The sequence below is a fragment of the Seriola lalandi genome, unplaced genomic scaffold, assembly GCF_002814215.2.
Source record: "Seriola lalandi dorsalis isolate HSWRI2012SDOR001 ecotype SW California unplaced genomic scaffold, Sedor1 jcf7180002054234, whole genome shotgun sequence".
NCBI classification, from domain to species: domain Eukaryota; kingdom Metazoa; phylum Chordata; class Actinopteri; order Carangiformes; family Carangidae; genus Seriola; species Seriola lalandi.
Window position 1 is genome coordinate 541,459 of NW_019524787.1, and position 140,965 is coordinate 682,423.

General features: G+C 40.6%; 4 protein-coding genes across 6 annotated transcripts; all 4 read left to right on the top strand.

The window, feature by feature from the left end:
* Nucleotides 1–19,640: 19,640 nt before the first annotated feature.
* On the top strand, nucleotides 19,641–54,763 carry hhip (hedgehog interacting protein). Its single transcript, XM_023404230.2, has 13 exons — nucleotides 19,641–20,435; nucleotides 24,510–24,702; nucleotides 29,472–29,616; nucleotides 31,799–32,000; nucleotides 38,408–38,559; nucleotides 40,088–40,261; nucleotides 40,384–40,527; nucleotides 40,838–40,956; nucleotides 42,287–42,410; nucleotides 43,123–43,268; nucleotides 44,521–44,602; nucleotides 51,715–51,863; nucleotides 52,143–54,763. The coding sequence occupies exons 1-13, from the start codon at nucleotides 20,166–20,168 to the stop codon at nucleotides 52,337–52,339; spliced, it is 2,097 nt and encodes a 698-aa protein (XP_023259998.1). The 5' UTR covers nucleotides 19,641–20,165; the 3' UTR covers nucleotides 52,340–54,763.
* A 17,450-nt stretch (nucleotides 54,764–72,213) lies between these two features.
* On the top strand, nucleotides 72,214–78,572 carry LOC111653611 (nephronectin). Its single transcript, XM_023404233.2, has 7 exons — nucleotides 72,214–72,370; nucleotides 73,430–73,554; nucleotides 74,315–74,407; nucleotides 74,539–74,661; nucleotides 75,146–75,265; nucleotides 76,819–76,953; nucleotides 77,606–78,572. The coding sequence occupies exons 1-7, from the start codon at nucleotides 72,300–72,302 to the stop codon at nucleotides 77,812–77,814; spliced, it is 876 nt and encodes a 291-aa protein (XP_023260001.1). The 5' UTR covers nucleotides 72,214–72,299; the 3' UTR covers nucleotides 77,815–78,572.
* Nucleotides 78,573–97,420: 18,848 nt separating this feature from the next.
* On the top strand, nucleotides 97,421–113,595 carry smad1 (SMAD family member 1). Its single transcript, XM_023404214.2, has 7 exons — nucleotides 97,421–97,546; nucleotides 105,560–106,143; nucleotides 108,321–108,584; nucleotides 108,694–108,810; nucleotides 110,494–110,715; nucleotides 110,965–111,221; nucleotides 111,987–113,595. Exons 2-7 carry the CDS (start codon nucleotides 105,744–105,746, stop codon nucleotides 112,128–112,130), a joined length of 1,404 nt encoding a protein of 467 aa, XP_023259982.1. The 5' UTR covers nucleotides 97,421–97,546; nucleotides 105,560–105,743; the 3' UTR covers nucleotides 112,131–113,595.
* A 2,768-nt stretch (nucleotides 113,596–116,363) lies between these two features.
* On the top strand, nucleotides 116,364–125,681 carry mmaa (metabolism of cobalamin associated A). Of its 3 annotated transcripts, none has more exons than XM_023404192.2 (7): nucleotides 116,364–116,467; nucleotides 116,817–117,219; nucleotides 118,391–118,513; nucleotides 118,757–118,927; nucleotides 119,943–120,028; nucleotides 120,991–121,140; nucleotides 124,548–125,681. In XM_023404192.2, the coding sequence occupies exons 2-7, from the start codon at nucleotides 116,817–116,819 to the stop codon at nucleotides 124,836–124,838; spliced, it is 1,224 nt and encodes a 407-aa protein (XP_023259960.1). In that variant the 5' UTR covers nucleotides 116,364–116,467; the 3' UTR covers nucleotides 124,839–125,681. The 3 variants fall into 3 exon arrangements, with proteins under 3 accessions (XP_023259960.1, XP_023259962.1, XP_023259964.1); XM_023404194.2 differs by having other exon boundaries at nucleotides 116,461–116,504; XM_023404196.2 differs by lacking the exon at nucleotides 116,364–116,467 and adding an exon at nucleotides 116,565–116,707.
* The last annotated feature ends 15,284 nt before the right edge of the window (nucleotides 125,682–140,965 follow it).

The window sequence follows — 140,965 nt, forward strand, 5'->3', positions numbered from 1 at the left end:
CCCCACCCCCCAATCCCTCCCCACCATTCAGCCAGTGGGGGGGCTCTGAGCTCCATGCAGGCCCAGCCATAGCAGACATTTTTGTGGTGAAATCATTAAACCCACGTGCAGCTCTCTCTCTGTGGTCACTGGGGGTCGTGCTCCTCTGCCTTTAGCTGAATAAATCATAAAGTTTGCCGGGGGACCACACAAGAAGCCAGCCCAGTGCAGCCAGCCCATCCAGCCTATGCAGCCAGCGCAAAACACATGCACACGCACAGCCCCAGACCTTGTTATTTTTCAGAAAAACACCAGCAGTGAGACAGAAACAGAGGGAATGAGACAGAGAGAGGCGAGGAGGCAAAACTGCAAAGGCACAAAAAATCAAAGGGAGAGAACATTGCATAGGAAATAATGTTAAAGTGATTGTAACATATATAAAGTTAACAGGGAAAAGCCTCCCTCTCAAACAGAAAAGAAATAAGTACATGGACAGCATGGTGGAAATAAACAGACAGAAAGGGAAAGATTGAAACAGAGTACAGTGAAGGAAAAACTGAAGCACAAAAAACACATTCAGAATCTGAAAAAGATGTCAACAACATTTGCTAGTAACATCAGATCGGATGGGACTGAAAAAACAACATTTTTCAGACCGGGCTCAGGAGCATCATAAAGGAGAGAGATCCTCTCTCCCGCTCTGTCTGGATGACCTCGCCAGACTGATCCTTCAGACAAGTCCTGACGACTAGAAGAGGAAGCACTGTCCTGTCTGAGGATCACATACTGTCTGGGGAACACTTAAACAGGGCCGGCTGAGAATGTGTGCATGTGTTTGTGTGAGTATGTATGTGTGTCAGTGTCCATATTTGTGCACCAATTAATACCATAAATTACTGGAACAGATCACTACTAAAACTGTCACTGTGAGCTTAGAGAGGTTAAAGCTTCTGTTCGTGGACACTTCAGAGTCGCGTTTTCATGTTATTTTGTACTCCAGAAAACAGCACCGGATATTGTGGTGGAGGAAATATTCAAATATTTTACTTAAATCAACTGCTGCTCAAATCAACGTTTTTATATCAAAAGTGGATCAAATGACTGCTTTTAATGTGAAAGGGGTAGCTCAGAGTGATGAACCCACAGATTGTTTTTTGATTTTAGTTCAAGGCCCACAGCTTTTTACTGTTTGGTGTACTCTCAGCACAAAGTTAGCAACATAGTGGAGCATATACCAGCTAAATAGAGATATTTTTCCTCAGGAGTTGGTGGAGACCAAAACAGAGCTAAAAGGAGAGAGAACATTTGACTTAGCTTACAGTACCCTCATCAGCTGGACAGAAACTCGACTTTAAATGAATGATAATGCTGCTCTGTGTCTGCTGCGTGTGTAAACAGGCAACTGTAACATGTTAACAACTCTTTAAGGTGTATAGCTTGTTGTGCTGCCCTCAAGTGGCAAAAATCAATTATTGCAGGATAAAGTAAAAGTAGTAAACAATTAATTGAAAATTTAAGTACATAAAGTACATATAGTACATAATTTGTATGACGCATTAACATGTAAGAAGCATTTCAATATTGTAGCTGGTCACGAGAGAGAGAAAGTTTACTACTTTATAGATATTTATTACTCTCGGCTATTTAAACAGTGGCAATGGATATTTTATATGATGGCCATACATATCTGTATTAGATATCTAATTTCTTAATATGCAAAGTAATAGGTAACTATCAGTTAAGTCTAGTGAGTAACTGATAGGCCTATATTATTTTCTCCAAAATATTGTTATGTAAAAGTATAAAATAGCATAAAGTAAGACCCCGCAGAGGTCCTTGAGGGTGGTTCCAGCGGGTCCCCAGCAAAAAGGGAAATGATTTATTTTCACTATAATTCCATCCATAAGAAACACAATGACAGAATGTATGACTATTTTGGTCATGGGTTTCAAACATTTTTTGTAATAACAAAATCTTGTTAAATGGGTGTCCGTGGTCTAATTTGTGTCAGTTTAAGGGTTCTTGATGTGAAAAAGAGAACCACTAGCATACCTCATAATTGTTCCTAAGTACATATATGAGTCATCGCACCACTGGTTTTCTCCAAAGGGTAAGACGTGTCATTACATATGTGCACAATGCATTTACATCATTGCACCATCAATTTCTCCAAATCAAATTCAACTCATCAACAAATCTAAACCGCCAAACTGCTGCTATCTGATTCTGTTTTTTAACGCAGTGCTACCCTGCTCTGTTGTCTCCTCTTTCTTCGCCTCCATCAAGCCTCATGTCACCTGACTAAAAGGTGGGGGTCGTCACGCGTGTCACGGTGAGAAATGTAAGTGGCAGAGCAGCCTGGAGAAAGAGGAGAGGGTGAGGTTGGAGGTTGAAACTCTACCCTCACCGTTAACGGAGGCCATAACACCTCTCGACCTCAGGCCACACATTTCTGAGTGAACTTTGGCCCTATGACCACACCAGTGGTGCTGGGTACCTCCTTGATTCAGACATGCACACACACACACACACACACACACACACACACACACAAACAGTATATCCTCAGACACCCTCTGGCTTGCAGGCCGGCAGCCATTACCTGGAGATTGTATCAGTGTCAGTTTGTGGGGGATTCTTGCTCCCTGGGGTAAAGCACAGAGGGCAGGCGCCTGATCTCTCTGTGAAATGTTAATGTGGAACAAAACAGGCTGAACTCTGAGTGTAGCAATATGTGGAGCCCTGCTCATTGGTTAAGAAACTCTATCCCCTCTAGCATCAATTGGCATGTGACCAAGCCTGAAACAAATCAGACAGCTTTGAGTGCTTTGCAAAGCTTTTTAAGCACACATTGATGGTTCCACAGTTGGATCAGTGAAGCATGCTTTACAGTATATCTACAGTTCTCTGCCATCATTAAACTGAGACAAAAATCTCCTATTCAAGCTACAGTAAGAGTCTTCATTAGCACTGGTATTTCAATTCTGAAGACAGTAAATTGGCCAAGGAATGCAGCTCGCTCCTTATCAAAGTCTAGAAGCCAGGGATCTGGAAATGCCTTGCTTTGTTGAGCGTTTAGTTTATCTGTCCCGTAATTGCACATTGTAAAACTGTCTCTCTGGGCTTCTTGCTATCCCCAGTGGCCAATGTAACCATCTGGCCCTCGCAAAGATCTGAGCAGGAAGTTATGTGAGACGTCAGAGGATAGGAACTCTGATAATGGATATTTCGCCTCACATGAAGTTGGCTGATTCCTTGACATTCCCATCATTGTCTGAAGTACCTGTCACTGCGTGTTTGGCCATGTTGCCAAAGTCGTCAATCTTAACAGTGCTTTTCTGCAGTAAGGTGCTGAGAAAAATTGGTGTACAGGTGGAACGCATGCAGACCACTATGTTACTCGACCTTTTATAAATGGTTCATTGAATCAGAAATTCTGGCATCTCTTTACATAAGTGCAGGTGGATGGAGCACACAGCCAAGTCTTTGTGCACACTAGCATTGCAGTTTCACTATGGGGAGCACCTGCTGTATTCCTGCACAAATATGTCTCTATTATGAGTTTATATATCAAGCGCATGACATGGTGAAGATCTTCTTTTTTTCTTCATTTTTTACCTTTATATCGCTGATCATTTCAGGGCTTGTAAGTTTATCAAGACACATGTTCTGTGTATATGTTAATCACCGGGGTCCCAACCATCAACAATAAATCACTCTGTTAACACGTATGAGCAGGTGGCTGGCAGCCTCTTACCAACCAAGTCACACAGTCCAACTGTATAGGATGAGAGTGTGCGTGTGATTACATCCTGCATCTCTACCTACCCAGAGGGTTGAAGTATTTCAGAAAGCTGGAGACAGACCCACTGATATTAAGACAAGGAGGTCTGAGCAGAGTCACCCCTTGCAGGGAACCCCCTCTGCACAGATCCCTCTTTATGCTCCTGTTTATTATGGTCCCAAGTAATCCATGCCTTGTGCACTACACCAGAGCTGCCATATGTCAACATCTTGCTGGTGGTTTGCAGGGTTCCAAACAACAGATAGGGTGCACTGAACCTACCATGTAAACTTTATAAAACACATTCGGCAGAACTATAATTATTTACAAAACCAGAGCATGGGAATATTTTTAGTCGGGGAGGGGTGATTTTTTTTTTTTTTTTTTATATAACAGGAGTTTGTTGCCCATGGTATTTGTGGTAGAAACTTTATTGGGAATTATATTTTACGAGCAGCTTGTTATGATGGCACTTTCAAAGCCATCAAACAGGTTGAACTCAAAGAAGTTCTCATTGGCTGAAATGGCAGAGAAAGCTGCATTGTACATGTGTTTAATTTGCTCAGCTTTTCCCAGCATGGGTAACACACAGGTTTGTGTATGTCAACATTTCACCTTCAGTGTTTAGTGTCTTAACGGTCTAATGGAGTGTTCTGCAAAATTTAGTCTACCTTTCTGTGGAGCAGGCGTGGCAAAAAAAAAAGAAAAAAAAAGAAGAAAAAAAAAACGGGTGGGGAGAGGGGTTGTTGGTGAGGAGGAGAGGGGGGTTATTTTTGTGAGCACCCCTACAATGCTCCACCTGTGCCTCAGCCATACCCCAGAGGACCACCCACTTAGGGAGAGAGAGGGCAGTCGAGAATCCCTGTAACCTCTTTGGGTGGGCAATAAGGCCTTGTGCTGAAGTAGAGTGTGTCAGACAACTGAAACACTCAGGAGGAACGACTCTCAGCGAATACTATCACACCACCAGCGAAGAATAGCAAGTGCTAGTGTGAATTGTGAATGTGTGTGTGTGTGTGTGTGTGTGTGTGTGTGTGTGTGTGTGGTAGTAGTAGTGCATGCATATCAATATATGTGTGTGAAGTTAATCTAGAACTTGTGACTGGTCTCTGCCGTTATATAATGAAGTAAGAAAAAATGTTAACGTTAATTTCATCATGAAGCTCAATTCAGTCAGATAGCACCGTGCTACACATGATGCTATAAATAACAAACGTCTGCAAAAATTCTTCAGCGCTTCCTCACACTCGTCTCATCCCTCTCATCAACACTGTCAGAGTGAATTTCATGCGGATAACCATAAACATTAACAACTGTCAGTTATGATACCAGCATGAAACAGCTAACACCAGATGAGTAGCAGGCCTCCACAGAAGACACACTGAGGTCTCAAAGGTCAAAGACACACTTCACCATTACTGACATATGTAATGCTGAGCAGGTTTGGCGCAAAGGGAATCCTTGTGGTAACACAAAACAACAGGGACAAAGAGGCAAATAAGCCCAGGTCATTATTGTTTTATCCCTGGACTCTGCTACATTGTGTTTTATTACCAAAATGATAAATTCTCGCTTTCACGTGTATTGTCTGCTCTGATTAGCCTGTGATGAGCAGACGATACAGATACAGATACAGATCTCTTTCCTCGTGTCTTGGTGAACTAATCATGCTTTGGAAACCGTTTTTCTTGGCAATATGCACTTGTTAATTTTTGCTATTTTCCTGAGTAGGCTAGATCTGGCTCTGAACATTAAAGGTGTGGCCCGATGTAAGAGAAATAACCCTCCTTATCTGCAAGCTTAACCGGAGGTCAGTCATTATTAAGGCCTTGATTTGACCCTGGGGCTCTAAGTATGCTTAAGCAGAAGAGCTTGTTGAATGGTTGAGCAGTTTAATTCTTCACACAATTACTTGTGTCACTTTTTGTATGTACCATTGAGTGCAATGCTATGAATGCCTTAGAGAAAAATGTGTGAAAGTTTACACCAGTATTCCAACTGGAACGATTACAGCATCTCGCCCCTCTCTATGATGGCAGGCTTTTCATCCCGCCTTTTCGCGGAGCTGTTGTGAGCAACTATGAACATGTTTGCCTTCAAACTTGTTTGGATGATGCTCATATGAAATTGTTCATTGTGAGCTTACCCTTTTAGGCTTTTAGGGCTCATGAACAACAACAAAAAGACTGTCTACTTTCAGCAAAGCAGAGAGAACATGTAAAGAAAATACACATTGGTCATTAGGAATAGCACATGCTGCATCAATCAGTTCCTGGGAACTACAGAACTGGCATGAATAATATACAGCATAGTGTAAATTACAAATTTTTTTCAATGTAGGCAATACTGGTAGAAAGTAAATGTAAATTATACATAATGGCGAGGTGAAAGGATGAGCGTCTGGTTGTGTTTGCTTGTATCTATCTTTGCTTATGTGTATATAAATGATTGATGGCTGAGGAAAGAGGTGAAGGCCTCCTCCCCGGTGGTCTGACTGGGCTCTTAGCCACTGTGCAATGACCGCTGCTGCTGCTATCCCTGACCCACATCACCACATCATTGACACTAAACCGACCGCCAATCTTCCGCTGGCCCATTGCCTTTGGCACCGTCTGCACTGGAACTGTTTGGATTATCACCCTGCTTCATAATGAAGCCCGAACAATAATGAAGAGGAACGCTGTATCCACAAACTACAAGATAAAGTTTGTTTGTCTATCATTATTATCAGACTGAATAATATTTTCCTCTTTTTTTTTTTTTTCAACGTGGTGCACAGAGCTGCACAGGCCAACACTGCGGTGCACGTGTTAAGTGGCAAACACAAGGAGGATAAAACAGCTCAGGAACACTATCCCATGTTCAAATAAACAGAGGTGTGTGGGGTCTGAAGAACAAACACACATTCATTAGGTGTCTCGGTGCCTCCAGACCCGTAGTGTTTGAGCAGTGATGCACACACACACACACACACACACACACACACACACACACACACACACACACACACACACACACACACATCCCTGCTTTACTATATTTGTGGGGACCAATCATTGACATAATGCATTCGCTAGCCCCTTACACTAACCTTAACGATCACAGCTGAATACCTAACCCCAAACCTAAATCCAAGTCCAAGTCTCAACCCTGAAACAACCATTTAAACATGTGGGATTCAACAGTTTGGTACCGCAAAGATGTCAGACCCCAAAACTCCAGATTTTTGGACCCCATGAAAATAGTAAAACTAGCCCCCCTGCACGCAGCAGTGATGCACACACACACACACACACACACACACACACACACACACACACACACACACACACACACACACACACAAACACATGCAGTTTCCCTTACTCTCTATATTTTTATCTCTCATTCTCTGTTTTTCTCAGACACACACACTCACACAGAGTCCAACCCCCAATTAGACAATCAAACAGCTCCATTGACCCTTAGCTTCTCTGGGATTTGGAGTTTACACCCTGACATGGGCCGCCCATTCCTGTTTACCCGAGAAACCTGACTGATGGATTGTATTGTTTGGCCTTTCGCTGCTATAATTGGCTCTGTTGTATAGGTTAAAGCTTGGGATATATTCCGCAGACCCCAAACATGCCACGTATGGCCTCTGGGTCAATAACACTCATATCAGTCCATGGCCCCCTAAATGGTAAAAGGGTCAGGAGCGAGCGTCATTGGCTTGCTAACGACATCAGTCGGTGGTGATGACTTCACCATCTCAACCTCCCCCCTCCATCTCTTTGCTCCTGAACCAGAGACACAAGCTCGGCCAAGTATGCCTCCTAACCCCCACAGCCCCCCACCCCAATGCCTGTAAATATTTAGCCAGGACTCCACAATATGACACACAGCCAGTCCAAACAACCTGCTAAACAATGATCATTGGTATATTCTGTATACTGCACTGCCTCCTTTATGTTATGTATGATATTTTGTTAACTTGAAATGTCAAATTGTACTGACAGTGCACTGACTATCAGTCTGACACCACAAAAGAAGGAAATCTACATATTCAAGCTGTAAAGTCAATGCTATAAATAATCTACAGCGGCTGGGTGTAGTGTGTTTCTGATCTCACCAGCAACATACCACAAACACAAAGTTGTATGTGCTTAAGACGGTCAATCTCAAAAATCAAAAACCAGGCCAGAAATAAGAAGGTGACTGCAAATACAGTCAGCCCAGAATATCAGAGTAGTGGTGCAGCATTTAGTGGCTGCTCTGGGCTAAGTAGTGAAACTGGCAGAGAAGCATCAGTGATGCATCAGTATTTTGAAGTTTTGCAATTCTTTAGCAGAAGGCAATTCTTCAGACATAGGTATGTTATGATGGAAAATAACTTAGTCGTGTGGATCTACAAGAGTCATAAATGGGTAACCTGCTGGTTGCTAAGCATTCAACAAAGACAGGTACAAACACATGACACCTCTCTGTTTGGCCACTGGAGAAGTTGTCACACTTGTGTATGCAAACATTTGCTAAAATATGGCTTCCTCTCCTCTGCTGCTTGCTAATGAGGCTGCAGGCACAGTGATTTAAGTTTGTTCAGCGTTTCGCAGTTGATCTTGGAGACCACGCCAATTCCAATAAATGAAATGATTTTCTTCAGTTTTTTATGCATTCACGTTTGTGTTACACTCTCAAGTTACATTTCCGTCTACGCCGGAGGTCTACAGCAGTTATGAATCAACATGGAGGTTACTGTAACTGAGCTGTATTCCAACAATTATAGAAGTTTGTATGCTGTGACTGTGGGTAACCATACTGCCAAATACTATTTTGGTCACCAGATAATGCTGTACTGTTCATGGTAGCCAAAGTTAGCTAGATAGACAAAACTTTATGAGCTAGATGGTTTGAAATGAGACAAAGGAAAAGACTGGAGGAAAAAATGTTCTCACAACTCTGCTGCGAAAGAAAGGGAAACATTGTTGTTTGGTACATGTGCAAGATGGAAAGTAGCTTCTCCACATTAAAAGTACTCCTGCATTTTTTTAATCACAACATTCACTGAAGAGCAAAGTTTCATTGAGTGCAAATTGTTTGTATCCTGTGTTTTACCAAAACGCTCATGTACATGTATACATGTGCCATAAATACAGGGTATGTGCACATTGCTGACAGCTCAAGTAGCAGAAGAAGAAGAAGGAGAAAACAGGAAGTTGACGTAACTGATGCAGATTTTGAAAAACATTATGTGTTGCCAAATGCTGAAGTTGTGTGGTTAGTAACATCCAATAGTACTCATGTGGGTTAAGTGTGGCCCGTCATGAACTGACACTTCTCACTATCTGTTTTCTGCACCACTCCAACATCCTCCTTAAGTGTCAGATTTTTGATGCTGTTGATTTAATAGTCATAAATATGTTTTTTTTAATGGGTGATCAGCTCTCACAGCAGAATCCTCTTGCCTTTTCTAACAGTAAAATCATTTGCTATGAATGATCAATTCCTTGACCTAGGGGTATCTGACTGCAATGTATGTCAGGCCTTGTGGATGCACACAACATGTTTAATGGACTGCACTTATATAGTGCTTTTCTGGTCTTAACAACCACTCAAAGCACTTTACACCATGAGTCACGTTCACCCATCACACACACATTCATACAACGATGGCACTTTGGGGGAAATTTGGGGTTCAGTATCTTTCCCGAGGACACTTTGAGTGAGGGATTGATCGACCAACCTTGTGATTAGAGGGCAACCCCCTCCTGAGCCACAGCTGCCCTGTTTGGCCTGTGTTTTGTTGTGAAATATAAAATGTAAACAAAATTCTGTTTGAGATTCTCTGTGTACTCTAAAGACAGGACTGCCAGTGACCTTTACTGACCTAGACGCATCTTTAAAAGTTCTGTCTGGCCTTTGAATATACAGTATGTGTGACCTGTAGGTAAAAATGTCAAATGACAAATGAGATGACAAATAGAGCAGAGATCTAAAAAAAGTCAGTTAGTTAGTGTTGCAAATTAAAGAATTATATATGAGTGGGCTGGATGGATAAATTAAACACACTGCAGATAACAGACTCAAAAGTGATTTCTAAAAGCTTAAAATGTCACCATCTTCCAAAGTAATCACTCACTCACTGGGATTGATCAACAAACTGATCAGAACTTCCACAGACATACAGTATTATTCTTTTCTTTATGAAGCAATTGAACTCAAATTTATTGCTCATTCAAATGCTGCAATGTTTACCAAATGTTCATGCTGCACACGTAGAACAGGACAACACGACGACAGAAAGATATCTTCTCCCTTGAATGGCTGCCACATTTTATTCATTGAATAATAAAATAAATGCACAACACTTGAACAGCACAGTGTAAAACATGAAACGAGTTCAAGAGTGTTGAACATTACTGATGGGATCCAACCGCAACAGCACTGTCCAGTTGACCACACAAATATTTGGAGTACGCAGTGATACTTGGCAGTCTCCTTCTCCTTGAAACAGCATGCAAGCCACATGTTGTGAAAGACTGGTAGGAAAAAAATTCACTTTCCCAAGGAAAGACAAGTGTTGAAATGCATCAGAATGTTGCACTGTGGTGCACAAATGATTTATGATCAATCCATCCTCTAATTTGCTTGCTGGTTTATCTCACCAGTACTGTCGAGTTCAGTCAACTCTCCCTTGGATATCAGAATTCACAAAGCTCTTTTGGTGGGCCCAGTGCACCACAAGAACATAAAGGCTCAGTTAATTTAGCATCTTAATAAAAAACATGCCATATGGCTTCTATGTCTTGGCCTGTAAAATCATAACAACCTTACTAATCAAAGACATTGTGTCTAAGGAATACGGATTTAAGTTGTGGCCTGATGTTGGTGAGACACCGCATGTCTTTCTTTATATTTCTCTGCCAAAGGCTGAATCTAAAAAGTCAGCATTTTGCACCATACAACCGCAAACTGTACATCTACAAGTATGGACGTCAAACACCTGTTCATACAGACCCCCATTCAACTGCTGTTTACAATTATGATGTATAGTGTTTGCACCAAATAGACTTATTCACTTTTTTTTCTGACTTAAGCCTGGTGGTATCCATGCAGATAGTTGGGTTTGGTTTTATTTGTCCAGGTTTTGAGACCACCATCACCTCAGTACAAAGGAGGTGTAGCTTATTGAGGCTTTACCTGGGCACAGTGTTGCTTTGAGTGTCCAAACATCCTCACAGGTATGATGTTTCCCGTGTTCACCATCTTAGTTTACCATGTTAGCAGGTTTTGCCAATTAGCACTAAACACAAAGTGCATGTGAGGTTTGGTCATTAAACAAAGTATTGCAGAAATTCAAATTTTGTCCTGATGATGGCACTCTATAAATAGTCAGGGAATCATCAAAGATATTACAATTCATCCTCAAGGGAACATGAATGTGTGTAACAAATTTCATGACAATCTGTTTTTTATAGTCACAAAGCCATTTCACGCAAAACAACAAATGTCAATCAACAGTGGCTTTGGAAGAAAAATCAGGGGATGACAAAACTGCAGTTCATCTTCTGAGGTCCATGAGTATCTATTTTAAATTGTATGTATATATATCTTTTAATTAACAACTTTTCTATCCCTAGAGACATGCCACTAGCATGAATGAAAAAATTAAATGAAAAAAAATTACATTTAAAATATTCAGCAATAACATGTCTTTCCAGAGACAAGGTACACCACCGATCACTATCCACACTGTGGACAGTTTTCACTGGAACTACTTTCTACAGAAGAACCTGTAGACAGTGTGCTCTGTCAATTATTCCAGGTAACAAGGCACTGATGCTGTAACCTTTGTTTTTTAAAATTTGGATACAGCGTACATCTCTTTGAGGCAGATCTCAAACTTCTGCTTATAGGCTTGATAAATAAAAGATGCCGCTTTACAGACAAAAACATCTCTCTGACAAGGAGACGATGGATAAGCAGCAGAGGGAAACATTTTATCAGTGTCTTTGTACATCTTAAGTCATGTAAGTATACTTAAAGTCCTTGGTGGTCCAATACTCCTATCAGCATCTGGAATGCAGCACAGTGGGGACTGCACCCAAAAAAAGTTCCATTCTGTATCTTTGCAATTAGCTGAAGATAAACTCGGGTTTTACACTGTCCTGATTTATCCTTTGCTTCTTAAATTATTTACAAAATGATCTTTCCCACAAGAAAGTACAAACATGTAGTCTGTGTTTATGGTCACTGACTTTCGTTAATTTGTTGTCTGCTTTAAATGACTGTGAGGGAGTATGAAGATAATGAAGCTGTGTTTATGTTTTTGAGTGCTTGGTGGTAATAGGCCTGCAACTGTTTTTGTGTTTTATGTTCTTGTGCAGATTTGTCGAAGCGTATGTATGGAGGACATCTGCAGGTTTCAGACCGCATGAGAGACAGCCTGTCTGTCCATGTGTCAATGTGACGGAGGGTTTGAGGAATGGGATGGGGACATACAGTGGCAGACAGGGCAGTGACCCCATTTGTCTGCGATGAACCCTGCTGAGAGAGGTCTGAGACCAGGGAAGCAACTGCTCAATCAGACTCTGTGACTTTGCATACACTTTTGTAACCAGGTTATTGTTAGATTTTTGCATGAATTTGAAGTCATGTAAGAGATTGAGAGAGTGCTGAAGGAATACAATTTCTTGGCCATTCATCCTCTGAGGTCCATGAATATGAAATTGTCCATGAAGAATATACAATTTCTTGGCCATGTACATATTGTGTTTTTAATGTTTTTTTTTTTTTTTTTACATGTGCCATGTGTCAAAAAGAACTAAATCTAAAGTTATGACTTTAAAACAGATGAGTCTGAACTTGGTTTTCACAGTTTTATTTATATATTATATTTGTAAAACCGAGCAACATTAACATACCAAGTAAAAACTTAGTGCTCTTCCCCTCACAACCTGTTCTCTTAATGTGCTATAAATCCAATCGACCCTAAAATAAATCAAAAAACAAGAAAAAAAACCTCATTATATAACTGACTGATAACACTGAAAATATGACTGTCTTTGTTCAAAAATATGTTGGAGGGCAGCGTAGAAAGACATCCGCATGTAGCAAATACATGCATATACATACAAATACATTTCACATTAACCAGATTGGATATAAACCCAATCTATGATTTCGTAATTGCACTTGATTTTTCCGAGTAACCTGTTTTGTTGTTGTGTGTATGAAAATGTCATGACTGACTCAAACCTGCCATCACAGGGGCCGACATGGAGACCACCTTCCAACACAATGCTCACTCTGCTGCTAATGAAAACCTTAAGGCCATGAGGAGGCAGAACACATCTGACTAACACGCAGTTGTGCGTGACCAATTCGGAGACTTTGTAGCTATTAAAGTGTTAGGTGATACATAAAGAATAATAGCAGGGCAAGGTGGAAATGCACCTGGACATAAATAATGAAACATTTTGGTGTCACACTGAGTTTAGAGCGAGTGAGGCTAACAAAAGCAGTAGCAAATCTGGCACATTACAGTTTTCGAGCTGATGCATCAAAGCTACCACCAAATACCTTCCATGGCTAGTATGAACCAAAAACACAAAGGAGACCACAGTTTGAGTTACATTTGGGGAGGCAATATGAAAATGTATACTGTAATAACTGGGCAGTGTTTTCTAGCAGACGTACCTTGGACTAACTGAAAGGGATTAGAACAAAAAACTTCCTGACAGGAGAGGCTGGCACATTATGAAAATGACTCATGCTTGGTAATCAGATCCCAGACAAAGGGGACGTTTTCACTTCAGCTTTTTGATATAAAAGAACTACGTCCAGACAAGAAATATTACTCTGAAATGAGACCTCAAAACAATTCCCTGGGACAATAAAACACAGTGGGCTCCCAAACAGTGACCTTTGTATGGGGGGGATGAAAGGAAAAAAAATTCAAACTGATTCCACACCACACCTCACCGCCTTCTCTGGATTGCCTGTTCCATTCGCCTTTTTTCCTTTTGAGCGCAAAGAGACTGTGTAAACCGGGATTTCACAACTGACCACAAGCCCTGGGAAAACCATATAATGTCCACTTTTGAAAGAGGTTGTACAGTGCACTACCAAACCAGTCATCCCTCCAAACCCATGCTGAGGACCACCTTGATAGCTACTTTTCCAAATAATGGAAGTAAAAATACTTTCCATTTGCTTAATTTCAATAATGATGAAATTAATTAATCAGGCCAGTGTGTCTGCTATAGCCTTTTTGTTTGAGAGATAAAAGTTCAATACACAGTATGTGGCAGTAAAGCTACACTGCAGGCAAGTTTCTGTAAGTGTAGAGTGAGAATTGATGCCTTCCATATCCTCTAAGCAAGCAATGATTTGGGACGTATTCTTGCTGGTTTGATTCTTATTAAAGAATGACACTGTTTAGATTAACTGGTAAAACCTGCAACAGAAAAAAAAAGTCATTAGAATGAAACGCTATTTGATATCACCTGTTCTTCTTACCTGTCTGTATTTGAACGAATAATAAGAGTACAACACAAACTTGTTGAACTTCTTCACGCTGAATATTTTCACTTGAGCTGATCTGCAGGTTGATAGCCAGCTAATGACGTTGGTGGGATCGTTTTAGACAGTACATTTAAAAAAACAAAAAAACAAAACCAAAAAAATCATAGTCAGGCAGGTGCAGATGTGCACACACACACACACACACACACACATACACACACGCACACACATATAAACACTCTCCTCTGCCTGGCTTATTCGGATGCCATGAGATGAGAGGAGCGTTCAATAGCTCGGGCCTACCTGATGGAGAGCCTGAGAGGCCAAGCAGGAACAGATGGGCTGAGGACGGCGGGGTACTGAGAATGAGGGAGTAAAGGGAGGGAATGAAGGGAGAGAGCATCGACAGTGAGAGACCACCATCATTGCTGCCCACACCAGACTACACTTACCACCACCCTCCCGCCCTCATCCCATCCCACCAAATTCATTTGCAGCACAGTAATTCTCAGCTGTAATGAATCTGCAATTTGCACACATATGTATGGTGCCTAACATGGTACTACTTTGGGTTCTGTTTAACCCCCGATGGAAACATTTACAAACAAGTGACCACAAAGAGTCATCAATCAGCACATTAACCTCTTACTTGCCTTTGGGGGATTGTGCTATTCTCTATTATAGGGTTCAGAAAGGACCAAAGAAACTGCAACAGGGAGGAAGTGGAAATAGTCCCTTTCAAAGCAGACTACAGAGGCAATTAGCCAAGTACTAACAGGACGGAGCTATGGTCACTTCAATCGTTGTCTTCTTTCTACTTTAAGATTAGAAAAAAAGACATGATCAAAGTGAATGTGAGAGATTTGAGGGTTGAGAGGTAGAACGACCACTTCTTAGCTCCCTGAGTTGGGATTTAAAAAGTCACTGCGCTGAAACATCTGGAAAGGCATCTCTCTAAAGTGAACAACTGATCAGTTTCCTACATTTCCTGTGAGGAGAAGTGAAAGCCAGTGTTTCTGTATTTATCTCCCCGGAGCTGTGTCATTGTATTGTGTGTATTTGTATGCATCAGGCATTGAGTATCGCGTAAACAGTTACAGGACACTTTGTCTTCTCAACTTGTGCAACCCGGTATGTGTCTCGTGCCATCACGCCAGGGAGCCCTGGGTGGCTTCAGTTACTCATGCCATGTGTATACTTTAGCCAAACAAGGCCTAAGGACACTCCAGGGTGGTACAGAGGAAGGAGGGGCGAGGAAGCCAAAGGCGAGGTAGTGTGGTCCGATGGTTGAAGCCAGTGATTTAGGGGCTGTTGATACCGGGCAGACAGCCCAGGCTCAGTCACTGACTCACTGTAGATGACGCTGCATAAGTCACTACACTTAAAATGTCCTCATGTGTTTATATCTGTTCAAGTGGAAATCAGGCGCACTCACACAGCTGTAAATCGCTACTGGATCTGATTTTCTGGTTTCCCTCTCGCTTTTCCCTGAAGCTTTCATAAACAGATGGCAGAGGCTCATTAAGCTGTTGTCAGGACTATTAATGACATTGTGAACACTTTCCGAGCTATGTATGCCTTAGGGCGTACGATTGCCAAATCTGGGCCATTAAAGAAGGTGTGAGAGTAACACAATGCTGCTGTGTGCTGCAAGGTGAGGGATGGATGCCATGAAAGAAAAGTACACACATGGTTGAACGGCTGTTAGCAGTGGGCTGACATTAATGATTTCATGTTGGTCGTGGAGCTGAGAAAAATGGTATAATGTGATGTCATTTCGGCACCGTAGAACTGGAGTGCAAATGCATTGTTCTATATGTGCTCCAGTTCTGTGGTAGAGGGAATTTACTACAGTCATATTGTCAGATTAGTAGTTGCTACTAGTATTACTTTCAGATAATAGGTTTACAAAGTCAAACTGACGAAACTATAGGCCCATTTATGCTTTTGCACTAAGCCTTCAGCAGCTATGTACTTTAGTTTACTCTGATAATATATATCTATGTGTGTAGGTAACCATCACTCTGTATCACAAAGTAAATGAAAGAATGTAAACACATCCTGCAGGCACGCAGCTGGTCACCAATGTCATCGATAGGAATGTAGGTTGCAACGTCGGTTACCAAATTCAATGTCAAGACAACGTCTAATGCCAACATTGATTTGACATATAATACTGACAAAAGCTGATGTTGAAGTCTTTGTTGGTTTTAAGTTGTGTTGTTAAGTAGCCGAAATCTCATTCAAATCCCATCTTTACATATAAAATACTGATATTCTAGTTGTGAGAAAAACCCATCATCTGTTAAATGTCACAGTCTCAATTAGCCAACGTTGGGTCAACGAAATTTTAATTTCCAACCACAGTTTAACATCTGTCCAGAGTTAGCATCGTTACAGTCCAACATCTTACTGGTGCTACACTAATGTCTTGTGCCTACTAGGCAGGTACTGTGGATAATGTAAAAGTTTGTACGGTGAAATCCGACTATAAACTATAAATCAAAACCTACCTATTCGTTTTTGGTATTTAGTCAAAAACCAAAGTATTGATCAAATATAAATTCTGACCTGATGATGTGATTACAATTCAAAACCTGAGGACCTTTTAGAAAGACAAAACAACATCATCCAAAAAGTCATGACGCTAGCATGGCGAAAAAGCGAATCATTTGAAAACAGAAGTGTCATAGGTAGAGGTCGAATTTCTGATTAAAACATTTAAAAATCAGAAAAATGACAAGAGTTGACCAGTTCCAAGTTTTACAGCTATTTGGAAAAGACATTCTTTTCCGTTCTCTTCCGTTCGTGTTCACAGATTATTATTGAGTGAGATAATGGCCTTTTTTTGCAGTTACGCAGATGAGTGTTGGCCACCTCTAAACAACACCCAGAGACAACTTTAGGTGCACTTATGAACTGTGAGGTGTGAGGCAGTGGTTTCGCAGGCTTCGAATGGAAAAATTGAAAAAGCAGGAGTGGAGTTCTGTCATCAGTCCTGCTGTGTATGCTTGTGATTACAATGCTGAGTTATGAAACAAACAATGCAGAAACAGAATGGATAGAGAGAACAGAGTAAACTTTGAACATCCCCTCAGTCTGGGAAACAGTGGAGGCGGCAATGAGGGCCCGCAGACCTCCAGACTCATGTTGTTGATCCTTATGTGGTCGCACACAAACCTAACCATCCTCGGGGATATCCTCTCAGAGGGTCAGAAGCTTAGTGCATAGGAATTTCCCCACTGACCCAGCAGGTGGTTTCTTTTCTGGGAATTATAATGCTAATATCTTAGTAAGATCAATATTGAGTTGCAAGCATGGTGGCTTCAGAATTCACACCTGAATTTAATTGCAATCAATATAATAAAACCAAAAATACAGAGACTAAATTATGTTTTAATAATGTGGAGAGCATGTATTGCAAGAGAAGACTTTTAATATGGGTGTTTGCTTATTTCTTCATGTGTATGTGTGTGTGTCTGCTCTGAGCCTGTGCCTCAGTAGGACTATGTCAGCTTAGGTCTGTCGAACTGTGATTCTCTCTAATGGTCTATCTCTCCCTGCAGATGTACTCTTCTCTGCTCCACAGCTGCATCCCACATGTTTTCACGCTGTTCGACAATGCAGTTATATTCTTTTTCTCTGCTTGGAGCTCTAGTGTTGGTGGTGGCAGATTCCTTCTCTGCATATGGTCCTGCTTCTTCCTTCCTTTACATTCAGAATACAGCAGTAGCACTTTGGCTATACTTGGTCCTGAAATGTCTCCAGTTGGGTAACGTAAAGAATGTAGAGGGTGGGGGGTCAGATCTGGCAGGGTCTGCCATGGCTTCATAGCACACACAGTCATTTCCATAATTGCCCACAATCAAACCAACCCCTCCTGGATTCCACCCGCTCCAGATTCCTGTAGATAAGCTGAGCTGGGGCTCTGGTGAGTGCCGGAGACCCCCAAGTAAGAACAGGTGCCGCTAATGTAACTGATTTCAGATTCTCTGAGTATCCAACAAAAAAAAAAAAAAGGGTGGGGGATTTGGGGGGGTGCTGTTGTTTCTCCAGTAATTGCCATGGTTGGACATTCCCTTTCGGATCGCTATCGTGTGACTTTTCTGAAGAGGGGAATGAAAGAGGAATTGTCCTACATTCGGTTTTTGTTACTAGGAGCCAAATTAAGATGCCTGACAGTGTGTCCAACTGTAAGGCAACAAATTGCTGGGCATCAAGTCACAGTGACTGATTCACATTATAGCCAATTTTACACAGCCTGCAACACATGTAATTTTTCATTCTGTGGCCACCAGAATAAACCTTTTAGACCATATTTAGAAACAAAGTCAAACACCCATGACACAGTTTGTGATGTAACATAATATTCCCCATTTTCATAATGTTAGTGTCTTGCAGAAATATCCATTGCCTCTCCCAAAATGTCAGTTATTCAAGAACAGAGACAAATGCATGGATCACCTTTCAGCTAACATGTATTTTAAAAACTTGGCTCTAGCACATGACCATGAAGTAACTCCAATATAGTGGATAGTGGTGCAAGGATGACTCAGATTTTTAAATTAGGTAAAAGTACCAAAAATACTCATGTATAAAAAATATGATGAGACCAATGTGCTTACTTCAAAAGTAAAAGTACTCAACATGCACCAGAATGCCCCGTCAGAGGTATTATATAATGATATTATTGTCACAGATGCATCAGCTTGTAAGAAGTATTTAAATGTTGTGTATGGTTAAAGGGGAATCTTATTTCAATTCAATGTATTGTAAATCTATAACAAGGTGACCATATGTTAATGTATTGTACAGCTCAAGTATATTCCAATACACCAGACTTGTAACTGTACTTAGTTCAATTCCACAACTGAATATGGAGGACATTTTCAGCTGCCACAAAGAAATAAAAACAGAAGAATGGGGTTTACATGACTAATAACAATGGAGCAACGAAGAGAAAAAAAAAGGCTATGTTAATATACTGGATTGGGCAGAGAACTGAGGAGAAAGTTAGGAGCCTAATGTATGTTACTTTTTTCCCTGGGCTATTGTTGTCATTTGCCAGTTACCAATCAAAGTAAGTCATTATATTTTGTTTACATCATAAATATAAGACATATTATTTATATGTTTATTGATATGTATTATATCATATATTTTTTTACCACTGTGAGTGACAGTCATTGTCTTTGGTTTTTCGGTCGATTGAGCTCAACAGTGAAACTCCTACCGCCTCTACTCTCCGTCCTCCGCTCTGCCAGGTAACAGTTTACCTCGACGTGGACGCGACTGCGGCCACATGCGCGCTCCCGCCAAGTCATACGTCACCGTGCTCGCTCCTCTTCTCGCGCGCTGGTTAAAAAGAAGGAGGAAAGAGCACGGGAAAACATGTGAGCGCTCTGAGGACTTTAGTGAGAGACAACTTTTATTTTCTTATATGTTTTTTGACCCCGTGCATGCACAAACCGCCTTGCTGTGCTCAAAAGGAATTACATCTGAAAGGAACGTCACGGCTCTTTTGCAGTACACGGTGTTTTGAGGGTTTGACTTTTTTTGTTCATCAGGATAAATTGTGTTATTGTTTTGCTTTTATTTTTTTATATTTCTGGGTTGTACTATATAAGCAGAAGCAACAATAATTTATTTTTAAACATCGTTCTTTATAGCAGTGACTCCAATTTAGGACACCTGCTCTGACAAACAGCATATTTGTAATTACCTTAGTAATTGGCTTCTGCTACTTGGAGAAATAGTCCAAATAAAATATATAGGCTGTTGCATTGCAGGTTAACCTCACTCTCTTGAAAAAGGGGACTTATTTCGTGTTTTTTGTTGTATTTTCCATTTTTTTTTTCTTTTTTCTTTTTTGGTTAATTTTATGCTTATTTAAAGTATGAAACATTTGCAATTTGTCCTCGTCCTGGCCATCGCGGTCAACGTATGGGAATGTGGAGACGCAAAATTCGGCGAGAGGGGAGAAATTAGCCCCAGGAGGAGACGATGTTACGACGGAAGCTTGCCCAAGCGGCTGAAGAAAAGGGAGCGAAAAGTGTTGCTTGACGGCAGCACCAGCGGAGAAGTTTGCCACAGGTTGTATCCCCGTGTGTCCTGCTGTCCCACCAGGAGAGCTGCCTATCAGATCCTGCACCGCAGGGATGCCAGGGTAGGTTAATGTCTATCCACCACGTTTTTTTTTTGTTTTTTTTTTTTTTATACAACTAAAACGCCTCAGGAGATGCATTTACAGCCCTTGTGTATTGTCATTCTGCCTCTTATTGACGACAGCTGAATTTGGGGATGGTCAGGGGAAATTGCCCTGGGCTATACTGCTTCTCATTGTCCCGGTGAAAAGTCTTATTTTAACATTCTGCAGGGACATATGCGTGTATGGTATCCTGTGGTAGGTGATCTTACCCTATCTTTGTGTTTTTGTAATTATTGCCAATTGGTCTGCCTTATGAAATCCCCATTTGAGATATATAGGCTATTGTAGGCTATGTCTGATCTGTTAATTTATCGTGGTTTAAGTTTTTAATGTCTTATGATATCGCCCACCACCCTTACAATCTTCTGATAGCAACTTGTTTTGCTCGTACAGTTTAAATCTTATATCTTTCTGCGAGGGCTTGGCTTTTTCTTGTTTTGATAATCTGTTGTAAAATTAAGTAAATTTCTGGGTTCTTTTTCATTTTGTTTTATCAAGTGTCTCGCTTTCCTCAATCTGGTGCAACTCTAATTCAGCGTGTCCAATGCGCTTCGCCGTTACCATGGTAATCACTCGCCGATTTACGTTGCTTCTCGCTACTCTCCGCTACAACTGTCAGGAGTAATGGGTACTAGCTAAACTGTTGAACCGTTTACTCGAAAAGGTAGGACCTCGGTTGTACTTTTTAAAAAAAATCAAACATCAACAGGAGCTGGGAGCTGATAGCGAGCTGTTTTCATGTTGTTGGTTTAACAACCATTCGTTCTCTTTTCGGAGTTAACCTACAGGATTTTGTTTGCTTTACGTAGCAAGGGGGAAGCTCCACCAAATGTACCGTACCCTAGCTTTTACCTAACCTTCTTGACAGTTACAGGATCGACCGAAGTGATACGTTGGGTGTTAAAATGTCGTGTAAACTAAGGTTTAAACCCTCTGCCCGGTTTTCGTGGGGGTAAAGGGAGGAAAAAAGCGACTGTATGTGCTAAACTTGTAGCGGATTCCGTTGGATCCTCACCGGGCCATTCTCATGTAAACCACTCCTCGAATCATTCAGTGGCTGGGTGGTATCTCACTTTGTGTTGCGACAAAAAGCCATATTGCATCATTTAATTTGCTCAAGTCATGCAAATAAAAGGGGGGAAACTGAATAGGACGAACTCGACTTCTCCTCCTCCCCACTACACTGCCCACACACGGAGCCCTTTCTGATTATGGCAAAAGAATAACAACAACACCATTGTGTTTGTTGGTTTCGCTAATGGGAGAAGCTGGAGAACATCACTCTCCCCCAGTCATCAGCCCTGTCCAAGTGTTAATGTCTTTGAGAGGGTGTGTGTCCTTCACTACATCCCCCTGCCAACCAACTTACACCTATTCCCTGAGGACAAGTGCTTTGTTAAAGCTTAGTGTTGCCTACATCAGTGCTTTCCCCCTCTCTCCCAGTCTCTCAACCGTATGAGGTTTGCAGAGCATCACAGATTTCTTGCAATTTAAAGAGAAATGATTTTTTCAAGTGTGGCATTGTGTTTTAATGTTTGTACTGGCAGTTTCACTGGTATTTCAAAGCCATTATGCGGACGCTGTCTTAGAAGGAAGTAATCATGTAACAGCTGTTCTTCCACGTGGAGCTATGCATTGCAGCGTAGTGGGAAGCCAAATAAGTTAATAGCAGTTTTATTTTCTAATGCCATTATAGCTCCATGTTTCTGATTATGGCTCAGTTCTTGCCTTGTTTTAGCGTGTCCTCAGCAAAAATGCAACAGCTGAGCCTCATTGCCATTTTCTCCCTGCTTTTGAGGAACATACTCACCGAGATTCAGCAAAAGACAACAAACAAAGGTCTACTTGTTCTGGTTTGGATGATGGCAACATTGGAGCCCATCCCAGCAACATATGGACACAGGGCATGGCTGAGAGAACACAAATGCTACTCTCCATGGACCTTGTGCCAGCCCATGGCACACAGAATCAATGGGCAATTTAGAGCAGGAGGGCAGGCATGCCCACAACACTACATGGCATGAGTGGAGAGGGCATGGAGGCAGAGGAACACACCGCACATACAGGGTCATAGCCAGCCTGGAGCTCCCTTTTTGAGTAAAATGTCAACAGTTTGATTAAAAAAAAATAGGATTCAGTTTGGAGTATATATATTGAAACTCAGATAAACTAGAATTTCTTGTCACTCTTCAATTACTTATTTATACTGCATTTTGTGATGAGACATTTACTGTGTGTATGTCAGTATATTTTCAGGATGACCCTCAGGGTATTGCCAGAGGTTCCACCACCTGTTGGGTAAACACAGCTCTGTACAACTTCTAAACAGAAAATCTTTTCCTCAGTTGCAGTTTGTTCTGCAATCAGAGTAAAGTGTAAGGCGTCCATATGTTGGCCTTGGAACCGCTGGTGTAATTGACTTCGACAGACTGCTAATTTGTTGATACCAGAATGGGAATGATGTGTCTGTCTATCTCTAAATTGGTGTTTACACATGGACCTCACACAGAGCAAAGCACTACCAGCCTGCCTGCCTGACTGCCCAAGCAGCACAGCTCCTGACCTAAAACAGATTACATTGTGTTTTAATACAGCTAATTTGTTATGTAAATAATCCTGCTAATTTCTTTTGGATTAACTCTTTGTGTACTTTTGCGTAATGACCTCAAGTCAGGCTTTGAGGCTCTTATTTGGCTTCATTCATTTCATGCCCTGAGATCTGTCAGACATGGGAATTATAATTTGACTTTAACTGTTTGTGAACTTGGGTAAGTAGGCAGTGAATGAGTGAATGAGATTTCTCTGTTTATTTCTCCAAACAGACAGGGTGTTCCAACCGCACTGTATAACAAATCAATATCAAAGGATATAGAAATGGATATTACAGACATGCTCTTATGATGTGATATTATGTTCTGAATATAGTATAGAAAAAGTGAAACATCAGTGTACTTCAACTTTAAATTTCCCAGTTGCAGTGGCTTTGATATAATTCACTTTGTATACATGAGGTTGTAAAAACGCAAAAGACAGTTTTCAGTGGCAAAATTAGGTAAGAGGCTATACCACCATTACCGGTGAAAATTTGTAGTGCTATGCAGTGTGAACTGTGGTGCATTCATGCAGATAGTGCAGAGATGCTGCAGAGTTTCACATTGTGCAAGTGACTGTCTCCCTCCTCATTCCTCATTCTACAGATGAAAAAATATAAAGTTGCTGTGTGAAAGAACTGTTCAGCACAATACCAACCCTTACAGCTGCTTGTCAAATCTGTAGATAATGTAGAATATAAACAGAGATAGCATTGTCGTTTAACCTACAATGTGGCATGTGGGGTAATGTTTTGGACAGTAGGAAGCAGTAACAACTAGGTTTATGACATTTAGTGTTGCTTCACACCTTGTTGTCAGCCAGAGACTATCTCACTTTGCATGTGACATATGGGAGCTAGGTGTTGTTAACATACAGTTGCTATCTGAATGCGCTGTTGTATTATGAGAGTAACTTTGTTGGGCAGAGATCCTTGCCTTTCTGTGTGGTACCTGCTGTGGGATTGGCTAATTTAGAGCTGTTAAATAGAAAAGTCTGGGCTGGAAAGTGCTAAGGCATCTGTTTTTTATTGTAGGAAAAATCTAAACATTTAATTAAACACATTAATTAAGCATTAATTAACATTGCGTGGTCTGATATATACACATCTAACATTGAAAAAGTTAGGTACATACTTTTAAGGGCTAATATTTTCCTATAAAAGGTAATTTGAACTCACTCAGATCATTTGTTATAGTCCTTGAAAATCTCAAACAGTGTCTTAAGTTGTCAGAAATTGAAGATAATGAAGATTTGAAAATGCACCCTACAATCTAAACTTTCCGTGCTTCATAGTGTAATGTTTATGATGTTAATATCTCCAAATGTCCAGCTAATCCTAAACTACATGTTGGCTTGCCTGTGCGATGTGAAGAAAGAGGTAAAAAGTTAACAGCCCACCATTTTAATCAGGCATTGGTCCTTGTTGCGTGTGGTCTCCAGATTTTCTCTACCAACAACACCGAATGTGGACGTCTCCTGGAGGAGATCAAGTGTGCTCGCTGCTCCCCCAATGCCCAGGTGTTGTTCCACTCCTTGGACATGGATAAGATGCCACACAGGGAGCCAGACTTGCCGCGTCTCTGCCAGGACTTCTGCCGCGAGTTCTACTACACCTGCAGGGGGCACATACCAGGTAATTACACAGATAATAATGACCATGAATGTTACTTGAATTACAGCTCCTGTGCGGTTACCTGGTGATTCGCAAGCAAACATACAGTATACACATGAAGAGAGGAAGTGGAAGTACGGAGATGCTATACTTGCTCAGTTCAGTCTCTCATACATTTGAAATTAAACTGACACTTGTGATTGTGATAAATGCAAATTCACATCAGGCCTCATTTTTCATTCAGACTCAGCCTGCACATGTAGAACTGGCAGATTTTTGGACTTATGCAAGAAGTGGTGCGTCAGTAGTCTGGTCTGTGAATATTTATTTATCCAGCTCTTACCTCATCTGACCTCACCTCCATTTGTTGCTGAGCTTGTCTCACCCGTTTGCTTGCTTGCTGCCTCGCTCCTTGCTTTACTGTTGCACTTTAATGTATCAGTAAATTTGCCTGCCTGTACAGACACACCACCAGTTTGCTGATTAGACTGCAGACTGATCCAGCATATTTGGTCTTGCAAATAGTAGAGCGATATTTGTGCTTTTTATTATGCAGTATTCGGTCTAGCTGTGTTTATGGCACCAGGTGCAGAAAGTTTTGTTCTCTTGTTTCTGTTGGGTTTGTTTGGATCATGGAAGTTTATTTTAAGCAGCATAAACTTGCAAATATTTCACTTTTTTGAAAACTTTGAGCGTAGTAACAATACACAGATTTGAGGCATTTCCTGACATGTGAATGGAAAATATTAAATTTGCAAAGGTCGGTGTGAGAACAAATTTCTCACATGCACTAACAAAAGCAGACCCAGCCTGACCAGTGTACCAGAAAACTTGACTAGAGCAGAATGAACTATTTTTTGACCTGTTCCCTGGATACTGCTCCCCAGACTCAACTCCTGGAGTTGAATCTGTATTTGGGATGCATACGCACCCTAGCTGTGGTCTAGACATGACTGCCCGCCACTTGCCTTCCTCAGACATAAACTGTCACTTAAAAACCTGTGTCTCATGCTCTGCTATCAGTATGTTTTTATTTAAGTAGTAAGTTCACATGAATCTAAACACAGTTGAAGTGTTGCTTTGCCGGCCCTTGTCGTCTCTGACTATTAGCTCTACTGTGAGATGGCAGAATCCACATAACAGGGAAAAAAAGTTCATTGATGCAACAGTTTTCCTCGTGAATATGTTACTGTTAAATGATAGGAACCCTTCTGCCCCTTGAAAGCATTTGGTCTTCAGAACAATTTCCTTTGAAGGGATGCAAGATCACAGGTACCTGTGCCTTCAGAGTGCATACCAAACATGATCAAACACTTTTTGACTGTCTTTTCTCCTCCAGCCAAGTCTTCTTCCAATCTCTGTCGCCACAAACTGATTAGATCTGCCCAGATTTGCAAACAGAGAACAGTTTCAAACACATTTGTCTTCAACCCACCCACATGGTATGCTGCAGCTCTAGTCAAATATCAAACACATACATTCCATCCAAGTCCATCCGAGTCTGCATCTAATGGCCTGCTGGCATATCATGTACAACACTTGAACTACACTGATGGTGGCAAGGGGACGCCACAGAGCACAGAAAGAGGGAAGAAGAAGACTGATCTGGAATGACATTGCTTTCTCATAAGCTGACAGACATATGGGCTCAGAGAGTCAAACCAAAAAAGCTCAAGAGAGGAATCCAGAGAAGAATCCCCCCTCCCTCTGTTCACTGTTGTGCTCCTCCCCGCTCAGCCCCCCCAACCCTCCCCAGATCAGCATATGTGGTGACGAATGACACATTTATTTTTCTACAAAGGTTGTGTGTATGTAAAACTGCTGAAGTGCATCAAGATGTCAAGTACTTAGGGTGGGCCACCCAGGTTGCCTTGGAAGATAACCAGATGGAAGTATAACTTTAGCGCTGGGGAGCCGGGAATATGGACAGAGTTCTGTCTCTCTCTCTTTCTCTCCACCTCTCGCTATCCTCTGCTAAACTCTGTCTTTCTTGCTTATCTTTTTTCTTTTTCATGCTCTTCCTTTTCTTCTCTTTTCCAATCTTTTCCAATCTTTTCCAATCTTTTCCAATCTTATTTGCATAAACAGCAACAGTTCTGGTGGCATTTTTGTATATGCAAGTCAGTGACACTGAATATAACCACACACATGAACAGACAGTATGACAAGTCCTTAACTTCTGCTAATTCAAAATGGCTGGCCAAAGGTTTTAAAATGAAACAGTAGCCTTTACAGCATCCATAACTGTCGTCCTGCTCCCATGAAACTCCCCACTGGCCCTTGATTAGGCCGTGCACTTAGCCCCTATTTCTCCGTAAAGACATTTACTGCCTTGACTCTCACTTCAGCATAGGAGGCCTCCCACCTTCCCCGCACTCGTCTTCTCTTATGTCCTTCTCCCCTCTTCATTCATCCCCCCACCCTGCACCCGAGGTCCCCAACCAGCATGGTTAAGATAACTGCAGACACAAGTGGGTGGGTGGTATAGCCAGAGATGTGTGTGTGTTTCTGTGTGTGTTTGATCTCCATGTTGTGTTTAGATGTTTGAGGGGATATCCTATCACCTCTAGTATTTGGTGCGGTTAGCCCTTGCGGTTGGTGTGTGGCAGGAGAGGGAGATGAAAGGAGGGACAGGGAGAATCCTGTTTGTGTTTTTATCACTGGTGTATTTGCTCTTCTCTTTCCTCTGAGGGACTGACTAAAGGAAACAATATTGGCAAGATTGTTTTTAGGTCGCAAAGGGCCTCTGAGACCCACTGCACACTTTGCTTTTTGCCGAGAATAATGTTGTGACTGCACTGGCTGGAGGCGTAGCTGTGTGTGACTACCATGTTTACGCAGATCACTTTTGGCTCCGGCAATGAAACATTTTAGGTAAACAAACAGACCAAAGGGAAATAAGAAATGATGTGAGGGCAGTTTTACCTTGAATTCACATGCTAAATTAGTAGAAAACAGTCAGTATTTGGGCAACATCACATCTTTGTCTGGCAATACAAGCAAAGAATATCTTTCAGCCTGAAAACATTTTTGTTTATTCAGAATTACATGCCATATTTAACAGGTTGATTATTTCATTTCCCATGCTGTGCCCATGTGTTACTCACTATTGCAAAACAGTCAACCCTTTTGAAGGATAGAGCAAGTGGTTATAGAACAAGAATTCAGGGTATAATGAAATGGTGTTTGGTCCAATTCATTGAATGAACACAGTTTTCTAAGGGGAAACTACAATGGAGTGACCTTTATACCTCAGCTTGTGTGTACAGCAAGAATAAGATAGGTTTATAATGTTCTGAGGTTATGACATAATATGATGACAAATTTAACTACCATCATTTCAAATTCTGTGAAATCTGGAAGTTTCTCAGCCTTTCTTTTTCAGTGTTTTTCCATTTGGTTCTTTCTTTCTGATATGCAGTATAGTTTCTATTGATAATTTGATTGGGTTTGTGTTGGGGTGTGTTCAGGCTGTGTGAGCAGAGCCTCTAGACCAGCTGTATGATGAGGAGAATATGACTGTGATTTGTCATGGCATGTGTGGGCATAAACACTCGGGTTTGGTTTTTCTGTATATACAGTGTTTATTTGCAGAACATCCTTCATAATGTAAATTTAATCCCCTGAGTTAACTGCAAGAGAGACATATTGGTCGCAGTAAAAAGTGAAAAAAAACTTTTGACCAGACAATGGGACATCCAGTTTAATACTTACACATCATTAATCATATACATGGGTCTCCGTGCTTTGTATCTCATGTCTCAGCCTGTGGAGAGTATTATGGGGTGAAGTTATACACTATGTAGTTTTTTATAGAAATGATATCCTTCTGAAGAACACTTCTTCTGGGATGTCACTAAACAACAAGACACTAACCAACCCTCAAATGATCCATAATTCAGCTGATATATACTGATACTGATATATGCTGATATTTTCAGTGCCATACAGAGAAAATGACAGTCCTGGATGTATGTATTTCAAATTCTTTATTATCAACTGCAGCCTAGATGACCATATCCAGAGCTAACTTTATGTGTCTTACGGCCACTTGCAAGGTGTTGCTATCCATTTCCAATAGGCTTTCCGTTTCTTGTACTCCCATCAGCAGTCACTGTAAATTCATCGAACACTGGCAGCTGGGGTACACTGACACTCCACACTAGTTCTAACAATCTAAAGTAGCTAGTATTTAAAGGAGGGGTCCTCCAGTTGGAGCAAATCCAACCTCATCACTGTCCTCTATGTTGCCAAACACACTTCAAAGAAAGCCAGACTCTGAGTTTTTTCCATAGGATTTCATTAGGATGAGTGCAGGAGCATCATTTCATAAATCAAGATAATGACAGTGTAAACTAAAATTGAGAATGCAATCTTTTTGCTCTCTGGAGGAGGCATAGTTCACTGCAGAACCCCGTCTAATCTGTGATCCATTTGGTTTGGCCCTCTTTCTCTTCACTTGTTCATTTCAGCCCAGTCTAGCCAGAATTTGGTTTGGCTCATCAAGCATAACTCCAGCCCTCCCCGACACACAAGCACATCCTTTCTCTCTTCGTGTGTCTCTCATTTACTCTTTCGTTCTCTCTACGCATACTCATGCACGCACACACATATAGTACAGCCATGATACGCTACATAAAGTACCATAAAAACAACATTAGGAGAATATTCATTTAATTTTCTGGATTTAGCCGGCTACATGAGCCCAGTTTATGAAGTCATTTAACCATGCAGTATCTACAGTAAGTGTAAGAGCCTCTGTCTATGTCTGTATCTGTTGTGTTTGCTAGAACTGTTCCAAGCTGATGTGGATGAGTTCTGCCAATACTATGGGAGGAGGGATGCCAGTCTATGCTTTCCAGATTTTCAACGAAAGCAACCACAAGGGCAAGATTCCAACTACTTGGGAGATGAGAAAATAGAAGATATCAGCAGGTTTGTAGTCTGACTTTTACCATGTTTTATTCCATTTGAGGATTGAGTTACAACATGGAAGATGTGCACATTATTATTTTGAATTATTTTTGGCTAGTTTTTAAATGTTTTTCAGCCAAGTGAAGTTTGCAGGTTTCATTAGTGCTTATGAGTTCAGATTCTTGACATTCACCCTTGAGTTTTATGTTATTGTAGAAACAGACAGCTTCTGTCCATGTTCTGGATTTACTAGTCCATTTTGACACGGTCCATACTTTCTGTCAGAAATGCCATGCCATTTCTTCTCTAATCCTAAAGTTTGTCCAGACTGCTTTTGCTCAGCTTTGCTCACATAATGAAAATGCTTATCCTGCGTCATTTTGTTTGCCTCCCTCACTGCAAAGGTCTGTACATCACAGAGGGCTTTGCCCTTTTGTCCATGGGGGGATGCCTTTCATCTCTTGTTTTCCCTGAGGCAAGAAGGCCAAGCAGCATGTGCACCTGAATAACAGCAACCAACATTCAGTCAAATAACCTCTAACAGTCAGAGAGTCAGGGGCTCATTTGTTGCTTTTGCGCCTTATCCTCTGAGAGTTGTACTCTGGTAAATGACAGTAAGCAGGACTCCCGTACGTTGGAGGCTAGGAGAACGTGCCAAAATTCAGTCAAACTTATTGGCTAATAATATAGCCTTTTTTTTTTGGCGTGGACCTGAATTGCTCATGTGCTCCTTGCGTAATACACAGAGGGAGTAGTTTTGCACTTTTTGGTATTTTCAAGGCTGTTGGTGTGTTACTCATCCTGGGAGCACATAGAAAACAGGATAGGACAAGAAAAATCCATCATTATACATTATCAGTGTGTGTGTCAGTTAGCTATGGGCTGGTATCCGTTGTGGCCAAATACACCAGCCTCTTTTATCACACTTATAATCAGTGTCCTCTGCACTGAAGTTGCCATATTTAAAGGTGAGAAAGCTGCAAGGGTTTTTGGCCTTGTCTCTACAGGTTGGTCAGATAGATGCGGATAGTGGAGGGTAGACAAGTGTGAGTCAGTGTGAACATCCTGCACTACTTCTGCTAAGTCTCTTAAAAAGACGGCGTTGATGCACACACGTTATACACAGAGAGGATTGAGCTGGTGTTTTTAAATGAAGATGGAAAGACAGAGAGAGAACAGGTGGTTGTGACGGAGTTCAGTGATGCAGAGAGGAGAATGGGGCTTTTGTAGTCCTATAATATTTCATGGCTCTGAGTAAAATATGTGTGTCCAATGCATCCTTAGGATATCATAATCTGCCACACTGCTGATGACTTTCACAGCCTAAAGTCGCAACCAGCCAGACAGATGTACTATAAATCAGAAGTTTGAATGTTTAATTTTAAACAATCTGATGTGTGCTGTGCAAGATAGGGAACCAGTGGATCTGGCGTACATAGTCAGACTTTGTTACCCAGAACAAAGACTGTAGATGGGAAGTGTGATGTACTTGTTGTGCCCTCAGATGGGTGTAGAGGGAGTTAATCAGTAGAAAGTTTTCATACAACACACAATTTGTACACTTGAAAGAAACTGGTAGGAATCAGATGCTGATAAACTGGTTTTGGATTTGGAGTTGGATATTTAAATGTGTTTACTGCCAGGAATGCCTAATGAAGTAAAATTAAGCAAGAAAAGCATTCATAAAACATACATAATCCTCCAACTAAAATCATAACACAATAGCTCAGAACAACGGTCTGCAGTGGGTTGTCAGTGGTTCAGTCTGGTGCATAGTCAGTGGTACAAAACTCTGTCCATCTTTACACATATAATGTAGTGTTTTGCCAGCAACACTCACGTTTCTCTGTTTCTTTATCCATTGTGGTGAATAGCATGTCACCAAATGAGTTAACTAGCAAAGGTGAGAAAAACCTCACTCTGCACATTTGACTTCCCATTTCAAAACCAAGGCATGGGATTGGTAGAGTGTAGTTGTATTTACCACCCTAGATAGCAAAGTGGCATGTATTTATGTTAAATCAAATGGCTATCAATGGAAAATGATTGTTAATGCCATGTTGTTATATCTTACTGCTGATTATTTCATGCTTGCCACCTAAATACTACTACTCCACATTCTCTCATGCCCCCTCTACCTTATAACTGGATTATTCACCACCACTATCGGTCTCTGGTCTTCTGTATCTTCCCTGTTACCCAGGAAACACAAACACAACTGCTACTGTGCCCAGGAGGTGTTGAGTGGTCTGAGGCAGCCGGTGGCCGTGGTACACTGTGGGGATGGATCTCAGCGGCTATTTGTCCTTGAGAGGGAGGGTATTGTCAGGATACTCAACCATGACCTCGAGCTAATCAAGGAGCCCTTCCTGGACATCCACAAGCTGGTGCAGAGCGGTCTGAAGGTAGGAATGAGCTTGCTTTCATAGTGTAAACTGTATTGAAGGAATTACAGTGGTAGTATGATAATAGGGAAAAGAACTTGGCTGATGGAGTATGAAATATTTTTGTGACACATTTCTAGAGTAGGCGAGTAATGTGGGGGAGCCTTAACCCTAGTCTTTACAACGCAACTGTTTGCACCTATGTAAACGTGTGAGGAACATCTCCAGCCAAGACAAATCCCTTGAAAGTGGTGCCTGCTCACTATTAGCATTCAATTATGTAATTATACCAAGCAAGCAGTCATTCATCAAATCTGGTCGCGGCTAATCATTTTGCTATTATCTGCTAATTAACTGTACGTACAGCACACATCGTGCTCACTGCTAATTTTCCGCTAATTTTCACAAGATGGGTTAATGGCTTTCTTAATCTCTCCTATATTGTTCCCTTAAGGTTACTAATATCATGGTGACTTACTCAATACCCCACATGATGACTCTTTAAATTGGAACCTTGGCTACACTCTTTATTCATGTCAACAAGAACATTTTTATCGGATGTCTGTGGTAACTTTTTGCCCTCTCTTGCTCTCTTAGTGTAAAATGATGGGGGTTAGTATTATATGTGGTGTGCAGAGCTAAATTAATTGACATGTCTAAATTTCTGACAGGAAGTAGCATTGATGTAGCATTTACCTTGTCTGAGTGACCCACTACATGATAGGATGTCAGTGGGCAAGTGAACATGTGCTCTACTTCTGTTTGGTTTTGCACCCTCTCTGAGAAAAATAAACACAGGCAAGGAAGTAAAAAGAAATTAAGGTGCAAATGAGGTATCTTTTCTCATTTATATCTTTGAGGCTGGTGCAGATGTTTGGAAAATGTCAGATGTGTTGTAGAGTAGATGTTTGTCAACAAATTATGTGTAGTGGTGTGGTACTAGTTCCTGAAATATCTTCTTTCTGACATTGGAAATATTGCAAGATTTAGACATAAATTGTTTGTAATATGACATATCCTGTAGCTCTAAGAATTCTCTCTGGATATCTCAGTTACGAAGACATCTTCATAGTAATGTATTGATATTTATTTTTTATCCATAATCATTACTGCATCTCAGATTTAGAATCTGAAAATTGTTCTGGAATTGTTTAGATCGCACGAGGAGATGGTGTAGCTGGGAAGTTTGGGGGCACACTCCCAGACAGGAAGTTTATCTATCACGCATGCCTCCTGCTCCTCCACTGACAAGACCTTTTGTTTACAAGGAGTCAAACGGAGCACGGCATTTGAATATGCAACTGCCTCTTGCAGGATGCTCTCCCTGCTCTGCTCAGCTTTCTTATCATCATTCAATCCAAACTGGTTGTGGATAAAGTCATCATTATGACAATTAGACGTGGCTCAATCCCCCCGCAGGCCCCAGGAGTCCTATTCTGTGATGTTGGCTGCCAGAACGGGCTCCCAGCCACACGGGGTGGACAGGACCACGGGAGGGCTAAGGTGTTTACTGGCAGCATCAACAGGATGGAGCTGCCTTTATACAGAGAGAGGAACCCAGGCACCCAGGAGACAGGGCAGATAACAGGTTTATCATCAGCCCCATGCACATGCTTTGATTGTAATGTTCTGTGTTTCCTCCTGCTCTTCTATCCCCCTCCTTCCATGGATCCCCCCGGTGCCAATTAAGCTGAACTGCACAGAAACAATGCTGTGCTGTGGTGGTGTGGGCTCTTTGCTGCGCTGTGGGTGTTCTTCTCCTGAAATTCAATCTCTATACTCCAGTCCCCATCCCACCACACACACACACACAAACGTATGCGCACATGCTCGCGCGTGCGCGCATGCACACACACACACACACACACACACACACACACACACACACACACACACACACAGACTCTCACCGTGATAGTGGTCTCTCCAAACCTGACTGGACAGAGTTCTGTAGGATATGGCTCACAATTTCTATATGTGGCAGATTTTAACTATAGTTCTTACTACAATCTTGATGAAATTGGATTTTTGAGTCCAAAACAATAACATTTTTGCGATTTTAAATATGAAATGTAGATTTAATAACCCATATTTGTGCCTTACACACATACTAAAACAAACATTTTTGTCATTTTTTTTGTATTGTTCTGCTCCAATGTTCTACTGTTGCACATCAAACTCGGCAGAAGTGATTTGGAAGCACTGTAGTCATTTAGTTTGCTTGTTTATAAAAAATACAATAAAAAATAAAAAATAATGTTGATTACAACTTAAACTCTAAACGATACATACAGTTCTATCACCAAATAGAAAATTACCAACAGAAATTTCAAAACTTTCAGTCCAGTATTCAACAAACCAAGAGTTTCTTTTGCGGTAATTTGAGTTATGCTCAGATTTTACTAAATTCTCATGAAGTGTGAGGAGGCAATAGTATGTTGTGCATTATATATCCAAGTGCCACACAAGCACAGCTGTGATTCAGTGTTGTGTATCTCCTTAGTTTTACAGAGAGCAAAACTTTCAGCATACATGATTTATATACAGATATAAAGATGTCATTTGAGCACAATTAAACATGACACGACTGCAATTACCCTTCTTTTGAACTTTTTTTGGAGTTGCTCTCAAGGCAACAGTTAAAGCCAAAAAGATACTCTTTGATATACATGTAAAGCTTCTTCTATATTCTTTAATGTATAGTGTTTTTTGTAGACTTGGATGCTAAACTTCAGCCACTGTTCAAACAATGACAGCATCCTGCACTGTACAGCTTGAGAGAAGACGCTCCAGAGCAGCATATGTGATGGTTACAGTGAGTGTTATAAATGAAGACATCTGTGAGCAGCACCCCAAAGCTGACAGTCCACTGACATGTATTAGCCTGTGTAACAGGGGTGAGGGGAGTGGGAGGGGGCTCCAATAAAATATTTCACTGCTAAAACAAATAAGTCACAGCATGTTATTCTTTCTGTCTGCTGCTCTGCACTGTCAGCGGCCATCAGAGGCTCAGGGCTGCTCCCATACAGACTATAATAAGTGGCCTTACTCATCTTCACTATTTACTCTGCCTAGAAGCAGGGGTGGGGTCAAACTCATGTTGATCTCACTATTATCCTCAGACAGTGGGATGTCTGCTCGTGAAAGCTGAAGTGCTTACAAATATGTAGCAGGCAAAAAAAACGTCTTTCTATGAACTTTATGGCTCAGATGATGGATTATATATTATTCTTGGTTGGTGGGAGGATTACTGTATCATGGGAGTGCTGTGTATCTCCCATAGAATTGATGTATTAACAGGTGGAGGGGTTGCAATGGATATTTGACTGTGTGATTCTCATTGCACAAGAGAAAAGCAGGGAATACTACACAGGATGTGTGTATTGTCTGTGTGTGAGGGAGGTGTCAGTGTACATGCTTCAGGTAGTCTTTGAGTGAAGGGCGTATACATTGTTATGCTCCAATCAACTCATGTGGAATGTCTTTTGGTGGAGGAATGCCCATGAGCCAGTGAGGAAGGATCAAAAGGTTCAGGGTAACAATGCATGAGCCACCACATGCGTCACTAGGACTCAAAGACAGCTGCCCCTGCAGAATTGGAAATCGTAGCGTTGTGTGTGTCACTGCCTCCGCCACTCAGACAGGGTCAGCATTCCATGTAATGCACCGTGAGATGTGAGATAACAACCGCTCCACATCCCTGCACCTCACTTTCCCAGCTTTCTGTGGAATGACGCCAACACTTTGACAGTGCCAAAGCCAGAGCCCCAGAGAACAGAATTGGAGGGAAAGAAGGAATGCAGAGGCAGGTGTTTGTGAAAAATGAAGAGATAATACCTCATGAGAGATTCAATCAGAACCCCTTGCCTGGCTGTAGAAGAATGATGGCAGTCATAAAAAAGACAAAGATGTTCTGGACGAAAATGGACGGAATGTGTTTTAAGTTGACACAGCAGAGTAATTTGTATAGTTTGATAGAGCTTTGGAGATGGTAGGCACTATAACCAGAAACATTAACATGTGTTATGTAGGAATAATGTCCCCATAACAGTCAGGGAGCTATAAGATAAAGTTACTATGTAAAAAAGCAGAGAATCTTGTAGCCTACTTCTAAATCTTCCTCATCTTCGTACATATATATAATTCATTAAAAAAAACAATTTAATGACACAAATATGAAGCGTTACACAAAGTATAAGTGCATACATTATGATAGCTAATTAGATGTACTATGACACAAGGCAGAACAACATTCCTAAATCTAAGTGCCACCTCTAATTTAACTTTACAATGGACAATATGTAGAACCTGTAGTTTGTTCATTCTCTACATGAGCTTGTTTATACAGTATATTAGTTTTTGAGCCGTGCCAAGAATATCTTACTTACTGCAGCTTTGGCAGTAGTTTTACCATGATCAGTGCTCAGGTTGGCACTTTGTCTTATTTTAATCAAGGTATCTCCTTGGATTGGCTCTGCAGTGAAAGGCTCTCTGATGCAGTGTTTGTTTCTTATGGCTCTGGTGCCAGCTCTGCTGTTCGCCTGCTGCTGAAGGAGCTAGTCATTAGCAAGGAAGCTAATATTTCAGCTCATTTAACCACTGTATATCTTGGTGGTCCCACCCCCCTTTGGCTCTGTATCTAGGCCTCTTTGGAATTGTGGTTTTTGACCCACTCCCTACGGTGAGTTTATTTTGGGGATGTGGGTCACTGCATCCCCAAATCCAGCATATAGATCCAGCATTTCAAGGTGAGGTGGAGTATTTCTCTTCCCAAGATGAAACCTTTTGACATTCTTTGGCAAAGTGCAGTCACCTCTGCTCTGAGTAACATGCAGCTGTATAGTGTGCTGCATCCACTCCCACATAACTCCTTTTTTATTTGACTTCAATGATCTGACATTTAGTAGTACTCATAAATTTTTGCAGAGGAACTCTGCCTTTTGGGGTGGAGATTTATTTGTCAACTTTCACAACATTTCACTTTATATTCAGATTTATGGAACCCCTGTGGCTTATCATGTGGGCCTCTGTTGTTGCTCATTGGTACTTCAAGTACATTCCTTCGCAAAGAGTCATCTCTTTTGCATTCGCATGTGGTCTGTGTCACTGCTGCATTTGACTGGGCAGGGCCTAATGCAGTCCATACAGAACTAGGAGATCCAGTACACGAATTTATGATGTGTGTTCCTTGGCTTGTGACATAGACTACACCTATCCAGAGCCTGCCACTCCAGTGTAAACCAAGATATTTATTTATCCTTTAAGGAATACCTGAAGGATGAGACAGCTGTGTTAATTGACATAATGTGTCTTTGCTTGCCATGAGTAGGAGAACTTTTCTGCATGATGCTCACTTTTGCTTTTTTATTACTTTGTTAGTGAAAGTAAAAAAAAGTCGAGCTGTTTTGGGATACAATCACACAGGGACCACTTTATAAACATTCTTCACACCTAAGCCTAGCATTCTGTTCATTCTTTTGTCAAGAAGAAATAGTGAGGGAGAGTACAACATAAATAAAGGGCCGACCTGGCTTGCCTTGCCTAGGGAATGAAATGCTATAGCTGATTATTACAGCTAACTATGATGGGAGGACCACCAGGGTAGTGACAACTGATGTAGCTGCCTCCGGGGTGAGACAAAGGTTTACATATTACACAAGCAATTTAGATGTTTTCTAAACATGTTGCCAAGACAGTGGGAGTTGGCAGCTTCTTCCTTGTTTAGGTTTTCTTTTTTCCTCTTTTACTCTGCCCCTCTAACCCAACACCCCCCACCCAAGCCTTGAATTTTGCATGGATTTTGTGTAAACCGGGAAAGAGCGAGGGGACGGGGAGCAAAAAGCATGGACTGAAGCACTCTGCACTTTTGTGCTCTCTATGAACTGTGAGTGAGCTAATAAATTCTTTCAGCCACTCAGCGTAGCATTCACGGATATCCCCCAAAGATTACACACACAAATCACTGCACAATGGAGGCCACCGGGAGGGCCTGGGCGTCACAGGGGCCCCCGACCCTGAGGACAAGCGCACATAACCAGGCTGCAGAGAAGACTGGGCAAAGGCGGGGGGTTGTAGAGGAGGTGCAGCTCTACTCAGAGTCAAATGCTTTATAATGGTTGGTAATGGTATATTCAAGGAGGTTGGTGAAGGTGTGAAGTGAAACAGGCGAGGGTAGAAAAAGAAAGAATGAGAGAATAGCAGGGGTGTGAAAGGGAATGTGATGGATAAATAAAAAAAGGGGGGGGGGATTAGGGAGGTTGAAGAATTAAAGGGGGTGGGGGGTGATGGGTGTGCAGGGGTTGCATGTAGTGGTCTTGGTGATGATGAAGATGACCGAGGGGGGTGATTCCAACCCCACACAGCCAAGCAGAAGCCGAGGAGGGACATAATTAACTCCTGGATCTTTTGTGTTTCTCATCTGACTGCAGGGTGGAGATGAAAGGGGCCTGCTAAGCCTGGCATTCCATCCCAATTACAAGAAGAATGGCAAGCTCTACGTCTCCTACACCACCAACCAAGAGCGCTGGGCCATCGGACCACACGACCACATTCTCCGTGTGGTTGAATACACCGTTTCGAGGTAATGGGAGAAGTGTGCCAAATCTACCTTAAATATGGGTTGCTCAGTGCCTGAAAGGACACTAAAACTTGAACTGCTTCACGGTCTACAGGAACTGACTTATCTGTTCATCGCTGTGACATCGCTAGACATGCATTTCTTTATGTAAAGTGTGCTTATTTAACCAAAAATGACTTTGAGGTATCTATATTACAAAAAATACAATTCGAAGGCAAAAGGCATTTTACTATGTGGTCAATTGTAAGGAAGGTGAGTGTAATTCTCACAATCTCGATTCTCACAATAAATGTTTTATGAATCTTCTCATTTCCTAATTGTAATGTATAAACAGGTAAGTATTATAATGCAATATGAGAGAGAGAAACGTTTTGAATTCAGAGTCCTGGAGGGATCTATATTATTGACTGTTGAAACCAACAACATTGATCAGTCCCATTCCTGCCAGAAACCGTGTAAATCAGAGTAAATATGAAAGGTTCAAGGACACACAGAGTCATTTCTCTAAAGATGCAATGAAAAACAATTTTTGTCTTATGGGGATTAAGAATGTAGGTCAAACTAACTTTCAGTGTTTTGCTGAATATGCGATGGCCGTTCATTTACAAGACTCAACTTGATGACAGCTGTATTTTGCCATTTGCTGTGTAGATGTTTCACACTCCCTTCACAATGACCCATGATTAGGAAAAGAATCTTCTCTCACGAACGTGTTTAAGTGTTACATTTAATTTGCATAATCACAGTTGTATGTTTGACTTAATGACCTAATCTTAATTACAGTCTTGGCATGCAGTCTTGGTGACTGCAGTGTATAGTCCTTAATTTGAGGGTCCAATAGAGAAATGACAGTTAAAGTAGTTGATGGTAGTTTACGAGAGCAATTTTTTCTTTGGCAGGCTGCCTTTTTAAAAATTGCAGGACTACCCAAAATAACACATCATGAAATATTTGTTGCTGATACTGCGAAGCCAAATCCTCACTTTGCACTAGGAATTGTGAAACATTTTGAAGTCTGTGTTACATCCTCAGAATTCCACCCACTGTCTTCGCCTTAATGGGCCAATGCATTAGATTTAGACTAAATGTCTCCAGACAACAGAGTTTTTAAACCCATTTAATGTTGGATTTTGTCTGGTGTATCATGTCAGCGTTTCTTATCCATGCCATCGTATCATTTTATGCACCAACACAATTATTCGTTAAACTAATTAGAGACTATCAGAGTGTGCACTCATTTATAAAATCATGTCTTACGCTGCATATTTCTAACTATTTCATTTCTTCAGTGGCTTTTACCCCATTCAAGATACAGTTGTGGGCCAACTGTGGGGCATCCAAAAGCCACTTAGCAACACCCTACTATGGTGTATAGCTTTGAATATTTATGTGAGACCGTTTGGAAGCATCTAGGTACAGAAATGTTGTGGACACTCCTTATAAATATTTGTCACTTTGCTATATAGGAATCATAATTTTCGAAACGTGATGACAGGAACCAAATGTCAATGATGTTTTATGTTTTCCTCAGGAAAAACCCAAACCAAGTGGACACCAGGACGGTCCGGGTGCTAATGGAAGTAGCAGAGCTGCACAGGAAGCACCTAGGAGGCCAACTGCTTTTCAGCCCTGATGGTCTGTTACATATCGTCCTGGGAGATGGCATGATCACCCTGGATGACATGGAGGAAATGGACGGACTCAGGTGAGATCACAAGTCAGATGATCATGTACAAATGATTGAGTGCTTTTGGATTTCCCAAGACTGAGTCTTTTTCTAGCTCGTACAATTGTGAAGGTGTTTTTTGTTTGTGTGTTTGAATGCAGTGATTTCACAGGGTCTGTCCTAAGGGTAGATGTGGACACTGACTGTTGTACGTCACCCTATTCCATACCACGGAACAATCCGTACTTCAACAGCACCAATCAGCCACCTGAAATCTTTGCCCATGGATTACATGACCCAGGCAGGTGAGTGAAACATTTCATGAGAAACTTCCGCAACATCATACTGAAGAACTTAACAGCTGTTCCTTGCAAAAAGATCCACCCTTCAATGTTGGGCTACTACAACTGATGCAAACCTTTTTTTTTTTTTGAATTAAAAAATGAGTCGCTTTCATAGAGATGATCCTAATACCCTGATTTATAATCGCTGTTTTTTGGAAAGAGTTTCAAAAACTCAGGCTGTTCTTATGCCAACCTGCCACCTTGTAGTTGGTTAGTGTCAAAACATCACTTCTGTTTCTCCTGTATTCATCCCTGGTATTCTGTACTGTAGGTGTGCAGTGGATCGGCTTCAGACGGACAATGGGAGTCTCCTAATCCTCTGTACAGATGCCAGTGGCAAAAACTCATCATCAGGAAGAATACTGGAGATTACAAAGGGGAAAGATTATGGTGGGTTACAATTTCCATGAAATTTCACAAAAAATGTTCATAAGATTTACCTTTATTAAGTTTGGAAGGAGTTCATTATTTTGCAATGTTAATATAGCTTGTGATAAAAAAAACTTGAGTAGAGTTTTGTTTGATGGCATTACGTCTTAAGAAAGAAATGAAAATCCATTAACCTCTTGGATAACCTTTCATATTTATTCTGCTGAAAATGACATCTGTTTTTACAAATGTCTTTCATTTTGTAAGAACATGGTGTTTTGGCAACAGGTTCAGAAAACACACCGGATTGAGTGCAGAGACAGTGAAGGTTAAATGTAAAAATGATGTGATCTAGAAAGATTCCCCCCTTGTGGAGTGTAGATTTGCCAAGGGAATGTGAGATTGTGTCCACAATTAAGATTTAAAGCTGTCAACAACAGTAACTGTCTAGATGATGTTTTAGCATTGTTGAAAACGCAGCTGAGAGGGGCCGCGTTCTTCTCACATTGAGAAAATAATCAATAGCACCAGTGCCTTGACAATGCTTAGCCTACATCTCTTAACAAAAAAACAAATTACTGCTATTTGTTCCAAATTACACTGGGCTGGTTATCTTCTTGACAATGAGTGTTGCTTTGGCAACCCAAATTAATCCTTCAACCTTGATCTCTCACTCCAATTTAATGCTGGTTCTTGTCACAGACCGCCCCTCACTTGGCTAGATCCCTGACGTAGCCAGTTACCCAAACTCCAAAGTGATTACAGTTGGGAAATGAGCACACCACCAAGTCTTGGATCATAAATTTTTAAAGGCAGCAAACCTCCATTCATATTTCCCTTTGCCAAGACAAGTGTAAGACAAGTAAAAGATTAATACATTCTCTTCCACTTCTGATAAGGACATTTTATAGTCATAAGTTGGCTGCCAGGGAGGAAGTCTTCAATTATCGTGCTGTCCCATTTAAAACAAGATTCACTCTTTCTTCTTTGTCCTTATAGAAGTGAGTTTCTACCACACAGCCATTATTTCTAATGGACCATTGACAAAATGAAATAAATGTTGTTTATCTTTTTGATTCTAACACAACAAAACAACACTCACTGTAGACACAAATTAAAATAAATATAATAAAAGCACTAAAGTAAATCAGTTGATTACAACCCCTGAAGAATGCAGATTGATCAATATTGTGATTACATTGTATCTCAGTGAGATGGAATCTATTGCTTCTATGACAAAGCTGTCTGCTGGTGATACGTGCAGTCAGCATATGGTAATAATATGTATGGATGACAAGTAGTTGGATAATTAGCAGTGCCTAAATGAGACCTTTACGTCCTTTTCCCTCAGAAAATGAGCCTTCTGTCTATGACCTGCAGTCCAGTGGAGGGGCACCACCTGTGGGAGGCTTCATCTACAGGGGCTGCCAGTCAAGAAGACTGTATGGCAGTTATGTATTTGGAGATAAAAATGGGTGAGTAAGAAAAGGGCTGACTGTTGAAAAAGTACTGATTAATAATGCAAGTGAACATTACGTTTCTGTATGTTGTGAAATCTTCATAGACTCCCTATGCTCTTGAGCTGGGCCCTCCTTTATTTTGACTTTGATAGATTGTACTAGCTCCATTTAGTGGCTACTGGTGTTCAAGTTCAGTTTATTTGTCAGTTATCAGAAACATCTTCATTCTTTTTGAGATCAACATGTCTCTTCCTTCTCTTCTCACACTGAAAAATGTGTCCTTTGCATCGGCATGTGCCAAAGTAAACACAAAGTTCCATGCACGTGGGGGAAAACAAGTTTGTTTTCAATGTGTGGTCGTTTAATTCTGTGCCTCATTACAATTTGGGGGCATATTGTTGTGGCTAAGTGAAGGCTCCGGCATGATGTTTGTTTTGAAACCAAAAGCCAAGGTCTTAAATACCACCATGTGGGACACGAAAATGGGAAGATGGGTCAATGAACCATGTTACGAGAAGTAAAAGTTGTCTTTGTTTCCAGATCTCAACTGTAACATGGCGAATCATCTGCAAATTAATTGCATTGTATTTCTCTCTTGTAAATTTAAGACATGTGCATGCTATGTACAGACCATACTATAGGGTATCATCTGACAGTCTCCATGAGATATACTGACAAAGCGGTGGATGTAGTAATTGACCTACTCTGTGTGTTTCGTTTGCCTCAGTAACTTGCGGATCCTCCAGAAGTCTACATTGTCAACATCAGCAAGTGGTGAACAGTGGCAGGAGAAAGCTCTGTGTCTGGGCTCAGCTGGCTCCTGTGGCTCTATGCTTGTGGGACACATCTTGGGTTTCGGAGAGGATGAACTGGGTTAGTAGGGAATTGATAAGAAACCTTCACAGTTCCACAGATTTTCTGTCTCTTCTTGGAATATCAGTCTTGTTCTCCCTGACTTTTCTTTCTTTCTTCTTTTGTTTTTTCCTTCCTCACTGTATCCAGACAAATGACAGCTATGTGTTAACATATTTTATGAAGTTTTACAACAAGAACCCTTGAATGCTTGTTGACTTCAAATGATGGATGTCAAAACTATGGAAAAATCATGACTTAGATTCAGTTTATTGTATATTTATGGTGTGGAATTTTCCAGTTGGTTATTTAACAAGATGTAAGTAACCTTTTACTTTAACAGAGCATAGAACCTCGACTGAAAATCTAAGAAAATTGCAATACCCAGTCAGCAGGAAGTGACATTCAAAACTACAGGGAAACTAATACCTGTTTGACTTTACCTTAATGGCACATTCCCAACAGGATATTAAAGAGTATATACTTACTTGTGGATTAATTGTCATTTCCATAAGATAGCAATGATACTCCAATGACCCACTCACTGTATCGGGCCACCTACAAGGCAGATGTGTTACTGTTTACATGGGGGGCTGCAGCATTAAGATAAGATAGGGTGAGCTGAGGTGAGTGGGTTAATATGATACAGAACATTTTACCACTTGGACCCCCACCAGACACTCACAGAATTATTAACTGTCAGCTCTGGTGTTTCTGATTACAACGAACACATGATGTGGATCACTCACACAGCCATCAGACACGTTTGACCAGAGTTCTTGCCAGGTCTTGGAGTTATTATTTGATGAGGAATTTAAAGATTCCTGCATTTGATCATGATTTGCAAGTGGTGGAAGAATCATGGAAGGGGGCAGGAGTGTGTCCCAAAGTATGGGCCCCACAGACACATGTTTACAATTTGTCCCCTTATGGAATTTTCTCGCGGGCTTGTTCCTCATTAAATTATCCGCCTGGTTCCCAGTCATGAGTATCCAATTGTCCCATTAAACTTTTTCTTAAAGTCCTTTGGCAAGTGCAGCATTGCAGAAGCTTTAGCTACACTCATTCTCTTCATCTCGTATCCTATGTCCTGTCCTTTTGTCTCCTTTCCTCATTCTTGCACATGAATTGGACATGGATGTTTACATGGTATTGCACTTATTTGTGTCCTCAAGCATGAAGTTAATCACTGGGAAGTATTCAGCACTTTATATAGAACGTAATGCAAATCATGCAGATGGATTTTTTCCATGTGACTTTTCTTTTTTTTCAGGCGAAGTCTACATACTGGCAAGCAGTAAAAGCATGGCACAGTCACATAGTGGGAAACTCTACAAACTGGTGGATCCCAAAAGGTACAATCAAGAAGTACTTTTTTTCTTGGGGGGTGGTTTAAATGTGTCATATTTTGTTTTTCCACCATCATATGCTTGTAGAGTGTGGTCCTAGGTCCACAAGTAAGTGATCCCTCAGTACTTATACATACCATTTAATGAGATCTAATTTCATGTTGAATTCATTTTATGGTGAGACTAAGATAATCCCACATATACTGTATGAAGATCTGACACTCACGCAGCCATGGGTCTATAGTTACTAACATTTCACAGCAGTGACGTATTTTCAGTCCTCACTGCTTACACATGTCCCCTTTCCACACACTTAGCATATCGCTGTGACCAGAACCTTTATGCCCTTCAACAAGTCATCACATCACCACCTGCCTTGGCCAAAACAAATGCTGAGCAGGAACTGGAGAATAATCATAGCATTTCAAAATGTTAGTGTAAAGTATTGCTAACAGCAACATCAACTAGCTGACAGTGTTCACTTTAGTAACTATTGCCTGCTGGTTATTTTCAGAGCATTTGACAGCAGGGTTTATTCTGCTGAGAGTAAGGAAAACACAAAGGCACCTGTTGTCAAGCAAAGAGACCTCCACTTATTCTGTTTAAGTACATGTCGAAACATATGCACATGTCCATACATATAACATAGAGCACGTTTTACTCGTCATTATGTGGACGGAGTTCAACAACACTGCCTGCAACACAGGCATCAACTTTTCTTTAAATGGTGCAAAGCCAGTCCATTTCTGTGCAGCTCAATTAGTTGATGTTAAACAACTGGAATGTGCAGGGAACAGGCGTGTGAGTGCAACTTCATAATTCAAATGCGTGTGTGTGTGTGTGTGTGTATGTATGTGTGTGTCACTGTGTCATAATACTTACCATATGTATCACAGTATTAGAAATCATTCTGATAGTGATGGATCTATAAACTGTTTGTACAAAGCCAAGTACATGTGAAAAACATTTGTCACTCACGACCAGAAAATATGCAGACAGGGCATGAATTCGTCCCACATGATACAGGAGGGATGTATAAGCTTTTCTTTCTGATATATTGCCCTGGCAGTGAAGAAATCACTGCAAACATAAGCATACTTTATAATTCAAACCAATCGCTTCTTAGGTTTCAAGCTGAACCCCCATATTTCTGCCTATCCTCTTATCAGGGCTTTTGTAGGAAGTTGAGAGACTAGGATCCTGCAGGGTTAGGGCGGTCTGCTCAGGTCAGTAAGTGGGTCATATCCAACTTTGAACTTACTTAATGCACAGGAAAGGTCCCAAACGAATAATATTTCTTTAGGCTAGGTCAGATTTGATTAAGAGACGCAGATAAAGTAAGAGAGGCAGACTCGGGGAGAGTGAATTTGCATGCCTCAGAATCACAATAGAAATGTATCCGCAGCTGATTATTCCTGGGTGACGACAGTGCCACCCAGGCATTAGCACAATTAATTACAGCACAGATGTTTCAAAGGGGCCCTGGTGGCTCGCTCCGTATTTATGTTTTCTGGCATGGCCACTGGACGCATTTCTCCCAAAGAACAATTCTTTCCACCATCAACTGGACTTGTTTAGTCTGTGCGGACCCTGTGGTGTTGGATTCTTGACTCCTAATACATTCTGGCTTCATTATTAGGATCTTGTTACAGGGAGGATGGAGAGGGGGTGACAGGGGGGAGTAAATGGGGTAGCTAACGTGTCTGACCTCAGCGCGTTATCAAGTCTGGTGGTCCTTCCCTTTTTTCTCCTCCATACTGCAGGGACATCTGGACCCTAAAGCCCTCACAGAAAGAGGTTTGTTTTAGAGTATGGTGGTTTTTGTGGTCCAGTATAGCATCTAGCACTGTGTTTTGATCAACTGTGTGTTTGGGAACATAGAGGGGGGAAAAGAGGAACTGTTAGGGCGAGTGGTAAAGGCTTACAGGGAAACATCAGCCATAAAATCCCTCAGCAGTGTTTGTGTAAACATGTCCTGGCCAGATGACTTCATTTCTAGGTATTTGTTTGTCAATTGGAGTGCCCCTCCAATAATAAATAGGCCACCATGCATTTTGAAACATGCTGAATGTGTGTGGTGTGAGAGTGTATGAAAAGAGAGAGAGAGAGGGGAGAGAGAGAGAGACTGGGCTTGTTTGTGTTATACCAGTGGGATAGAAATATTTCCACTCATATTATCTCTATATGATGACCTAGGATGTGTTTAAAAGCTCTGAATAATTAGTAACTGGACCTTTGAGTTCAGATTCTCTTCTGTCGATCCCAAAGGTTAAGAATGGACAAGACAAGTTTATTCAAAGTACTTTGAATAAGACATAAAAAGGCTTTAAGACAAGATTAAAAAAAAGTTAATATATAGAGTGAAATATGTAGATAATGTAATGTCTGATTGAGACAAAAATGTTTTCTTTTGCTTCTCAACAATCTTACTTCCTCTGTGAGCCTTGAACAGTAATTGAACAAAGCAGTAGCCCTCAAACTGAGTGAAACCTCAGTTTGATTGTGATTTTCTCTGCTCATATACTGTAGGCAGGTATTCGTCAGCAAGTCTGGCTGCTTTTCAGCCCCACTGAGTCTGCATTTAATAACATAATTATTTATACAGTGAGAGCATTATGTTTATGCCAAGAACAAATAATGCTAGAAAGATGCCTTTCTTTTTGAGAAAAGAAACATACTAACAAACAACATGATGATATTATCATACAGCACAAGTCAGGGATTTGTTTCAGTCCCTCTGTGTATATACAATACACCATGGGAACCATCTAATAAAGTTATGTGTTTATCATATAATTCAAAAGGCACATGTTGCCCTCCATCCATGCATGGACAGAATCTGCCTTGCTCTTACAGTTGGTTCTTGGCAATAGCTTAATTGTAACATATAGAGCCAGACCTCCTGCTGATTTCTGGTGTAAAATGCAGTTTGCCTTTCTGTTTGTTACAGCCCCTCTCCACAGAGAAGAAGGGAAAGCTCTATTACGCCGGACTTTTCACACAATCAGGTTTTGTCAGCTGCAGGCTGGACTGATTGAATTACAGTGAGCAGAGACCTTAAAAAGACACTGAACTTTGTATAGGGTCCTGGGACCTTTTTTTATGAACTACATTAGCCATGGAAGTCACAAATCACTGGATATGCAGGGGAAGGAGACCGCGGGTGCTCGCTTGTGGATATATTTATCTGTATGTGTGCCTCTCTGTGTTACTGTGTGGGTGGTGGGTACACGCGAACATGCACATCTGTGAGCCTGTGTGAGCGTGTGGTACGCTAGCTCCCAGCACGCTGCAGAAAAAAGCCCTTTCTTTATTTTCCTATCCCTCCTAAATCTTCCTGCATCTCTGCTGTGGTCCTCCCCTTGACAAAGCTGCTTGCCAGTCCCACTGAATAGCCCTGGCTCCTACAATACACAGTAAATTTCTTGCACAATTAAAACAGGGAATGAAGCTACAAAAGAAGCCCCCAAACAATGGAGTCGGATGACAAAACAGCAAAAGAGACCACACTGGGCCGTTTGATTAAGCCATTGTTAGTGCGCACAATGTACACCACTCCACAGCCCTTTTCTCACATATACCTCATGTCAATCAAACAGGCCCTGTGAGCCAACAAGCTAAACACACACACACACACACACACACACTCACACACACACACACACACACACACACACACACACACTCACACAGACAAACATAATAATCAAACAGATCAGCTCAAATTTGTGGGAGAGCATCCACACTGCTCTGATGGCACAGACCTGAAAGGATGTCAGTGTTAAGATATGTTAATGTTTAGCTGATATAAGGACAGAAGAAAGGGCAGATTTTACTCTCAACCCGCATCAATTTTCCTATTTCTCTGTTTTACTTTTTCAATCATTCTTGAAGTCGTATGCTTAGCCCGCTTTCCTCTCTATTTTCATTTCAATTATGATGTGATCTGCAATTTATTTGTCTGATTTTTGTCGTCATCATCATCATCACGCTCTCTGTCCATGTAACTACCTCATGTGTGAGCACTGTCGCCCTTCTCCCTCTCCCTCGCTCTCACACATACACCACCCCTCCCAAAGTTGATAAATTCCCACAGTGGCTGTTGACCCAGCTGCCTTTGTCAAGTGGCGCTACCAGCAGGTGCTGTTTTCACAGCCACCCTGGCAGTCGTACAAACTGTTTAGTAGCGCTGCTGACCCCTGCCTGCTATTAACAGTGTTAGCTACAGACCCCCCAATCCTCCAGGGACTCTTACTCTTTCTCTCTCTCCCTCTTTTTCTGTTTGCTTCCCTCCTTCGCTCTTTTTTAACTACATGCAGCCTGCAACAACAAAAGCCAGTGTGGATGGAGTCTGGAGTTGGGTGCTGATGGGAGCATGGGAATCACCCCCCCACCCCCCTCCCCACCCTCCAAATTTAAAGCAACTTTAATGCACACACACACACACACAGTCGCAGTATTGTCACTGCCATCAGTCAGTGTGTCTGTCACAGCATTTGCAACACATTTTTCAAACTGGGAAGTAAACACTCACTCAGTTAAATAAATGCCGTTATCATCACACAACATCATAGTTTGAGTCATTTTCCACCAGCTGACACATTTTTACTGGAAGTTGAAGTCTGTATCTTTCCACGCAGTCAAACCTGTACAGTAGGTAAAACAGAAATAATATTTACTGTACGAGTGAAGGTCAGAACAGATGATGAAGAGAGCACCTAGGAGTGAATTCAGAGTAAACTCAACTACCCAGATGGATGTAATACGGGTAATTTAAGACACTGCTGATTTCACTTGTAATAGTATCCTGGTTGGAGATCGTAAGCTCCACCTGGTTTTGGTTGTACTGCTGATTGACCATTTGTTCTCCAGAGGAATGGTATATATATGCTGTATATCTCGTGTATATATATATATATATATATATATATATATTTATTTTTTTATTTTTTTATACACACTCACACACACTGACGTCACTACTCATGCCTCTCAGCCCTCATACCATCACCAGTTCACAGGAGTCCAGTTACCATGCCTGTGTGTAAAAGTGTGTGAGTGTGTGTCCTTTAATGTCCAGCAGATAGTGTTGCCTTGTCGGCATTTTTACCTCAGTACAACAGAACTGTTTGCACATCTATATTTCTCCCCCTCTCTCTCTTCCACAAACGCACACACAGATAAATGTGTGTGTGTGTGTGGCCAGTGGGCAACAGGCAGTAACCCACACTTCACATTTGAACTTGATTACGCACCCACTGTATTATTTCCAGATTTGTAGAGCGTGATATGAAATAATTCTGTTTCAGCCCATTTGCTGATGTGCGTGTCTGGATGTTTGTCTTAATATGGAACGATCACAATATGTCTCTTTGGTGTTCAGACTTTACGCATGTGGTGTGGAGATGTGTGTGTTTGTGTGTGTCTGCATTTTCCAAATCATGTTTATATCTGCGGGAGCCCAGTGTTAACCCTATGCCTTGTTTTGTTCTTCAAGTAGGGAGAATTTAAGAAAACATGAGTAAAAAAAAACAAAAAAACCCACACTTTGCCTCAGTATTGTTGTAGCTGTATAGTTTAAATCCATCTTAGACACTAGATTCACACTTGGCATGCTATGAATTGACAACATACTGTACAGGAAAGCTGCCAATACACTGATGACAAATTGGTGGAAAAGAAATCTACCAATTATAGAGATATAAACACATTTTAACTTGCTACAGAGATTTAAAAACCCTATGTCCTACTATCATCATCATCATACGATGATTATCATATGATAAAGACATGTATTATTGTTGTTTGCAAAAGCAGATTTCTTGACCTCGTCGTATCATTCAAAATCGCCTCACATTATAGTAAACAAATGGCTTTAACTGCCACAATACACCAAAGTGTTAGACAGAAACTATTTTCTACAGTTTTTCCACATATCACTGTATTGTATAACTGTTTACCTTAGCCAGTAAGAGTTGGATTATTTATTTATTTATTTATTTGCTGTTTTGTTTGTTATTTTTAGAAATGTTATGAACGGATTTTGCACAAAAGTTTGTGGAAAGTGTGGTGATCTGGCAAATAAGAACTGATGCTGGGTGTAACTTCTCACAGAAGGGTTCAAACGTATAACCACACTCATGAAATTTAGTGCATTAATTATCCATTACTAGCTGAATCAAAGAACCTGTGGACACTGGAGAACTCATTTCTGTTTCAATTTGAGATACAGTATAACTACACACACCCTTACTCTGCACTTTGCGTGCCTTCCATAAATCAATGCGACCCTGTTTACATCTCTAATTATTTTCAGTAGAGTCATTGTTATTGGATTTAAGCTCAACATTTAACCCAATTTAAAATAATGAGGGAATGACTTAACCCTGCAGCCTCAGAGCCAAAGATTTCCATTTTTTGTATTCCCTCTCTACTAGACAACTAGAACACTAGGGAGGGAATGAGTTCTGTAATAATTATACTTAATAATCATTATAAATAATAAATTCTCTAATAATTAAATGTTCTTTTCTCATTTCAAGGAAAAAGTACATAACAGCGGACTTTTGAAAAATCATAAAATAATGATTTTAATTTTCGAAAAATGAAATGAAAACTGTCACCACTCCCAACCATTTTTATAATAAACAATCTGAAAACATCTTAGCAATTGAATGGCTTTAACACCTCTTTTTCTCTTTCTTTCCCTCTTATATCCCACTCCATCACTTTCCCCACTTCTTTCTCTGGCTGCTGTCTCTGGTCTTGTCTCTCCTCCATGTGCGTATCTCACTCACTGACTCAAGTTGCAATGATTGGCTGATTATCTAGTATTGGCATCACATCCCCTGCGCTGTAAAGGCTGGGAAAGCTGTGCTGCTTAAAATAGAAGCGCTCAGTCAAAATTCAATCATTCTTGGTAATTTATAGGTTATAGGTCTGGGTCTGTATAGGATGGCGTCGGCCCAAACCCAGGGCCCTCTATTAGTGACTTCGGTATTTAGTGATAATATTAAATTAATGCCTGGCCCTACTTTGTGTAATTTGTCACCATGGCATGTGATGCTTGTGTCCATTACATACTGACTTTCCCTCCTTCTTTTGAACAACTGTTGCAGGCCTCATGCCCCTAAGGAGTGCCAGCGTCAGGTGGAGCCTCCAGAGCTGCTGATGACAGCTTGTTCCAGACACTGTAAGAACGGACACTGCACTCCTACTGGCAAGTGCTGCTGCAGCCCCGGCTGGGAGGGACCCTTCTGCCGAGTTGGTGAGTACCTTTTAGGATATCTGCATCTGCTGCTCTCAGAGTTTCTGAATCTGAACAAACATCCATGTGTTATTCCTTTCCAGATGTGCAAATGAGTTATAGTAATGCAAAACATAAACAGTAGGCCTGTATAGTTTTTCTTATAACTCATCGAAAACCTATTTGACCTTTTGGGACTTCAGTTCTGAATGACTCACAACCCCAGATTGTGTTTCTTGTCATCTTATTACTTTACTTTTAACCACCTCTGTTTACCTCTTTTCCCTCTCCGTGATGTAGCCAAATGTGAACCAGCCTGCCGCAACGGAGGAGTGTGTATGGAGCCCAACAAGTGCCTGTGTAAGAGCGGCTACTCCGGCGCCCAGTGTGAGAAGAGCGAGCGGGGTATGCCCAACGACCAGGAGAAAGATGGTATACTGGACCACATCATTGACATGACCTCGTACCTCCTAGATCTGACCAGCTATATCGTATAGGGGTGCGCAGAGGGGGGCTGCTCCCCACCGTCATCCTCCAGTTGACACAAATCTACCTACCACCACCAGCAGACTCTAACGAGGTGTCCTTAATATGGCCTCTTAACCTCCCTCACACCCACACAGGCATGTACACATAACATACAAATACACACACAGGATCCCCGTCAGACTGCTTTTCATCCACATCACCATACCAAACTCTTCGTCTTTTCGCCTATAAGCTACTTGCTCTTGAGCACCAGGCCTGGCATCCAAGCCGTGTTCACATTTCAGACAGTCCTGCAGACAGCAGCGAGATGATTGACAAGCATGGCCAAGTTATGGAAGTTCCACTAAGACATTTCCTCTCTTGTTCAGCAAATGCCTGCACATGGCTGACTCCACAGGAACAGGAACTCCACAGGAATAGACCATTTTAAACCAAGACTTTGGATCTTTTCAGGGGCTATCTGTTGCCTTACTTTAGACCCCCCAAAAAATGGAGTTTGAGGCATTGCAGCAGAGACAGATGATTGTTCAGGGGTTCTCTAAGGATTCAAATTGTGAGGAGTGGCGTGGCTCACAGATCCAATTTGTGCTCATGGTCCCTTCAAAACACAGCAAAATATGTCTACATACAATACACAGACTTTGAAGGAACCTCATCTTCAACTGTAAAAACCTGAGAAGTCTATGAGAAGCGTGGGTCACAGAGAGCCCACAGTGCTTTGTGCTAAACTATTCTAAAGGCACTAATACAAGAGGGATAAACCAAGTTGTCTCACTTTTGATGTTGTATTTAGTTTGTGGGCACATTGTCATAAAAAGCTATAACAGTATACAGTATGTATACTTTGTTTTGCAACACTCTTTTGCTATCAATGTACAGAATGGATCTACAACAGAGGACTGTTACGTAACACAGAAATAGGAACGAGTGAGAACATTGTACTTTGTCAAAGCCAGTTTCATACAATCTGAACGGAGTTATTAGCTCCCATGCACTGTATTCATTTTTTGTTTTATTCACTTTATTATTCAAAATGAATTTAAACATTTATTAAAAGCGCAATGAGAGTAGTTTCACATTGTCACAGATATACACACACACACACACACACACACACACACACACACACCACACTAGCACAGGTATGATTCAACAAACTCCTTTCATTGTGTCACACACTGAAACTGAACCCGGACTCAAAACTACAAAGGGAAGAGATAGCGCAGTGATGTATATTTCCAATAGAGCTTACCTAAGTACTACTTAGCATTGCAAAAAAAAAAAACTATAGCATTACTATTGTTATCATAGAGGAGGGTTTATTTTTTTAAGCGTAATAATATATGGGAGAGAATGGTGTTTATAGAAAGCAGTTTTACACTAAGCTTGTCAGTTCATGTTATTTCATGTTGTACTTATACATATGCAGCTTTTAAGAAAGACACGTGAGGATACATTTCTTTCTAATTTTTTTATTTTTTTTATTCCAGTGTAAAAGTAATGCATGTCTGTGCCTGCATAGAGTAATTCGGAGCAGTTGGCTGAGTCAATCTAATTTTTTCCCCCTGACATTTGGTTTCATTACCACTGTCAGAAATGTGTCTCTGTTGTGAGACGATCAAAGACTCTGTCGGGCCACCAAGTCATTCTGGAAGCAGCTCGCAGTCAGAGGCAGATCTTATCTGTGAGGAGCAGATTTGAGATTAACCTGAGGATCTGTCTAATGGAGATAAGTTTGAAAAAAATATCAAGACTGAACACTACTCTCTAATTAGCAACAGTTAAACACAGACTGGGATTGTCAGGACCAACATTAATGTGTTCATCTATTAATTAATATTAAGTTCATACAGATGCAGCTCATATACATGCATGTCCATGTTCACCTAAACTAATAACTTATCTTATAAAGAACTTTACATTTGATCTTTTGCCATTTCAAATTCCAAAAGAATACGAATTGAGTCATTGTGTTTAACAGTTTAACAGTTAAAATTTTGCTTTCTCCCCAAATTTTATTTTGAAAAACAAGTTTCCAAGTATCATGGTTAATTGAAGGTCATTGTTCATAAAAGACGTATCTGTTGTTCATCTCCCGCCTTGCTTGTGTTTGCTGAAATAAATCAACTCTACCTGGTCTAAATGAGTCAAAATGGAATTCATGCTGTAAAATGGAAAATTATCATTTTTTTTTAGCACTTAATGTGAAGTTGCATTTTAGCTGCTGAGACGGCGTGGTGTGAATAGAATAACCATTTTCATTATTTAAGTAGTTACACAAATAAAATAATTATTTAAGTTCTCTATGTTGTTTTTACCATTGTACTGTATGTGACTATTTTTTATTCCTGTATTGTAAATAAAACTAGGGATAACTTTGTTTCTCTTAAGAAATATCAATATGTCTATTAAAATTTATAGCATGTCTGAAATACTCTTGTCTCTTTTGTTTTGGTTGTAACAGTCTTGTTTGGATAGTTAGATAATATTTGGAAAACCTTTAGTTTTTACATGTCTTTCATTTCCTAATAATTTTCTAACAATTACTTAAAATCCAATGAAATACTCACTCAATATTGATTTATTATAAAAGACAATTTTTTATATAGAATGTTTAATATAATAAATGTAAATTTTTTGCATGTTCAGCTGACTGGAGCTTTACACCTCCATTAAAGTATTTTTTTTGGCCACTTGGGAGCAGCGCAACAAGTTGCAAACACAACGATGACACATTTTCCCCAAATAAAATTGTTATGATGAACACGTCAGCAAACAGTCGGTTACTATTGTGTCCAGCAGACTTTGAACATTAGCATTCATATGGAGTCGTGTTTCTGGCCACCTGGTTAATGTAAGACCAGTATTAACTTTAGTTTTGGTCTCCACCATCTTTTGCCCCAGCTAGTTGCTAACTTTGTCTGCAATTCTAGACAGGGGGTGCACAATGGGTTTATCAGAGGTTTTTATCTGAAAACAGTTCATGATCAAATGCTCAGAACAGCTACTTATGGGCTTTGGTTTGTTTAGTCACCTGCTGTTTCAGAGGTTACAACTAAACTCTCAGGGATGCCCCCCTCCTGGATTAAGGGTTAAAATACCATCCATGAATTGAATCCCTAGTTTGAGTTAAGTCAGTTTTATTTATATCGCCCAATATCAAATCACACATCACAAATCGTCAATTTGCCTCAAGGGCCTTTACAATCTGTACAGCATTCAACACCCTCTGTCCTTAGACATCGAATTGGATAAGGAAAAACTCCCCCGAAATAACCTTCAACAGGGAAAAACACTGAGGAAGTCCAGGTTGGACAGACTTGCAGTAAATGACATGTACAGGATAAGGCAACATGGTTTTCAGTATAGACAATCAGGTTTACAACATAATAGACAGATTGTAAACATTGTACATGTAAAACAGAGACTGGGGACAGTTTTAGTTCAATCTCTAATAATGGGATGGTAATTAAATGTATAGGTGCCCTGTACTTCATTCATGGCTCCATACTGGGAATTGTCTCATTTCTGGTAAGTCAGCTGCAACATTTCCACTGATGGTTTTTCCTCCAGCCAGGTAAGAAGAATAAAGAGAAGGATGTTGAGAAAATGTTTAAGTTATACTGGGGCCAACGTGGCTGCATTCCCAGGGTTTTCCCTTTACCGCTGCCTGAATGGAAAAGCTGCCCGCAGATTTGACAGTGAGGAGAGAGCCGAGTGATGGCTGCTATGTCGTCATGCAGCGTCATGGCATCGCTCAAAAGTTCAGGCTGAAAATTCCTCATTTGAAATGGAAATTCTCCACTTTGTTTTTCGGAAGTACGCAAACACGCATGCCTGCATGGAGGCACACACGCAAGAGCCACTGCTGATGGCAATATTAATTTCCTTCTCAAAATACCAATGAGGCTTTGTGTTGTATAATGATAGTGAGTGGAGACCACCCACCTCACTCTGGTCTTACACACACACACACACACACACACACACACACACACACACACACACACACACACACACACACACACAAAGCCATATTTAGAGTAATGCAATACTAAGTTGTCTATGCACTGTTCGGATCCAATCAAAATTGCATAAAGTGGAACTGTCCAATAGTGCTGCGAGGTCCAGCGTATATTTGAGTTTATACACTATCTGTGGCATGAATCATTACTTTTCATTTGGAATAGTTTTCTTTTTCCTTCCCAAAGGGCCCTTGTCTGGCTATCTTTCCCAAACAGTGTAACCCAGTACTTTGAATAAACATGAGGAGCCTGTGTACCAAATATTTGTAGGACTGAGATGGCTGGAAGTGCATGCTATAATATTGTATACATGAGTGAAAGAGTCAGCACAAGCAATACTTATAGGGTAACAGGAGGAGGCATACGGAGCAGAAGAAAACAATAGCGCTGTGATTAAAAAGAGACACGTCATTCTTTTCCTTCTCATCCAGAACAAAGTGAACAATTCATTATACTGCATTTACTTGTGTTTCTTTTCTGTAGTAATGCATTAGGTCCTCTGGGAACTACAACTGATATTCAATAGCTGCTCTGTTTATGGACTATCACTGCTCTGTGCCATAGAAATCAAACAATGAAATAATTGATTGATGCAGACAATTGGGTTTAGGATAAGTGCCAGATAATAACAGATGAGATGATTAAACTGATTAATAACTATCATACAGATTTGCAATTTTTTTTTTTAAATTTCAATACATTATACGCTGGTTAGACTAAGATATTGGGATTATCAAATTAATATAGAATTAGGCAGGTATACAGCCAAAGTATTTTGTGATACAACAGATGTATACAGTCTGCCTGTTTTCTAAGGTTTGAGACTTGATGACGGAGTAATAGACAATAATACTTGTATAATTATAGAGATTTTGTAAATTTAAAGGATAATGTTACAAATGAGACCTTTTTTTTTAAAGTTTTCAGCCATTGTGTTTATGAAATATAGCATTAGGTCAGTCAGAGCAGTTACGTTACATTTCATTCACCAGCTGTGAGGTTAGCAGCTGTGTCAAGTAACATCCAATCATATTCATGCAGGTGAACAGCGCAGCTATTTCTCTTCGCACATACTTCTCAATGGTTACTGTGCTTGTGCACTAATGCCAGCACTGCGTTCTGCTCCCTCCATTGGCCCAACCTTTTCCATACATGCCAAGCTTTTGGTATTGTTCATTTTGGTATTTTTTTGGTATTGTCAAAAGAGCTGAACCATTTCTGCCAAGTGGTAGGCCTAATATAAAGATAAATGGTCATAAATGGAAGGCAATGTTGCTGCATTTTCAAGTTATCAGCAATTCTTCAATTATGCATTTTACAATTATTGCTGCAAACTTTGAGTGACCATGTTAAGGAATATGTAGATGAACTTCATTAGAAATCTCTGTATAATTTAACATAAGATCATCGATTGGCACCATACGTTGCTCACTTAAAAACTCATAAATTTAAAGACTTACCACGCTCGGCCTTGCTTTCAAGTGTCAACTTCAGATAAACTAGTTCACAGGTTCACCTTAGCTATATCTCCTTTCTTTGCTAATGTCAGTCCAGTGATGGTCTGCACACTGTGACCAAAACGCCTAAATATTTGTGCGTTTTACTCTTACAGATTCAAAAGAATAAAGAGAAAGCAAATGTGAACTTTGAATGACTATTCTCATTCTGGGTTTACGTTTGACCTGTGATGACGTCGGTATTACCTCCTTGTTTGTGGCACTATTTGCACGGCACCGGTAGCTCACAACCAATCTTTGAAAGTGTGGAGTAAGCGAATTTTCGGGTTTTGTAAGTTCAAACCACACCGTGCACATGGACTTCAAAAATAACATGCTGTACAAGTGCAGGTACAGTATAGTAGCTTATGCAGTGGGTGGAAAAACCATAGATAATTCTACCCCGTCATAAGTGGAAACTTGAAAAGCTCGGAGTCTGTGTGAAGTATGTGTTTCAATGGGGCTAATTGTTTAATAGCCTTTTCAGGGTTTCATAAATGTAATGTGATTTAAATCCTTTTGATTTGCACAAAGAGGGCTAGATCTTTGAGTAAATCTGGTAGAATTAAATTATTTAAAATGTGGACCACCATGTTTCAATGTACTTTCTTTAACTACCCACAAAAAACCCATTTTCCCGCTCTCTGGCATTCATCCTTTATCAAACCCACATTATAACCCATTCTTCTAACTGTTGACTCAAATGATTTGATTTTTCTGATACCACCCATGTCCACCCATGGCAGTTTTCTGGAAACTTCTCCTGATGTTCACTATGATTGTGACATCCCTTCAGGTCTTGTTTGACTCTCCGTGCACCATGAATAACTGTTTCCACTGTGATCTAACTGTACATTACCACTTCACCACAATACCGCAGCTCTGTGGAAATCACTGTTTAATGTGTGCTGCACATTTGATGTCATGTGTTAACATATGAAGTCATGATGTCTTGTCAGGGTACGATCCTAGCTGGGGAGCAACTTTGATTAATCTTGTGCATTAACTTCTGTGTTTGTCCACCCTGGCACTGCTCTCTCGTGATTTTCAATATAAATTGTGGCCCCTCCGGGTTCCAACATATTGATTTATGTGAGAATACATTTGTGGTGGTTGCTTCAGTGAGTCCGTAACTGCAAATTTGTGTGTGTGTGTGTGTGTGTGTGTGTGTGTGTGTGTGTGTGTGTGTGTGTGTGTGTACATCTGTGTGCACGTCAACCCCCCCGCTGTATATCTGGTTTTGTCACACCCCTAATTGCGTAGTGTATTCTGTGACCTCATGTGTTTACTCTGGGCTTACTCAGTGAGTACTACTGCTGAAACGCACGGCCGAAGCAGCTGAAATCTCATATTCCCTGGCCCCTGATCACTTACTAATGAAGACACACTTTCCAACCAGCCTGCTGCTGCCGCTGTCGCTGCTGCTGCCTTTTACTTCTGTCTCGCTAAACTCTCAGCTTATCACATAACACAACAAACCGCACTAAGCGACCACCTTGGAGGAGGTTTGGTTGGATTTAGGCTGTTGATTTTTGTCTGCTTCTTATTAGCTGAGGGACATTTTTTCCTGCTGTCTTCACACCTCCACAATCTCATATTTCACACTTCCTCAATTCATCTCAGTGCCTCAGTTATTTCCCCTCCTGAAGCATTTCCTCTTTTCTTCTTCATATCAGCTCTGGTATCCATCTTCGTCCTCCTCTCTGTTCATCTATCCATCCACTCCTCATTCCATCACTCCCCCTCTCCCTCTCCTTCCTCAGTATTTCTGCTCCTGGATTCAGAGCTTGTTTACTCTCCCGGACCACAGCACTGACTCGCATCCATGAAATGATGCAATTAAGGTTCCCACTGGGGCTCAATCTGTCATGTTAACACATGCTAAACCCCCACAGAGGGCTGAGAGCAGCACTGAGTGCTGGGCGACAGGTAAGACTGACTGGGGTGAGGGGTGGTGGTTAAAAAAAGAGGTGAGCGTGAGATCTTGTACAGCAGAGGGAGCAGACTGTAACAGAGAACATTTGGAAAACTGTGATGCCATAAAACATTGATAAGAGATGATTCTGAGTGAAAACATCAGTTGTGTGTTAATGTGTGTGCGTAGTAGCCAATGTCAGTGACTAGGTTTCTGAATGCCACACACGTCATCCCAAAACACTTATTTATTACCTGCCTTTGTATATATATATATATGTGCATTTTTCAAAGAGTTAAGGAGAATTTAATTTATTCTATATAATGCACACAATAGAAGGAGCTGAAGACATACAATGAAAATGAAAGTTGAAGACAATATCCCTTTAGACATGGATGGTGGCGAAAGACTGAATATATATGGCTGTTGATCTGTATTGATGTGATGTGCAGCAGGATTCCTGAGCTAACTGGAAGGAACCGTTCAACAGCTGGTTCTGATGAAACTGGGTGGAGGCGGGTCAGGCGGACGTCAAATGGAAACGACAGCTGACAGCAGCAGAGAAAGGAACTAATATTAAAATTTGACAGTAATTAGATGATTGGCTCACAGTGGTTGCATCAAAATCTGGTTGGTTGATGTGAACTGCGAACATCCTTAAGGTTGGAGTCAGACCGGATTTCGCTTCCCATGAATTTCTATGAGAAACAGGACAACAAACATTCCCTCTGATTTTCACAACCAAGATCTCGCTGCTTTTCAATGTCCAGCCAGTTTCAGAGCAAAGACAGCCATAGAGATTAATGACAGTAAAATGTTTCATAAAATGCTGTATAATTTACATCTTTGTGGACTGCTGCTTTTGTGTTTACAACCCTACCCACACTATTTCCTGCCCCCCCTGCTTTTAACCAAACAATGTGAGTAAATTTCTGCCTGGTTGATTTTGGTCTGACTGCAGCTTTAGTCAGCTGACTGAACTTTTCACTGAGCTGAAATTGCTGCCATCAATTCCCTTTGATGGAAGATCCTAGAGCAAGTTCAACCATTCGTTTTATTACAGTTTCTTCATCACTCCAGGGGCTCCACCTGTCTCTTCTTATCCAGTATCTTCACAGGGTTTGTTTTCAGGCTTTCCTTTCAACCAATGACCATCTTAGCTGAGGGATATTTAAACTTTCTTACCTGTTTTACCTCTCTGCTGTCAAATAAATCTACTGCTTCACCACCCCACTGCCACTGGTGTTAAGGTCCTGTATATAGCTCCCAATGGTTGTCTAATTGGCTTTTATCTATAGGGATCTTTAATATCACCATAAATTGATCAATTCAATGCCAAAGTCATCTTTACTAAACAGAGCAACATTAAAGTTGTTCTTTTAATTTAGTTTCTCATGCTGGGAAAATGAATAATGCTAAACATTGCCCAGATGGCCTAAAATATTATTAGACCCAAAAGAAACAAGGCTCTCACCCAATACTGACAGTGAGTTCAGAGCTGAAGAGGAAGCTAGGCTTCTTCATATTTTTGATTTGACTCACATTTTTCTTTTTTTCCTGACAAATATTCTGTCCATCTAATACATCACATGCCATTCTGCAGTTTCATTCAACCAGTTATAAGAACCACAGATATGTTGTGTTCACTTGTTGTGTCTTTTGAGTGAAGTGTGCTTGTGTGAGTGTACATATAGTGGCATGAGGGTCGTTACATTGCATGTGTAACTTTATGTTTATATCTCATATTTCTGTGTGTGTGATCTATATGAATGTGCGTGTGGCTGTCAAAGACAACACATCGCTCTCTGTCTGCTTCCCCTCTCTATGATCCTCAGCCGGGCTAGGTAAACAACTGATGTTGGGTGGAATGGACCACCTAGGTATAAGTTTCCATGTGGGGGTATCTCCTCAAAGCAAAGCAAGGAAATTTTCCGAAACACTTTAAAAAGAGTTATGCAAATGGTTTACGGCAGCGCTCGTGTGGCTGTATTGTTATATTAATCTGTATACACTGCGGCTCATCTTGGCAGGGCCCTTTGTTTGCCTTCACTCTTAATCTGCAGGGCTCATCTCAAGCTTACATCACTCAGAGTCAACAGAGGGACATCCGCCGCAGCCTTACTGCTAACACTAGAGCTAACACTGGGGTCAAATAGTGTGTGTGTGTGTGTGTGTGTGTGTGTGTGTGTGTGTGTGTGTGTGTGTGTGTGTGTGTGTGTGTGTCAACTAAAGAGACAGAGCAAAGCCAAAAAAAAGGTCATCAAGTTGAATGTAAGTGTCCACTAATGTTCACAGCCACCTGAACCACTGCAGCAGAGCAAACTAGTCAGTATCTTCCATTTCCAATATAAATGGCCCAGAACAATTTTCTGGCCCTTTGTAACCAATATAAATTTTCTGTTCCCCATGTTCTTATACATATTTACTCTTCAAACACTGACTTTCCCTCAGAACTTTCCTGCCCTACGAGAAATAGAGAGAGGAACAGCAAAAGGAAGAGAAAGTAAAGCACAGTTGGTTTTCTGTGCTTGCAAAGATGTGGTTTCCTCTGACTGAAGTGGGGCCATAGCTTGCATCAGCCCTCTGTCCGTGCGTCTGTGTGTCCAGGCCACTGAACTCTGCCAGATGCCTGCCGCCTTGTTATCTGTGCAGGCACGGCCCGTTCTGCTGCGCTGTGTGGGCCAGACAGTTTATCACACACACTGCTAGCAAAGAGGTTGGGGTTTTGCTCAAGTGATAGCACACACACCAGAGAGAGAAAATCAAGCATGAACACAAATGCATGTATAGGTCCTCCAGTAACCATTGTCCTCCTGCAGCATGTGTCTGTTGTAATGTATACAATTCACTTATGACCAGCTCCTTTAAACTCAAATAGCAAGTGACAATCAGGAGGTGATTACCCTAGTTTAGCACAGAGACTGGATGCAGGGGAAACAGCTAACCAACCTCTCTCCAAAAATTCAAAAATATACCTATCAATATATTTAAAGGAGCATAGCCAGTGTTAGAATGAACAGCTGATTATTTCCCAGTCTTGCCAAGCGCTTCAGCCGTCATTGTGTTAACAAGACGTTGTAGTAGCGCTTCTTCTGCAGAGCAGCCTGTACACAGTGACTCGTTATCAGAACGTGATGGTACAGACCGGCCAGACCAGGGCTAGCTTGTTAGCATGCTGACTTCAGTTTGCTGGACACAGCTCTTGGCTTGGCTCTCAACATTTCTTTTTCTTGACCAACAACAGTTTATCCTTCCACCCGATAAACTTTAACAATTTGAAAAATAAGAAACACAAGATTCGTTGTGTTAATTAGTGAACTTCAAAGACTTCAGGGATTAGCGGCATGGCTAGGGAATGCAATGTTGGCCTGGCAGATGTCATATATCTCAACAACTGATGGATGGATTGGTTCCCATGCAATGTCTTGTAAAGAGTTTGGTGATCTCTTCTTCTAGGACAATAATGAGGTTCAAATTTTTGTACAAAGAAAGAACAAAGACTCAGTCTTATTTCCTCAAATGTCTAACTATTCCTTTAAGATTTGATGTATAATTAACTGAAGCTTTTTAATGAGTCAACATTCAAAATAAAAATAAAAAACTTGTCTAATGAATCAACATTTACTGCTAAACATAAAAGTGAAGAAAGGCTTGGTAAACAAAAACCTCTGATTGTTTATGGCTCTGCTGCTGTCACAACAGACTGCAACAGTGCATGGCCGTACAGTCAAATCCACACAATCACACAAATGCACCCCCATAACTCCAACTCCAGCTTAGAGCACACTCTACAAAATGAATCATAAATAACTCAAGTCACTGTTATTCCAGAAATGAAGGATTACAGAGCAAACATGCCCCTTTCGCAGTAAAATATTGAACTGAATAAGAAATATTGCTCATTCCTTTTCAGAAAATATTGCCCACTCATCAGTGCCACTTAAGGTAAAAACGCATATGGTGTATAATTTTTCCTTGGCGATGCTCTGGTGGCTTTTGCATGGTTAAGTGTTCTTCTGTGGTGCTGCCTCGCCATTTGCCAAAGCCCTAATCCTCGTTTTGGTACAGAGACTGCATGTGGTGGTGGTGGTAGTGGTGGTGGTGGTGGTGTACTGTGTGTGCATCCTAATCTCTCCAAAGCTCTGTGTCTAATGGCTGCACTGCCTCTCTGTACACTGTGTACTTCCAATTTAGCTATAGCCTAACAGGCATGGCAAAGTGGTGACAGGAAGAGGTTGTTATGCAAACAGATTTGGAAGGAAGGAAGGAAGGAAGGAAGGAAGGAAGGAAGGGGAGGAAGGAAGGAAGGAAGGAAGGAAGGAAGGAGCTCAGTCTGCAATTTTGTAACCATATTAATCTTATATTCATATACTTTGACCCTGTCTTTGAAATGTCTCATCATAAACAAAAATTGTGTGGTGCCAAATATTACTGTGACAGCTTTGCTGCATCAGAAAACATTAATTAGTGGGGTACTGTTTTACACTCCATTGTGCAAGACCTATCAATCAATTGGCAGTTTCATAAGGAATTTAGTCTTTAAAAAAGTAAAGTGGTGAGGAATGCCCATAAAAACTGTGAGAGGTAAAATTTTCAAATTGCTTGTTTTTGTCCAATACCCAAAGCTATTCAATTCACAATAATATAAAACAGAAAATCCTCACACCAGCAAACGTTTGGTGATTTGATTCAGTTTGTCTGCACCTCAAAAATGAATAATCAACCTGAATTGCTCTTGTTGCCATTTTCTGTTGATCAATTCAACACAATAGCTGGAAAACAAGTCATACCCTTAAAAAGAGGGTGAAACCACCCAATGTGTTCCCACTGCAGCCACATGAAGGACTCATTCACATAGTAGCCGACCTGCTCAGGTACCCTCCTCAAGTCTTGTACATTTAACCCAGTGACAATAAAGGATTAAAATATTGATAATGCATTAATACAATACTTAGTTGAACAAATATGGAGATGATCAGCCACTCAGTAGTCCACTCATAGTTGGTTAAGTCCCGCCTCTGGATGAACATGACAGGTGGATCACAAATGACCTGCGCGACCAAGGTTGTGTGAGAGACAGAGATGAGACGTGCTCGTGTAATGGCGACGGGGGGAAAAAAGAAAGTTGATGAGTAGCATTAAAAAGTAAACAGTGAGTAAAACCTACCAGCTAACCAACCAACAAAAAAGAGTACCAAAGTAGAAGCGGCCGGAAGTGTGGAAGTCCGGTTTTGTCTTTTCCAGCTATCTCGGTAAGCTAGCAGCATGGAGCTAATGTTGTTATTTGTGTGTGAGTCGCTGCGTGGCCTGTCTGTCGAGTTGGTTGGAGAAATGTGCGGCCGGAGTTATCGATTTGCTGACTGTGCTCAAGCAGTAATGTTAAAGCCAGACGTTGAAAATGTAAATATTTAAATTTCAGTGTTAATATTTTACTGTAGGAAACGTGAGAGTATGTTAATCTCACTTGAATTTTCAGTGTGGGTGTGGGCATTGCAAACATTAGCAGGGCCATATGTAACATTGATATTGATCAAATCTTTCCTGTTATTGGATCAAGGTAAAGCTTACTACTATTGTCCTAATGGTTATGTTTTTGTATTGTCTAATCAGTATTATAGTGTACAATGATGTATGCTGTTATTATGGTGCAATGATTTAGATATTGATCTTGAGATTGGAAAGTATTTGAAATAGAGTTTAATGCCTGGCATGGAAATGTTATCATTGAGTATTATATAATATGTGATACTAAATGTTACGTTGTTGTTATTATGCTTTAGTGTGAAAGTTGTAAAACGTCCTGTTTGCCAAATCAAACAGGACAGATTAGAGACACCCCTGAGCCTCCCAGTGTAATTCCTCTTGGAACCTGGAGCCCCGAGTTGATTCGTCGAATATTTCACCTGATGGTAAGGTGGAGCACATCACCAGGACTCCCACACAAATCCACAAAAAGTGCACATTATTCCATAAAACTGTCACAGGACAGTCATGAACATAAAATAGACTGAGAGTGATATCGTGAAGTGAATAAAACAAATCTGTTTAGAGAATTTTGTTGCTACAAAAAAACTAGCACATCACTTGCTTCCTTTAATTTTATAAAATAGATAGTCCTATGATGCAGATATTAAAATTATTTCACCACATAATTTGAGAGAACCAGATGTCTCAAACAAGAAGTCTATGTGTAGTTGCACATGAAAGATCACAGCCCGAATGAGAGTGAGGTAGATGATTTAAAGTTGGTGCATCTGCATCAGCAACATGGTGATGAATGGCATGAGGCTTCCTCCCCTTTTTTTCCATTAAATCTGTTACATTGTCCTCCTGCCACAACCATCACTGCCGTCCTCATCAGGCCCTCACAGGTGTCCCACCCGCTGACCTCGTCCCTGACATTTGGTCTTTAACCCCTCACACCTGGGCGACTCCTTTGCATACCCCCTCCGAACTCTGACCCCAGACTGTCCATCATCCTGAGGTCCCCTGCTAAAAGCATTAACCAACAAACTATAGTCACTTGGTCGTGATGAAAGTCTCAGCGCAGCTACTCATAAATCAGAGAAACACCCTTAAAACAACGATGATGTGTCCATACTTTGACACACAACTTGTGTTTTTATTCTGTCCTACTATGGTTCTTTTTCTAAATCTCAAAATACTATTGGATGTCATGGTTAGTTATCTATTGATTACCATTTCGTTCAGAGTACTTCACACCCGCTCTTCAGATCTTTAAGGTACTATATGTAAGAATGTGAAGCAACTTACATGTGTTTATAGCTTGTAATGTAACGTAAAGAATGAGACCTTCCCCAACTTTCTCAGTTGCCTATAACAGCCTGTGGACTGATTCCTATGTAAAGGACTCTGGAAAAATTTTCAGAGAAATTCCAAATGATGTTAGCTGCAGCGCCAACACAGTGCAACACCAGCTAACGTTAGCTTAGAAGTAATGCCAACCTACAGAGCGTGTGAGAGCGAGAGGAACAGGACGCTGACTGCAGTTCATTTAATGGCCACCGGTGTCAGTAATAACAAGGTTTTTCTGAATGCTACATATAGAGTCTATAAATTAACAAGTTTTAAATTATATCAGTTTCTTGAATTTCACATGAAAAAGAAGGTCAGGAGAAACATTGGTAAACATGCCTATGTATCCAACCAGTCCTCCGACCTGAACAACCGTATAGGCCGTTTTTTCCTACCCTCTGATATGACCAATGGGAGTGTCTCCTGAAATAGCGGCCCTCCAACAGCGGCCTTGGTTGCTATACTAACAGTCATGGCTTGGTTAAATTTTGTCAGTAAAACTACTTGGTTAGGAAGATTGTGATTTGGGTTAAGATAAGTACTTCCTCAATGCTTGTTGTTGTAATGGTTACAATATAAACTGCTGGTTTCACATGGGAATTGAACACCGCTCTCCTGTGTCATATTTGTGTGTTTTGTTGACCCATCCACCCAAACCCACAGTCTCTTCTTAATGTGGACTTTGTCCCTCTTGATACTACATCACCGCATTTTTTCCTTTGCACCTGTCGTAATTACTATAACCACTAGATGTTACCTAACAACAAAACACAACTATGGGTCATGATAACCTGCTGCACAAATTACCTATGGGCTCATTTTTTTACAGGACAGTCTCACGTATTCGCATGTGTTAGAACCAGATGTTCCTTTACAATTTTCCACATGTGCTTGGACAAATGCTTAAATGTAAATACATGAATATAGACAAGGAAGAAGTATATATGCAATGTGTTTATCATGCATGAGGGATATAGTAAACTGTACTGAGTATTTGCTGCTATGAAAAGTCAAATAGCAGAAAACGTTTTCCACCTGTCATTTGTTTACTTCAGCACTCCGCCAGTCAGGCAGCTCCTGTGCAACAGGAGCAGATGTCCAACCTTTATATGACGTGGCGTTGTTTTGGTTTTGTCTCTACAGATAAATAAATGTTACAGAAAGATACGTTGTGCTGCAGAGTGGGATGTTCATTCTCAGTGGTACTGGTAGTATACAGTAGCAACCGTAGGAATGATCTGGTTCAAACATATTACTTAATGCACTTTTTTTTCAATAGCCTATGCAGTCTATTAGTAATTTCCTGGCTTTGATATATAAAGCGTCCCATAAACGTTCATTGTTATTAAATGGTGAACCTAAAACTTTCAAGCCTCACATGTATACACTATACATATATAAACAAAACTAACGTGTCAAAAGCCAAAAATGCGTCTATTTCACAGCAGGTGTCTTCTTGAAGTAATTTCTAACATACTTACATAAATACATAATTTTACATTGTTACATTAATGTATTTCCACAAATCTGCATCTTTCTTGGCAAATAAATCCTCTGTCAATGGGAATTTTTCAAAACAAAACACCCAAAAAGGGCAAAAATAAACTATTTAGAGAGTTTAGTCCAAATTAAACTATTTTCGTGTCAGTGTTTAACCCCGAAATGATGGTGAGTAGTTATAAAATTAAGTTTAATTTGACTTTCCAGTGCAAACATTCCTAAAGAAAATTAGCAAATGCATCTGAATTGTCACATTACACCCACTTGTCAGTATTAGATATAAATAAGTAGGATTTAATGAGAGCCGAAGGGCTGTCTATATGTTCTGTGTGATTGACCACCAACACTGTTCCAAGAACCTTATTTTCACATTGGGGGGGATTCACTCCAACCTCATCATTTATGAATGATATTATATGTTTTTTGAACAGGTGGGGGTGGGGAAGGGGCTTTAAATGACATCTGATCTCTTTGTGGGGGCATCCCTTTTCAAGTCGAAGAATCAAAGACCACCAGTGTGTTACACCTCTAATGTGGTCAAAAGAGGAGGAGGAGGATTTGCAGATTTGGCGCTGACACACGCTTGAAAATCTCTATCCTCTCCCACAAAGTCCACGCTGGCAGATGGAAGAGAGCACAGCACGCCGCTCTGATCAACTCCTGCACTTGCCACACACTGTGCTCACACCGACAACGTTTATCATTCTGTTTTACTGTTGACGGCCACTTTCTTTTTTTTTTCTCCATTTCCCTCACTCCTTTCCTTTTTGGCAGGCGGGATTAAGTTTAATTGTATCGTATATGACAGATATGGAGTGAGGTTTGGCGCTAATTCAAGGCAGACCATGCGAAGCTATTTTATGGTTTCTTTCCACCTCACTTGCTGATGTGTGGTGGTGACACATTTGACAAAAACCATCCAAGACGGAGGTTTGGGTGGGGAGCTGTGTGCGTGTACACGTACAGAGAAAGACATAGTTGAAAATGAACTAAGACAAAAGTTTTACGCACATCAATTTTCAATTTTCAGTCACCCTTAACCGCGACTTCTTCTTTGTCATCCAGCACCTCATACAATCACATTTTTTCGACAAGTACAATTGGTTAAATCTCAAAACTGTGAGCTTTGCAGTTTGAGTGCCTCTAAGCTATGGTCTCTCCAGCGGTGGCACCCTGAGGCCACCTACCCAAAGTAATCTCATAATTAGCTGAACGGGTTTGGGAGAAGCTGCCAAGTATGTTCCATTTGTTGTTTTGGGGTCAGACAAATTGAGGTGTCAATTGAGAGCAGAACAGTCTGGTTTGCTGTAAACTGGTTAAACAAGCAAAAATAATACAGGCCTTTGTGTGTTGAGGTTTAATCAGTTTGATCTGGGCCTAGAGTGAAGCTGTAGGGAAGTTAACACACGACATCAACCTTTGAAAGATGTTTTTAACAGCTGATGTTCATTCATAAGACAGATGCAGCATCAAGGCATCGTGTGTGTGTGTGTGCGCGCGCTTGTGTGTGTGCGCTTGTGTGTGTGCGTGTGCCTGTGGTTCTGCCTAGTGAGTGGACCACCAGGCATCCAGACATGGACTCCGCCTTTGAGCTTAATACAACTGATTGCACTCTGATCAGAGCTGGTAATAGTTAAGGCTTCAAAGGCACTACCTCTGAGGCTGCCAGCAGTTATTTCCGACCCTGAGATCTTCGTCCCAGCATTTAGAAAACACTTAGTCACCCTCTATGTCTTTCACTTTTTGTGAATAACTTTATTTATTTTTACTCTTTTTTGTTTAAAAAAAAAAAAAAACTTTTAATACTGTACTAGCAAGCAAACAAAGTAAAGAAAAAAGTCATTATTTTGTTGCAGGGTATATTATATAATAATAATATTAAGATATAGTATTTATAAACAAGCAAACAAAAATCAGTAATGATGATAAGAAAAATATAATATTACTCTTATATTATCTGAATTTTAACCATATATAATTTTAGTTTGACAGCTCATTTTTGACCTTGAAACAGCAATTGAAAATCTCTACTCCAGTCCTCATTTGTGCTTGAGTTTTTGTTTCAAGTGGATCTTTTTGAGCCAGCACTTTAAGGACTTCTTAGCCATGTTGGTTTAAAGGGACATGGATGGATGGGAATGATGAGAAGTCTGATGCCAAACCCATGTCTGTATGATTGTATACAAAGCTAGAGGCAGGAGACAATTAGCTTAGCTTAGTTTAGCTTAGCTTAGCATAGCATAAAGACTGGAAGCAGGAGGAAACAGCTACCCTGGTCATTATGCTTTTTCCCTCTCCTATAGTGCGTTATGTAGCTTTTTGTGCATGTGAACGGTCTACAAAGTTGCAAGGCTCAACTTACTTGCCAAATGGATTAGAATCTATCAGGGCAAAACCCACTATTGCATGAAATGGCTCGTTGGGGGTCCAAGCCTTACTTATGGACCTGTTAACGTTAGTATGTCTCTCAGTGCCGCCCACCTGCAAGCTGGACACTCCCTCCTAGCTTGGCACCCAGCACAGCACACAACTACTTAAAATGAAGGCCAGGAAAAGTTCTTTTTACCTTTGTAGCCATACTGAAAAGACACTGTGTTCTCAGTTGCTTGGAGAAATCTACTTTGTTTACTCTGCCAATGGTAGAACCACAAAAAACTCAGTGGCTGGAATTAATTTTTCCACTGTTCAAACATTTTACTTTAAACTTGGACTGCTTGAAAACCCGTGCACAGTTCAACCTGGATTTTCGCAAGTTATTTCTGAAGAACGCAGCAGTTCCCACATTATGTTGCCCAGTGGGTGACTAAGGTTCACAACCTGTAAATCTGCATTATTTGTGGATTTGTAATGTTTAACTGGGTTGCCGGCAACTCATTCATTAAGGTGAAGCAGTGTAGCAACCTGCACAAAGATAGAAACATGCACCAAGATATAAATGTTAAAATGTTTGTCAATTTTGACACGCTAGCCTATACCTCATTAGCGTTGATAAATGATCCACAATTTAACCAATAATTTCAGTGACTATGAGCACAAAAGTATAATTAATTCACATTACCCAGCATCATAAACCAGCAATACAGTAGGCAGTACTGACTCCCTACCTTCGAAGCAGTGGTGCAGTCCAATGGTATATCTGTTCCTCCATTATTTATATTGCTTTAGTCCTTAAGTGTCCATAGATTGAAAAAAAAGAAAAATCAAAAGGGCTTTTCATAGAAATATTTCAAGTTATGAATATTGTCTTGGGAAGTCCACTGCAGACTGTTAGAGACTTTATTTGCAGCAGGTCTCTCCACTTCTGCCACTTCCCTCCTTCCAGCTGCCTGGCAGTGGGTATGCTTGTTTTCCTGTTCCAGTCCAGCTTTTGAAGGTGGATCGGGTCTTTCACGTTCTTGTTAAAGATCGGACAAGGCAGTACAGCCACAACCGTTTGTTTACGGCTGAGCGATAATGCAAGACGTGGGCTGAACATGTAGTTGCCAGCAAGCTGACCAATCAGAGCACACTGGGCTCTATGCTCAGCTGCAATAGGGGGGAAGGGGGCCTTTAAGAGCCCAGGGCTCTAACAAGGCGTTTCAGACAGAGGGTGAATAGATTACAGTATAAGATGTACTGAAAAACAATGTCTTTTTGGAACATTGAAGCATGTAAATCTGTTTTGATAGACATCAAGAGTAAAATGATGAACAATGAATATGACATTATGCCCATTATATGTCCCTCCAAGATCAATGATGACCTGTAAATGAATCAACAAGAAGTACTAAAAGTCCTAACAGAGAATAAAGACCATGTGATATAATGGGGAGTAAATAGATCTTGAGTGGATATTGTTTTGTCAACCAATTATTTAACTTGTATATTTATTGAGTATTCAGTTCTTTGCATTCTTCAACTCACATTCTTCTGCTGTCTGCTTCTTTGTTTTTCTCTCTGCCTCTCTTTGTCCCTCTCTGTCTTTTGCACACAGGTGAGCTGTCACACCTCTTTCTCTCAGCGCACCCTACAATTACACCATGTGACCCCTCTTTCCACCCCTCAAACACTCACACACACTCAAATGCCCTTTGACACAGAATACACCTCCAGAATTGCCTTTTAAACCCACACACATCACACAACGAGTGTCTCCTTTGACAGAGAGAGGGTTTTGGAGGAAAGAGGAAGCTAATATGTACTTAAAAGGTTATAATAAAAACCGTGGTGGAAGAAAATGAGTGAAATAAGGGTCTTTGTGTTGATGGTGCATTTCATTACGTTCTCCGTGGCTGATCATCAGGAAAGGTAAGAATCCATGAAAACAAAAAGTTATTTGATGTCAATCTCATTTTTGCTTTTGGAACTTGTTGGTATTTTTTGAAGTAATCTATCTTTTTTAAAACAATGTATGATTGCTATAGTTTTCCTTCGGATAGTGAAGATAAATATTGCATGATGACACCAAGAATCTGTGCAATTTATTTGCCCTCTTAAAAAAAGAGAACGGCTGTGGATCTTTCTCTCATAGACTGTTGGTGGCCTCCTCCAGTACAGTGTGAGCATGTGAAATGAACCTCCTTGGCCTGTGTCTAATCATTTAATAGCCTCTTATTGCAGTGTGGGTGTGAGGAGATTTAACAGCAGCAAGGAATTAAACTTGTTCAGTGGTTCTGTATGCCATGTAGTTTATTGCACTTTTGTTTATGACAGCAGATTTTAATGAGGGAGAAATTATTACTGCTCGGAATATAAGGACTTTTCTTATGAATGCAAGGGAATGAGGAAGGTGTTTCATAAGTAGTAAAGGTACAGCTGCAGTAAATGGGTTCCAGTATGCTCTACAGATCTGCTAACCTGTTATATGGACGTGGTTATATGTGTAATCAAAAATGTAGCTGCCTGGTAAAAAAAATTAGGCTAGCAAAAACCACACAGATAAAACTTCTGTTTAAAACTAGTGTTATAGTGCATTACATTTACCCTCTAACATTTTATTTGAGTGTCCCACTTCTGAGTGTGAAATTTATGCACAGTATAGTGCAGAGCATAGTCCATAGCATTTACACTACAGCGTGGACAATGTAAGTAATCTGACAGCTACTTTACAGTATGTGTGCATCCAGTGTCCTTATTACATTACCGACCCATTTTTAAAATACCTTTGCTCTAACACTCATTTATGGTATCTCATCTTTTCTTTTTTTAAGAAAACAACATTAAGACCAACTACTGTCTGAAAAACTCTACTGGAAATGAAATGCATTGCCTTACTCCATCAGGGCATCAGTTTCTGTGGGTTCTGTGGCGAAACTGAAACCCTAAAGTCTTGACGATGCTTAATGATCTGATAACCTTTTGTCCCAGCCTCCACAGGTCAGTGGAGGATGCGCTGGAGCACACTGGGGGTCGTGCACAGCTGGGACACTGCAGCTATGGTCAAACTATTTCCTGTTGTTCGGGATGGAGGAATGTTAATGGCATTTGTCAGCGTAAGTTACTGTGCAATTTAGTGGCAAAACAACTACGATGACACATTACCTAGAGTTCACAGGTTATCAGTCCAGCATCTCGGCAAAACAACAAGCAGTAGAAAATAGTGAAATAAATGTAAAGAACCTTTGATCCTTGTACTTTTTTCTTTGCACATTTTTTCATTCATTGCATTTCATCCTCTATTTTAACATATAAATGTTTATCATCATCAGTGGCGGAAAATAAATATGTGATTGTACTCAGATACTGTATTTAAGTATAGCTTTATGGTTTCTAATTTCCCAACCAACTAGATTAAAGTACTGCATGTTACATATGCATCACTAATAATCCATATACAGTGTGAAGTGTGTACTTTTTCTCTTGATACAGGTAAATTTAGCTGATTTTACTCTTGCAAAGTAGTGTTTTGAATGCAATACTTGAAATAGAGTTTTCTGGATATCTCTATATTGCTAGTGCATCAAATGACTATATGCAAAAGATGTCACTCATATTAACACACTCTCACCGCTCTCAGCAACACTGCATCGACCTGCAGTGTGGGACTGTTTTCACTGCACACTACCTGCCCAGCACCAAACAGATAGATAGACATATTTAGAGACTACCCGGTGAACATAGTGGAGTATCTAGCCCATAAACAGATGGCCAGAGACATGACCATATCAACTTTATAACATGACACGTGTTAGTGTTGTGTTTACACATTTTACCATTTATATTGTGTTTATATTGTGTCCATTCTTACCACAGCAGTGTGCAGGAAATCATGCATGAATGGGAAATGTGTGGGACCAGACAAGTGTTTATGCTCCAGAGGCTATAAAGGACCACTGTGTGATGAAGGTAGAGTGTAACTCACAAAATCATTATCAGGCTTATGGTTTTAATTTCTCAACCATTACCTGTGTTGTTCTGCATCATTTACCACAAGGATTTCTATCTGCTGCTTGAATAATGTTTCATATTGACTCCAGATGTGAATGAGTGCGGTTTGCCGGAGAGACCATGTTCCCAGCGCTGCATGAATACACACGGTAGCTATCGTTGTTACTGTGAACCTGGATACATGCTCAGTGCAGATGGATACACCTGCAGCAGTGAGTAATTTCCTCTTTAAACAGAACATTTAAAACTAACAGGCCAGTATTTAACAATCCAAATGGACTGACAGATGATATTTCTGATGTTGCATCAGTTTTCCACAAAAAGCCATCTGCCATCTTTATACCATAATTGGAGGTTAAAGTATCTGAGGACTTAGTCCTTGGTGTACCCACCTTGGTAAGCTAACATAAATGTTTACGACAGAAATTCACAGTTTATATTATAGAAAGAGATATCATAACAGAGCTTTCTGGTAATGGGGTATTTCAAGGGGAAAATGCAAATGTGTGATTTATGTTAAGATACTGAGTTTTGGTTTTGAATAGAGTTTGGTCACCATCTTTATTTATAGTTCTGTTACCAGTCCCAGTGTTGCAGAGCCTGTACTCGTGTGTCGTGTGTGTCCTTCTCAGCGGTGATCCAGTGGCCCATTTCTCTGACCGATCCTCAGCCAGTGTTTCCCTGTTTGTCTTCCAGGAGAGGCCGCATGTTCCTCTCTGCGCTGCCAGTTGGGTTGCCAGATGGAGAGAGGGGGAGCGGTATACTGTCTGTGTCCCCCCGGCCTCCACCTGGCCGCTGACAACAAGACCTGTGAAGGTAGTGCCTCTTTAGATAGAAACACCCCCTCAGCTCATTACTATGGTGAATCACCATAGCTTGATGCCTCACATGTTTAGATTTATACTGCATATCCCATTTATTTATGGGACATGCAGTATCTGTTTGTAGTGGCTTTTAATTTAAAGCTGGCTCAATCAATGGCTCAAATGACTGTGTGCATTGTGAAAGGGATTAGTTGCAGTGACAGTCCACAGTTTCGCATGCACATCGTGTTAACTGGGCCTACCTGCAGCTAACTTGCCAATGCCACATCAGCAATGTGTCTGTCCATCCAATGGGGGAAAAAAAGCCTTTAATTACCTCTCCTCAGTGTCCAACCGCTTTGTAACTGAAGTCCCCCTCGATAAATCGGCAGCAGGCAGATCCTGTCCTGTAATGAAGCGAGCCTTCGCCAGCCTCTCTCACGGCTGTTAAGGAGACATTCTCAAACTGTGGGAGTGTTTATGGTGGGAACTATTCAGCCTCCAAAGCGAAGCGTCTCACCAATGCTCAACCATACTTTAAAGTTGACAAATACAAGGAACATGGAGCTGTAGCGTTGTTATTTTATATACATTTCTTACATCAAGGTAAGAGGTATTTGAGTTACCAGCACATTAGGTACATAGGTAGATAATTCCAAAGCAATCTAATATAAGAGCCCATTGCCACTGACATGATCGGGAGCTGGGCAAAAATATTAGAAACATCTTTCAGATTAATGCAACATATTTTAGCACCACAGCCTGATGGCTTCATTACCATAGCCTTGAATCAAGACCTCTTTGACAGTCATTACATAAATTCAAAAAGAAAAATTTAAAAAAAGGATTGTCTTTACTTTCTAGTTTTGGACAGTTTTTTCATCATTTTTTTGAGTTTTAGTTTTTCTGACATTTTGTTCAGGACTGTCTCGAAAAAGAGGTACCCTGATCGAGAAGAGACTATTAAAATAAAGGTCAAATAAAATAAAATAAAAAACTCATAATACATGTGCTGTAGTTGGATGTGACAAATAAAGAAGCAGTTCTTCAGTTATAATCAGTATAAGTTCACAATGATCCCAACTGGCTTGAGGTGACTTTAGAGAACTCCTTATTTATATTCATTATTAAGAAATGCACAGTAGCCTACTAAAGAAGAATGAGGGACCTCTTGGGGGACTTAACACTCTAAGTAAAACATTTGTGCATTTTGGTCATTCCTTGTTTTTCAACAGCAGTGCACCTTTCAAAGCCTCAGTACAAAGAGGTGGTTGCAAGGTCAAGGTACTCATTTCTGCCCCTCATGTCTTTTTGAAGGTAATTATTGTTTTGAGCAAAGACAAGAAACATTTAAGCACCTTGTCCTTGAGAAGTTAGGTGTGTGTGTGTGTGTGTGTGTGTGTGTGTGTGTGTGTGTGTGTGTGTGTGTGTGTGTGTGTGTGTGTGTGTGATTTTTAAAAAGGTGAGGGTGGACTGGATTGTGTGGACAAGAAGTTTGGACTGTTGTGTAATGAAATTAGCCAGATGTGTTGCTGATGTTGGACATGTGTTTGTGTTTTGTTGCAGATGTAGATGAGTGTCAGCGAGATGCTGATGTGTGTCCACTACAGCAGACCTGCAGGAACACTTTTGGCAGCTTTGTCTGTGTGTGCCGGGATGGTTTTGTGATGGGGACAATCAAGGGCTCAGTGCAATGTCGAGGTTAAAAAAAACAAAACAACAAAGTACCCCTTTCTGTTTGTCGTTGTTGTATTTGATTTGCTTTTTGGAACACTTACATCCAGTATGTGGTGGGGAGGGAGCAAATGGGATCTCATGCAACAGAAGTTCTCCACAGGAATCATACCACGGATGTTAAGATGACGTGTTATCCATCCTAGACCACTAGGTCACAGGGACACCCATGTGTGAGATTTTTTTAAGCCACATTCAGATCTGTTCCATGTCAGCCCTTGTAAATGACTAAATGGATCAGAGCACAGCTCCACATGTTCTCCTCATCTGCGTTAATTGGCAGAGAGAGGGATCATGTGAAGATGTGCTTTGGCAGCAGAGGATCTAGAAACCATGTTTATTTGATGAGCACTCATAGCTCACCCACTCAGCTGTGGGCTCACCCACAAGCTGTTTTTATTTTCATCCATCCGATGAGCATTGCAACATTATCTCTTTAGCAGGTTTGAAACAGACAGTTCTGAAAACCCTTTGCTCTCCCCATACTGATTCAATATGACTTAGCTACGAAGCAGCTCGAGCGTACCTCATGCTCTGGAAATTAAAAGAAATGATTAAATATCTGACAAGTGTCAGTCATTGATAAACATTTCTAATCTCCTTCTCTTCCACTCCACAGATAAGGATGAATGTTTAACTGGGTCTCACCGGTGCAGCCGCCACGCTCAGTGTGTCAACACAGATGGTTCCTACACCTGTCAGTGTTTGGAGGACTACTTCGGCAACGGACGCACCTGCTGGCCCAGGAGAGCCCCACAGTCCAAGGCTCTCATGTACTTCAACTACAAACTCTCCAAAAGGACCAAGCAAATACAACCTTCATCTTAGAGCCACGCTTTACATCCTACATGGCTCAAACGAAAAGGACATACAAACATTAGAGAACAATTTAAAGGTGTTCAGGTAAGAAAAAAAATGTGAGCAAAATTGAGGACATTTTCCACACTCAGAACATGCTATAATGTCGAGTATTTTGCTAAGTAATGTCAAAAATCTTTGAAACAACAGGAAAGCTTGTAGCCACTGAGCCTGTTATTTTTCCCCCTCTTCAGCAAGGCTGAGCCTTGAACACCCTCAGCACTACTGGTTGCCTGTTTGTTGTGTGTTGAAGAAACCTTTCTTTTGAAAAATGCAACAGGACCATACTCTGTACTTTGCTTGTGTGCTTCAACCCAAATGGACGGTGATGACATAGGGGTTTTCCTTACGACATCACCAGTGTCACAGAAACACCACCCCTTTTATTTTATGTCTGTACTTTGTCCAACAAACCACTGTGCAAAAGAACCAAATGTTGCTTGTGCATAGTTTGTTATTTATTAAAGATTCCATTAAGTGTGAGTTTTCTCCATGAAAAATGCAGTTTTGTTAGAGTACATCAGAATTTGTTAATAAAAGGCTGACCTCTGGTGGTTAGATAAGGAAGCATATCTCTAAACCTGGGAATTTTGGTGAAACAAAATGCTGTGAAAGGATATTTACTATGACTTGTAAGTGGACCATATGATGTGTCTGTAAAGGGTTATAATGATGTTATTTTTCTGACTACCCAATTAAAATAAAAAAAAGATGGGTGAAAAATTAAACATAGTCAGTTTGAAGGCATTTGAAACACAGACTGATGTTTTCATACCTCACTGTTTATCCTCTGCCCTCTTCCTCTGTTGTGCCACAGGGAATGTTTTCAGACCCACTAAGTCACACACAGGGCGGACTACCACACAGCAAGAGAGCATAGACAGGTCAGACCAACCAAATACCAAGTATCTTTGTCTGTCAGCAGCTGTCTGGAAACCTCTTCCTGCGTTCAGAGAGCACAAGAATGGAAATTGAAGTTTGTTTTTGATGTTTTCCTTCAGGTCAATTTCACGTTTCCTTCCGAACGATTAGGATCGTGACCCTGGGAGAGGGGGAATTGCAATACTTGAAGATAATAACTGTAATGATAGGAGATGGTGGTAGGGGGCACTATGTGTTGTGTCAGGGCCTCAGTTGTAGTCCTGCAGGCTTTGGAGCGCTATGAGAGTCGAGCTTGCAGTGAGAACAAGCAGCTGCTGCCTGCTGAAGGGCCCTGCCACTGACCCTATTCATCCCAACAGCAGGTGTCACATCAAGTCCCCGCCTCAGCCTCACGCACACACATTCACACATGTGCTCCTCACACGCACACACACACATACACCCATCTGCAAAATCACCGAGCCTCGTGCACGTTTACACACACACACACACACACACACATACACACTTGTGTGTGCGTGTGTGTGTGTGTGTGTGTGTGTGTGTGAGGGGGGACCTGGAACTACTTACAGAGAACAAAGAGGGAAATCAGAAAAAAATGCAGCCTCTTCGAATAAATCTCACCACAATGCTGAGAAAAATCCCCAACCTCACCCCCAGAAACGCAAGAAAAACCTGGTTTCTCTCTTTCAAAGCAGTCAAAAGTGTCTTACAAAAGCAGAAATAGAAAACATTTTAGATAAAAGGATCCAGGCCCCTTTCTGAAAAGGACCTCACACCAAGTTGTGTGTAATTCCTACCAGAAACTGGTTTATTTACCAAAAAATAATAAGATTTAATGCCAAAGCACTTAGGCTACAAATAAAGGACAACAAGTGGTGGGTACACTGAAGGGGGCGAGGGAGAAAAAGACGACGCCGGGGTGGAAATTTTCCCTTTTCTTCTGCTTGTTATTTTCTGGTCCTCTGTTTACACGACACACAAGATTTCGCATGGAGGAGTAGCTACAGGAACAGTGGCGCTAGAGCCGTGCAGAATAGCCTCCGCAAAATAAAAGAAAACAATAAACATGTCAGAGGAATTTGGACATCTGCAGTGACACAAGCTCTCACACCGAGGCCATGGCAATTTCACGAATCAAAGCGCTGCTGCCTCGGCTTTCCTTATATAAAGCAAAATCAACATTTATCCTGAGAAAGTGAGCAATGATGCTGACAAGTGCATAGAGCCAATGACAATACAATAGCAGAGATGCTAGGAACAACCGTGCCACCCACGTTGCTGAAAGACCATGCTTTCAAACACCACCACTGAACTGTAAAACCACTAAAACCCCTGTCTTGCCCATACTGTCCTTTTCACTTTAGTCTGAAATAAGCCAGTCTTTTCTCCCCTGTGCTCCATCAGAGGAGGCTTTTCCACGGCAAATTCTGGTATTATGTTCCTATAATGTCAGTATAAGGAAGAACACAGTGCAGTGTTTCCATGAATGAATTAAAATTATAAATGCTGACCAATCCCACTCAGGGGAATGAGCCAAAGTTTGAACCCTTGGCGTAAAATTATAAATCTTGTTAGGAAGCCATTTTCTCTTGCTTGCCTCTGCCTACAAAATCTGCAATAGAGTAGAGAGAGTGTGACAGCTCGCTGCCAACAGCAATCTTCCCAGATCCCTTTTATATACTTCTGAATGTGACTAAAATGAGCTGAACTAAATAAAGCTGAGCTTGTTTGGTTCTGTTGCCGTATCATTCCTCGTATTCATGAATCTGTGCCAAAAAAAAAATGAACAAAATGAAATGAACTGGGCTCATTTGTTTCAGTTTAGAAATTGAAATAGAATCACATCACAGCAGCTTAACTGACCCACTATACCCAATTTTGCCACGGGGATAATTAAAGCTTCCGGTTATCTTAAAGGCGGCAGTGTCCTCTCAGTCACTTTTAAATCACATTATGTGGAGTAAATACATGTGAGTCACTCTCTTCTGTGTGACCCCAGGAGGAAAAAAAAAAAAAAAAAAGCCCATGTGCATCCACGCTTTCTTGTAATTCTCATTCATACTAATACAGTCCTGATGAATGTTCTGCTATGTGGTGGGTAGTGTGTGTGAGGCTGAAGGAAAACCTGATGTGGAAATATCCGCAAGACCTCAAACATCTTAAAAAGTGAACTCCCAGACACCCTTGTTCAAGCTACGCACACACACACACACACACGCACGCACACACACACACATACATCTTCTCTTTCAAAGGCACTGAGCTTCAGTGTATCAGTGACCTTAATTCTTGTTTCAGGTCCACATGATGACTTTGAACTCTGTTTGAACAGTAAAAAAGCTGCCCTCCTTTCCTCTCCTTTCTTCTGTCTGCTCCCATTCTCCCCACAAGGTACATATAACAACTGGAACAGCCACATCATAACATGAAAGTGGAGACTTGACCTGACCGGAATTCACTGTGCCTAAATCATTCTTAATATGAGAGGCGAGCAGCCTTGTTCGGGGGATTATCCTCGATAGAACAGGAAAGATTTCCAGCTAATCTATATAGGAATGCCCACTCCGGAGAAGGTGAAGGGAAGTGGCTGGGACCAAAGGTTTTTCTCCTAGAAGCCAACACACTTCATTATTCTTTTGTGCAGCAATTAGAGCCCAACCGCTGAGAAAAGCAATATATTTCTGTTCTTTCATAACGTGTGTGTCCTCAAAGGTAGAGAGAGAGGAGGTTTGCTTCATGGTAGAGCAGAAACATTTAGTCAATTAGTTGATTAGTCGACAACAATCGCAACAATTGAAGTAATCTGTCAATCAAAATTGCAAAGTATACTAGTTCCAGGTTGTCAAATGTGAGGATTCACCACCTCTGTGTTTTATATTATTGTGTGAACAGGTTTAGGGTTGGGGCTGTGTCGGATTGAAGATAAATTTGATGGGTAATCATCACTTTTCTGACATTTTACACCATTAATTCATTAATTAATTGTAGTCAAAAGATGAAACACTGATGAAAATAATTATATTTCTGTGATCTCTTGGTCCAGACAGAGCACAAAAGATGGACACAAAATCAGGATTGTTTGCCACTTTCATTATCATGACAGAAAAGCTTTTGTAAGTTTTTCTATAAAAAATAAAAAATAAACCCTGGTGACGAACGCACAGATTATCCCTACGCTCTACGGAGAATTTGAGCATCTTTCGGCTCCTTGTTTTGGTTTTACTGCCTGCAAGTTTGCTGTTTTGATTCACCAAGCTCATGAGGACATGAAAGCTCTGATAAAGCCGCTGTACGCTACCTGCTCAGCAGACAGACACAGTTAGTTATTAGCTGGTGAACATAGTGGAGCATTTAGCATTTAGCAGCTAAAGAGCCAGATATTTCCCTCAGGAGTCAGCAGAGACCAAAAACAGAGCTGAATATTGTATTTTAATTTGAATGATTACCACAAGCAAGACTTCAGATGAATTTTAATGTTTAATTTTAATGTTGCTCTGTGTCTGCCAAATGTAGGCTATGAGTTATCAGTTGTCTGCTAACCAAGCGCTAACACTGCAGTGACAAAAACTGCAGTTTCTCAAATGGCCACTGGAGGAGGCTGGAGGCTGTGTCCAAAAGCGAGTCAATCCCCATAGAATCCCATGTTAAAATCTCCAGTTTTACAGCAGAAAAAAACATGTTTACAGTAGCTAATGGTAACTGTATGTGGGTGAATTTTCATTATTATTATTTTTTTTTACTCACCTGTTTACATTTTATTAAGACTTAATGTTATACATAATTGGGGGCATTTTGCTTGAGTGACAGGTGGGTAAGCATATGCTTGCCACAAATCAGCATGCACCGAAGTCTTGGCTTCACACACTCTTCAGAAACCTCTGTGTGATGTCACGGAGGCTACGTCCATCTTTGTATATAGTCTATGCTGCTAACATGTTTCCCATATCAACTTCACAGGGTGATAATATGCCAGTGTTGCGTTTACAGCTTCACCTGCTGCCCCCATGTGGACAAAACATCAATTGCTGTAGCTTAAATCAGCTCTGTAAAAATTACAAAAATGGTTAATTTTGTTCACAGCAAAGGATGTACAGTAACTTAATTCAAATGTACTAGAGAGGTCAGCTGTGGGATTGGAGGGATGGGATGTATATACTGCATATGTGAGTCTGAGAGAGAACATGCATCTGAATACATGTGTGTGTATATGTGAGTGTTTAAGGAACATTTTGGCAAGAAGTGAGATGGGCAGAGTTTTAATTAGTGCTGTACTGGAAGCTCGAACAGTGGAATCGTTGTGGAAAAGGCCACAACAGCTGCAGTGGCTGTTTGCTGGCTATTTAACAGAGCTCTCACTCCCACCGTGCACCCTTCCAGCTATCCCTGTTTCTCTCTCTTTCTCCTCTACTCCTGTGCTAGTTCAGGTGTCTGGGGCAGCTAAGGAAGCACTGGGTGGCATCCACCCAGACTCGCCGAGCTGGCAGCAGTCACTATGTTGAGGAATGTATGAGAGGGTTGCTGGCAGGCTCGCTGCTTGGCAGGTTGTCCCGCTGGGGAATCACTCAGTGAGAGCGCACTGCAGCCAATTCCCTGTCAGTGGCCGGTGATCTCACAAGGGCAGTAGTCGGGGAACATAGACTTAGACACAGAGACGGACTGTAGTCATGCTGTGTAATACCTTCCCATTCACTCTGCCTAACCGCCACCCCACCCTGCCCACGGGGACACACTCTAAATTTTCAAAGTGGAACTGAGAAATGAAAACAGCATGTTGCGCTAAAAACTTCAATGGGTGGAAATTGTTTTATTACTGTAGAGCTCAAGTTGCATGTTCATTACACTTGAGTTGTTGTCCAATTCAGCCATTCTGACAGTGCAGAACAGGAGCACGGCACAAGATGAATTATATGTTTACAGTATTTAGGCACAGACATATTTTGATGTTCTGTTAATTGCTGCCATGTCTATCTTATGACAATGCAAAGGAAACAATATGTTGCTCAAGAAACTCCCCCATTTCCCGCTCCATTTCTAAACCCATACAAGCCAGGCCAAACCGAACCTCAATTTCCACTTAAGCTAAACTTGAGGAGGAACCGACAACCCCAAAACCTCACCTCAACCTGACCGCACTGCAACCACTTCTGGCAGTCCGTCCCATCGCTGAGATGTTATGAACCGTTGGTTGAGATATTGTTTTACTTTAGGCTTTACTCTGTCTATTTTGGCACCATAGAAATCAACACTGTCCTCCGTGTTAGCTCCATGAATTACTGGCAAACCATTCAGTTTAAAAAGGTTCTTGAAAAAATTTAGTCTATTTTGACGGAAAAGTTTAAATAATTTGACATGGAATGTTTCTTGAAGCCTGAACGAGAGTCTGATTTTCCATCCAAATGAACCAGTGTTTAGCTGTGAGCCAGGTGCTGCCAAAAGAGACTCTCAAAGGCGCCTTTGACACAACTTCTCAGTGCATGAAAACTGTTTGCAGTGCAACACTGACCTCTTATGGAAAATCAGAAGATGTGCATATGAAAAAAATGCAGAAAAATACATGTCTCTAATGTTCCAAAATGCATGTTGAGAAACCAGTACTATTTATTTTTGGATCAATTATGTGAAAAAAAATAGTTTATATGGATGTAACATGCAATGTAACATTGGTTTTTAAAGTGCACCTGCGGTTCATCAAAATCAGTCTCAGACATCTTTGGACCAGATCACCAAAATTGTAACAGTCAGTTCACATACTTACAAATTTAAGCACATGGTTTTTGTCACACAACCTGAAATTTTTTATTTACATTGGAGGATTGCAGCTGGATAACTGCTGACTAATATGAAAACTATTGTCATTTCAAAAGTCCATAAATCATCTTAGTTTTCCTCCTTGCATCAAAGTTCCTGTGATATTTAACCTGAGTGATTGATAGGAAGACATTTATTGACATGGGTTGACTTTCTGACTCCATTTGATGAAGTCTAGCTTTTCATCTGTTTTTATCCTACACTGTCTATTTTCAACAAATGATGTTGTTGCTTGCCACTGACCGTGCTTTCATCAAATAAACCCCAGTCATCCGTCATTCTCATGTGACATTAATCAATGTCATGGAGATTCTTCCCTCTTAAAAAGGAATCTCCTTTAAATAAGAAAACCACTGCTGTCGTTAAAACACTTTTTTCACATACAGAAAATACTCAATCCTGGAGAACAAAAGACAATTTGGATATATGTTGTAAAACTGCGACTTTGCAGGTTTGTTAGTAAGATTGTTAAATGTCCATTGACAGTGGGGAAGCGTGGGTGCCATGCTGACCAGAAAATATAAGACCAAACTAAAGATGTGATCATTGAACAGCTCAGTATGTTATGGCTTTAACACTGTGGTCCTTTTGTCTTTCTTAAAATCTTATTGCTCTTAACTTGTATCATGGGCATAAATTACAGATTATTGGCAGCAAAAGCTTCTCTTTCCCTTGGGTTTTTTGGCCATGCAGTTGTGGGTCAAACTAAAGCACAACAATAGCACAATTGCTGCTTCCATTCTCCCCAGGAAAATTATAAACACCCTTCACATTTTGTTGCACATGGCGTCTGTTATTTTTGAGTGATTTGCGGAGACCCACTCATGCAGGAGCTGTTTATTTTGGTAGTGTTTGGGACTTCCAGAGTTTCCTTTCTGTTTCTCATTAGAATAGTTTTCTCTCAAATCTGACTCATCTCATCAAAAATGAATTGAATTGAATTGAACTGTCTTTTGCCCCTTTATCAAAAGTAGATGAGGGAAACATTGTAAGGATCCTGGCTTTGAGACTCAATAGAAAATGTTCCCCAGGGCTCTTTGGTCTCAGGCGTCTCAGGTGAATGGACATAGTGTATAGCAGATGCAGCCCGGCAACACGCTCAGTCCATCCTTTCTAATTATTTTAACGCTTGAATAATCAGGTGACCTAGTGCTGAAGTGGGAACATGATAAATCTGGAACAGGTTAGGGAACACTGGCTTTTAAATACATTGCTTTTTCTTTGCTTGTTTAAATAGAATATAATGAATAGTAAATGTTTTAATAAACTTATGGTTTGTTCATGTGAGAGTTATTATTTGATAGGTATTAGGCCCATCCAAAAGATGGAGCCTACCAATTCATGAATGAGTAATGTTAGAGTTGTTAATGCTTTCTACAAATATTATTTATGAAGGTGAATATTTCAGAATTTATTTCTTGATATAATAACACAAAGTTTATCAAAATGGCATTTTCCAGCACTGGAAAATATGAATGCACCATTAAGCTACTTGATGTAGCCTACAGTGCATGGTACTGAAAAATATTGCAATGAGCAATCTTTACCACCAGGTAGCGCTCAGAGTCTACTTCTAGATTTGTTGCTCCTCTGCACCAGTGAACAGTTCCATCTGCTCACGTTATGTTATGATTCATGTATACAAAATGAGTTTCATCAAATAACTCTTCCTATCAAAGCTTAATCATGACTAGTTCATGATCCAAAGACTTACTAAATGTATTAAATGTATCTCTGGTTCTTGCAGTAAACCTTGGACATCCTGATTTGAAACGTAACCATGCATGGAACCTTTCAGGATTGTTTTGCTACTGTTATGTATAGCAGAAATTATATTTTAGCTGCATTTTTGCTCCTAAAAAGATGATAATTATAGGTGTCTGCTACATAACCATAGAGGAACAGTTATCTCTCATTTTCCACAATATCAGGAATCTTAAATTGTTGATTTGGCTGAGGGGCTGGTCACTTAATGAATATTTTAAGATTAAATGAGGAAAATGTTCAAGTCAGTCTTGCATTATTTACTTATGTGGATTAGTGTTAGTGCTCTGTATTTGCATTGAATCATTCGAGGGACTTTACATGTCAAATATAAATAGGGCTGTAGATATGTTTAGGGAAATCAGTTTCCTAGTCTTACTGGGGTACATTGCAAAACAGGCTTAACTGTGACTTAGTGCTTCTAACCAAACATAATGCAGACGTGCCTTTTTATTAACCTTTGCCATTTTTGTTTGTTTGGGACTCTTTGACAAGTTTTAGTTAACTTAATAAGCTTTCATCTGATCCTTTTTTGTGAAGATATAGTGATGGTATTTTGTATCAAGCTCACCGGACAAAGGAGAAAAAGTGTAATCCGCAGAACTCAAAAAAAGCACATCAAAGGAAGGTGTATCAACTAACTGGGTAGAGCAGGAGTGTTGCTCTGATGACCTGAGAAGAAGGGCTGCTGTAAAAGGTTGTAAAAGATGGGGATCTCCCCCACCCCACCCCCCACCCCCCCAAGGGCCAAGTCTTTAAACTGAAGATGGAGGGGGTGGGGAGATGAGATAGGTGGTCACTTAGCCAGCTGAAAGCAACAAAGCAACACATGACGCCACGCTCACACATGAGCAAAGCCTCAGTTAGTGTATTCAGGAGTGGTCTGAATGGTAGTTGAGAGGGGAGATTATTTAATAAGGCTGGGCAGTTAAGTGAGCTCGTTCTGTAAAAGTCTGATCCTGTTCAAGTCCCTATTAAACTTATCAACCCCCTCCTGCCCCCATTAAACACACACACATACACATCTGACCTGGTCACGTGACAGCTGTAACCACAGAGATCAATTGGTGACATCATCACAATGTCTGGATACAGTTTCTGTCCCCGAGTGCAAGTGGGGAGGGAATTCCCATGTTGGCCGTGTGTATGCTTTCCTTCACCTACTGCTGTGACCTGCTGCTGTTTTGGTTTCAAGTAAGCACTGGCTCAGAAAATAGATTAAAATCATATTTTTAGCAAGTTGTTTGCAGCCACATTTGCAATGTGGTGGCAACATTCATTTCATATTGTGTCATGACACCGCAAAGCAAATGCCAGCACACCCCCCCGCTGAGTTAGACAAACTTAGCTATGTATTTATAAGTGCTGTATTCCAAAACATTTTCACTCATTTGTTTCTGTAAATGACCAGAACAGAATTTGTTTCTTGAATTTTTCAAAATATTTAAATAGTTAGATGTTAAAATGACCATGCAAGCAAATTAAAAGGTGGAAAGAGTAGCGCTTAATACAAGACTCTACAGTCACACTAGCAGTTGTGAAACTGTAATCACGGAGTTGCTTTAAAGGATAGTTTCACAGTCTGTCTTAAAACAATGATCAGGTGCCCATATGAGCATTGAAGTCTTGCATGCTGTAATCATCCCCTCTGTTCATACTGGCCATTAAAAGATCACTTCTTAATGCTCTCTCACAGTGTAAGTGACAGGGGACAAAATCTAAAAAGATGGTAGGTTTGGAAGAAATCCACTTGATTCAATTAACTTAGACTGCTGAAGTTGGAATATTGTTTTGCACAAAACAATGACTATGGATTTTGTCCCCATCACTTGCAATGGAAGTGCATTAGGGATCTTCCAATAGCCAGTATGAACAGGAGGAATGATTGCAGTGACCAAAAACTATATTAACTATATTGTTATAACATATGAACCTCTCCTTTAAGCAAAATGCTAACATCAGCATGTTAACAAGCTCACAAAGAAAATGCTAACATGCATATGTTCAGCAGGTAAAGCGCTTATCACATACACCATCATGGGTGTGTCATTAGTTTTGCAGGTATTTGGTCATGAACTAAGGTTGTGGACAAATTTTAGATTTTGAAATGCCAAGTTTATTACAATCCATCCAGAGGGGGACATGTGGATTTCTGTTCCATATTTATTGGCTATCCAATCAATAGCTGTTGAGACATTTCACTAAAATGTCAACCTCATCGTGGCGCTAAGTCAAGGGGTCGTTAGGATTCATGCTCAGGGGACCTTGAATGTCTGCGCAAAATGAATGGCTCTTGGGAGATTTCAGTCTGGACCAAAGTGGTGGACCAACTTCAGACCAGCATTGCTATCCCTGTAGAGCCACACTACTAGTGTAGCTAGAGCAAGAGGTAAGAAAAAAAGTGTGTAAGCAAACAAGAAAAAAATGTGTTCATTTCCAAAATTTGCTTATAAGAAGTTTTACTTTGAATAAACAGGAGATAAATATTTTATTTGTTGTATTAAATAGGATCACGTTTTGCTGGAAAGATTCCAAGGATACATAATCCAGGGCAGCAGCAGCAGCAGCAGCAGCAGCAACAGAAGCAGCAGCTAACCTTACACTTGTAACAAAAGATAAAGTATCCAAAACATGTGTCCGGACACCTCTAACAATTGAGCAGTCCCACAGATAATTAAATAACATGCCTTTCTGTGCCCCACATTTCATACAGTGATCTAGAATATTGGCATTAAATCGATTTAGCAGAGTTGGAGTTATAGAAAATCTCATTATCCATTTACAGCTCTTCTGTTGTACTCTTTGACATTTGACCTCAACTGTCCTTGTGGTTTATCCACTGGCGTGATCATTTTTGCTGCAAACAATCAGTCATCAGCTTTGTTTGAGGAGCGGTCTATTTTTGCCCTACAGATCTGTCTTTGGAGGCCAAACCAGGAAGAGGTGATGTCATGATGGCTATCGCTTACAATGCTCCAGCCAGCCACCCCCCCACCCCCCACCCCTTACCCTCCCTCCTTTTCTCTCCTGAGGTATGACCTCAGCCTGAGTGTACAGAGGGAACATCTGCTTGATGATCTGGTTAGCAGGATGCTGGTTTGATCTGATGCAAGACATTTCACTGGAGAGAGGTTTTTTATGTGGGGGAAAATATGTGTGATCAAATAGGTCAGAAACAAGGAGACTAGTTAAAGGCTTGTGTGTATCCTTGTACAATAAGTGCATTAGTTCATTAACTAGGGTATTGTAGAGGCTTGAGAGATTTGCCCACATTTTTATTCCACACAACATGGAAATACCCATCAAGAAGATCTAGCAAAATACTGTATGCATTGCTTAAAACTGTGACCCTGACATTCCTCAGCATTGCATTAGATGACTCAGTCCTGTATCTGCAGTACTCACTCCAATTGTGATGTATCACAAGGTGTCAAGTCGACAATAAAATAAGCTATGAAATTAAACATTTTGTTACATATAAAAGTTCATTCTCTACCTTTTAGTTTAGTAAAATAATAAAAAAAAGACTGAGAGATGCAGTTGAAGGTTCAGGGGAAAGCCTACATGTGGACCTTGAGTTAAGATAAAAACAACCTTTTGTGATTCACTTACACAAAACAACACATTTTTCATACACTATAGTATTTATGAGCTGTATTTTCCTTACATCTCTACCTGCTCCAGGTGCTGGATTTTAAAGTCAAACTGAAAACTTGAAACTGCAAATGTGCCTTTCTCCTTCGGGGTAACTCTACTAAGCATAATAATTTGGTGGTGAATGGATAAAAGCACTATATAAATGTTGCCATTTTACAATTTATTTCTTTTACTGAAAGTAAAACTGACAAAAACTTGTATTGAAAGATGCAAAAACCTGCCTAGCAGGTACCAGTAAACCTTTGCTCAGCAGCACAAATTCATTAGTCAAAGGCAAATCAAGGCAGAATACTTATGGGTAATTTAGAGTCTCAAACTTCACTTCTTTGTGAAACGATGGGAAATTCACATAAACAAAGGTAGTATTGTAAAAAAAAAACATTATCCAATATTAAGACAAAAAGACTAAATAAATGACAAAGCCACTTGACGGTGCACCTGTATAATGAGGGACAGCTGGCCAAGATACAGGTGCATCGCCATGTGTCCACTCAGGAACAAGCGTCTGTAGTTGGTTGAAGTTCAACGTGTCACCACCCCCTTGTGAAAAATGTGCCACGACTGCTTTGACTGACAGCTGTGCTAGCTAGGGTTAACTGTCCCATCTAACAAGTGACCGGGACAGCTGCTGTCAGACACCTCCCCTCCCCAGGACTTTAGGACTTCTACTCTACTGAAGCAAGGGAGGGGACCAGGGCAGACCACCCTCCATACCATAGTTCAGGCAACAGGGAATCTCTTTGCTGGGGGTGAACAGAATTGTCTACGTGAGAGAGCGGGAGACTTGCAGACGCAGTCCTCAAGGGAGTCTCATTTTACACAGTGGATTTAGATAAGAAATGCAGCATTATCTGATGAGAGGACCACTGATCAAACCTCTAAAAGACCAGTGAGAACAATCAATCAAGTGTCAGATAAGGTGTATGTCTGCCTAGAATGCAAGTAACTTATAATTTGTCTTCACTGCATGTAAATGGACATATCTAAACCATAAAATGACAAAGCAGTGCGCCATTAGGACCTCAGGTAGTGCCATCCTCTGATTGGTGCATCCTCTGTCTCTGTGCAATGAAGGTAGAAGAGATAAACCAAGAGCCCCTGGAGACAGCACTCAAATATTACCACCCCCAACATTATTTCTAGAAGGACTTGCAAAAAGCCGTGCCAAATGAGCCATCCGTTTGAAATGCGAGCTGACATGATGCACTGCTGCCATGCCTCACATTGCTGCAAAAATATTCAATGGGCCTGCCAAGAGCCCTCAGATGGCAAAATGAATTGCATGCGTGAAGGAGTGTCATCTAAACACGTGTGTCAGTCATCATTGAGCATTTCAACCCCGTGCTAATTCATGGAAGTCTGTGGCGTTAATGTTGTAATCAATCCTAACCCATGAGTCCACTCTTCCTCAGTCTGGTTAGAGACAGGCAGAGCTCCAAGGTTTCTAAATGGCACTGGCTCAGCGTTAACCCTGACCCTCATATCTCACCCTCATACACGTTCATATCTGTGCCTTAAGTGTAGCTGGTGTCAGGCTCTGTCCAAAGGTAACAAAATCCACATCCTGTACCAGAACCTCTTAAGTGGATTAAAACAAACATGATATAACGTGTTAATTAGTGAGCTTTAGAGGCGTTGGTAGGTGGATTTTCTTACCTTTGGATTGGGCAAGACTAAGATAAAGTAGCTGGCTGCTGTTGTTAGCTTCATATTTATGATTTTAATTTTTTTCCTTAGAGCGAAAGGCCAGGCTACGTGAGAAAGACATACAAATTGGAAGGAGACGGTAAACTTTGACCTTCCCAGACCCTATGTAGTCTCAAATGGGGGAACATTTTTGAAACTGTTGAAAAACTCAAAGCAGAATTTAATTTAGAAAATGGGGATCTGTACAGATATTCAAAGCTAAGACATTTCTATGATACAGAAATTTAAGAAAAGTAATTTCAGCAGACGGTAATGATGTGATTGTGTGCTGGCAGGTAAATGCAAACAAACGACCTCAAATCTTGTTTCTAAACTGTATAGAAGTTTACAAAACCGTAACAGAAGGAATTCACTACATTTAAAGTTGAAATGAAAACAAGAATTGAACATTAAACTGTGGAAGAGTGATTGGCAATCCATATGCAGAATGCAACAAATATCTACTAGCTTTAAAAGATGGACAGAATTCAGAGGGAAGAATTTAATTAATTTTTTTAGCTACATCCCAAATAAAAAATAGACAATTTGGTAAAAAAAAAAAAAAAAAGACAGTGTTGGCAGATGAATGCCAATCACGTGTTTTTTTTAAAATCCTGTATAGAAATACAAACATTTTGGGACAGGGTTATTGAGACACCTGAGGAGAGTTTCCCAAGGACCCCTGGATTGTGGGATTGATACCATAATTCAAAAGAGGGACATTTATCAATGAGCTGGTTGAAATGTCACCCTCCAGTGTGATAATGTGGCAGTAGCTGGACATTGTAGAGTTGGCGGCTGTGGCTGTAGCTACAATGTCCAGCTACTCCTGCAGGATGTAGAGTGGGTAGTAGTCTTACTTACTTTGTCTTATTCTTGGGCAAGATACTGAACCCCACATTGCCCCTGATGGCTGTTCCATCATTGTGTGAATGGGTGAATGTGGCAAGTATTTTAAAGCTCTTTGAGTGGTCAGTAAGACTAGAAAAGCGCTATATAAGTGCAAGTCCATTTACCATTTACCATAGAGGAAAAATATTCAATGGAAAAACAACTACGCTAAGACTGAATATAAGAAAAAAGATGGGTCGTGTTCGGCTGATCTGAAAAGAATGGATCAAAGGTTGTAAAGAGAGTAGTGTCCCCACCCCTTTATATTTATCTTTATATTTATTTAATTTTTTTATTTTATTTCTAATTTTGTCACTGACCAACCATAGACCCAGCAGACTTATTTGAGGAAGTACTTTATGATCTTTCATGCTCCCTTGTGTGCTGGTATAGGTGTGGAGGAGAGTGGAGGAGAGCCCCTTGTAAGGTACACAAGATCTTGTTTTGAGGTTGGCACGCCGGTAAGTAACCTGACTGGCTTCAGGATTTTCTCAACACTGCTGATTCCCAGCCAGCTGTCCCGGCATGCTAGCCACCAACCAGTTCCACAGCCTTTTAGCTGCAAGCCTGTCCTCTAGTACGCTAGCCTAGAGTCTGCTAGCTATCAGCATGCTAGCCTTCAGTCTGCACACCAAGCAATTTGGCTGAGGTTTGTGAGCCTGTAACCTTCCTGTCCAGAGATGGACATTGTCTTTTCCTGGGCACTGACCTAGCCTTTCATAGGAGATATCTAGGGGTGGAAGGGAAGCAGAAGAAGAACCAGAACCGAAACCAAGCAGCTAGCATAGCTTCATGCCTGCAAGCTGCAGCAGAACCACACAACACCTGGACATCCCTCATTTGGAAGTTGAATCCAGGCTGAAGTCTTCTACATTCTTGTAATGTTTTAAGCAACATTTTAGATACTGAAATACTGAAATAGAAATCACATGGTTGTGATGAAGATATCTGTTACATCTCCCCATGCCTTCTCATGGCTTTAGATTCACAGGGTACTTATCTGTTTCAGCTACAGGTGGCCTAAGGCTGGCTTATGAAGTGACATGTACTAAAATTGAGAGTGTTAGACAGCAGAGAGATGGGAAGGATCTGACCCCTCTGTTGCCATTTTCTTTCCCATAAGTGGTTGGAGTCTTGCTGTGTGATGGCTCAACAATGGGGATTGTCATCTAAATGCATCCACATTCACGTCTTGCTACTACACCAAAGGCCAATCTAAGGATAGGAAATAACAGAAGCCTCCTTGTGTCTGGTCAGAATATGTATGAGCACATAATTTGTGTTATTACTGTCACCTTCACCAGGATAGCAATATTCTGTATGAATAATCACAGTGAGATGCAACCAGTACGGTATCATCTGATATAGCCATTACGAGAAAGAAGGACCCTTTTTTATAAACATTCGGGTACCTTCCTTGCCACTGATATAATAATAACTACATGAGCAAGGTAAATAGGCAAAGGTAATTCATCTTTAGTGGTCACATAAACCAGATCCAAGCAACTCCATTAGTGAGTTTGTGTGATGTGAAATAGAATTTAGTTCATCTTATCCACTTTGAAAATGCAAATATTTGCATCGTGCCTGCTGTATATGCTGTATAGACAGAATAGCAGACACACTCATGTCAAGTAATCAAATTTAGTTTCAGGGGATTTGGGGTGTAACAGAAAAAGGAGCAACAGTTTAATCTGACTATTGCAAATTATATAGCAAGATACAACATTATAAGCAGTGCTACAGCTACCACTAAGTACACTGAGGTCTTACCTTTTTTTCTAGGAATTATGGGGCTTTAGTAAACTGTCAGGAGTTTACATGATGCAGCTAAATATTAAAAAACGGGTGGATATTTTATAGGCTTATTCCAGCATTTAGTAGGCTTAATGTATAGGGCAAAGTAAATGTATTTAAGTAAATAAATAAAGGATTTAGGCCTATTATTACCCCAACGGAATTGTATGGTGTCCTAGCAAAGGTCCTGGGTAAAAGCATGACTGATTTAGCAGTTCTTAGTTCTGGATGTCCTTTGAGCAAAATATCCATAATAGAAAACAGTGGTGGAAAAAGCAGCAGATCCTTTATCAACCCACTTTATACCCCAGTGGAAAGCTTCAGATGGGCCTATAATAATGCATAATGCTTTGTGATCTGATCATATGTTTGTGTGTAGCATTTTACTCTATAAAGTAATCTACAAAGTAACTATAACTGGTACTATAGCTGACAGATAAATGTAGTGGGATTATTTGCTGTGCAGTAAAACTATAAAGTAGCACAAAATAGAAATATCTCAAATAAAGTACCTCTAAAGTGTATTATGATGTACTTTCTCAGTGATTTACCTCTTATGTATATATTTTCTATGTATTGTATAATATAGTAAACTTAACTTAACCAACTAGCTTTGGGTTTTTGACTTTTGGTCTGTGTGTTAAATCACTTGAGAGACAGAACTAAAACACAGCTCTACACCATGTGAGTGAAATATAAACTAAAATAGCCTAATTGAGTTTTTAAAACTAGATTTTAACACAGCCCCTCTCTTGGGGCTGTACGATAAAGGATCTGTCAGTTGATGTTCCACTTTCAAAGAAATTTTCAATTCAATCAGATTATGTAGACCCGAGTAAACTTGGAACTTTTAGGGCCCCTCAAGGGTCTGGGGCAGTTAACTGCAATTTGTTAATCCAGCCTTGACTTTGTTACGTTTCACCACTGATAGTAATCCCATGTTATATACAGTCCACTGGGTGATTACATTTATGAGATAAAATGAGATAAAATACCATAAAGCCTGATAGTCTGAATAAACTCAGGAGCCCCCTCTACTACTATTGGCCACTCTACCTACTACTCGCTCCCCCTCTACTGTCTGTGGTCTAATGAATGTGCAGCTGCCTATTCTGGGTTTGTGTCTGGGTTTATGTGTGTGTGTATTAGAGGGGAATCCTTACAATAAAAAAGTTAGAGGAGCTTCTTTTTATTCTTACCCATCCCCATCCTCATCATCATCATCATCACCGCCCCTCCCTCCCCCTCTTCGCACTGTTTTCCCAGATTTATTCACGTGCAGCTCGCTCCCGCCTTACTCAGACATTCTGTCGCCAGCGCCGTGACGTCACCTGCGCCAGGAGCCTCCTCCGCTCTAAACGGTTTCCCTCCGCCTGTACTCAAGATAATCTAGTCCCCCTCACCGCGGCAACCCTGAACTTGACTGATTAACTCGCTAAATAGTAAAAAGACTTTGAGGATTTTTTAAAATGAAAATTTTATTATTTGATGGCATGTTTCTTTGTTAATGTTAAGTAATTACCGCATATTTAAGCTCATGCACATAAGTAATAGGCTAATATTCATGTTAAAGCCTATTTACCATAAGAAACGCCTGTAGTGAATGTTCGTGAGTAGGCTACTTTATGGTATTTTTTTTAGATGCTATATTATATTTGTAGAGCCTGGTTAATTAAATAGCAGGTGTATGGATAATTAACTAATCGTTTTGTTATTATTTTTAAAGAAAAAATGCCAAAAGAATTTGCTCCACTCTTCCAGCTTCTCAAATGTGGGATTTTAATCTCTTTCTGTGTTATACATGATTATGAAGTGAAGATCTTTAGGTTTTAGATTATTAATCACAATTAAGTCACCATGGACTTTTAAGAAATTATAACTTTTTCACTATTTTCTGACATCAAGCAACAATCAAGGAAATAATTGTCAGATTAATCAATCATGAAACCAATCATTAGTTGCAGGCTTGCAGCCATGCTTGTATAGCATTTTAACTTTTTTATTTTCTGTGTAAGTGTATTTTCATCTATAAGGACTGCTTGACATTTTAATGTAGTTAATGTAGTTTGTGTTCTGACGTTCTCCTTTTTGTGATGGAGAATTCACATTTTTGTCTCTGTCTTGGTCAGATAACATATAACCTATTACATCACAAACTATTTTGAATTCTTCTTAAATGTGTCACAATGAACTGATTTAGCGCACTTGTAAATGACACTTCATGTCCTCTGCTGCCACTGCTGCACTGCCTGACTGCTATTTTCATGCATTATCATGCATTATTGATGAGATGGTCTGAAGACCTGTTGGAAGTTTCACTCTTGACATTGCAAAATTATGCCTCCATATACCCACCACAGGAAAGACCTGTGTCATGTCTGAGCTGGTTGTGTGTATGTGCGTTACTGTCTTGAGGTGGGAAGTTGAAATGATGGCATGTGTAAGCATGTTCCTGTGCTTACACTGTTCTTGGACACTTTTGTTCTCTTGACAACATAAATAGTGCTTATCATATCACAATCAAAGCAAAGCTGGAACTAAGAGAAAGGCTAAATGTGGTGCAGTTCAGGCGTTCACAACAGATAAGCCTACACCTCAGAGTTGTTTTTTCAGTTTAAACTACTGTAAGAGCTTACTGTCCAAAGTTTGAAGAACTCTTAAATTTAGTTAGAATAGAGAAGAATGACTGAATGTTTCTAAATGGGCCATTTCACAGTTTGAAGTTACATAGCCTGTGTTTGAGACTGATTGTCTGGTAGGCTAATTAATGTTTTGTACTATTTAAGATGATTTTGTTGTATTTGAAAAGGGTTGAGGGTCCATACTTTGCATGGAACCTCTGAAATGAAGAGACCCCCTTTCTCCTTTCCTTCTCTCAAACAAGCAACATTTCACCCCACTGCAACCAGCAGTTTTTGCAGCAACAAACTCAGACATCTGAAAAGAAACTCTCCTTCTAAATTAGCGAGAGAAAAACGCATTGTTCCACAGTTATGTAATCCATTTCCACACGGTGAATGAAGATATTAGACGTGTGAAAAGTAGGTCTTGTTATTGTCGGGACTGCATCCCGCGGCGTGATACTGGCGCTCAGCGGAGGGTGAGACGGCTCCGCGACTCACTGACGCCAGGCCGAGCAGACCGAAGGCAGGCAGAGAGAGTACACAGGAGGAGACAGAGATAGAGAGAGAGGGGGCTGCAGTGAAAGAAAAAGGTACTGTAAACTTTTGATTTCGTTTATAACATGCTAAATGAAAAGTTTGTTTGTCTGTATTTTCTCTCGTAACAGTGTGCATGGCCACTGTTGTAAGGAAGTAGATCCAAACGGGTCACCAACTCAACAATGTATCTACTTGGCAGCTTCAAACTTTTTTTTTTCTTCCTTTTACTCCCAGTATCAGACTGGGGTTTCAAATTTAGCCACATTTGCATGAAGGTGTAAACTAATTTCCCAGGCTACGTGTTAAAAACAAGTGTTTTGATAAAGAACTATCGTAATCTTGTAGTAATGTAAGCTAACTTACTGTATATTGTGTCAAAACTAAGTTCCAGTAAGAATGCTGTAGAAAGGCTGCTTTGAACACTTAAAAGCACCATCAGCTGTGTTTAAGTCACCCTGAAGCATGCATCAGTACAAGCATATGTAAGTGTAAACTATGTGGTGGCTTCAGCAGGGAATATGGGTTATTCTGCTGCTGTTAAACACATGGTGTAGGGCGTTAAGCTACAGGATGTGGAATGGTAGGTTATTTCTTTGTGTTAAGCATTTTCTAAAATAATAAATGTTAATCAGTGGTGAAAATTTACCATCACAACTTCCTTAAGTCTAAGATGATGTCTTCAGGTTGCCTGATTTGTATGTCCAACTGTCTAAAACCAAAAGATATTGAATATGTAACGATATAAAACCATGATCAGCAAATCCTGACATTTTGAGAAGCAAGAAACAGCAGATAATTAGCATTTGTACTAGAAAAAAAGGACATAAATTGTTAAAAATTCAAAATTGTTGATTCATTTTCTGACAGTCAGCTAATCGATTAACTAATCATTTCAACTCTTTGCCATATGATAGTGGTTTAGTGGTAAACACATGGTTTACTTCTTTTTGGCTTGTTAAACTACAGGAAATGGATGGTTGGGTGGCCTTTTTTTAGCTTTCACATGTTAATGATCAATTTTTTGATGCTACTAATTAGTGTATTATGAATAAGGAAGTATATATGCAGTATATTACCCCACACTGGTTACAAATCCACATGCCAGTCTCTTACATATTGTTGGTTTCCTTTCTCTACTGTCTTCTGGCTGCTGCAGACTCACTGAGGCTATTTCAACTGGTGCATTGGAGTGCTTCACAGGACATGTGTCCCATGTGTGTGTTTGTAGTTATGTCAATGTGTTTATGAATCTGTTTGTCTGTGTAAGTGTTTATGTGAGAGAGGGACAAAGGGGGAGAGAGAGAGAGAGACTAAGAGAGAGACGTACAGCAGCTAAGGCTAGATCTCTTGACATTATTGAAGATGACATATCAGATTACCTAAAGGACAGGAATTTGTCCTTGTCCGTGATTTACTTCCATTTGTTTTATTGTTCTGTGTTGTCAAGGTATGCAGCTTTAAATTCTGTATGAAATAAAACAAATGGTGTTCCTATAGGACTGAAATGAGGATGACGGCTCTTTATTAAATGGATATGCAGATATGATTGGCTTTTATGAGCGTAATTCCCTTTTTTATACATGCAAATCATAGCATAAACAATTTATTTGCCTCGGTATACCTCAGTCAAACATTAGTCTTATTAATGCCTATCTATATAGCTATCTATAATCATAGCAAAGGTAAAAACTACTCAACTACAAGGTGTAAATATAGGTTAGCAGCATTCCTGTATCCAGAGAGTCAGTCACAACAGTAGTGAGCAACGTCAAAACCCTCCCGTTTGTCTGTACGGTCAGGACAACATAGCCTGCCATGTGTCGGGGTGAGGTGTCCACCCTAACACAACACTAACCCAACACTGAGTGCCAAGCATGGTTGACATAGCTGCTTGAAACCCCATGTGTTTGCTAGTTATGTCTACAGTCATGTGTGGACTGCTATGTCTGGGACATAAAGAATCTGATCCCAGTACAGCCCCACTAGGTCTGGACAATACTGACCACACAGAGTTTTTTTTACAGTGTTTTCCGTATGGTACATGAAGTGATGTGGTAGCTGGTTTCCATTCACTTGTGTTATAGTGAAATCTTTACTAGGCCAGGGCTGTGGATGTATTGGTGTTTGTGAAGAAAAGTGACCCCAGTGAGTTTAAGGAGCCTGTCAGGTCAATGCCATGTCTAGCCCGTAAGGGCACTTCATGTCTGACTGTGGTTATTTCAGGCTTTGCTCTTTGTATGACTGTGGCAAAAATCTGCATAGTCTGGCCATTGAACCTCAATACTTTTCTCAAACAGGACGAGCTGACGTATCAGCCAGTGTTAGGTTATTGGAGATATGTTATTGTACATGTTTGCCAATGATTATAAAGAAATTGCAGTTAAAATGACATGGTCATTACATATTGTACTCACAATTTTTTCATAACAAAATTAAAGGAATCCCTTTTTAAAAAATGGGTTTTCGTTGTAGCACTGAGTGTCAAAAATTGTCAAATGCTAAAAGCTGGCATCAAACTACAGATCAGATTTGCAATCCTTTGTGAACATTTTTTGATCAGATAGTCCCTGGTTTAAAGTAATATTTAGCCAATTTCAGAATATTTTATACAGGCAAGGGTCATTTACAGTTACCAACTAATTATTCAATCAATTGTTTATATTTGTCAAAGTAAGGAATTGGAAAAATTATTGTTTTGGTGTCTGCACTGGAACTCACTATCATAATAATCAAAATTTCAGACCTGACTCAGCCCTTATTTTATTGCTGATAAGATAAGTCAGTTTTTTCAGTGGTTAGGAATAAAGGCAAAGGGATATTGAACTTTGCCGTAGCTGTTTTTCCAATGATGCTTTCATACCTCATGGCTGAATTGCCATGATTTCTATTTGTGAAAAGGCATATATTGCATCCTTGTAGTGTCACTATTTACTCAGTAATGACTCTTGAAGGCACTTAATCCAGAAGTGCTCAGTGAAGAGACAAGATATACGAGTGTTCTCAATCTCTCTCTCTCCAAAACACTCACTCTGTCTTAGATCTCTGGCTTTGCAGTCACTCTCTCCCTCTCTCTCCCTCTCTGCACCATTCCTCCTTTCTCTTTTTCTCTCTCTCTTTATCTCTCTCTCTCTCTCTCTTCCTGCACTCCTCTGTTTATAGCCAGTGACTCCAATGAGCGGGGGGCTAATGGAGGCCCCATCCAGGACCCTGCTGATAAATAATGTAGCTTCTTTATAATGCTCCGTCCCTGGGGAGGGTCCAGAGAGCATCATTACTGCCTCCTCATCCTACACAGCCCAGGCCTAAATTGATTAACAGACACTGGAGCGGTGCAAAATGATCCATGGGGCTAGTGTAGTGGCTAACAGCTCGCACCAGGTGGGTCAAAGCCTCCGCCTGTCAGTGTCGCATGATCCCACTCTGTGCTCCCATTAGCCTCAGATGGGCTAACTGATGGCCATAACAAGGCACCCTTAACACAACAGTGAGACAGTGTTGCTTGGACTCGGCTGAAGGGAATGTTGAGGGTTTGTCAGGGGGGCAAAATTGCCAAAAATCTATCAGTTTCCGCTTGTCACTTGTGAGGATTTGGTGGTTTTCTTTGTCTAGTGTGACTGTACTCTGAATATCTTTGGTTTTTAGACTTTTTGACACGATTAATTAAGGAAATAATGAGCAGATTAAATAATGAAAGTAAGCATTAGTTGCAGGCCTAGACCAATTAGTTATTTAAGTTAATCAGCCAATTCACTGGTTTTAGCTTCTCAAATGTGATGCTGCTTTTTCTGTTTTATAAATGAAATTAAATACATTTGTGTGGACAAAACAAGCAATTTGAAGATGTCACCTTGGGAAGTTGTAAGGGGATTTTTCACAGATTTTTGACAGCTGTTTTTCCAGTTGGAAAACAACTGAGCCAATCAGAGGTTTGTAGGTGGGATTAAGAATCAGGATGTCATCTTCTTGGGCCAGAGTCAGAAAAATAGCTTTGTCCATAAAAAAAAAAAAAAAAAAAAATAGCTCCACGAAGATGGAAACAAGAATTGATGAGATCAGTGCAGCTGTACAGTTTGTTGCTTGTCAGTTCACAGAAATCTGCATTTTGCCTGCAATATTAACGTCTCTTAACTGCTAACAGAAATCAGCTAATATTAACACAACTGAGACTCAAACTACTGAATGAAAGATCTTTCACAAAGTGTGTGCCAGAATTTTCTCTGAAGAGCTTTTACTTTTCATTTTGATTAGATTTAAAACAAACGTACTGTATTCACTATATATTTCTTAAGACAATCTTCAAAACTGCCTCCATGTGAACACAAATTTTATAAATAGTATAAAGTTTCAGGGAATGATTCTGAAATCTGGTGCTCAAAAACGCAAACATGCGCACATCCCAGTCTATGCATAGGTATAGGAACAGGGAGACACAATGGCGCCTTTATGTTTTGACTGCCTCACAGACAACTGTAAACTAGCATTGTCCAAAGAAGCAGCACAAAGACATATCAGACCCTTTAAATAAGCATGTGGTCAGGCCATCAGTCAGATGTTACTAACTGTCATGGTTGGAAATATCCAAGAGATATGGTCTCCAGCTGCAGCTAAAGGACAGCAGAGGATTGTGAAGCCTGCTCCAAATGTAACAGTACAGAACTTTCTGGAATCTTCCATCTGAAATGGATTAAAGCTCGTCTTTGTGTGTTAGTCCTGAACTTGTGCTGATAGTGCTAGCTGTCACTGAGAGGCCATCAAAGCAGCTCTGTGGCTGGAAGTGGATCAAAACGACTCCCTCTGTGTCTGGGTGGTGACCCTGATACAAACGTGATGTTTCTGTTTTTGCCTTTATGAACTATATGTTTTATTGTTATGCTCCACATTCAGCTCTGAATTCTGTGTTTTGCTTTGTGCGAAGATGTGCTCTGAGTCAGTTTTGCAAAAGACACTGTCAAGGTCGCTGTATAGTGGTGCATCAGATTTTAGAGATTCCCCCCATAATACTCAATTTAAAATCAAGTGATCTGATGAAATCTACAACCTATAACAGTAGCCAGCCAGCACCAATAATGGGTAGGACTTTTCTGGGACCAACAGACATGTGTCGAAAGTAGGTATCAAACGTCTGGTCAGATTTACAATCTTGTTTACTGTGTCTTTGACCAGATGTTTCCTGATTTAAATTTTAAAAAGTAAGCCTTCTCTGTTAAATGCAAAAAGGTGTTATCTAGTATGTTTTGTTTGTTAATTTTTTTCAAATATATGTATTATATAACATGTTGTATGAAAATGTTGCCATTTGCCTATTTCTGGGTGTTTTTATCTATTTACGTTTCTGTCTCCTATCTCTCTCAAGTCACCATTCAATGTAGTGTAGGCCTTCAACATAAAAAAGTGGAAAAAAAAGACCCTGAGAAATTGTGATGGAAATTTGTCTGAGTCCTTCTTTTTGTATCAATATCCATCACTTATATAGGGAGTCGTTTGTATATGAAGTTTGAGAAATCCAGCTACTTCAATGACTGAACACCTATGACATTTCTGACCCTTTCTCCCCCATTTTAACTGTTTTACTACAAATGAAAGAAAGAGGTCAGAGTTGGCCAGTTAAGGAAACCATTTTCTCTCCTACCCCCCATCTGAAGAAAATCCTGCTGTTCTCAGCAAGAGGAAGTGATGTCGCTGCTGTGCTGGAGATGACAGATATGAAGACATAACTACGCAGCCTGTTTCCTGCCTCTCTGATGGTGGAGAATAGTAGTCTTATGATGCTATAGCAGGGTGTGATATCATAGTTGGGTCTTGAGACACAAGAGAAATCAGTTTTGAAATATGATTTTCCTTATTCTCTCACACACACACACACACACACACACACACACACACATATAGACACACCCCCGCCCACTCATATGTCTCTCCCTCATTTGTTAGTGGTTCAGCGTCACTTTTGATTAGCCCGTTGCAACTTGCAGTTTTCCAGTGAGTGTAGTGGTTGGCAGTAGTAAGTGCGTCCACAACACACATGCATTGTAAACTGCACCTGTTCACCCCCCCCCCCCCCCCCCCCCCGGTTGTCAGTGTGATACAGCCTACACATGCAGTAGCTGACAAAGATAGAAATTGCTATTCATCCCATAATCTGAAGGGCCAAGAATAACTACAGAGCAGTCTTAATGATGTATTTGTTCCTGCGCGTAGGAAATCCAATATACTGCAGGCTTTACTGTCAGAGAGTGATGCATCCTCACCCGTGAGTCAGTACAGATAAAAGGTGGAGAATTTCTGACAACCTGTTTATTTGAATCTGGGATTGCATCTGAACATTTATGTGCAGCCAAACCTCAACCGTAACTATGTTTTATCTCCCTAATTGCATTCAGAAAAACTTGAAAAGAAGGTTGAACTGGAAGAGCTCAATGCACTCTTGTTTTCCCTTTTAACAGCTAGAATGCGTGCACCTCCTGGCTACTGAATTGCTCCTGTGGGACTCAAGTGAATGGGCACATTTATCCTGGGGTCCACATGCACTTCCTTTTTATTGTCCCACACATTGCCAGATTCCTGCCCAGTACCAGTGTTTGTTGGTTGGTGGTGTTAAAGCTCTAGAGAACATTTGCCTCAGCAGGCTGCCCATTGAAAGTCTCCTTCCTCTGAAATTTAAAAGACTCTTCATATCTTCCATATAATTGACTAATGGTTTGCAGTTATATCAAGTCAAACTATAAGAAGGCAATAAGTAAAGTCAATTATTTGCAAGAAGCTTAAAAATGTTCATAATTGATTAATTGTTTAAGTCACTTTGAAGCAGAAGTACTAAAAATTAACTGGCTCCAGACGGATAATGAAAATAATTAATTTTAATTAACAAATTGATTAAGGTATGATTTCATAGTTATTATATTTGATTGTTCATGTTATTGTGGTCATGCTCTGCATATTGATGAGTGAACGTGAAGTAGCACAATCATAACTTCTGAAAAAACTTAACTAAATCTGGTGTTAATAAATCTTTTGTCATGAAATTAATTGACTATTATTTTGATATAAGATCACTTGTAAGTTGCTCTGGATAAAAGTGCCTGCCAAATGACTAAATGTAAGAGTAAGATTAATTGTTTAGGTCATTTATCAGCTAACAGTGTCGAACATTTGCTGGCTGTAGCTTCTCAGATGTGAGGGTTTGTTTCCTTTCTCTGTTTTATGAAATGTTATTGTATGTGGATGTGGGAAATTGTAAATTGTAATTATTTGAATTGATTATTTGAAACATGGATTAATTGATAATGAACATTTCCTACTAAAGCTGAACAAATTGGTTTGTTAAAGTATAGATATATAATTGACAGAAATTTACATCACAGTAAAATGGATATTTGTTCTGTGATGGTCAGAAAAAAGGAAAAACTAAGAACTCATAAGAAAAAAGGCAATTTGAAGACGTTACTTTGGACCCTTTCTTTTATGACATGTTATGGCCGAAACAATTACTTAATTGAGAAAACGATGACGAGTATAGTAGATGCACTAATGTTGAAGGGTTAAGTTGCGGATAGATTTTAGCTACCATAAGAAATACATGTTGAAGAAATGACCAGGATGACAGATTTAACCCCCCAAAGAGTGAATCAGGTGTTAAACCTGCAGGCCAAATTCATATAGGTTGTGTCAGCTGCATACTTTACGCAAAGTAATTTGCTGTAAATGATTTAAGCGAGTGGTGGTAATGTGACAAGCCATACGGACAGGAAGCTATCTGCAGAATGTCTAGTTGGGACTTATGTTCACAGGAGGGCGTCTGTTGTGACTCCTCTGCCAGTTTCCCTGAAGCCATGACTGACATGGCTGTAACAACTATAACTGACATCATCACCTCATCAAGGATTTTCCTGGTGAGACATCAGCGTGAATGAAGTATAAGGAGAAGAGGTCAATGTTCACCTTAGTTGCAGTAACTTTGTGAGGGAGAGGACACTGCCGGCTGAGCTGATCTGTAGAATCGTGTTTGAAATCTCTTTTGAAGGAGATTTTTACTCACAGATGCTTACCTGCCTCTCCTTTTCTTTTAGGAAGTGGCTGTCAAGAGGACCTGACCTGACATCTAGAAAGCTGAGGATTATCTGAAAAAACAAAAAACAAAACCAAACACTTAAGTAGTATATCACCCTTTGTCTTCTGAGACTGGACTGTCGCTGCACTGCTCACACTTCCTTTTGGACTTAAGGGAGCGGGGAGGAGGGCGGCTTGTCCATCATGAACGTCACCTCACTCTTCTCCTTCACCAGCCCGGCGGTCAAACGGCTGCTGGGTTGGAAGCAGGGAGACGAGGAAGAGAAATGGGCTGAAAAGGCTGTGGATGCTTTGGTTAAGAAACTGAAAAAGAAGAAGGGAGCCATGGAGGAGCTGGAGAGGGCTCTCAGCTGCCCAGGTCAGCCCAGTAACTGTGTGACAATCCCCCGTTCCCTGGACGGACGGCTGCAGGTGTCCCACAGGAAAGGTCTGCCACATGTCATTTATTGTCGGGTGTGGCGCTGGCCCGACCTGCAGTCCCATCATGAGCTGAAGGCCCTGGAGTGCTGCGAGTACCCCTTTGGCTCCAAACAGAAGGATGTGTGTATCAACCCCTACCACTACAAACGAGTGGACAGTCCAGGTGAGTTATACAATTCTGAAATAACTAGGGATGTACGAATATATGTGGATATTGACCTGAAGTACGTTGACCATGATGTGACCGATCCACATTAAATATAGATTCTTTGACAATGTTAGTATTACAATAATTAATCCATGGCCCCATGTTATCCTACAATAAAATCATTCTAAAGAGTTTTTCACTTTATGGTATTCAGATTTTAAATGAGGGGGGAAAAAAGCACTTGTATTGAATCATAAATCTGTACCAGCAGACACCCTAAAATGAGGTATCAGATTCAGTATCAGTAGAGATGGAGAGAGTTGCAGGAGTGGAAGGATCAGTGTATCTATAGAAATCATAATTATATTACCAAAAAAACACTTTAAAATTTTACTTTTTGATTAGCTTTCTGAGTATGTAGAAATCTTTTCCTGTACTCTAATGACTTCTGCTGATATTCACTTATTCAGAAGGCAGCAGATGAAAGACAACAAATTAAAATCCAATATAAATTCTAATCATAATAGATAAAACCCTTTCCAACACTGTACAATAAAAGAAATAAAGAGACAATACAAGTAAGAAAAAACACTCAAGAAGAGATTTAGAATATGATACTAACCTAGCCAAATATCCTCGGGCAGGTCACTTCTGAGCCTCGGGCTTTGACTGCAGAGGTAGTGGAGAAATGAGACAAATCAAACACTATTTGGCCTCTTACTAACAGAAACTGAGGGTCAGCTGACAAGATAGAAACAGCTGTGTGCACGGTGCTTGGTGTGTAAAGGGACGTGTGTGTGTGTGTGTGTGTGTGTGTGTGTGTGTGTGTGTGTGTGTGTGTGTGTGTGTGTGTGTGTTCCTTCATGTGTGTGTGGAGCAGGAAATTCCATCCGGGGGAGAATGAGGGCTTTGTTTTGGGCATGGTCTGTACTGCAGGCCCTTCTTTTTTTTTTCCCTTTTTTTCCCAACATTTATGCACACATGTAGACACACACAGGCACACACACTCCCGTACTTGCACGCGTGTTACTAAAACGAGGATACAAACACACCCATGACTGCACGCACAGTTTCTCTGAGGATGGCTGGAAAAGGAAGCCGGTCACACAATGGGAGGAAAGAGTTGTTGCCTGCCTCGCACACTTTTTGTTTTAGCAGCGGGTGGAAGACGGGGGGGCTGAGGTGATTCAACCCAAGAGCACCTGTCTGTCCACACTACCACCCTCCTCTCCCCTTCTGTCCACCCACCTACAAACACACACATCCTGTCAATCTCCCCTCACTATTCTACCAAGCACCACAGCTGTCTGCCTGCTCTACATGTAACCTTTGAAATAAACTGCTACACTGATGCACTGGCCCACTGCAGCACACATGGTCTACCTGCAGGAACAGCAGCGTGGGCCCCGTCTAACATTTCAGCACCAGCTTTATTTATCTGCACAAGTATTTATAGGCACAAGTGGAGCGTATCTCTGTGGTTTGTATGTACTGCACCTGAATAGCCTTCACATCAGCAAGGACATTTACCCTAAGTGATGAATTCCTCAAGAATGGCTCGTGTCAAAATGTCTTTTCTGAGCAGAAACCTGAGAGTCTGGGCCAAATACTGCTGGCTAAGACCAACAGGCTGGAAGCCGACATTTTAAAAAATGCAGGGACATCTGCGCTCAGAATGTTCAATCATGAAAAGTGCCAGAAAGAGATTCATTTATTATCTTGGATTGAAATAAGTGAATTCATACTGAATGTGTATGTGAAGATTTTGCATATGTGTGATTGTACACAATGTCTACAGTGCAGAAAGAATTAGATGATTAGTTATTACATAGACGGATATAGAGATATAAGTTCTTCATTACATCCAGTGGGCAGTTGAAGTGGCACAGTGGCCAAGTCACATAAATCACAGAACAATGAGATAAGAACATTCAAGGAGGTATGTAAGATGCAAAATACAATAAAATTCACAAGTAATAAGAAATTAAACAAAATGAAATTACATTTTCATAAAGAAAATGAACTAAAAACTAAGAAACAAAATTTAAAAACGAGTGTCATTTTCTAACTTTAATATGTATAGAATGCACACTGTGTCACATCAGTGTTATGTTTACTCATTGGTAGATACGTTTATAAAAGGATTTGTAAACTTGTTTTGACCATTTTTATATCTCTCTGTCTCTCCTCAGTGCTGCCACCTGTGTTGGTACCGAGGAACAGCGAGTTCAACGCCAAGCATACAATGCTGCCTCGCTTCCGCAATCCTCTACAACAGAACGAGCCGCACATGCCCCAGAATGCCACCTTCCCAGAGTCCTTTGCTCAGGCCAACACAATGCCTTTCCCGCACTCGCCAGGAAACAGCTACCCAAACTCGCCGGGAAGTGGCAGCAGCGCCACTTTCCCTCATTCACCATCCAGCTCTGACCCCGGCAGTCCATTCCAAATGCCAGGTGAGACCCGACAGTAAATTATCTTCCACTTGTCGTCATTTTCGTCTATACTGAACAACAACAACAACAACAACTCACTTCTCTTTGTTCTGCCCCCTTCTTTATGCAGAGACTCCCCCTCCTGCCTACATGCCCCCAGAGGAGCAAATGACTCAGGATTGCCCCCAGCCAATGGACACCAACCTCATGGCTCCACCCTTGCCTCTAGAGAGTAACAATCGGGCAGGTAACCATGGCAGTTACTATCTCTCTCTCACATGCACACTCAGACATACGCACACACCCGTCCTTGTGTTCACAGTGATATCATCCACATAAAGCTGTCTGCACCTGCTCGCCTTGATCTGCAGGTGCAAAGATTTCTGGGAAGGCTGGTTATTTTTAAAGGTATTTTTTTCCTGTGCTCAAACTCCAAATACAAAAAAAGAACATCAGTGGGGTTATTATGCCATATCCTGTCAGATAAAACCGGAACAGTGTGTGGAAAAGGATCTGTTAGTTTTCAGTGAGGCTTCGTCTGTGTGTGTGAGCCCAGGGGAAGCTCAAAGACTCAGCAAATTAAGCTAGGCCTCAGAGCACTTTTATGAGGCCTATAAAAGCCGGGGCTTATGTCATCTCTGCGGGTGGTAATGACTTAAAACTCGTTAATGTTACGATTCACTAATTCCCTCCAACTTTCAGATCTGAAATTCAGTGCAATAATTGCTGCGATCTCGACTTTGTGGCTTTAGCTTTATTGTGTTGGACAGACACATCTGAACATGGCATTCATGAATTTGTAATATACTATGCAATGGACATGTATTGGTCTCCAGAGTCATTTGATTTAAAGGAAAATTCTGTCATATTAGTAATTGTGTTGGTGATCATTTCTATTGGTAATATTAAGAGTGTACTCACCAAGTTAATTGCTATACCTGGAAACATGGCACCATTTCGAAAAAGAAATGGATGGAGGAACGATGGAGGAAGACACTCGAGTAGTCAGGTGATCAGACAGGTTTTAAACAAACCCCCAAACCGGTTTGAAAATGAAAACAAAGGCAAATTTTAAAATGTTACTCAAATTGTCTAATGTTAACATCAGTTTACAGACCAACATTCTGTCGTACCATACTTGCCGTACTTAGTAAACACAAATTTCCCATGCAATGAGGGATTATTGTTGAGATTTTTAAGTTCCTCACTTTTGGTTTAACCTCCAATCTAAATATCCAAATATCATCATGCACTCAAGGCCCAGAGATTCTGCCCACACATGGTGACAGCAATAGCGGGAATAGCTGTTGAAATGTTTGTTGGAAGTGGGAGTATGGGGAGTTTTTAAGTTCTTTTCCACAAGCTGCATCCTGTAGAGGGGAGTGGGTCTCTATTGTAGGCCAGCTCTGGGAAGAGGACAGACAAAACACACCTGCTAGCCAGTACCACGCTACAGAGGAAGTTTGGGAGAAGTATGTGCTTAGATAAACATGATTTATTCCTCTCTCTCAGAGAGGGTGAGGCCAGCTGGCACTGGCTCTCCCTCAGATAGCAGGCACAGAGAGCATAGCCAGGCCCCTTCTATTGACTGTTAGCCTGCTCAATAAAGGCTGGCACAAAGATCACAGACAGTCTGCATGCTTTCGGATGCATCTGCATTGATTTTGGTCATCGTAAATGCACACAAATGTAGCCAGTGTGTCCTATTTGTTTATTAAAATTATTGTTACGGGCTGCAGGGGACAATTTGGGAAAAATAATTGCACGGGTGAGTAGGATTTACAGCCGAGCCTCCGATGGCATCAGTGGATCCTGGCAGTTTGTCTGCACAAAGGAGTCTTAAATGTATATTAAATGTGTCTGCCTCTGTCTCTGGATCGACGGTGTACTCAGCTCACTCTTGTGACCTATTAATTTGTTTCCTGCGCAGATGTGCAGCCTGTGGCCTATGAGGAACCCAAGCACTGGTGCTCTATTGTTTACTACGAGCTCAACAATCGTGTCGGAGAGGCGTTCCAGGCATCCTCTACCAGTGTGCTTGTCGATGGCTTCACAGATCCCTCCAACAACCGCAACCGATTCTGTCTCGGCTTGCTCTCCAACGTCAACCGCAACTCCACCATTGAGAACACCCGGCGGCACATCGGCAAAGGTGCAGTATGTAAAGCCCATCAATGTCTACGTGCACTGCCTGTTAGCAGACGAGACTAAATCAATTTATTTTGTCAATACAGATTGGGATCAAGAAAAGAACTGAACTATGACAACAAATTGAATGAACATTGTCATGTATTGATTTTATATTGACCACAATGATGTTTTGGGGCCTTTTTTCTTTGAGGATGACAAAACTGCTGCGTCTTCGGGTGACCAGTCTTCATCCTCTCTTGCTTCCTCATAGGTGTCCATCTGTATTATGTCGGTGGGGAGGTATACGCAGAATGTCTGAGTGACAGCAGTATCTTCGTCCAGAGTCGTAACTGTAACTACCACCATGGCTTCCATCCCACAACTGTGTGTAAGATTCCCAGCGGCTGCAGCCTGAAGATTTTCAACAACCAGGAGTTTGCTGAGCTGTTGGCCCAATCCGTCAACCACGGCTTTGAGGCCGTTTATGAGCTCACGAAGATGTGTACCATTCGCATGAGCTTCGTTAAGGTAAGCTGGTCAGAGACGAAAAACCAAGAATAGTATACATTTTTTTGCACTGCCTTATGCTAATATTGAACTTATTATAGAGTACTGTGTTTCCGCTGGCTATCGGTTGAGTCTATTCTAATAGATAAAAGTATTTACTTTTGTTGTAAAACGTCATAATTTTTAAGTTTTTATTTTACAAGAAAGGAATCCCAACAAAAATCTGACTTACAAATAACATCTGCAGTATAAACATTAAAATTTCACTGTCTCAGTGCATATTGTCAAATTTTCTCAGCAGAAAATATCAGAATATACTGCTCACTCCAGTGTAGTATAGTATATTCTGAAAGCAAAGCATTCAATGACTTTTGGATGTTTTGAGGCATAAAACGCGCAGGACTGGACCAAGTTAAAACTTCCAAAATGTTTGTTTTCAAGTGGAAGAGTGGACAATGTGTTTCACCTATGCTTCATTAGGCTGAATTATTTTGTTTGTGCAGCCCTTTCTTGACTTTTTTTCCCTTTTCATTGTGTGTAACCATCCCCCAATTGAATTATACTGCTGTGCCGGAGTCTTAATTTATTTATTATCTTATTGACCAGGGGAAAAACAGTTTAGAATGAGCTGATCCTTTTAAAAGAAATCTTTGTATTTTCCAGTCAAAATCTTAATGTTCATGCTGGATAGTCCAAATTATGTGAAGTGAATACATTTTAAAAATGAGGAGAAAGAAGAACAGCTGCGTCCCCATCCTTATCCTAATGTGTTTCCAAATGTTCCAGGGCTGGGGAGCAGAGTACCACCGCCAGGATGTGACCAGCACACCCTGCTGGATTGAGATTCACCTGCATGGTCCCCTGCAGTGGTTGGATAAGGTGCTAACCCAGATGGGCTCCCCCCACAACCCTATATCCTCCGTCTCCTAGGCTTCAATGTCCTCAGCCCTGTGGCTGTCCATACCCCAGCATTTTGGTATAAGTAGCAAGAATAGGGGCTAACTGGTCCCAGACTGGTTTGTGGTTCAGTCAATAACTGATAGAGGTTTAGACTAAAACATTGGCTGATCTGGGACCTCAAGGGTCGGGTGGGTTGTTAAATAGGTTGGTTTGTTCTCTACTTGAAGGACGTCTGAATTGGGCACATTTACAGACTGGGAGAGGAGTAAGTAAAGTGAGCGTGATGAAACTGGAAGATACTTGATCTTTGTGACCAACTGTAATAATTAGACCATCACACTCATCATGACGCAAGTATCCTCCCTGATCTTGCTCCCACAACGTCTCTTTTTCATTGTTCTATTATTCTGACTCATAACTAGTTTGCATCTAAATATTCCCTCAAAAATCCAGATATACGTGTGTAGTTAAAAGAACTATGGGACATTCCAGGTCACCGAAATTGCAGTTAGCAGCTGTTTTCTGTCTGACTGTAATGAGGCTGGCATGAAATGTACTTACGACATGTACAAAGTTAGCAGGGACTTGGAGGATGATGAGTATGACTGAAAATTTTAATCATCTCCAGACACTTAAACTAGTATGCTGTTTCCTCTAAGTGTTTTTTTTTTAGGTTAATAAATTAAAGCAGTGTAAAGTTATTATAATGAAATCCCATATCACAAATCATGAAAAATAATATGAGGGCAAATTAAGGGGAGTTTTAGAGTTTAGGGTGGGGTTTAGTGTGGGGCATGGCACTAAAAGGGCATTTCTGACATAAAAGACTAATGTTTAAATGTTGCTCATCTTGTGTTACACTCGTGTTTCAAATGACTTTAAAAAAAAAAAAGAAATAGTGTTTAGATATATTCACTATTAGAATATGTGCTGTGCAGTCTGGTTTTGCGAAGCATAGTTTGGTTAGAGTAGTGCTACACATTTACGACTGGTAGCTAAACATCACATGAAGCAGAGGCAAATACAAGTGCAGTTTAGTTTGTCCTTTGCTGTATACTCTGCAGCAAAATCAAATGTGTCAAATACGGAGTCACATTGAGGACATAAATATTTCAGTGACTGTGCTTCTTTCTCTTATTACATTGACTGAGCAAAACTTGTTAAATGACTGTTATGGGAAAATGTTGAGTATTCAAATTTAAATTGTTGACTGAGAAAAGGGTATCAGTTCCTGATGTCCCAAGATGATTTTTTTTTTTTTTATAAAATGCAGATTTTGTCATTCAATTCTTTTATGCTTTGAGCAGTTCTTTGCTATTAAACTGTTATACTCTTTACATTCTTTTTGTATTTTTGAACGTTTTCTGTTTTTGTCTGCACTTTTGTTTTTGTTTTTTTTCTCTCCTGCTCAGTAAAGCTCCCAGAAAAGCAGTTTTATTCCATGAATATCAAGTCTCTACTGGAAGATTCAATAAATTTGTTTCATTACTTGCAACATGTCTGTCTCTTTTATGAACACTGTGTCAGGATATGCGTTTGTGCTTGTGTGTGTATGTTTGTGTGTCTTTATGTCCGTCTCTGTAATTAAAGGCCACCCATGGTAAGAAAATACGTGTCATGCTATTGTCAGGAACTTTCAAAAACATCAACCACTCTGAGAGAGTGAGAGAGAGAGAGAGTGAGAGAGAGAGAGAGAGAGTGAGAGAGAGAGAGAGAGAGTGTGTGTGTGTGTGTGTGTGTGTGTGTGTGTGGGAGTAGACCTTCAATTAGAGAGGCACAACAATTACAAGTGCATCTGAAAGCCGACTGCACTAATGTTGAGCATAATTGCATTTTCCAGTAAGTTGCATGCAAAGGCATAAAATCATGTGTTTTCCTTTGTTTTATGGGACACATTGTGACAGCACTGAAGCAGTCAGAGCAATCTTACAGGAAGCTCCCCTGGAAATCGATGACTGAAATATGTGTGTGTGTGTGTATTTTTCTGCGTGCAGGAGTCTTATTCGACTGTACATGTGGGTGGTATGGTTACACAGTGGTTAGTATTGCTGCCTCCCAAGAGTTTGCATGTTTTTCCCAAATTCCACAGACAAGCACATCAGGTGGAGCGGAGACTCTGAATGTCTATGACTATAAGGAGTGTTCATCTAACCGTCGTGTCACAGGCCTGTGATGTACTAAAGCTCCATCTAAGGTGTCTCCTATTGTCCAATAATTAGTGGGTAGAACTATCCACCTGTAAAATAAACTTGTAAACAATTAGAGATTGGAAAAGTAAGTGAATATACTTTCCCACTGCATGCAGTATAAAATCAAAATATCTAATAGGTCAAATCCTAAATGTTTTGAGCAGTGTCTACGCTTTGAGTCACAAAGGTGATCAAGGTGGGCATGCTATATGTATTACATTATGTATGATTAACACCTTTTTTCAGGAAATATGGAAATGTGTTTTACAGTATAGCCCATACAGGTATAAAGTAAGTTCAAGGTTTTTTTTTTTTTTTTTACACAGTAGTTGCAGCTTTTATGCATTTTCTGTCATTCCTGTTGTATTTATTTTTTAGTACTGAAACCCCAATTACTGCTGCTATATTACATGTTTGCCCACCATTTTATTACCTGCACTCAGTTTGTCCAAGGTCTCAAGAAAGTGCATAGTAAAAAAAGAATGCATTGTCTGTCAAACCTGCAAAGCCACTATTAGTATCACAACTTGTAGCCGGTGGTAGAAAGTAACTCAAGTAATCCTACTTAAGTACAATTTTGAGGCAGTTGTTCTTTACCTGAGTGTTTCCATTTTATACTGCTTTATACTTCTACTTCACTACATTTCAGAAGAAAATGTTGTACTTTATACTCCACTACATTTATCTTAAAGCTATATTAATTAGTTACTTTACAGATCTTATATAAGCATTTTATAAAATACAATATATTGTTGAAGATACCCACTGATTTCCAACCTTTCTGGCTTGTGACACTTCACAAATGAAGTTGGGCTTCCATGTCACATTTTAGACTTCTATGTGTTGTTAGCGGTGATATAACCTAGAATTATTTACCAGGTGCATGAATCATTTATATCATATTGTCACCACTTACCAGCAGTATGTACCAATAATTCCTAATGATAACATTAATTAATCATTTAACACAACCTGGGCCTGGATAAGCAGCAGAAAATGGATGGAATAATACTAATTAAAAAATTGTCTTATTTAAGGTCCACATATAACCAAATATGAACATCATAGTTCTGGTACTATAGATTTTCCAGACAGTTTTTACTAAAATCACATAGAAAAACATTTTCTAAGTATCATTTCTGCCTACAATAGGTAAGAGAATAGTAAAGTCCAGATGGGATGTAAAAATGAACCTCTGCTGCTGTCTGCTGGTTAAACCTGTCCTCTGTCCAGGGGTGGAACCAGACAATGTAAACAGTTGGGGCTTAGCCCCAACTTCAGTCTATATTCAGGGGACATTTTCCCCTGGAGAATTTTCTCCCCCATTCACAGCAGCTACATGCACTATTTACTGTATCAAGCCATTTGTACATCATTTGGGCAAAACATGATAGTTGCCCAGGAAAAAAAAACTTCCGGAGCCTGCATCATGGCTAATTTTCACTGCTGACACATAAAAAGAGGAAAAAATTGTCTGATGTTACTATTTTGAATTTACATGACGTAGGTCGTGAATGAATTTGGCATAAATAGCTTTACTAATCTTGACACCCATTTTTGTTACACTATGTTCACAGAGTTCACAGATTTAATGTTTAGATGACAAATCTACATTTAAATCCAGACCATAATTACATGTGCTGCTCTAACTGAGCAGACATGGATCCACACCAAGGCCAAGTAAATGTCTTCACTACTCTGAACTGAATATTAGACCAACAGAAGAATATTTACTCTATTGATATTAAATTTCTTTCAGGAATAGCATCATAGGATAAAGAACATAGATAAGTACTTAAGTATTATAGTACAGTATTTTATTTGATCTAAGTTATAATATAAACTTCATATAAGAAGTGCTGGGTACTAGGGCCCCATAAGCCGCCCTCTGCTCCGCCCATACCTCTGTCATCTTTAGAGTTTTTTTTGACGATTTAGTGAATACTTTTCAGAAATCACTCATACATTTCCACTTGTTTTACTACAAAGGCAAAAACATTTGACACTTATCTTCTTTACTTACAGAGTTTAAAGATATATTTATCGTATAAATGAATCGACGGAACCTTTTGTCGGGGGCGGTGCCGTGCGTCAACGGAAACGGAAGAGAATGAATGAAACAACCGTTGATATGTAACCTGTAACGCTCGAGTAACACCTCCAGGAAGCTGGTACGAGGTCAGAGTGAATTCATGTAACTTCAGGAACATTTTGTGTAAATAGTTTGCTGGTTATATCTTTTAGAATTGTATTTATAGTTACAGTATTAGCGATTGTTACGCTAACACAGCGTTAGCCTCACGGTCAATAGAAGATACCGGTTTTGTGCTCGTGTTGAAGTTTTCTCACTTTGCTGTCACAGCTAACAACAGTTTAATTTTCGGTTAGCAAGTGCTCAAGACACCGCTAAATTATAAGGTCAAAATAGGATTGAATACGCTATCTTCCATATTTTCGTCATTTTGATGCTACAGTTGAAGCTGTCATGAATGAGTGAAAAGAAATCTCCATTGTTTTCTCCTCCTAGATGCCCCATATTTGCCATAAAATGGGACGGTTTGGCCTCCTCCGCCACATCTCTTCCCTTCCCTCACCCAGGACATGCTGCCTCCACCAAAGGGTCTTCACAGGTTCCCACCCCTGTTACCAGAACACCGTCCTGGGTCACAGCTGCCAGCACAGTAGGGGTGTGAGCACAGCCCTCAGCCAGCACATACATGACCTGAGCGGCCCTGAGCAGAGACTTTTGACAAAACTGTTCGATGGGCTGATCGGAGGACAGCGGGCGTCTCTGGCTGAGTCCATCACTCTGGTGGAGACGCAGCATCCCAGGAAGAAAGAGCTGGCCCAGGTGCTGCTGCAGAGGGTGCTGGCTTACAGGATTGAGCAGGAGAGTCGCAATGGAGGGAAGCCAGTGGCCTTCAGAGTAGGTGTGTGGGCTCGGTTTCTGTATTCAGCTGGGGATAGAGGTGAAGACAAGATTAAGAGAGCTGTGTCTCATTTTCAGCAAACTGGGAATGTGCTTTTTGGCTGACACAGATATTTTGTTCTATTACTTTATCTCTGGTGTAAGTGATGATTTTTGAAAGGACTTCTTCTACATAGACAAGATGTATAGACTGCTAGGGGGTTTGTTTGACAAGGCTGTTGTTTTCACACTGACAGTGCAGATATTCAAACTTTTGTGCTTGTTATTTAGCATTACATTGTAAATACTTAAGGAGAAAATGTGTTTTCGCAGGGTGATTGTTCTTAGGATACATTAGTTGTAAACTATTCTCGCAGAAGACTTTTACATTATTAAAGCACATGTACACTCGCTTATTTATGCATTTAGCCAATCGGCCAATCATGTGGTTAATGTTCACATCAAGTAGGGTCAGAATCCTGGTGGTGTAATGGGGAATGTTTCCATGGTACCATCTTCTACTGGCTTCCATCATGTCACAAAGAAAAAGTCAACTCAGACTGGTTTCATGAACATGACAGTGACTTCAGTGTACATCAGTGGCCTCCCTAGTCACCAGATCTGAATCCAAAAGAACACCTTTGGGATGTGGTAGAACAGGAGATTCACAGCATGAATGGGCAGCTGACAAATCTGCAGAAATGATCTGATGCAATTATGTCAACATGGACCAGAATCTCAAAGGAATATCTGGTGTAAGAAGAACTGAGGCTGTTTTGAGGGCAAAGTGAAGAACTACTTGGTGTCAGTATGGTGTTCCCAATAAAGTGTTTGGCGAGTGTGAAACCCACCATTGACAGTTTCCCTCAAGTCATTTTTAAAGGTAGGTTATCAAATGCCTAAGACAAGGCAGGTTTTAGAGACTGATACCCCAAATTCTATAGAGGATAATCATATCCTCATGTCAGTCAATTTAGCAGTTGACAGTATTGTTGGACTCATATAGAGGCGAGAACAAGACAGGAAATAACTATCACTGGATTAAGGACATTTTTTTATATCAATTTACATCAACAAATTTTGCAATCTTAATTGAAGCGTGCTTAGTCTCAGAAAGAGACAACAGGAACAGGTCTTGACAACAGGTTTTGGTGCCATTTGTTGCTAATTTGATCTCTCTGTTGATTTCTCAGGTCTGTCTGGTCCTCCTGGAGCAGGGAAGTCGTCCTTCATCGAGGTGGTGGGGAAGATGTTGACAGGACGTGGACATAAAGTGTCAGTGCTGGCGGTTGATCCGTCGTCTTGCACTACAGGAGGTAGCATCTGAGACACAAATCATAAACATGATACTGAAGAACAGTTGTTGTTGCGATAGCGGTGCTTTATAACATAACAGAGCTATGTGGGAAATTGTTAAAATGTAAAATAACCTCACTGTTTACTATGTTGTTTATATTCGGATGAATTAATTAGGATGCCACTTGTACAATCAACCAATCATGTTACACCAAAAATGTTTTTATTTGTGTTACGAACTGAAACGATCCCTCTTGTTGCAGGGTCTCTGTTGGGTGATAAGACTCGTATGACTGAACTCTCCAGGGACATGAATGCTTTCATCAGACCGTCACCGACTTCTGGGACACTTGGTGGAGTCACCAGAACAACCAACGAGGCCATCGTTCTCTGTGAGGGGGCAGGATATGACATCGTCTTAGTAGAGACTGTAGGTAAGACACTGGAATTTTCATGTGTTTCTCAAAGTGAATTTTATGCCTATGTGCCGATGACAGACAGAGCCAGGGATATATTGTTTTCAGATTGTCCGTCCGTCTGCAATTATGACATAATTTAACTCAAATGCCCTTAAGGATAGAATCAATTGATGAAATTTTATATCCAAATTATCAAATGTCAACTTCACTGTGACATCATAATGTTCTGCAAAAACACTCATGCAGTAAATCAGGAAGGGGAGATTGTGACCATATTTACTGCAACTTGGCTGGTTGACATACAACCACAAGGTGTTAATTCTAGTTGTTTTTTAATTTTATTGAAATAATATTTAAACTGCAGACTAAAAATTAGATTTTTTATTCTCCTGTGTAATACAGATTTCTGTTTCACACTTGGTTTCACCTTGTATCTGATTCTTCCTATTATAATCAGACACTTATTTTAATACAAATAGGGGACACAGCCTCATTTTGTGTATCTAACTAAATAAACCAAACTTTATAAGCACCTATCAGTTTTCAGAGTTGTCTCCACCACCTTCAATAAGCTGCAGAATAAAATGGGGAAAAAATCTGGAAATATATGACGAAGTATTAACTAAGGATTTGATGAAATATTTGATCAATCTCTCTGTTCTCAGTTTTCGATCTTGGTGCCACAGACACAGTTTGGCCCTTAGTAAGTGTATCCCAGAGGCTAGAATCTATTCACTGTGATGATTGTGAAAGCTATTCAAAGCTTATTCAAAGCCACTTTTGAACTTCTGAACATGTCCTGATCAAGAATCTTATTTCACGCTGAATTACTTTCATTTTTCTCTTGTTCATACATGGTACTGTGAAATCATATGCACGTGAACTATTAATGTGACTGTATGATGCAACAGTCAAGCTGGTGGCCCCTTATTGTGGATTTAGTTTTAGTTTGAGTATATTGCTGGTTAGTGGTGACAGTATAAACAGTAAATAACAGTAAATACAGTAAATATTCTGCCTTTGTTTCCAGGTGTGGGCCAGTCAGAGTTTGCAGTAGCTGACATGGTTGACATGTTTGTACTCCTGATTCCACCAGCAGGGGGCGATGAACTCCAGGTCAGTGAATAACATCAGTAGCAACAAGCTCATCATCGTTGTCAGATCTTGTTTTATCTGTTATGAATTGGAACAAAGGTGTTTTTCTGTGTTTTTGGTTGAATAATACTCAACCAATGTTAATCTCTCAGGTTAGAAAGTTGGTTTTAGCAGCTGGAATACATCATTTCTTGCAGGTTACTAAAGGTTATTCCATGCCACTTTGCTGTCATTGCTTTGAGAATGTCCAGTAACACCAGTATGTTTTGGCATTGGTCATGTGAATACGATAACATGAGAATAATACATTATACAAACTACCATAAAGTTTGATTTCAGTCTCTTCATTCTTATACCACAGATTCACACGAATAAATAATTATTATTGATTATGAATTAACCAACAATACTCCTGTAAATAATAATGTAAATAGATGGTGTAATCTACATTTTGAATTACATTTCTGCATAAATACATTTTCAAATTTAAGTTATTAAGGAGAAACTTATTTTTGTGTCCATGTTTGATGTAAAGATAAGTATGTTGACAAAAACTATATGCTAATCAGTTTATTAATTAGATGAATTACTCATTAGCTAATTACTCAATTAGTTTAACTCATTAGGATTAATATTATGGTGATTATGGTCATTAAGCAGCCTAAGTGGCATTTGTTTTAATTATTGTAATTATATCCTAAATTAAACATATTGACAATGAAACATTGAAAGGTTTTTCAGATTTTAAGTCCTGCTGAAGTGCCACAAAACTATGTGACTTGTTGCATTGAGATACATTGTGTGACTCAAGTAGAGTAAAATAACATCTCGGTCAAAAAAAAAGCTCAAATGATATTGACAGCTGCATTCGTTCTGTGCATCTACTACAGCCTCTATTATCTATAAGGCGTCTAGATCAGATTTATTTACGGTGTTCTGTGAAGTTAATTATCTCCATCTCTGATGCCAAAACCTCTGTCCAGGGTATCAAGAGAGGCATCATTGAGAGGGCAGACTTGGTGGTGGTGACAAAGTCAGATGGAGACCTGGTGGTGCCAGCCAGGAGGATCCAGACTGAATACACCAGCGCACTCAAACTGCTTAGGAGGCAATCCAAGTCCTGGAACCCCAAGGTGTGTGTGAGAATGACTGTGTGTGCACCTATCTACTTGTTCGTATAACTAACAGCGTAGTGAGGGAGGGAGCCAACAACAAAATGATAACGCATTTAAAAAAAAAATAAAACAGATAAGTGACAAGTGTTCAACATTTGACCCACTGAGCAGCCACATCTGCCTCGCGAACCCAACAAGCCATCCCACTGAGAGGTCAGCTGACCCAGGAGAAGGAGGGAGGGGGATGAGGATGATGGTGGTGATAATGATGATCATAATGGTGATGTCGGTGATGTCACCGCATCAGTACTGCAGTGTCTCACTCCTCCCCGCATGTCCCAGCTCACCCGCCTGCATGCCTGGCCTTCTCCTTTTGTTTTCCCAGCCCAATGCAGCATCTGCCCACTGTGCAAGCTGCCAGGCAACACCCCCTCCTCCCACCCCCCCTCACACCCACCCCCATTTCCGACTGCTCTGAATACTCGACTGCTGTGTCATGCATTTTGCTCATTTTAAAGCCTGCACACTCGTATAAAAGCTGATAGGCTGCTCTCGTAGTCGCTTACTCTATTTATTCTTATCTTTGCTTTTCTGCCCTCTTTTGTCTCATCTATTCGGCCCGTAGTAACCTAATCTCTGATATAGTCTCTCTCCCTTTTCATCCTCCTCAGTCTTTATTTTGTTGTCTACCTCGCTCTGCATGAAAATATAAAACATGTCATAAATGCTACTTTGATTTCTGTGTCTTGGCTTATATGTAAAAAAAAAAACAAAAAAAAACAAATAGGGCTGCAACTAATGTTTTTTAATCTGCCTAAGATTTTCTCAATTATTTGATTAATTGATAGGTCGTAACCAACGGTCCAAACCCCAAAGAGATTCTGAAAAAGGCAGCAAATCCTTATAGTTTAAAAACTGGAACCAGAGAATATTTCGAGTTTTTTGCTTAAACATAAGCGATAAGTTGATTATTGAAATAGTTGCTAATTTATTTTTTGTCAGTTGACTAATCATTTCAGCTCTACTAATGATAAGAACTCCAACAATTTTACATGTCAAACTAAAGTTACAGGTCACATGAAATAGAGTTTAGCCTGTGTAAACAGTTGCAAAATGTCTTCTGTGACACTGGAGGAGCTCTCTCAAGTCTGAAAAAAATACACAGCTGACATAATTTTTACTCACTTCAAATCAGAATATTTATCTCAAAGCACTTTGTAATTCTGTCCTCATAAGGTGGTGTATTACTCAAGTTTAACTTGGAGACAACAGATTTTAAACTGAGTTTGAAAGGTTTTTTATAAAGCAGGAAGGGTCTATCAAAAGCGCTGCTGAGGTGATTATGGGAAGTGTAGTGTTGGACCTTGATCTGTGTCCTGTGAGTCTCCCAATGTGCAAAACTACTTGGTTCGCCCAGGTTACCAAAAAAAACAAAAACATATTTTCTTACTTGCCTCTATTTGATTAGTACATCTATCTATGTCAACAGCTTTTAAAGGGACTATATCTAAAGTCATTGAAATGAAAACTGTTAACAGTGAGGTCTGTGCAGTATTCAGAATAAAGGGGACATTGTTTCTGGAAAACAATATTTTTTAATGTAATTTTCTAATTCTCTGCGCACAACAAACAAGATTCCATTCACTTTAATTGTACTGGGATGGAAGAAAAAGATCCTGGATATCTTCAAACCTCGACAAATAAAGGCAAAACTCTGCATGGCGAGATGTCAGTGGGAGCAGGTTTTGCTTGTTTGTTTTTGTTTTTGTTTTTTTATAAGTTATTTGCAGAAGATGATTGGCGAACATACTGTACAGTACGGTTACTCTCAAGGTTGATTTCCTGTTTTTGCATCAGACTCAAATCCAGTCCTTGTAAAATGATTAACCTAATGATGTAATTAGAACATTCATAATTGGCTGTTGATCACAGGCTTCCAATATTTACCAGCTTGTCACATTCAACTTTACCAATTGCCAGTTGATGTCAAATTATCTCCCAATGATACATGTAATTTAATTACACTTTAGCAGTCTGGAGATTGTAGAGAATCTGTGTGGTTTATTTTACTTAAGCACTAAAAACAGAATTACAGTATTAAAAACAGGAGGTGAACAGAAGCAGTTTAGCAGTTTTTAGAATGCACGTCTGACTGCCCTGACTTTTTTTCGTTCCTGTAAATCTGAGGCACTTTTCACTTTTGTGTCTGCTTTGAATTTGAATGTTACACTGAATTTCATCATGTGCTCTTGACTCTGTAGCAAGCTCTGAAAAGAGACAAAAAAAGAACTGAACACTAAAGTGACATTTATCCCCAGATTGCTTGTGTGAACAAGGTGTTATGGGGAGATGAAAACACACACTGTTTGAAAAGTGACATGACAGCTTCTTCTAGGATGGAGGCACATTGCAAACAAGTCTTAAACACAGACGAAACTCACAGAACGGGAAAGCAGCATCTCTGCCGACTCAACTGAAATTAAATTTATGTAAAATGCTCTTTTGCTATTGAACTTTAATACACTTTCAACGTGCCTCTGTCAAAAGTATTACAATTTTGACCAAAAGATATTTTTGACAGAAACCCACACAGTTTGTTTTGCAATGTGGAAAGAACAGCATTTCTTTCAGTAGTTGGTTTTGGCATTTCTGTTTCACATACCACATATTGCTAAAAAAAAACAACTTTTTATTGTTTATTTGTTTATACAAATGGACATTAATGAACAATGACTAAAAACAAATATAAATATACTGGGGTTAGCCTAACAGCTTATTTACACCCATAGACCCAACCTAACTAAAAACTACCAAAGCTAATTAAAAAACACTATACATAGTAAAGTCACAATTGAAATCAGATGTAAATAAACAAACATCACCACACTTTGTTCTAGGATCTTCAACAAACTAACCTAAACTAACCTTTCAAATGAGAATTAAAACAGTTACAGACGATTTGGAGTTGATCTACAAACACATCACATCATTCATGAAAACGTATCTGAGTAGATTTTGGCCTTTTTCTTTTTACACAAAGAGGGTACGGTGAGCAACGAGGATCCTCGGCTGTAACCAGACTGGGGACATTGTGGTTTATGTTAGTGTCTCAACCAATTGACTACTAGGACAGTTTTTTGTATTTGCTGCATCTGACTGCTGCTATAGAGTCGCCTCAGATGAATACCTTTGTCAGTACTGTTCATGAGTTTGACAAAGTGGCTCAAAGAAGGACGTGCTATTCCATGCAGAATTTTGAATATGAGACACAAGTCCGTATTTGAAAGTTTCCATACTGAAGAAAGTGCAGTTTGCTGGGCGTTTGTTGACATCTTTAGGCTGAACAGTCATTGTCCAGACTACCACCTGCTTGTTGGAAAAAGAGATGCTTTAAATTCACACATGCATCCCAACTCCCTCCTCAGGTGATCCGTGCCTCCTCTTACAACAGTGAGGGCATCCCAGAGGTCTGGGCCAAGATGGAGTCATACCGGGATGCCATGTTAGCCAGCGGTGAACTGCAGGGCCGACGGAGGGCCCAGCAAAAAGTTTGGATGTGGAGTCTGATCCAGGAGACCGTTCTCTGTCATTTCCAAAATCACCCCAGTGTCAGAGAGGCTCTACCCCAACTTGAGGAGAAGGTCACCAATGGGGCTATCTCTCCAGGCCTGGCTGCTGACCTGCTTCTGAAAGGCTTCTCGTCATCATCTTCATAGTAAACGCTGGGACTGGATGGATGTTTTACGGTTCATTAGGGCCACTTGGTGCCAAAAAACACTAGGACAGAGTGAGAATATGCGACCTTGACTCTGTGGTTTGCACAAAAAGAAGCAGCCTTGCTGTTTTTACACTTAATTTGAAATTTAAAATAAGTGAGGCAGAAGTCACCCCTTCCACAGAGACTCAGTTTCATCTTGCTTTAATCCAAATCAGGAGAGGCCTGACTGAGCAGACAGTTTCATGTCTCACCTTTGGCTTCAAGACATATTCACATATGGACAGTGGAGGGAAACGATGTAAAAGAGTTCTGCCATCATCCTTTTTTTCTGATGTTTTCTAATGTAAAGAAGATACTGAGACTGTCTTCTCAGACTAGAACACTAAAGCCCTCATGAACAGTTTTAATGAAATCAGTACAAAACATACGGATGATTGTAAAGGCCATGTTGTTACACTTGGGAAACAGACTGCACAATACTGATCACTTTTACAAAGTGTGTCTTTAGAAGAAGCTGAGACTTGTTTTTCCGGCCAGAAATACTGACATGACAAATACTGTAGTGAGAGTATATGTGGTAAACAATTCACTGCCACTGGCACTCATGCCCATAGATTGATTTACAATTTATAACCGCAAAGGAAAAGTTTTGTAGAACGGATAAGGTTTAGAGCAGCGGGATTGTACAGTCACTTGTTTCTCTTGATGAACTGCTGTGGACTTTGCTCCAAGAACAAACACAAATTCTCTTGGACAACTGCACTTTCAAGATGCTGATTATGCTGTGACTCTTAAATGGATAAGTGAATAACATTAAATCTGTCAGTACAGTTGGCTAAGATTCCTCTCTCCTTGTGTTTGCTCATGGTATGAAAAAGAAGGGGGTACTGATTAATGTAACCTTTACGAATATTAGTCCTGAGATTTGTCAAAGATGTAATGAAATGTTTTCTGCACTCTGGAGCCAGAAATGTCAGTGCAAGGTATCAACTGAATGAGTCAGCTGCTCAGTTACTTGTAATTCAGGCGAAACACACTTTAATATTTTTAGAAGTACCTTCATAATGCACTGCACTCCAGGACACCACCAGAGATCAAAAGACAAAGAGAAGTCATCTACTCATGACTTCACTGTGGCTACTTTATTAATTTTAAACAGACTTGCTGCTGTATTCAGGATAAAGTGGACTCAGTGTCAGTAGCATATGCTTGTAAAATCTACACGACAGGTATTTTCCATACGAACATCAGAGTCATCACAACGGTGTTCTGCATACAATACCTTTGAGAACTACAACCGCAACTGATCTAAATCTGTAAATTGTTTTTTAAAATAATCAATCCATAAGTCTATAAAAAAAAAAAAAATTGCTTGCATTTGTCCAAAACTCAGACATTCGGTATACAGTGATTTAGAAATGGAGAACAGCAGCAAGTCTTCACATTCGTGACTACAAAAATATTTGCCATTTTTCCTTGATAAACAACCTAAATTATAAATCATTTATCAAAGTTGATTGACTAATTGATCAGTCAATTTTTTTTCAGGATTATCAATGAGACTTTTTTTTTGGTGCTCTTCCATTATGTCAGAACCTTACCAAAATAAAGGGAATTTACAAAAGAACATCAAGTACAATATAATACAAGTCAGTGCAATGCCACAAAATACAACTTTTGTGAAGCATATCATCAGTTTTTAAGGAAACTGTGTGAAAGGTGTTGATTTAACGCTATAGTAATTTTATGATGCAATGTTTAGGTGTTATTGTATTGGACTGCATCATATTAATAATATTAATTGTAACAATAATAATAATAATCTGTAAAACCTTTTTCTTAATCCAATTTAAAAGTGCTTAGACAAAGAACAGAGAAGACAGTAATAAAAATACAATAAACAGTAAAATAGATCAATTTAAAAAATATAAATATATATATATATATATATATATTATATATATAATATAACTCCACTGAATGGATTCTAATGTCACTTGCATCTACAGATTATAGAGAGTTTAAAAAAAAAAAAAAGATAAGAGGGGATGAAATAAAGGTGTGAAAAACTCTCTCAAGGTCACTAGCAGACTAATGATTGGACTTACAGTACGTACAGTGCTCATGATGTTCACAATGTGTGCTGTCTGTAGATGTGAGTTCTTACTTTCTTCGACCACTAGAGGTCTCCCTAATTCCACTCAGCTCTGAATTCATCATCCTAATGACTGATCCCTCAGTGCCAACCACCCTCCCCCTCATAATGCCCCCGCCTCCTGCCCTCCATCCATTCTTCATTGAGGTTGCCTAGGGTGCCAGGTCACTCGGAGGTGAGGACATCAGCAGCTGCCACTCTCCTGGAGCACAGGCTGTACTGTAGTCCTCGCCCTCAGTACCGAACCCTCCTCAGCTACTCTCAGTCCTCGCTGAAAAAACAGAAAGGAGCTAAGCTTAGTACAGTACAGTACAGGAGGGTTGACTGTGTGACTGTACAGCTTTCAACCTCAACCCTCTCTTTGAAAATAGACTATTTTTCAAGGGGGAAAAAAATCGGGTGTATTCAATACTAATCCATGCTTGTCCTTGCTCTGTCTGCTTTGGAAACACTGAGACTGAGCCCCCCGACCGCTGGACTGGCTCCCAGGTCGCTGCTTGTTTGCTCCCGACTGCGTACAAGAGGAAGAATGCCCCTTGAATGCAGATGGATTCATTAGGTCTGAGTAACACCCTTCTCCTCCATCATGCTGACACAAACACATACACACTGTAACTGCTCTGGCTTTGCAAAAGGGAACAGTGAGTTCTGCAGCTCTGGACGCTCTCCACACACACACACACACACACAGACACACAGACACACAGACATGCATATACGTACACACAGTTGTCTCCAGTGTAAACAACACCATGCGGTTTCACTAAGGAAGATTAACTCAAATGCTGCTGGATCGTGTTCGGCCATTTTAGCCTAAACACATGGCCCATCCACATGTGTTTAGCATTTCGCTGGATCTCTTGAATGTAAGCAGAGGACAGAGACTGGCTCTTTGATGAGGTTTTTTCATGTTTAATGGAGGGGCTTACATTGACAGTCTTTCTTTGTGTCAGCAGTCTCAAGTCAAAATGCTTTCCTGGCTCAGGACAAAGCAAAACGGTGCCCTCATACTGATGTAATTGCAGTCCAAAAACTCAGCTTTTCCCCTTCAAAACCTCAAAGTCTGGAATGAGCACTGAACAATGGGGCTGCTACAAATGTCAGTAAACAAAACAGACATATCGTCACGCAGACAGACATCAATGTTTTTCCTCTTGATGGTTGTGTCAGCGTTAGAGTTTGGCTGTTTTCTGGTCAGATCAGAGCGTGAGGGAAGCCTGACACTGGGGGATATGTCAGACTGGCCCTCCTACCAGGCGGATTTGGGAGCTGTGTGTATGTATGTGTGTAGTGTGACAACTGGTCATGGGCTGTTGGTCACAAAGCCTCACCCCATCCTTGCTATGTTTGCTCCACTTCTCACACACAAGCACACACTGTGTCACCACACACATACACAAACAACTGTCCTGCGCACCTCCTACATATCTTGTACATACATACAAGTCATCCATCCCCTGTCACACACACTGGCAGACATGCACCCCCCACACACACTGCCTGCCTTGTTGGTCACCCGGCCGCTCCGACTCGGCTGGCTGCACTGCTGTCTCTCTGTAGTGACAGATGAGTGTGTGAGAAGCATTTCCTCCAGGCTCAGGGCTTACTTTCAAGACGGCTGCAAAACGATACAAGGAACCACACGCTAATGGGGTTGGAGAGCTGCAGTGAAGCCCTGAGTGTGTGTGTGTGTGTGTGTGTGTGTGTGTGTGTGTGTGTGTGTGTGTGTGTGTGTGTGTGTGTGTAATAGATGTAACACCCCACTCATTATGTTGCTCTGATGGGTCACTGTGCAGCCTCTTTATAAGGAGACCCTTATGGCGACATGTCTTATTATATCAACTGCTGAGATGGATGTTAATACCAGGCTGCGCTGTGCATGCTGCATGCTCTCTAGCCTGTACAGTGATGAGACGTGGTTGGTATTCAAAGTGTGTCTCATTGCATGGGCTAATTCTATTTAACCTGGTGAAGTCTGCTAGATGGTACGGTCAGAATGCCCCAGGGAGACCAGTATGTACCTCTGCTTTATTACCCACCTGAGGAGGCTCGCTCTCATGCACACTCCACTGTTTGCTATGTGTAATTTACTGGGCAGCCTGTGGGCCAGGCCTTCATCTGTAGGAAAGCGCGAATACAGCCTTGGCGCCAGTAATTGGACTTTAGAACTGATTGGGGAACTTGACTGACCCCCGGTAATGGATTTGAGTGAATAATTATTTGTAGTTATGGTTGGAAGATGATATCAGGGAGAGAGAGACCAATCCCACTAGTGTGACTCACCCCTGCCGCCAGAGCAGAACGCTGCCAGCACTCAATTAATGAAATCCAGCTGCTCAGACTCCCCACGTGTAGTGGCTGATCAAAAAAACACACAGGGGTCTGGTCAGAAAAAGGGTTATCTTCATCCAACCTTTCCCTTTCGCACAACTGGCAGCCTGTGGCCCATCACAATAGTGATTATAAAATCTTCTCCACTCCAGGTACAAGACATTAAGGTTGATAATGTCTCCATTATTTTTTAACTGCCTGTGGCAGTGCTCAGCACAGCCCATGGCAGCCATGTTAATGAGACCTCTCAAGATGGCAGGCAGCGCCTCCTCAGGACACAAAATGCAATCACTCTTAATCCAGCACTTTAATTGCTGGCCAAGCCTGCCTAAGTGAATTCAGCTGTTCCATCTCTGCAGGCGAGTGGCTGCACCTCGAGAATGCTCCAACATCATACTCGCAAAGATAAACTGAGCTTCAAAACAAATGGGAAGTGATGCAAGGTGGTCTGTTTTGTTAAAACTGAGGGTTATTTTTCTGGTCTGAGGGTGTCGGACGGATGCTAAGAACTCAGGAAGCACAAGTCAGATTTCCTCTTCTCTTCCCTCACTGCCTTTACGCATAATTTTTAGCTCTCTTCAGAGGCTTTAGACGGTAATATGCAGGGAGAACAGCAGCCACCTCCTTACTTTGCTCTCTTTTATCTCTCTCTCTTTGCTCCTTGATTGACCCACTTGCTCCTACATCATTATCCTCACCACTCTCCTCACTTAAATACATTTTTCTTTCCTCTCTTCTTCTCACTCTCCCGCTTTCATCCTGTCACCAGTCCTCCTGTCATATGTCCCTGTCCCCCCTCTCCTCCTCTCCCTCCGTGTGACCCCTCGTTGCCCTCTTGCCAGTCCCTATTATTTCTGGCTGCCCAGTGGCCTGGTCAGGCTGGTGCTCCGGGGCTCCAGGCAGCCCGTGTTATGACAGGTAACACTGGGCCGCACACTCTCTCCGGTAACATGTGGAGGTCAGCCTGTCATACCTGTCCACAGCTCCACTGTGTGCACACACGCACATGTGCGCACACACAAATGCCATGATTCGCTGTGTATGGATAACTGCCAGACAGCCCTGGCCATAACCTTAGATTCAGCAAAAGTGAGCGATGAGGTGCAGTGGAGTAGAAATACATCTTTCCCCGTTCTGTTCCTTTGTGCTTGTGAAACAATGTCTTTTTTTCTAAAGGTCTTACATGATGTGTTGTCTGTACAGCCTTGGCAACCAGTAGAAATGCTGTAGCTGTTCCTGTTTAGCACAGAGGAGGAGGATTTAACTGGATAGTGGCTGTTAACTACCGCTAGACTCCTCTCTCTCCTGGCATGGCCTGTTCCACGTGTTAATGACCACTCACAGTTGCTGCCCTGAGGGGACCGCAGGACAGTCAGCCAACATCAGACCCTCACAGCACCTCCAAGACCATCTGCTCAAACAAGAGAAAATATGTTCCGCATGTTATTTGTCTTCTGCATCCATTGTTTTTGGACTGTAAAAGGAGCCGCCAAGTTACAATTTGTTTCATTCATAACAATTTTTAATGGGATGGGATTGCTTCAGCAGAGGGTCCAAGCTTGTTTCCCACATGCGTTTCCTGCTCATGATGTCTCATTTCTATCCAGCTGCCCTCTATCAACTAGTGAATAGCCAAGTTTTGTAAGGTTCAGGGCCAGTAATGAGAACAGTCATCCTCTACCCGACCGAACAAGCTCTATCCACCCTGGACAAGATGGTAGCGCCCCAGTAGTCGATCAGCAGTTTTTGTTACCGTGGCATGTTCCTGGCTCCTCGTCTGATCCAGGGCAATGCCCCACACTACCAGGCCTGTGAGGGCCAAGGGGCCGGCATGGGTTTGTCACGCCAGGTTGACATTTCGGGGAACTTTGCCAGGACACCACAGCACATTTCGTCCTCCTGGACAAGTGGTGTGGGAGCAAACGTGTCAACTCGGGCAGATGGGCAGGCGTCAGTGCCAACCTCACTGGACCATACCGGACCGCTGGCCTGGCAACTGTCCGCCAGCCAGCCAGACGTAGCGCTTCCTGGCACATAGTGAAGGGGCAGGTGTCTCCCTCTAGCAGCGAGCTCTACGAACATGTGTCTACATACTGTCTTTGTGCCTGTGTGTGTGTGTGTGAGACAGTAAAAAAAGGGCAAACCATAAAAGTTACTGCAACATACGTATGTACATGTAACTGATTTTGAAGTTCAGGACAGCCGACACTAAAAGTGTCATTTAAACAGACTGTGCTAAGAAAGCATGGAAAGATCAAAAACGAAGCCGAACTGAAGCCAAACCACTGTTCTTTAATTTTCAAGCAACCCTCTCATTTTGATATCATGAATGTCTAGGCTCGCAAGTACTAGAATGAAGTGAGATAAGCAGACTGCTGTGTCTTTACTTTTATGCAACTCTTTACTCTGAAAACTATTTTACCTGAATGTGTGTCTGGTGAGAAAGCAGCACAACTGTTACAGCATTTTGACCCATGCAGCCCTTATTACGTATATGGACTAGCAACAGTTGCTTACATATTCACAGATCTATTAAATTATCCGGAGGGCCACAAGAAGTAGTTGGTATAGCCATACAACACCACACTGTCAAGAAAAGGATAAAAGGTAAATAAAATCAAAACTGCCAATATTCATCATAACTCAGAATCCAAAAATTTGAACATACAAAATATAGTACTACAACAACATCTATATTACTGATCCAGACTAAATTAAAATATACCAGCAGTAAGCAAGTCAATGTGCAAGATTTTTCACTTTTATTAAAGCAACGTTTTAGAAAAGCAACCTTAAATACGGGCCAAGGACCATTGCGGCATAAACCTGACATTGCAGAAATCCAGTATTTTTAATGCTTGATTTTAATTTTACAAAATGGGTCTGTGAGAATCCTCACTTTAGGAAAATGACCAATAAAAACAGCCATTTCCATTTCATTTTATTTAAAACTACAAAATCTGGACATACATTTCAAATTTTAACATCAATTTTGTGAATTTGTTTTCATGTTTAGGCTGCACATTGTCTGCAATGAAAGTCTTTGGAACTGCTGAAGAGAGCCAGTCTTGTGCTGGCAGGCGGCAGCGTGATAGAGCAGTAGCAGCAAAGCTGCGACGGACCGAGGGGCCGGGAAGTTGGCGGTTGGCTGACCGGAGGAGGCCCAGAATACTCGGCGCAACACGGGAAATGAGCTTAGCACCGTGCCCTTATGAGTGAGTACCGTGCCCTGGGCATGACTGTGCATGACTGTATGGCCTTATAAATTCAGTGACTGCTGCCGTTCTTATTCCCAGTGACCCAAGGAGGATTGTTGACGGCGGTAGCGGCCTAGCAGAACAAGCCCCCCAGCGCTGTCCCCTACCGAGTTGGGTTCGACCCCCCCTTCCATCTACAACCTCTAAGAACGACCAAGTCCCTGCTCCCCATGATCCGCAGCTAAGCTAAGGGACTTCTTATGGAGTTTTAGTTTGTTTTTTTAGGGATTTTAATGTGGTTTTGTTACTGTTTTTAGCTCTTTGATTAGTATTATGAAAGCCTGGCCTCTGTGATTTTAAATCTGTGTAATAAATATTGTTAATGCTCTTTCTTAGTCCGTGCTTCCTTGGTTGCCACATCCTTGCACCTGATTTTAAGAACTTGGTTTTATTGTGGGTTTATTTTTAACTTTTTATGTATACCCACGTGCCTCACAAGTGCATCTACGCATTTGTTTGGATGTGCCCATATATTTCATACAATTTCATTATCTGTGGTAGCATGCACCTGTGCTTATGCATGGGTTAAGCCTATGTTTTGCTGCACATCTCAGCCAGGCCTGCTACAAGGGAGGGCCATTAATCTTAGCTAAATCAAATAAATCAAGTGCACTTTAGAAAAGAGCTGTCAGTGTAATTGTTGTGATAGCCATTCCCTAGCTACTCCAGGAGGAGCTCTATTGAAAATTGTGCCAGGGAATGCACACTCACCGCCATCCAAAAAACTGTAAGGGCTCTAAGAAAAGATACAGCTGAGGCTGCCCTCTGAATGAAGACATCTGAAGCTTCCCAGTAACATGATGAGCGCTGCTGAGAGTGATGAGATTGAAGTTTGCAGCCATGTTTTTGCCACAGAATCCATCATAGTGGGATGCTCGAACAAGGCCACAGCAGTCTAGTGGGCTTGTCTTTGTGTTTGATCTTACCCAAAGTTAAATGTGACCAAACACCCCTAATGCTCTGCTCTGCGGTTGGCACTGCCGTTAAATGATTTTGCTGAAGAGAAAGCCACTGCGGTGTTAAAACATCAAACCTAATCTTCAGCTCCATCCTGTATGTCTGTGCAGAAAGAGCACAGTTTGGTATTTACATTTAAAAGAATGCTAAGCCCTTTCAAAGAAACCATATTGGTGGTTGCAGGGATGAGACAGAGGAGATAATGGGGATGGAAAGAGCAGCATGTGAAAAGGCTGTGCTGCCCTCGGCTTCCCTCTCAACCAATGAGGGTTAAATGACTATCTGGGCACCTTGGCAACCATTTCTGTGCTGCTGCTTCTTCCTGTAATTTGACCGTGAACTGGATGAACAGGCTGCACTCATCAGTCAAACATGCCTTTAGTTTTCTGTCAAAAATAACCAATCTGTTTGATCTCACTGGAACAATTTGTTTTGTTATGTTTCAGACCTTGTTTTTTGTTGTTTTTTTTTTTTTTACCATTCCCTTTTATTGTTTACTTTATTACAAATACCCTCTCCTACAACTTAATTACAAATATTACAATACAATTATTTCTTCTATATGTTTCTAAAGGTTCCAGCAGATGGTGCCAAACTGTATGTGTTTGTGTACAAAAGTGGGTGTTTGTGTATGTGTTTATGTCTTTAAGTGTGTGTGTTCTTGAGAGATGCAGAGAGCCTCCTGTCACTCACCTTAACATCAGGTATCACACTAACCAGCAGGGAGGAGCAGGACAAAAGGGTTTTAGATAAAAGATTATACTGTGTTTATTCAAGGTCTCAGAAAAATGCATTAAGATCAGAAGTGCAGCAGTTTCGCAGATGAAGGGCCAGGGTAGTAGAAGGCCTATATTGTCCCTATTAATAAATGCAACCTATTCTGTTGAGGAGACATGGCACAACAATAAGCCTCCATCCCAAACAAAACCTGACTACACGCAAGAGATACAAAGTAAAAAGTAACATAAAAGGTTAGAAAATGTGAAAAAAATATGATAAGACATGGATGGATCGATCTCTGTTAATTTGTTTGACCCACTCTCTTCACAAATGAGAATGGATGGAGGGATTCCTGATGCCCTGATTGGAAGATGGATGAGTGTGCAGCTATGGCTTTAATTGATTGAAGACAGGAATTCAGTTAGGGATAATTGAATCATGGAAATCATTAAAAGCTCAAGTGCATGAGATAATTAGGAGAGCTAACCAGGTTGTAATCAACCCTCAGTACAAATCTTTAAGATGCAGACTAAAAGGAGCATATTATCCTGCAAGACTTAAGGTTTCATGACATTTGGAGTAAAACATCAATTCATTCTTTTCACATAAAAGCACATTTATGTGCTTTGAAGCTGCTTTTTTGGGTGACTCAGATCATGTTTATTAATAAATGAATGCTCTGTTTTAATATTTCCGTTTACTTTTGGCTAATTGGTCTCCAGGCCGGTTTTCCCCGCTACAGATTCCCAGGGTCAGCCGGGGGTCAGCGTTCTACTTCATTACTCCATCCAGGGGAATGAGGAGCCTGATTAGTTTGGGCTTGACCTTGGGCTATTCTGTTAAGCTCTCTCCAGCTAAATCTCCCCACTTCAAATCTCTGCAGACCCAAATCATTGAAATCATTGCAGTGAAAAAAAAAAACAAGTGTGTGTGTGTGTTGATATTTCACCTAGTTGTATTTGAGCAGGGAGATTTTACTTGCAAGATGCTGGGGGTGGGCGATATCTTTAGGTTCAGTGTCACAGGAGATGTGAATGAAGTGCAGCACCGACTGTTACCAATAGAAACCAAGTAACCTATGGCTGGTGACTGTCATAGAATGCCATGGTAACAGCGGAGCCTAACAACAGGGGAGTTGGCTTGTGTCCTATCTGTTTCAAAGACATGATCATACTTAAGTAGAGTTGCTCTCCCTCTGCCCATAACCATCCTCCTCCTCTTCCTCCCCTTCCTCTCTCTCCTATAATGTGTTTGTCATCCAGTTGGAGTGGCCAAGTACTAGCTTTATATTTGAGGCAGCAGCCAGCAGGGGGGTATGATCTGTCCCCCCTGCTGATTCAGACTGCCCTAAGTCTGGATATGCCAGGTAATCCCTCCCCCTCCTCCCCCAAAAACACCCCCCGCAGTGCTTCCTGAATCAGATTGCTGCTGACCCCCACTGAGTGATGTCTCACCCTAGAGAATGGGGAACAGGCACAGCGGGGGAGTGGGCAGGCAGTGATGCTATGCCCCTGGGCTGGGCACCAAACATGCATGTAAATACATGTCCCACCATGCTTGTCCAACCCAACTCAAAGCGGCAAGTGACTGACAAGCCACACAGGCCTGCAGATCTTCTCTAACTGCTGCTCTCCTAGGTGTGCCTCTGTTGTGGATTGTCTTTCACTTGCTTTTTTGCACACACTTGTACGTGACATCTTTGTTTTTGGCTTGCACTTTGCATAAAGCAGCCTGTGCAGACTTGTACAACCTCTACACGCTATTAAGGACTGAATAAACATGGAATTTCATATTTACCGATTCATTTCAGTGCCTAATTTTTCAAAGATGAATAGATTTACAAATCAACAAGCAGCCTCAGCAGAGCCTTATTCTGCGTAGTTTTATCCCTGGCTTCAACCCATGCCAAATCGATTCCAGAGGTCATTTTCTTCCTTCATTTTCTCTTTCCCGTGCACCAGTGGTCCTGCTCTGCAGCCCGCACTGAAGACTGTCTATGGCAGGACTTGGTGTGTTTATTTTCTCTGTTGGAGCAAAAAAAAAAGGAGATCTGTCTCCACTTAGCAAAGCCTCAGCTCCTTCACAGGCTAAAATCTTGATGGTGGAAGGAGGGGCAGTGAGGAGGGGGAGTCTTGGAAGTACTGATGTTGAGTGAAGCCTGCATGGAGTTTAATTTAGAAAAGAAAAATGAAAGGGCAGAAAAAAATGAGGAGGAGTGTTGAATGAGGGGCAAAAGGAGAGATTCTGTGTGATAGAGAGATATATATGGTGAGATAAAGGGAAAAAATAAGAGTGAAGTATATGTAGGGAGCAAAATAGAGAGAAAAAGAGACACAGAGAGAGAGGCCAGGCAGCTGGGAGCTCCCACAGACACGCACTTCTGTCTAAGCAGCTTTCCTCTCAGGGCAGGGTCACGGCGGGTCATGGCGGGATTACACTTTTGGCAAACAAGAGGGAGCTCCTCTCTCACAAAGCCGTGCACGACTCCCCCATGACTCTCAGCAGCTGTAATAAAGCCAAGGCAGCCTGAACCTACAAACAAAAAGCTAACACGCTATCGATCGACAGCGGCCAACTTTCGTGAGGTGGTGTCGAAAGGTCGACATTGTGCAGACAGCTCGGGCCAGGGTGAAGGGCTATTATTGGGATAAGGGAAAACTCTGGCGTTTGGTCCTATCACAGAAATTCCTCACTTAGTTGACAATTTCACCAAACTGTGAGAGCAGGAATGGAGTTATTGTTATTTGGCAAATGAAGAAAAACAGCCCCCGTGTACAGTGTGATATTCCAATCATAAAATCCAAATGAGGTTTTCTATCCTTTCAATCAATAGCCATCCCCTGCAGTGCCTGCATGTCTCTTCACTTCCTAATCAACACTTCCACTCGTAGGGAGGTCAGCTGAGCAGGCGCACAGTGCCCCGAGCGCTGCTTTGAACTTAATTAAGCAGCTTTAAACACAGCCGAAAAGATTCATTAATACACAGGCAAGATGAGCAGCTAGATGAGAACATGGCCTCTCAACAGAAGAGATTCGGCTTCGGATGGCTGTTGAACCCACATGGGTCAACATTGAGGGCACAGTGATGGAGGTCCCGCAAGGACTGCCAAATCCTTTAGATTTGATAAGGTTCCTCTACAACTCTTCCTCTTTTTTGCTGCTAAAACCTCACTCTAACTTATATAAACCCTGTGACTGAGACGATGTGTATGTGGAGACATAAACAGCAAAATTATCTGTGAGCACAATGCGAAAAACGCCATGATTGAAAGAGAGAGAGAGAGCAGTACAGATGGAGGTGTTCATGTGCCTGGAAGGCTGCAGCATACCACCAGGGTGCTGTGAGGCAGGGCCTGTTAAAGGAGAGCTCCAGACCAAGGTGTTCTATAGCTCGGGGGCTAACGGTGATAAATGAGTCCCTTAATGTCGGCAAACACTTTATCTCTGCTTCATCTGTTTTCATTAGGCAGGGCCAACCTTTGGCTGGGCGAGAACGTGCTGTAACTTTCATTACTACAACACAGAAAGGAGAGGGAGAGAGACCTCCCATTGGTCTAATAAAAACACTAGCTAGACACCATGACAGATCCTATTCCTTATTATTATGATGGCACGCCACTGTTATAAGTTAGACAATGCTATGTCCCTCAAAGCTGATCAGTGCTTTTCCTTAACTCGTGTCTCTGTCTCTGAGTGATATTTGCTCTTTTCTGCATCTCTTACAGGTGTGGAACCTCTTTTGATCTTTTTTTTCAGTCCTCATCTTATGTCTGCCATTGCTGCTATCTCTGACAAGATTATCGACTTGGTACCAGTGCCTTTGTATTCCTTGTTAAGTTGTAATGGAGGACTTTATTTTATTGTTGTTACATTCTCACCACAAGCATTTAGTGGCTGTTCTGGAGCTTTGGATAATATTTCATTGTCTTTTTCAGCAGATGGAGTTTGCCCAGTTCTCACTGATTTGTAGATGTTTTGAATTTCTCTTTAATTCACTGAGTTCTTGGCCCTGTTGGTTTAAGGGCTGAGGCTCAAAGTTCATTTGTGATCCTAAAAACAGCAGTTGAGGAACTGTCTTATCACATTTATAGTGGTACTCTGTGTAAATTGAAATGAATTATTAGATAAATGCTGACCTTTTTAAATATGCTGATCTTTTTGGGGTTGGTCATTCGCTACTTCAGTTTAATTGTTTATGGATTTTCAGTGTGTTGTACCATAATCTCGTATCTTTGGAGGTAGATTTGTTTCAATATTATTTGTGTGAACAGATCGAAATGTGTAATCTGTAAATATAAAACACCTTCCACAAATACAAAAAATTAAATAATCGGCAACAGCGGTTATACGATATGACGTGACAGGACCTGGTTATGGTCTTTGATAGTATGGCTGTTGATATTTGTTTTGTTAAGAAATAACATATCAAAATAACGTATTTATTGTTCATTGTTAATATTTAGGCTAAACTACCGTTAACTACTAAACCTGCACCTGTTCCGACAGTAATCATTCATGTTGCTGACTGTGGGATTTAAAGCAGGGTGCTGTATTTTTTACACTGTGATGATGATGAAGATACATTGTTAATAGACCACATTTCATACCCATCCAACCTGTAAAGAGATAACTGGTGTCATTTCTTTACCAATGAGTTTATTGTAATCATCCAGTCCATTTCTGAGACAAACATTGAGACAAATCTACCTCTATAGAAATCCCATTCATAATTTTTACACAATGACAATTCAACTTTCATGAACGTTTCTGGGCCTTTGCAGATCATAACATTAGTGTGTATGTGGCCGAATGTTCACAGCTAGAGTGAGTGACATCACACACAGTGGAGAGAAGCTGTTCCACTGCTCTGAAAGATTTCTGTTGAGCTCTTCCTCATAGCCACAAAGTTTACAATAACACCAAATACTGCATATCACAGTGGATCTTTGTGTCATTTATGCCCTGGTAAAACTAACAGCTGCCACTGCCCCAGACAGAAAAACAAGTGGCAAGGAAGTGACATCCTAACTGACGACCTGCTTTGATGAGAGGACTAATAGTTTACATTTTCATTTGCATTTTGACCCCAAAAGAGTTTAGTTATATGTAAATGTAAATGCAATGGACTGTGGCCCCTGTTTGCTTATTATATTTGAATATTGTCACTGTAGAGCAGGTTAAGTAGCTTTTCAATTTTCATTTTAATATAGTCATAGAACGCCCATAAGTATGTGAAAATGAAAATGCAAATTGGATTGCTGCATTTTCTTTGACATTTTAAATTTGATTTATTTTGCTGTGCTGAAGAGCAGCAAGAGAACAGGTGTGCCAACTGGGCAGCTCACAAAGGTGCCTTGAGTTTCCTTTTTTATGTTACGGTCTGCTGGGGAAGCAGTATGTCAGACATGAACACAAGGAGACTGGACAAGATGGTCAAAAAGAATGGATCTGTGCTCAAGATGACAGGTCATAGTATGGTAAGGCACAAAAACAATATAGTATAGTAAAGAATAGAAGATGTCATAAAAAATGTCATAGAATATTAAGAAATTTGAATCGTATTAGTATGGTAAGTCATAAAAATGACATAGTATAGTAAGGCATAAAAAGTCATAAAAACGTCACAGTATAGTAAGACATAAAAAGTCATAGTATAGTAAGGCATAAAAAGTCCTAAAAACGACATGGTATAGTAAGGCATGAAAAGTCATAAAAACGTCAGAGTATACTAAGGCATAAAAAGTCATAGTACAGTAAGGCATAAAAAGTTATAAAAATGACATAGTATAGTAAGGCATAAAAAGTCATAGTATAGTAAGGCATAAAAAGTCCTAAAAACGACATGGTATAGTAAGGCATGAAAAGTCATAAAAATGTCACAGTATACTAAGGCATAAATAGTCTTAGTATAGTAAGGCATAAAAAGTCATAAAAACAACATAGTTTGGTAAGGCATAAAAAGTAATAAAAAAGTCATAGTATAGTAAGGAATATAAAGTAATAAAAACGTCATAGTATAGTAAGGCATAAAAAGCCATAAAAACGTCATAGTATAGTAAGGCATAAAACGTCATAAAAACGTCATAGTATAGTAAGGTATAAATAATCATAGTATAGTAAGGCATAAAAAGTCATAGTATAGCAAGACATAAAAAGTCATAAAAACGTCATAGTATAGTAAGGCATAAATAGTCATTGTATAGTAAGGCATAAAAAGTCATAAAAACAACATAGTTTAGTAAGGCATAAAAAGTCATAAAAACGTCATAGTATAGTAAGGCAAAAAAAGTCATATTATAGTAAGGAATATAAAGTAATAAAAACGTCATAGTATAGTAAGGCATAAAAAGTCATAAAAAAATCATAGTATAGTAAGGAATAAAAAGGCATAAAGAGTCATAGTTTAGTAAGGCATAAAAAGTCATAAAAACGTCATAGTATAGTAAGGCATAAATAGTCATTGTATAGTAAGGCATAAAATGTCATAGTATAGTAAGGCATAAAAAGTAGTAAAAACGTCATAGGATAGTAAGGCATAAATAGTCATTGTATAGTAAGGCATAAAATGTCATAGTATAGTAAGGCATAAAAAGTAATAAAAACGTCATAGTATAGTAGGGCATAAAATGTAATAAAAACGTCATAGTATAGTAAGGCATAAAAAGTCATAAAAACGTCATAGTATCTTTGGCATAAAAATGTCAT

Bases quoted from the DNA above. Each gene is read 5' to 3' on its own strand.
- smad1 (XM_023404214.2), top strand. From the start codon at position 105,744: ATGAACGTCACCTCACTCTTCTCCTTCACCAGCCCGGCGGTCAAACGG. The intron at 108,811-110,493 runs GTAACCATGGCA...TTTCCTGCGCAG, and splicing joins AGAGAGTAACAATCGGGCAG to ATGTGCAGCCTGTGGCCTAT. The intron at 111,222-111,986 runs GTAAGCTGGTCA...CAAATGTTCCAG, and splicing joins TTCGCATGAGCTTCGTTAAG to GGCTGGGGAGCAGAGTACCA.
- LOC111653611 (XM_023404233.2), top strand. From the start codon at position 72,300: ATGAGTGAAATAAGGGTCTTTGTGTTGATGGTGCATTTCATTACGTTC. The intron at 74,662-75,145 runs GTGAGTAATTTC...TTTGTCTTCCAG, and splicing joins AGATGGATACACCTGCAGCA to GAGAGGCCGCATGTTCCTCT. The intron at 75,266-76,818 runs GTAGTGCCTCTT...GTTTTGTTGCAG, and splicing joins TGACAACAAGACCTGTGAAG to ATGTAGATGAGTGTCAGCGA.
- hhip (XM_023404230.2), top strand. From the start codon at position 20,166: ATGAAACATTTGCAATTTGTCCTCGTCCTGGCCATCGCGGTCAACGTA. The intron at 40,528-40,837 runs GTGAGTGAAACA...TCTGTACTGTAG, and splicing joins GGATTACATGACCCAGGCAG to GTGTGCAGTGGATCGGCTTC. The intron at 44,603-51,714 runs GTACAATCAAGA...CAACTGTTGCAG, and splicing joins AAACTGGTGGATCCCAAAAG to GCCTCATGCCCCTAAGGAGT.
- mmaa (XM_023404192.2), top strand. From the start codon at position 116,817: ATGCCCCATATTTGCCATAAAATGGGACGGTTTGGCCTCCTCCGCCAC. The intron at 118,514-118,756 runs GTAGCATCTGAG...CTCTTGTTGCAG, and splicing joins GTCGTCTTGCACTACAGGAG to GGTCTCTGTTGGGTGATAAG. The intron at 118,928-119,942 runs GTAAGACACTGG...CTTTGTTTCCAG, and splicing joins CGTCTTAGTAGAGACTGTAG to GTGTGGGCCAGTCAGAGTTT.